We start from the raw sequence: 120,797 nt of genomic DNA on the forward strand, positions 1-120,797 counted from the left end.
CTATATTAATCACTGACCAATGAATTGTAGATTATCATTGTCCCTAGTAGTTCCATCTGAAGGTGGAGTTAGCAAGGTGGCCAGCAGCATATAGCTGGAAAGAGGTGGGAGTGAAAGATGGGACTAGAGTTGGAGTGAGAGCAATTGAAATTGAGATTCAAAAAGATCTAAGGAAAATAGACCCTTGCTAATAAGCTTAAATTTAATGGGGATAAAGGCAAAATCTCTTACTTGGATTGAAAAACACTCAACTGCTCACAGAGGGATTGAAGAAAATGTGGCTAGAATTCATGTTAAAAATACCTGGGGATTTCAATGGATTACAAGCTCAGTACAAGTCAAAGAGACTTGGTAGGCAACTGAGCTGAGGGAATTTGTGACTGAATTAATAGAAGTAGAGTGCCAAAATCCCACTGTGCTCCACCCTGCTCAGACAATGCCTGATGCGTTTAACATTAAGTTTCAGTCTTGGATGTCACATTAAAGGAAGGATATCAACAATCTGGAGCCCAATTAGAGGAAAATGGCCAGGACAGCAAGGAAAAGGAAGCAGAGTAATACAACTGGATTCAAATCCTGATTCTGATGGCTTCTTACTTATATGACTTTGGGCAAGTCACTTAACCTCTGTGGTCCTCAGTTTCCTCATATGCAAGATGAGGACTGAATGCTTCTGAAATGCCTTCTATTTTTAGATCAGTGATCTTATCTTGAAGCTAGGTGGTGCAATGCATAGAGTGCTGGGCCTGGAGTCAAGGGGATTTGGGTTCAAATATAATGTCAGATACTTTACTAGCGCTGTGACTTTTGGGCAAGTCACTTAGCCTCTATGTACCTCAGTTTCCTCAACTGTAAAATAGGAATAAAAATAGCACCTACCTTCCAGGATTGTTGTGAGGATCAAATGAGATAATTTTTGTGAAGTGCTTAGTACATAGTAGGCACTATATAAATGCTGGCTATTACCATGACCATGCTTTATGATGATCAGTTGAAGGACTTTAACTTGGAGAAGGGAAGATATCAAACCTTAATTTCTTCATGTGTAAAATGGAGAAAATAACAGCACCTAACCCATAGAGTTGTTGTGAGGGAAAATAAGATAATAGTTGCCAAATGCTTGGTCAGTGCCTGGAGTGTAGTAAGGGCTTTATAAATGTTAGTTATTGTTGTTATTGTAGGAGTATTATTATCTACGGTGATTGTGGATGAATAAAGCAATGGAATTTTTATTAAACCTGTCACTGTTCCCTGAGTCTGAGCCTGGCCATGGAGACCAACTCGTCAGCCCCATGATCTCTTTCTCCAAATAAACAGTTAGTAAAAAGAACATTTTCAGCCACCATTGAAAATGTGGTCTCAGAATATGCCACATCCCCAAAGCTAGGGGTGGGAACGACACCTAGAGAAGTCCTACAGAAACCCCAAGGAAAAGTGCTGACCACGGTGGGAGGAAGCGTCCAAGAGGGAGGAAGTTTTGCTTTAAACAAACCCACAAAAAAGGACAAAAATAAAGAAGCGAGGCTGGCAGAGACATAAAGGACAGCCACCAGAACCTGTGACAGCGCTTTCGATTTTTGCATCCAGGGATACTGCAAGATGGCTGCTTCATCCATGTTGACATTGGCTGGGCTTCTTCTTCCATACCATCCTGCAAACCCTCCCTCCTTCCCTGGGCTCCCTCGAATGCTTAACCTCCAAAGCCTCCTCCCACAGGCAGGTTAGTTGTCACCATCTCTCCCACCTCAGATGTATTTATGATACTCACCTGGTGAATGGTGTTACATTCAAATAATTGCAATCTGATCTGACCGTTGGATTTTAAATTCCTTGAGGACAGGGATTGTGGTTAACATCTTTTTTGTATCCCCAGTGCTTAACACAGTGCCAGCCCCAACCAAAAACTTAACAAATATTGACTGATTGATTGATTAGAAGGGAAGTTCTTCTTTTGTTGTGGTTGAGGTGTTTCAGTTGTGTCTGTGACCCCAACTGGGGTTTGCTTGGCAAAGTGAGCAGAGTGGTTTGCCATTTCCTTCTGCAGTTCATATGACAGATGAGGAAACTGAGGCAAACAGGGTGAAGTGACTTGCCCAGGATCACACAGTTAGTAAATATCTGGAGCTAAATTTGATTCCACTGCACTGTGCCACCTGGTTGCAGAAGAATATATTCCAATATCAGTAATTTGTAATTAGTATCAACCATTGCTCTCATCCAAGTTTAGCCACTTTGAGAGTTGTCTTTTCTTATATAATTGTTGTCTTTGTCTACTGCTTTGTCCTGCTTACTACACTGTGCGTCAGTTATATGTCTTCTCATATTTCTCTAAATTCCCTATATTGACGATTTCTTACGTGGTGATAATATTCCATTCCATTCACACATCACACACAGTCTCCTTAGCCATCTCCCCAATTGATATGTATCTGCTTTATTTTGGTTTTTTGTTTGTTTTATATTGTTGGGGGATGGATCCCTTTAAAAAGGAAATCCCATGATTTCCTCCTTTCAAAAATTAGAGTTTTATAAATGCATTTCATTTTTACATCTCAACTCATGGCTGTTCAGTTATGTCCAACTCCTCCCAATTCCATTTGGTGTTTTCTTGACAAATACTGGAGTGGTTTGCCATTTCCTTCTCCAGGTCACTTTAGAAAGGAGGAAACTCTGGCAAGAGTTGTCTAGGCAAAGGACTTTTCTAGGATCACTCAGCTAGTAAGTGTCTGAGGTCAAATTTGAATTCAGGACAATGAGTCTTCCTAACTTCAGGTCAAGTGCTCTATCCACTGTGCCACCTAGCTGCCTCTCTTACTCATTTCATGATCTTAAAAAGGTAAAAAGAGATAGTGAACTTACTCCCTGGTTGTAGAGGTAAGAAGCAAGCAGTATGATTCAGTGGAAAGAGCTTTAGATCTAAGTTCAAATTTCAATACTAGCTTCACCTTTGTACTACCCATGTGATCTAAGACCAGTCATTTCCCTTCTCTGAGCCTCAGTTTCCCCATCTGTAAAACTAGGGTGTTGGACTAGATGATTTCCAAGGTCCTTTTCCCCTCTAAATCTGTGTGGGAGCAGTCCACAACAATCTAAAAAGCAACCCTGTCCAGAGAATGTTGCTATTGGAAAGACGGCTTGGAAATCACCTAAGGTAGGGGTTCTTAACATAGGCGTCTGTGGACAGATTTCAAGAGGTCTAACAACTTGGATGGGGGAGAAAAGTTGCCCCCTTTACCAGATGGCCAAAGGGGTCTATGATGCAAAAAAAAAAAAAAAAGTAAGAACTCCTAATCTAAGGGAACTGAACTCCAGAGAGACTTGTCTAGGGTCCCAAATGGCCTCAAACATAGGCCCTTTGGTTCTGAATCCAGGTCTCTCCCCAAAACACCAGTGTTCTTTATAGTCTACATGCCTAATTTATCAGTATTTGGTTTTATGATCTTTTTCTCAGAATAAGTTAAATGCATATGTGTGTGTATTCCTGGTTGTCCTGAGGTAAAACTGTAGAGTAGGCACAGTTTGGTGTCCACCCCAGGGTACCATTTGCACACCCTTTCCTGTCCTTAAAAGTGTTTGCTCCACCCCCATCCCTCATTTCTGTACCTTTGAACTGGGTATATTTCCCCTTATAAAAACTTATTCTGGAGAAAGATCTGAGAAATACCTTGCTACTGAGGCATAAATAACTGATTAGGCTTAATCTAGCCTAGATAACATATCATAATACACCTGGACAAGATTTTCAATCCAAGGGATGTTGCTTAATTGATAAACATTTTAAAACAGGCCAGCTAATACTTGGGGATGTATTTTTTAGATGAGTTTCAACATTCTTGAACCCTTAAAATCATGCTATAAAGATAGCAAGGCCATCCTGCTGTGTTATTTATCATTGCTATTATTAATATTATTGTTTTCATCTTGTTCTATGGAGTTCAGATAGAAACAATGCTGAGACAAGTTGCTATCCTGATTTTATTCCTCACTGGGCAACCAGATGGTACAGTGAATAAAGCACTGACTCTTCCTACTTCTCCATGATTTTGATTTCTTCTATTGAGTCTCCAAGTTTTGAAAGTTTTCTAATCCAAATATCTTGAAGCCAAACATGTAGCCCTACTCTCCTGAATGCACCAGAACCAGATTAAAATGTAAATCAGAAATATTTAACAAAATAAATCAAAATGTAATGGAACATAGATAATGTTAACATGCAGTTTTCTAAGTCAGTATGTGGTCTGTAGGGATCCTTATGTATGGTTCAACAGTCCTAGTTTCTATGTGAGTTTGAAACCACTGATTAGAGATTAGGAATATTTGATACGATAATAGCTTTTAAAAATGTAGTTTTTGAAATTGTAAAGATCAACGTTCTTATTGATTATCCAGTCCTTTCAGTTGTGCCCAACTCTTCATGAGCCGATTTGGATTTTTCTTGGCAAAGATGATGTAGTGGTTTGTCTTTTTTATCTCCAGCTCATTTTACAAATGAGAAAACTGAGACAAACAGGGTTAAATGACTTGCGCAAGATCAGACAGCTAGTTAGTGTCTGAGGCCAGATTTGAACTCAGGAAGATGAGTCTTCTTCACTTCAGACTGGGAGCTCTATCCACTTAGCTGTCCATCAACATTCTATCTGGGCAGTCGTGACTCTTTGATGATACTGTAGTTCTAATAGAATCGATCAGTTGAAACCTCTCTTTGCAGTATGGAGCTTTGTTATTTATCAGTCCATGAAAGGTAGTGGGCTTCTGATATATGATTCTAGCCTCCAGGTCACATCTTTGGAGGTATCCGGGAACACTAAGATTGTCCAGGCTTCCTGATATGTTACATGGTGTCTACCATTTCCTTGCATAATCTGCATTGATCACTAATTCAGGGTCTGTAAGGATGAGCCATCTGTAATTTCTAACGTCAATACCATGGTGCCAAATTGCCAGAAACCCTTCCATTTCCACAAACAAATGTTTGCCAGAAACCCTACTATTTCCATAAATGAATCACAGTCATTTGTTGAATGCTTCTTTGTATAATAGTGTTGCTTGAATTCATGCAGATGTTGCTTGGGGGGAGGGGAGATGTTTCAATGCCATTTTTGGATCTTGGCCATTTCCTTGGCTACCTCTGGAGGTTACTATTGATGTTGTTCCATGCTGCAGTGGTTAAGGTGACTGTCATAGAACAAACAGGGCAGTTAGGTGGTGCCATAGTGCATAGAGTGCTGAGACTAAAGTAGGGAGACTCATCTTCCTGAGCTCAAATCCAGCCTCAGACACTTACTAGCTATGTGACCCTGAGCAAGTCACTTCTTCCTGTTTGCCTCAGTTCCTTATATGTAAAAATGAGCTAGAGAAGAAAATGGCAAACCCCTTCAGTGTCTTTGCCAAGAAAGCCCCAAATGGGGTCAGGAAGCGTCAGATAGGAGTGAAAAAATGACTGAACAACAATATAGACTAAAAGTCTTTGCCTTGGCAGACCGTATTGAAAAACATGGAAGATCAAAGCTGGAGAATCTGACATCTTCTTTAAGATTTCATACTCCACTTCTGCAAACAAATCCTCCTCAAAAGACTATTGGTGGCATTTGGGGAATAGTATCTTCCTAGATTATTCTGAATTGTCTACAACAGGGTTTGGAAGCCAGCCCCAATAGCTGAGTCTGCTTCCCATTATTTGCAGTAGGGTTCTCCATCCTCTTTCTGGTCTTCATTGCCTTTCCTGCTGTCTATCACTCAGCTAAATCTGATGGCAACTTCTTATTTCACAGCCCACTTTCACTCTCAAGAGGATGCAGATGCTTCCAGAAGCCTTTTACTTCCTTAGATCACCAAGTCCTTGGATCTATCTTCTTGATATCATGGCCGACATAGCACTGGACCTGGAGTCAGGAAGACCTGAGTTCAAATCTAGCTTTAGACATTTACTAGCTATGTGACCCTGGACAAATTAATCTCTGTCCTCAGTTTCCCCTCTGTAATATCATAGCAGCACCTACCTCTCGGGGTTGGCATGGGCATCAAATGAAATATTTGTAAAGAATGTCTACAACATAGTAGATGCTTAAAAATGCTTGTTCTTGCCATCTTCTTCCCTTCTCCTATGTTTGTTGTGGTTAATAATGGATTAATTGTATTTAAACTATATTCTCCACTATTATCCACTATAGATTCAGAGAATCAAAAGTTGACTGTGTAACAAGAAAATCCATGGTCTTTTTAGCTATGGGAATGCATTTTAATGTTAGCTATTCCTCAGTATTTTCAACGGATCAAGGAATATTCTGTTTATTGAACTTTGTGTTCATGCTTTATAGTTTTTCCTCCACAATATCCTACTCCAATGCCTCATCATCTCATGGAGTAAACTCTGAATTCTGAAAGGCTTGGCCAGTGCTGTACAGGTGAGTTCTTATGTGTTGGAAAGTCTTTGAGCATGACTGTAGTGACAGGTCAACTCTTTCCCAAGGACTAACACAACAACCTATCAGATACATGACCAACAGACTGGCCACTTGTTGTGAACTTTTGGGACAACACAGACAAAAGTATCACAGGACAAGCAGGCACAAATGTGTTGCTATTGAAGGAGAGAACTCCCAAGTAAATGAAATCACAGGGCTGTTCAAATATAACAGATTTAGAGCCAGAAGGAATGTTAGGGTCATTCAATCCAATCCTTTCATTTTACAGATGAGGAAACCAAAGTCCAGAGAGTTAGTGGCTTGCCTCAAGTCTCACAAGTTTTAAGTAGCAAAACCAAAATTTACACTCAAATCTTTGAATTCCATATTCAACAGTTTTCACACTATACTTTCCAACTGCCTTCTGGTCTAGTTTCTATTTTCCCTACCTACATTATTGTAGCAGTATCCTAACTAGCCTTCCTGCCTGTCCAATCCATCCTCCAAACAATTGCCTATAGAATATTCCTCACGTAATCTTCTTGAATGATCTCACTCCTCAATTCATAAACCTATGGTTCTCTATTGCCTGACAGAGAAAGTGTGCACTCCTGATGGTGCTATTCTAGGCTCCTTTATAATCTGACTCCATCCAATCTGTCTATATTACTTCCTTTCATTTTTCTACATTCTAGCCAAGTGTATTCTTCTTTCTATTTACCCACCCTACTCTTTCAATGTCTGTGGTTTTTAATCACACTGTCCCCTACACCTATAATGGATGCCTTTCACTTTCATATCTCTGTTTATCATAACCCCTTGATTCTTTCAAGGACCACTTGAGATGCTGTCTCCTCTAGAAAGCCTTCCCCAGCCCTTTCCTTCAGGATGAAAGTATCCTTTTCCTCCCCTCTCACCATCCTTGTATCATAATTATGAGTATAATTAGACTGTGAACTCCTTGAGAGCCGGAACTGCCCTTTGCTTTTCTCTTTGCTCATCACTTAGCACAGTACCTGGCACAAAGTAAGCACCTAACACATACTTGTTTACTTACTGTGTGTATTTCCTATTATATTGAAAGTAGGGTCTCTGTTGAATGTTTTTATCACTAATTTCCATTATACATTTTAGGAGATGTACTCTTACCAAAAAAAACCCAAAAAAACAAAAAAAGAATCTCAGTCCCTTGATGCAAAAAAACCTGACCCAGAATGCCTTGAGTCAATTCCTTGCTCTTCTCCTTTGTCTTAATCCTGTGATAACCCAAAACTATTAGAAGTTCCTCTCTGTTCCCCATATTTGTTTGTTTAAAAAAAACACCAAGATGGTAAAAGCCCCAAACAAGGGACCATCACATATTGTAGTGAAAGCTCTCTATGGCTTCAGTACACTGGGCTTATTGTATTAGCACAGTATTAGATTAAATATTCAACATTATAAAAGCATCAGGCATTTAGGGAGACAGAGGTTTCCAGGCACAGCTAATGGACATTTTCAGAAATAGAGTGTATCTAATGCCAATTTTTAGATAGATTTCTTAGAACTGAGTGCCTGTTCAGTGTTTTTCCTATCTAAAAAAAAAAAAATGAACAAAACATTGAGCTTGAACATCTAATTGGTGGAAATTGCAGAGAGGCAAAATTTGGCTTAATGACAGGAAAACTTGGCTGACAATTAGAGTACCCAAAAGCTGTATAGTCTGCCTCAGGGGGTCATGAGCCTCTTGGACAAAGCTAGATAACTCCTTGTCCGATAACTACTGCAGAAGAACCCCCATCTTGGGTATGGAGAAGACTAGATGGCTGCTGAAGTTGCATCCATCCCTAATATTCCATAGCTCTCTGGAATCCATAAGAAATGACAAATATGTAGAATACAAAGATCCAAGGTGAAGAAAATGAAATTTAATTCTATAGACCTTTAAGCATCTACTGTATACAAGACTGTGCTAAGCACAACAGATACAAAGACAAAAATGAAATAATCGCTGTCCTCAAGAAGCTTGTGTGCTATCAAGAGAGGGAGAAAGGGGATATAGCATATACACAAATAAATACATTCAAAGTTAGTTTAGAAAAAAACAGCAATATACACAGATGGGATATTGCTTTGTAATAAGAAATTAAGAATGGCAACAGCAACCCAATCTGAAAAAAAGCCACAAAAGATAAAGCAATCCAAAAGCAGCAGGGGAGCAAGTAGAATGACATGGTGATTGATTTATTAAAGTTAATATGCTATTTGAAAGGCCAGTTTCAAATAATGAAATTTATAATTTTATCTATGATTGGAAGCACTGAATTTTAGAGTGTAAAGGAATCTCAGGGATCATCTAATCTATGGGTTCTTAACAAATTTTGTATTATACACCCTCTGGTGACATTCTAGGGAAACCGAGACACATTTCTCAGAATTATGTTTTAAAATGCATATAAAAAATAGAGAGGACTATCAAGGAAACCAATCATGTTGAAATATGATTATTGAAAGATTTTCTTTAAACAAGACCATACCCCTCAGGTAAAGAACCCCTGAATTCTGATACAACCCATACCTGCAAAAGAATCCCCACCAAAACAATGAAACTCTCCAATGAGCATTGTATATATACTCAGATGCTTGTTTTTAATGGTTTGATTTAATTGCATAGCTTAATTAATGTCCTACTATGTGCAAAACCCTTGGGATGGATATAAACACAAAATAGGTCCTCAAGAAGCTTATAATTTACTTGGGGAAGTGAGATAAACACATCCATGAATGAATACAGTACCCCTACATCACAGAAATCAGGATAATGTCTGTAGAACAGGATAGGAATCCTTGGCATATTTTGATTCAAAGACTACAGGGACCCTGGGACTCTCCTCTTCCTACATGAGGGTTAGAGGATGCCTTTTCAGATGTGGTGACAGCCCTTATGTAATCCTTGAATTAGAATACACTAATGAGTCCTATCCTGTAGACATCTGTCTTAGCCACACTCCTTGGATGCAAGTACATAAGTACGAAATCCCACAATAAAGAAAAGTACACAAGTAAGGAAGCAGGAGAGATTTCATAGAGGAGAGGCATCTTAGCTAAACCTGAAAGAAATGAGGAATTCTAAGAGACGGAGGTGATAAGGCCTGTGTGCAGGCTGATTTTGGGGGAACAACAAGTATTTCATGGTTAAGTCTAGAATTTACAAATGCTGAGGATGATGAGGATGATGACGATGATGAGGATGATGAGGATGATGATGAAGATGAAGATGAAGATGATGAAGATATCTAATAGGCTTGAATACCCCTTTTAAAGGCCAACTTTACTAATTCTAACAGGACAGCGAGGTGATTCAGTGTATAAGGTGCCGGATCTGGAATCAGGAAGGCTTATCTTTATGAGTTCAAATCTGGCCTCTGATACACACTAGCTATGTGACCCTGGGTAAGTCACTTAACCCTGTTTGCCTCAATTTTCTCATCTGTAAAATGAGCTGAAGGAAATGGTATTCCAGTATCTCTGCCAAGAAAACCCTAAATGGAGTCACAGAGAGTTAGATACAATTGAAAAACAACTGAAAAACAGTTAAACTAACTCATTCCCTCTTCACTTCTACTTCTTGGCTTGCCTAGCTTCCTCTTTCAAGACTCAGTTATTATCCCACCTTCTGCAGGAGGTTGTTCCTGGTCCCTCCAGCTGCTCGTGCCTTCCCTCTGATATTGCCTTCCATTTACACCGTACATGTGTTCTACATACAGAGCTATCTGTCTATTGTCTGTTCCATTAGAATGGGAGTTCCTTGTCAGCAGGGACAATGTATTTGTATTTCCTTGTATCTTCAACATTTAGCACAGTGTCCAGGATAGAGTAAGCCTCTAATAAATGCTAACTGACTTCTGAAGGTTCATAGTCTTTTCCAGACTCCATTCCAGACTCCAAGTCTCTTTCAAATACCAAATGGATGAGTAAAGCCGGAGGGCAAGGATGAGCTATTGGAGAAGAAACGACAGATGAAAAAGAAAAAGGAAGAGGTTAAACCCATTCTCATAAAATGACTATTTGGCTCCACATTTATTGGCCTTGAAAGCACTTTCGAGTTTATCAGGGATAAATTCAGAGGACACTAAACTCAGGGTACAAGTAGAATTTATTTATTGTTCTTTCACTGTTGTATAAAATATTATAGCTCTTGCCTTTTGAAAATGAATGTGGTCATAGGTTTAAGGTTAGAAACTGGAGAGGATAGGCAAGTTTGCCAGTGTGAACAAAGCAGAAAGGAAAAGCTTATATGACTTCTGTAAGTGAAGTTGATTTAAGTAATTCTAGTTAAGGAAGCCTGAAGGATGTACATGGTTGAGGAAGTAGCATCTCAGTCAGATGACACAGATATAGGAGAAGGGAATCTATATTCCAGGTAATAGGGGCGGTATAATTAAAGGCAAAGGAAAAATTAAAGACACATGGAAAAAAGGAGAATGAGACCAGGAACAGAAGAATATTTTAATTTATCTATTCCTAAAGTAGAGTCATTTAAACAAAGTTTATAGAGGGCCTACAATGCCAGGGTCAGGAGTTAATGCTCTCCCTAATGAAAATATTTGAGGCTCCAAAAGATTAAGATGACTGTGTTGTACATTTTTAAGATGACTTTTGAACCCAGTTCTATTGACTCCAAGCCCAACAGGCTTAGCACCACACCAAGTTGGTTCCCACCTTAGATGATTCAATTCAATTGTCATATGAGGAAACAGATCCCAAAAGGTGAATGACTTGTACAATGACACCAAGTGAGTTACTGGCAGAACTGAGATCTAGAACTCGGACCTTCTGACTCTAAGCTCAATGCTTTTCCCAAAACACCCATACGTAATGTAGGATATCACTGCTATAATGATGTCTGAATTTGAATTCCAGTGACCTGGGCTCAATTCCCAGCTTTGCCACTCACCATCTGCGTAAACTTGGAAAAATTACCTAATCTCTGTGGGGCTCAGTTGCCCCATCTGTAAAATGAAGGGGTTGGACTTGGTCTCTAGGTTCCGTTCCATCTGTGATTCCATCATCCTTTGACTAGATGGCTTCCAGGGTCCCTTCCACCTTCAAATCTATGAACTCATGAATATAGTAAGACCTAGATCATAGGTTTAGAACTGGGAGGGACTCCTGAGGTTATCTAGTCCTACGATCTAGAATCATAGATAGATGAAAATAAAGAGGCCATCTAACCTGTCCCCTTTAAACGGTCGTCAACAAACATATATTAAGCACCTACTAAGTGCCAGGTACTATTCTAAGCTCTGGGGATACAAAGAAAGGCAAAAGATAGTCCTTATCCTCAAGTTTAATACAAGACAACATGAAAACAATGATGTATAAACAAGCTATAGATAGGAAAAAGCAGATTTAATCAAGGCACTGATTTCACATCTGAGTAAACAGATCCATAAAGGTTAGAGGACTTTTCTAGGTTGCAAAGGTAGGAAGTGTCAGAGGTGAAATTTGAACCTAGGTTCTCTGACCCAAAATCTAGTCATTTTCTCACCATACCCCATTGTCCATCAAGTTAGCAAGTAGGGTTTCTGTAAGGCGTACATCAAACAAAAATTAGATGATCACTTATTAGGCAAGGCAGACACACAACAAGTATTAATTAATCATTTACTACGTGCCAACACCATGGATCAGATACATAATGTTAATTAGGGTGGATACCCAGGGAATTTTATTTTTAAAATTTTCTTTGAAGCAAGCATTGATTACTCCATTGTGTGTCCATCATAAAGGACATTATTTTTATTCCCCCAAAAGCTAAAGAAACTAAAACTTAACTAACTTGATTTTTGAAATTAATATCTAAGCTTTGCTTAATATATAAACTTTAAAAATAAAATACAAAATACTATATTTTACCTATAATTGGGGGGAAATGAAACATAAAAAGAAATAAAAAATATATCTTTTTTAACATTAGGAGTTTTGTGCTTAGGGCAATTGGGTAGCATAGTGGATAGGGTGTCAGGATTGAAGTCAGGAATTCTCATCTTCCTGGTGTGACCCTAGGCAAGGCATTTAACCCTGTTAACTTCAGTTTCCTCATCTGTAAAATGAGCTGGAGAATGAAATGGGGAACCACTTTAGGATCTTTGCCAAGATAATCCCAAATGGAGTCTGAAATGAATGAACAACAACAAAATTGTGTACTCAGATACACCCAGAACATCTCTATATACACCTATCATCAGGTATGTTGCAGAGGGGGATTTCTATTTGAGTCTGGATGGGACTGGATAGCTGTTGAGGTCCTTTCCAGTTCTAAGATTCCAGGATTCTGTGATCCAGTATGATGCTTCTCCTAATCAGTAATTATGTGGCAGTTCCAATTATTTTAGCACATCATTTTCCCCAAAAGACCAGCCACAAAAGAATCAAAACCATTCACTTAAAAATCACAGTCTACACACACATACATACACACACACACACACACACACACAGAGTCAGTTGTTTGGCAAAAGACTATTTGGAAACAAGGTTCATTTGGGATTTGGAACTGAAAACGTGATGGAAAATGTAATACAGAATACTGAATCTGAAATCAGATAAGATGGGTTTAAATCTCAGTTTTTTCTCCCTGTGACCTTACTAATGTTATTTAACCTCTCTGGGTCTCAGTTTCCTCATGTAAAATAAGGGCATAAGACTGGATGGTCTCTGAGGTTCCTTCCAGCTCTAAAACCAACAAGTCTATGAATTTTTCAAAATATCCTACAACCAAATTATTCCTCCTGTGCCTTTTTTGCAGGCTTTACTGTGGTTAACATCAGCCTTGTGGTTTGAGTGTCATTGGCTTTTTATTTCTATCCACCACAACCTCCCTAGATACTCCAATGTTTTTCAAAAGTGCACTTAGGAAAAAATCAATCATGACAACCACTTTCTTCGTAAATCTGTCATTTAGAAAACTTCTTATCTCATCATTGATCCTTGACAGAGGTCTTCAGAAAGATGCCAATGACCCCTTGTCCAGGGTGATGTAGACAGATTCCCATTGAGACATGGACTACTCCAGTAGGACTGTTCCAACTCTGAGAAGTTAGAATTCCCGGAACTCTCTTGACTGGGCAGAATTGGACGACATTGCAAAGTGGTCAGTTTAGTCTTGATTGAAGCAAACACTTCATTAAAAATTTCAAAGGCAGAACAGACTCTCTCAGGAGGAAATGAATAGCTCCTCATTGGAAGTCCTGAAACAAAGACTAGATGATAATCTGTCAAATGTACAGATTTGTATGGGGATTCTTTTTTGTGTCATAGTGCAGATTCTTTTGGAGGTGTAGGTTGGGCCACATGGTCCCTGGAGTCCCTTCCAAACTCTGAAATTCTATAATTCTGGGATATCAAAAGCAGTAGGTTCTTTTTCCAATAGGCATTTGAAGACAAAAAAATCAACTTCTTTGACATGGAAAGTTTGGAGTTTTGGTGGGCTCTCAGATACCATCTTGTTCAGGAGTTCTTAACATGGAATAAATTTGGGGTTTTTTAAAAAATACATATTTTGTACATATTTCAATATAATTGATTTTCTTTGTAATCCTGTGCATTTTATGTTAGGCATTTAAAACAGCATTTTTAAGAAGGAGGTCATAGACTTCAGTGGACTACCAAAGGGGCCCATGATATCCCCAAAAGTTAAAAATCTCAGATTTAATCCAACCCACCCCCAGATCCGATAAAGAATCTTTTACCACAACATAAACGACAAGTAATCATTTAATCTCTGCTGGAAAACTTCCAATAAGGGGCAATCCACTGCCTCCAGGCCATTTTTGAGCAGCTCTAAATGTTAGGAAGTTCTTGTGCCTCTTTGCATCTTATTCTCCTGACCTCTAGTTCTGCCCCTCTGGGGTCAAGGAGAGCTAGTTGAATCTTTCTTCCATATGTTGGTCTTTCAAGTACATGAATTCAACTATCCTTTCCTTGCCTTTCCTCCCTACCCACCCCACCATTCTTCTCTCATCCAAGCTAAATCTTCCCAGTTCTTTCCTCCTAAGGTACAGAGTCAAAGCTTTACAAGATTCTGATTGCCCTCATCTGGACACTCTCCTCCTGGAAGGCACACTTTGGTCACCAAAAATACAGCCCTTTCAATAAACAGCATTAATGCCATTTCCCATTAGCAAGAAACACCAGCAAATGAAGATGGAAATTCCCTTCCCTCGAAGTAAATGGTCTTTCTCTGGGATAACTCTACCTCATGAAGACAGTAATAGCCATAGCCGATAAGAAGTGTATGAGAGGCGATTTGTTGCTAATTAATGTGGCGTTGTTTAAAAAAAAAAGGTTTAAACCCGAAATGCTATCTAAACTCTGTGTATCATGGCTCATGAGCTAATTCAGGTATCATTAGAACTGACGTATCCATCACTTGTGGTAGTCTGTTGTGGCAGCTTTTTCAGACTTAAGAGATTTCTACAGAAGAAGCAGAGTAGCTAATGATACCAAAGCAGTAGGCTTATTATTATGGCTACCTTTTACTTCATATAAAGAGCTTTAACTTGAGATACCCAAGAGGAGGGAAGAAGAAGGAGTTATGGGGATGGAGGGGGTAGGGAAAAGACATCCAGATCAAAGTCACCATGGAGACATGATCCTGGGAAAGACAGGTTACACCCTTAACTTAGACAATAATGGGAAGCCAGCATTGAGTTTGGGAAGGGGGCAAGATGACCTTTAAGCCACACAAGAAAGAAGAGAAATAATAATCATTTGAGTGGAATCTTGTACAGAAGAAAGCACAGAGTCAGAGAACCTGGGTTTAGATCCTCCCTTTGTATGATCTTATGCAAGTCAGTTAAGCTCCCTGGGCTCAGTTTCTGTATCTGTAAAGTGAGAGGATTAGATTATATGGTTTCTGAGGACTCTTCTAGTTCTAAATCAATGCTCATGGGATCCATACTGGGCTCTCCACCTACCTCTTAGTCTAGTACAGTCACACCTGTGATGACTGATCTGAATGTCTCCTTCCCCCATCCTTTCTCATCCCCTCCTCTTGGGAATCTCATGACAAGTCTCTTTTTGTATGTGAGGGCAAATGTATCACACAAGAGGTCTGCTCCCCCAATAAGAAAGAGGGTTGTGTTTTCTAAGGATGGACAGGGGGTTGCTGGTTTTCCATATATAATGGTTATTTCTCACTGGAGATCTTCAAGCCAAAGGCTAGGTGACCACTTGTTGGCAAAGGGAATTCTTAATCAGAGGTTGGACTAGTGACAAAATAGAGATTGATTAACTAGGAAGGTGGGATTTTCTGGCAAAATTTCATGGATATATTTCAAAGGAGGGAGTAGCAGGCATAAGGAGGGGGACACCAGCAGAGCAGAGAGGCCAGGACCAGAAGTCCCAAAGTTTTTCTGGAGGCCTATGTCATGGTCATAAATCATCTTACCAGTTCACAGCTACCAAGAGCTCCAACAGGTCTTTTGGTTCTCAGCTCCTTGCTGTTGTCGTTATGCACCTATGAAAGATGATGTGAAAATGTTTGGGTAAAACTCATTTGGCTTCATAATCATAAACAGGCCTAAGTGAAAAGAAACATTTGGCCATCAACAGCCCTTTTAGTGGTCTGTAATTTACAGCAACAGTTGTTTTTGGCCATCTAAGTAAAATGGTATCTGCCACCTCCCATTTGGTTTATCGTTTTTCCTAATAATTTCAGTGCATTTGCTTTCCGATTTTATTCATTGGCGACTCACAGTCAATTTTCTCTGAAGCACAGTATGCTCAAAATATCCTTCAGTAGGAAAGTGGCTGGTTAGAGCAAATGCATATCCCTCCATCAGTAAATGCGTCACTAAGTAACCTTAGAGGGGAGGCAGAATTTAGCCTAACAGGACCACCAGTAATCTGCGTTCAGCAAAAGCTCACATCCTAAACCATTTTAATTGCTCTGTCAAGGGAGGAACTTTAGATGGAAATTGGATAAATCAGCTTTATTCTCTTTGGGAAACTTTTCTTTCTACAGAGCTTTGTAGTCAATCCTGCCTTGGGGACCCAGAGAAGGTACTTCACTGTCCTCCATGGAGAGAAAATGCTTAAGGGAAAGCAGCAGCAATAAAGCATGGTGGATTTGAAATCTACTTTGTTAGTTTCACTGATGGTGGGAGTTTTGATTGGTGTGGTACAATGGAGAGTGATGGATTTGGAGGCTGTCCTCCTCCCTCCACTTACCTAGAATGCACTTCTCTCTCATAGAATCTCAAATTTCCTTCAAAGCTCAGGTCAAATACACTCTACATGAAACCCATCCTGATGATGCCTCCCCCTAAAACATAACCTTATGTTTAACTTCTGTATGTCTACATGTGTAGGTGCTGTCTCCCCCAATAGAATGCAAACACCTTTGTGTTTGTATCTGAAACACCAAGACCAGTGCTGAGTGAAACAGTGATTAAGTGACACTGGGCAGGTCATTTTACTTCTCTGGGCTTCAGTTTACTGAGGGCAAGGGAAATGGGAAAGAGGGAAAGAGAAAGGAAGGAAGGAAGGAAGGAAGGAAGGAAGGAAGGAAGGAAGGAAGGAAGGAAGGAAGGAAGGAAGGAAAGAAGGAAGGAAGGAAGAAAGGAAGGAAGGAGGAAATAAGCATTTATTAAATACTATATGCCAGGTACAATGATAATCTCTGAGGATACAAATGCAAGCAGAAAAAGAAAAACATTTTTATCCTCCAGGACTTTATGTTTTAACGCAGGAATACATAAAAGGGAATGGAAAAGTGTAGGGGGAGAAAGGGAAAGGTGCCAGTTATGGGGGCATAATTTTGAAGTCTGAAAGCTAGGAAACAGGCTGGGAAGGAAATGAAGTCAGGCCCAGGACCTTCCATAACATGGAGCCTTCAAGAGAAACTCACCAGCGGGCAAAAGGAGTAAGCCTTCCAGCAGGATGTTCCAGGTTAAAAAGGCAGAAAAGATGGTTAGATGTTCCAGGGTGGCAGGAGGAGGAGAAGGCATTTTGGATGAGTTCTTCTTTTAAGTCCCTTCTAACTGCCCCATTCTTCTGTTATAACATACTGTATTCATTATATGTTTACCTCTTCTGGAATATTCTAAAAAAGGATTGTCCCTTTCAGACTGACTTTTTAAATCATAGGAAGCTTTAATATATAACATTTTATAATGTCATACTTCAAGCCTTGGGATGCTAAAGAGACTTCAAAATGAAAGCCCTTCTATATGGCTTGTTAGAACATGATTGTTTACATGTTTACTCTCCTAGACTGTGAGTTCCCAGAGAACATAGATTATTTTTTTACCTTTCCCTTTCTCAGTAGTTAGCATAGGACATAGTAGGAACTTAATAAATGTTTGTTGACTAACTGGCTGACCTAGCCATCTACACTGGAAAAACTAAGTGGATGTGAAACATTTCTGTTGTCCAGATAGGCATTCTATATAGTTTTATGCACAACACATTGATCTTGTCCAGCAGTATGTAAATTTTGAAAAGATTATAAGATCATAGTTCTAGAACCAGAAGGGAATTTAAGACATGATCTTACCCAACCTCTTTGTGTTATAGATTAGTAAACTGATGCCCAAAGACATGAAGTAACTTGCCCAAGGCCACACACAAAACACTGCATACGAATAATATCCAGGATTAAAATGATACTGAAAGAAGACAGCAGACTAGGTTGCCTTTGGGAAATTGCACAAAGCTTTTAACTTTTAATCCCAAACTGCTCCCTACAACAAAAAGCAGTCTTTTTAATACCATATTATTCTGGTGATGTTATTTGGCTGCAAATAATGTCATTTTATAGGCAGAACACAATCTCCAAGAATCAATACTATAGATGGAAAGATAAATGGCAGGTCTAAGTAGGCTGCAGTATATTACTAATGCTAACTCACAAGTTATAAATGGGACAGAAGACTTCATGTAGAAGATGCATGAATAGAAAAGGAAGTGGGCTAGTCCTATAGCAAGGGCAAGGCATGAACAAGTCACAGACCAAATCCTGTCAAAAAGACCCAGAAGGCCTCAGACATTGGGTAGACCTTTGATGATAAATTTGTGGGAGAATGTGGACAAGCACACCCCAGGAAAAGAAGGCATGGATGGGTTAGGGTTAGGGTGCTCTCCTTGAAGTCAAAAAGATTTGGATCTTAATTCCATCTCTGATGCTTATTAATTATGTCACCCTGGAGTTGGCAAGTCACTTCATCTCCCCCAGACTCAGTTTCCTCATCTGTAAATTGGAGATGATGATACTTGTAGTGCCTTCCTCACAGGCTGTTGAGATTCCAATGGAATGACAGATAGAAAAGGGCTTTTTAAACCTTAAAGGATCTCATAAATGTTAGGTGCTATTATTGTTGTTGAATTAATTAATAATAATGAACATTAATGTATTATTGTTTTATTATTTGTACCACCGGTGAGAATATCCACCTTGATTAAGTTCATGGATACATTAACTGAGGTATTTTTCAGTCTAGGAAATTATCTTCTTACCTCCCTAGTTTTCTTTAAGTCCCAGCTAGTCCACTTTTTACGGCAAGCCTTCCCCAACATTTCTTACTTCCAGTGCCTTCCCTCTATTAATTATTTCCTATTTATCCTGGATATAGTTTGTTTTGGAGGGAGGGAGGGAGGGAGACAGACACAGAGAGAGAGAGAGAGAGAGAGAGAGAGAGAGAGAGAGAGAGGGATGAATGGACAGACAGATATTTGAATGTTATTTCCCTCTTTCGTTTGTAAGCTCCTTGAGGGCAGGGATGGCCTTTTGCCTCTTTTCATATTCCCAGCACTTATTAGCACAGTACTTGGCACATAGTGGGTGCTTAACGTTTATTGATTTGAATTGACTGAAAGATACCAAAATAAGTAAGGAAGTAGTCAAAGAATAGTAAGGTCTTCTCCCCTTGACTTCCAGGCCCTTGTGCCTGACAAAACATGAATCACATCCTGGGACACTATGTTTGCCATTGTTTGATGGTAAATGGCAAAGATACTCTGCTACTGGAAACAACAAAAGTTGTACTGACTTTCAAAAAGAGGCAAGAAAGCCAGTCCTTCAAAGGAGCTTGTCATTGATTCCTGAAAAAATCTAGGCCGAAATTGTTAAAGGTAGAGTTGGCAAGCATTTGTGGAGGCAAACGATGGGCCCTACAAGTCAACATAAGTTCATTAAGAACATGTTGTACCAGACGAAACTAATTTTCTTTTTTTTTGGCAGTTATTAGACTGGTAGAGAGAAATGCTATCTCTTCCAGCCCCCACACCCCGCTACTGTTGGCTCCCTTCTTTCTCACAGATAACCTCACCTCCTCCTTGGCTGAGAAAATTGACATCATGAGTCTCTCTGCCTTCCCTATACCACCCCTCAAAGCCTCTACTCCATTATTTCCTCCCCCTGCTTTGTTCTAGTCTCAGAGGATGAGATGGCTTTTCTCCTTACTAGGGCTAACTCTTGTCCTTGTACCTTCAATTTGATCTCCACCCCAAACCTAAGGAATTTGCCTATCCTTCATTCCCTGTCCAATCCTCAATCTTATCCAATCTATTGGCTCCTTTCTACTATTTATAAACATCCCTCCCTACTGACCCTACAAGACTTAAAAAACTTTTGCTTGACCCTGTAGTCAAAGTCTTGCACTTTCATCCTATATAATCTATGGTCCCTTTCACCGAGTTATCTACACATGCTGCCTTCACTTCTCTGCTTCAACCTCTTGCAATCTGCTTCCTGACCCTACTACTCTACTGAGGCTTCCCTGAAAAAGGTAATCAATGGGTTTCCCAACTGCGACATATGATGGCCTTGTCTCAGTCCTCACTCTGACATTCCTGACATTTTGACACTCCCCAAATGTTCTTTGATACTCTTGAGTTCTATGAATGGCCTCCTCTCCCACTTGTCTGATCCTTCCTTCTTGTTTCCTTTGGGGATAGAAGAGGTAATTCTTTCTGACATGGTAGTGGCTTATTTATCATGCTTATTCCAGAACCAATGAGTTGTAGTTCTCCTAAACATGAGAATTGTTCATAAGTGGAACAGTCTTCCTGAGGAGGTGAGATTTTCACAACACTGGAGTTCTTCAAGCAAAGTCTGGATGCCCATTTATCTTGGATATTATAGAGGGGATTCATAATTGAGATATGTGGCCACTTCTCATCTCATCAAAGACTCTATGATCTAGTTAACAGTTGAGAGAATATAAAATACTTGAGGACACAAACTATTTCACGTTTGTTGCATCCCCAGCACAAGGGACCTGGTAAATGAGCAAGAGCAATTCTAGTTCTACTTTTTACTGATGGCCTATAGGATTTGGGACAAAATTCTTAACTTTCTTCCATCTGTTTAGTCATCTTAAAATGAACAAGCCAGACCACACATCCTCTCAGGTTTGGGTTTTTTTTTTTCTCTAGCTCTAAACCTTATGATAATCACAGAATAATATACGTCTTGGCCATGAAAGACGGCATTATCTTAACTGCCCCAAAGTCGTTCAAGAAAGCGAAAACAAACTTACAAGTGTATCCCAGAATGAAAAAAGTGGAAAGGCACTGATCTATGGGAAGTTGCTTTGTATCTAGCTAGCTATGTGGTTGCCCTGTCAGCAAAAAAGTCAGCCAAGAAAAGAGGGAGGAGCCTGGGGAATTACAGAAATAAACCAGGTACCTGGACCATTAGAGAAGGAGGAAGTGTATTTGAACCTTCAAAATGATCTTTCCTAATGGAGAGTTGGAGTAAGGGAAAAAAGTCAGAACCAGAGAATGGTTTGTCCCACATGTACTCATTAACTGCGGAGTTGTGAGAGCAACCTCCCCACCCCTTCCCATAATGAACTTGGAACAGATGATACAGAGGGAAAGTTACAATTGTAATGATTTTTTAAAAAATGAAAATACAATGTAACAACAAAGCAGGAGAACCTTGAGGGAGATTTTTCTTCTTTTAAATTCTCCCACTGGGAGCAATGGACAGACTTGGAAGGAGGCAGGAGAAATAAAAGAGATGTTGGAAGAAGGTTCTAGTCAGAGGATAATGGGAACGTGAGAGACCATCATTAATCTTTTTCTAGCAAGAATCCTAGCTGGGATCCAGGAAAAGAGGATTAACAGTAGTGGCCTTTAAAGCGTGTTTAAAGGAAAACCTTTAAGCACACATGAGTATATTATATGCCTGGAAAGGGAAGAATTTTGATCAAATCAACTAACTGATCATAGGTTCTTGTGGTCAGTCATCACACACACACACGCGCACACACACACACACACACACACACACACACACACCCCAAGTCTGGAACCTGATTGGAGAAAGATCATCTAAATTCCTTGGTTTAGACAGGGAGTAGTCTACCACCTCCACTTCCTCCATTACTTGAATGCTGACATCCTAGCATGAAACATATTAGGCAGTACCATGAATTGTCATAAAAAATATATTTATTGATTTAACAAAATTCTATGTTATCATAACTTGAAGGATAAACAGTACATTAATGGTATTCAATCTGGAATTGGTTTATATTAAAATGTGTTCTGTCCATGCAACAACCATGTCTCCTCCCCTCCACCTTCAATTAGGTTAGTGTGCAGGTACCAAGTAACTTGAATGGTAGGGATGGGTTCCAATGAGCCCATGTCCAGCTAACACATGAGCCAACCCATTAAAATGAAGGTTTCTGAGTAAGTAGAAAAAAAACCACAGGGAAAAAATTTTTTTTTAAAAAATGGATCAAGAAATGTCTCTAATAAAGTAAATTACTTTAGTTCATTTTAAGAATCTTTAAAAAAAAAACTTTATATCTTTAAATGGCTTAACAGGTCATCAGATTGGGATCTTTTCAATTTAGTCCAGCAACCAACCTGTGGGAATCATTAAAACATCTTCCAACCCAAGCACTGTTTTTCTTTCCCGTTAGTTTTTACCACGAACCACATGTCTCTATGTATGTAGTTTTAACATCATTGTTTTAGACTTTTTGAAATATGTAATATTTATTTCACTTCCTCTCCTTATTTCCCCTCTGCCAAATGTTTCATCCTATAAATAAAAAGACAAACTAAAAAAAACCTGGTTGTCCTTATCCTAATGTGCTCCTGGAGAGATGGGTGGTCTGTTCTCTGTAATCTAAGTTCATAAAAAAAGTAGCTTTGGTCCTTGAACCAACAGGCAGCAGCAATTAGCAATTTCTCTGCAGTTCAGTAAGTCAGTTTATGGAAACACAGGTCCAAACCCTTTCTCTCTGCAATCTGGGGAACTGTTCCAGCAACAATAGCCTGGTCGCACCCTGCATTTTCATGGTGTAAGGAGGCCTGAAATTCCATTCTTTCTGGCCAGCAGGTCCTTAGTTAATAAGTATCAAATCGTCATCACTTCGTCGCCTGCAACAGAGAGAGGGGGAGGTTGTGGGAGGAAAGAAGATAGAAGAACATCGTGATTCAATATCTTACTGCAGAGAATTAAGAGCACATAACAAGAGACAAAGTTCAGCATTGTAAACTCATCAGGTTAAATGCAGCTGGGTGTTTTGTTTTGTTTTGGGGTCGATGGAAGGAAAGGGCATTTTATTAGTGTGAGGAGCTACCTGGTATGGAAAATTCATCCACCAATGCAGATCAGCATCTCTGAGAAGATGGTTTAAGTGCCCACAGTCACATAGCTGGTATATATCAGAGATAGCATTTGAACCCAGGGTTTTCTGACTTAAGGTTTGACTCTTTGACTCGCAAACTCATCAAATAATTTTTAAAAGACAAGCATACACACTTGTAAGGACTGGTTACACACTCCTTCCAAAGAAATGAAATTTTCCAGGGTTAACCATCTCAAGATCATTTGTTGTTCTTGTTTAGTTCAGACCTTATCAGGGTTCAAGCAGTTAACTTTCTTAACCTTCCAGTACTCTTTGAGGACCAAAGATGCCTTTGACTTCAGAGTATCAACCCTTCATCCTGTTATCTGACTCATAACCACCCCTGCTCATTACAAGCTAAGGCTCCTTTCCCACACTCTCAGGCCTTAATGGTGTAAACTCATCTACCAGCTCTTTTCACAGACCACAATTCCTACGATGGCCTCTTCCTCACCTCCACCTTTCCACCACGCCAAGCAGCATGATTATCCTACTGCCTTTGCCATTAACATTCTAGTAGGCTGTAAACAGAAACTAAACTATTTGTTCATCCTTATGTCATTGGTGTTTAACCCCAGTTCTCATATATGTGGGTTAAATATTATCAGTAGGAACTTAACACATATTTGTTGGGTTCAAGTTCTCACACGTTATTTTCCCAATAAAATAAAAGAGGCTTGAAGGCAGAAATTTTTCTTTTCTTCCCCTTCTTTTTTAATCTGTCTCCCCATAGACTAAAACCATGCCTAGCACACAGCAGGTATTCAAAACGCACTTGCTGATGGAGACTGTTGGTCCATTTGTGGCTAAGCACCGCAAAGGCAGGCTGTCCCTACTTAGCCATCACTTATATTTCTCCCCAGCAAGAGCTTGGCTTTTCCTCTCATTCCACTGAAGTCAAGCTTACTAAGGTCACCAACTTCAGTTTAATCTTTCTGGTTAAATGAAGGCTTTTTTTTATTTTTTCCCCCTCCTACATACCTGTTACTTTTGACACTGTTAATGCCCAACTCTTCTTTGATCCTTTTTGTAATTCTGGGTTCAAATGCACAGTCCTTCTATTATCTAACAGTCAAAATGGAAGATCTCAAAGGTTCCTTTTAGCCCTTTGATCCTTTAATGAGTTTTTCTTCTTCTCTTTCCCCAGGAATTACACACATCTCCCAAGATTCAAACTTGATCATATTTAATCCTTCTTTGGGAAACTGATTTACTGTAATGGACTGTTGCCACATGAATAGACAAATCAGGTGGTCACCAGCCTTAAACCTGTTTATGCTCCTTGATATCTACAGAATATCCCAGATTCCCTGCTACAACCTAAAACCACCTAAAACTGAAAATCACCACCCATTCCCAATGAGAACAGTGAAAAAAAATAAATAAATAAATAAAAATTAAAAAAAGGCTAAACTCAGACCCAGGTCTTGAACCACAACTCTACTAATGCTACTTATTCTCAATATGACCTTGTAAAAATGATTTACCTCTATGGACCTTCATTCTCTCCATCTGTAAAATGAAGACATTAGACTGGGTGACCTGTAAAGTCCTTTTATTGCCACTCAGCAGGAGTTCTTAACTTTGTGTCAACAACCCCTTTAGCACCCCAAAGACGTCTATGGACTCCTTCTCAGCCTTTATGCATTTTCAAATGCATAAAATTTTTTTAAACTCAGTGAAAATGAAAATGCATTTTTTTCCCTACCTAAGTTTATAGGCCCCCCTCCCCGAAACCTACACATGGGTAGGCCAGATCTAGGACCCCGTGATCTTTATTAACCCATCTAACAGCTTCCTTTATTCCCCAACAGTGGTACCAACTCTTCTGCTTCCACAAACTCCAATTTACATCTACCCTTCATGCCAGCTTCTATTTCATAGCATTTCAACAGGTCTTGTGCACAAAAGGTACTGTTGCTGATTTAACAGCCTCTTCTCCTTCTAAACTCCTGTCCAGTTTGTCAACAAGTCTGGAAACCACCATACATCTGTCCATCAGTGGTTAGATGTGGCAGCATGAGTGGCATTGGGGACACTCACGGATGGAGCTCTTCTTTGCAATGAGATGGCTTTTCTAATACACCACAATTATAACCCCTCGGGGCATTTTGTGGTACAAACTAAGCAGCCAAACTCCAATGACATTTCAATTATCTTTCAGGAGTCATACCTCCACATCCTCTAACGTATTTGTCTTTGCAAAAAACAAATAACAAACAGGCCCACAATTCTCAAAGCCCTCCACCAAACAGGGCACCCCTCAGGAGCCAAATGCCAATCAAAGAAAATGAATTTGCATTTATCCAAGCTCACTGCTGCAATTAAATGTTCGTGGAAGATGAAATGTCATTAAAAATCGACTCTTCTCAGAAACCCTCATTTCAGATTTACTAGGCATTCTTTGGAAATGCTCAATCATATCCTCATTTCAAATCCCAAGACAGACTGTGAATTGATTAACAGAGAAATACGTTCTATGCTCTGAAACAGCAACTCAATTTTTCTGTCTTTTTCTCCCCTAGGGGTGGTTTAGATTATTTTTCTCAAACAAATAGGAATTCAGTCTTTTGATGTGGAAAAGGAGGTATTTTGAAACTGTATCAACATTTTCCTTTTTTTACTTGATACAAATTTATACACCTATATGTATGTATACATACATATATACAGATACACACGCATACATACACACACGCGTATATACATATATGTGTGTATGTGTGTATCTATGTGTGTGTGTGTGTGTGTGTATATATGAATGACTTGAAAGCCCTAGTTAAGAGGAAACCACAACCTTCTAAGCATATTTAAGAAGCTACTGAGCTCAAATTCAGTCTACTCTTCAAGCTCTTTCTCTGCTTCTGTTAAGTCTGCCCTCAAAACACAGGCAGGATGCTATTGGAATAATCAGATATACCAGAGGTGGGGAACCTGTGGTCTTGAGGCCACATGTGGCCCTCTAGATCCTCAAGAGCAGCCCTTTGACTGAATCCCTTCAGGTTCCCCACCCCTGAGATATACAACACAATGCTGAGAAGACAGCTAGGAAAAGATGACTTCCAAGGCAGGCAGAGGAGCCAGAGGAGATAGATCTGACTAAGCATCTGAATGAGGTCTCTTAAATCAGCATTCCTCCTCTAAACTAAAGCTTCTCACTTCTAGAGAGAGTGAGAAGGAGAATGTATTTGGCTTCACATTCTCCTCGTTCACATCCAAATGAAGTTTTTTTTTTTGCTAATACTTCCTTCAGACAGCTGGATTTGGTGGTTGGTTTTTTGCCCCTACCCCAGTTTTCTTATCCCTTTTCTGTGTGTCATAGACCCCATTGGTAATATGGCAAAGTCTATACAGCACTTCTCCAGGAAGCTAGGTGGAGCAGTAGATAGAACTCTGGGCTTAGACTCAGGAAGAATCATCTTTGTGAGTTCAAATCCGGCCCCAGACATTTTCTAGCTATGTAACCCTGGACAAGTCAAGAATCTCTGTTGGCCTCAGTTCCTCATGTGTAAAATGAGCTGAAGAAGGAAATGGCAAACCACTCTTGCGTCCTTGCCAAGAAAACCCCAAATGGGATCATGAAGAGTTAGACATGATTGAAAAAAGATTGAACAATATGAACAACCCCTTCTCCTAATGGAAGGAAATAGTTAAAAATAAAGATATATCTTTTCCTCATCCAAATTCACTGATCCTACACTAAGGAGCCTTGCTCTAAACCAAAAGAAAACACTTTTAATATTTAATTTTGCTTCCAAAACCCTCTTATTCAACTCAATGTAATTCAACCTATTCCTTGCAGGCTCATCTATGCACTAGACTCTGAGGAGAAAGACAAAATCAAAACAATCCCTGACCTCAAGGAGCTTGTATTCTACTTTCCTAGTAGGAGCATCCAACACTTGCTAACATTGTTAAAAGTGCCCTAGAATTTTAGAGAAACTATTTCCTTGGCTTTTAAAACATCTACAGAGAAGAATACAGCAAATCCCATGTTCTCAACCCTGGCCAAGTGACTCATAAGATCTATGGTTGGAAGGGACATCTGGGGTCATCCTGCTAAGAAGGGGGCACCAGCAAATCCATGTTCTCAACCTTGGTCAGGTGACTTGTAAAGTCTGTCATAGGAAGGGACCTTTGGGATCATCTTGCCCATTTACAGTTTACTGGCTAGGGCTGGGGAATAGGGGAAAGCAAACTTTCCCACTGAGGAATTAAACCAATGATATCTAGACCACTCCTCTCATTTTACAAATGAGGAAACCAAGGCCCAGAAAAATGAAGTGATTTGTATAGGGTCACATAAGTAGTAACTAGCAGAAATGGGTTTCCAAGGTCATCTAACTCCAAATCCAGCTTCTTTCACTGCACCAAAACTGCTTCCAAGCCCTTCTATTTCTCATCTCTTTACCTTTATACAGGATATCCCCCATGGCAGGAATGTTCCTCCTCCTGGAACCTCTATGTCTCTTGGAGGATCAGTTCAAATGTACATTTGATTTCCCCAGGAACTAGTGGGATTCCTACCCTCTCCCTCCTCTTCCAAATTAATTTAATTTGCCTACATTTTTATTTGCTTAACCATGTACTTTTTTCTCTCCGGCAGAACATAAGCTTCTCAAGGGCAAGAATGAAGTCATTTTTGTCTTTGTATTTCCAGAGCCTAGCACAGTACTTGGCATGTGTTAGGAGTTTAATAAACATTAGTTTGATTGAAATGAATTCAACTGGACTGTTTATATAACACCATACTGTCCTACCTCATAATAAGAGACAGTCATTTTTGAAAGTGACTGGGGTAGAGAAGAAACTGGAGATTCCCTGGAAACTGTTGTTTTCCAAGCATGGCTTTAGCCTTGGAACAAACTCTTTAGACCAAGAAAAAAGTCTCTGAGGGAACACCCAAGGGCATCTATGAATCAAGGAAATGGCAGCACCCACCTCTGACAGCAGCAGAGAAAGGTCACAGGGGTGGGGGCTCGTTTCTGGTACTCCTCATTGCCACTGCATTCCTTTAGGAATTCTTGAAGGTCCGTTAGAGGAAAGCCATTCTGTTGGTATTTCTTTAAAAAGCACATAATGATGTTACCTTATTTATAGGGAGTGAGAAATCATTCCCATTGTCAACAGTCCAAAGCCACCTAGGCTAGAATAGAGCTCTCCCACACTAGGAACAGAGATCTAAAAGTTGATACTAACTAAGTTGAATTAAGCTGTCACTACAGGAACAGAGAAGGCAGGGCCACCATGGAAACCAAGACACAAATGAAAATAAAAATCCAAGAGAGAAAGGGAAGGAGGTAACTCTTTAAAATTAGATAGGCATATTGGAGTGCTCCATAAACTGTGAAGAGCTTAAGGTATTAGGATCAAGATAGAAAATAATAAAACTTCCTATAGACCAATCATAATCTACCTGCCTTTCTTCCCTCCCTCCTTTTCTTCCATCTACCCATCAATCCATCCCTTCCTTCCTCTCTCTGACAATCCCTCCCTCTCTATTTTAGTTGTTTAGATAACTTTCCATCCATCCCTCCTTCTCTTTCCTTCCTCTTCCTCCTTCCCTTCCTCCATTTTTCCCATCTATCCCTTCCTTCCATCAATTCTTTCCTTCTTTCTTCTCTCCTTCCCTTTTCTTGGATTGATTACATAAAATATTCTCCCAACCCCAGGGATCAACTACATATCTACCCCAAATCCTGAACTTTTTTCTCCTTTTGTAGAGGTGAGAGATGGAGCCCCCTGAAAGCAGGCTTAATGAAGGTAGCCAGCCAACTATCATGTATCTCTGCCTCCATCATGCCAGTCCCCAATTTCCTTATGTTCAATGAGAGCTCCTGAGAGTGACCTGCATCAATATTTAAGCTTGGAATACTTCCAGGAACATTTCAGCTTCAAAGATTCATTCTCTAGAATTATAGTAGGAAACTATTATCTCCCACATAAACGTTCACTCTTGTTATTAAAGCAAATTGTGGGTGACCCTAATGTGAAGATGACGATTCACTAATCTCCTTGTACACATGATTGCTGGTTAGAATTTTTCAATGAGGTTGACTTTCCAGGTGTCATGGCTCAGATGTGAAAAGGAGGCCAAGTAGGAGAGGGGTTGGAACTCTCAACCTCTTCCCAGACAATGGCATTACATCTCAAGTGGGTCTCCATGGACAGTGAGTCTCATCATCTGAAAAATGAACTTCCACAGAAATGCCATCTGCTGTTGAGCCAACATCACTATAAACACAGTGAGCTAGAGCTATGTCACACTTGAGACTCTCCAGGCTATCACAATCTTGACCTGAAAGATAATGTCTATCCTCAAATCCCAGAATCTCTGAGTTGGAAGGAGCCTCCAAGGCCCTCTAGAACAACTCACACCTGAACAAGAAAGAATCCTCCTTACAGTTTTGACAAGTGGTCACCTAGCCTTTGCAAATGTCTAGGAGGAGAAAATCACTATCTCTTGGGGCAGTTTATTCTATTTGAAAAGCACTCTAAATTTTTTTAACAAGTATTTATTATCTCTCCCTCTCATGCCCCCCGATATATAGGTGTATGTATCCTCATAACAGACATATATAATCCAGCAAAACAAATTTCCATATTGGCCATATCCAAAAAATATGTCTTATTTTGAATTTCAAGTCCATTACCTCTCTGGTAAGAGCTAAGTGACATAATTTTGTCTTCATTGCTTTGGATTTGTAGCTTACCACTGACAGCCCTAATTGTTTTCCTTAGATCAAACTAAAATTTGCCCCTTTGCAATTTCTATCCATTGCTCCTAGTTCTGTCTCCTGTAACCAGGCAGAATATCTATCCAAAAGCTGAATGAGCAACTTTGGCAGGCTGTGGGTTCCCCTCCTCACTGAAGGTTTTTAACAAGAGGCTGGGTGACTATTTGCTGTGTATATTGTAGCAGGGATTCCTTTCAAGTATGACCTGAAGATCCTTTTCAAACTCTGAATTCTTCAATTCTGTCTAATCCGTCTTCCATGTCAATCCTCCAAATACTTGACTATAGTTATCATATCTTCCCCCTAAGTCTTCTCCTAGGTTAAACACCCTCAGTTCCTTCATTTGATCCTTATATGACATGACCTCAAGGCTTTTTAGCCCACTGGCCACCCTTGTGGATGCTCCCTAGCTTACCAAAATATAGTATCCAAAGCTGAACAAATTATTTCAGATGTGAACTGTCTACTCCTCTAGCTCTAGAACCACAAACAATGATCAACTAAACTCTGGCATTGTTCCTGGACAGGGTGTGTCAATCTCTGGAAACTATCTTACCCAAATCAGAATTAGCTAAAAGATACAATGTTACATGATAAATTATAAGTGTCTTACCTAGACTTTCTATCCCTCCCCCCCTCACCACCCTTGCTCCCCAACACAGTGTTCTACATACAACAGATGTTTAACAAGCTTTTATTAATTTGTCCACTGGGAATTAAATAACAGGAACTTCCTCTCTTACTCAATTTTAAGCAAACCTTAAGGGCTAAGTACCTCTAGATGTCCTTTAAGAAGAGAAAAAAACACAAGTATCTGGCTAATAATCTATCAAAGGATGCTCCTACAATATTGTTATGCACTAATTAGTGTCCAGTATTTAGCTCCCAAATAGCCATATCCAGCTCTGTCTGAACTGATTACTAGAATGTCACCATCTTAGTTTGTTTTGCTGCTGGATGAAAATCCAACTCCCTTTCAGATCTGAACATGAGATTACATAGTACAGCTGCTCTGAAAATTTACCTCCCTGGGGCTTCTGTTACATTATCTATAAAACAAGGGGGTTGAACAAGATGAGCTCTAAGAGGCTTTCCAACTCCTACTCTATAATTCTATGCTTGCCCTCCCTAACCAGTGTACCCTCTAGTCACCCAGCACCCTCCAAAAGAAAATGTACCATTTGCTAGGAACAAAAGATTGAATAATTAAGATGAAATAACAATTTACCTTAATGGTGTCATAGGAGTCTGTAATAAGTGCGATGAAGAGACTTAGAATCATGTATATAAAAAGGCTGATGAAGGAATATAAATACACACGACTGAAAAGCCACACCAAGATGCTTTTCTGCTGGATTTGAGCAAAGGTTGCGAACATGTCATCACCATTCACCAGAGAAAACAAACATTCGGCTACTGTGCTCAGGTCTTCAAACTTGGTAGGGGTAGAGAGGGGAAAGAAGAGGAGAGGTTTCAATTTTCCAAGTCCATTGACACAGTAGGAAAAGTAGCTCAGCTTTGTTTTTAAAACATTAGGAATTCAGAAATCTGCTGGCAATGAAAACACATGGGCTTCTACCCAACCATGCACATGTTTCTGATGGGTGATGCCAGCTTGGGTCCTATGTTATTGGTAGCACTTCCTGGCTGTTCAGATAGCTATTATTAATGGAAAGAAAATCTATAGGCCCAAGGGCTCAAGGGTTAAAACACAAGATGCAAAGTGAAATAGGATCACACTTTCTGAAAACACCAAGGTTCCATTAGGTGAGATCATCCAGCTCTTTTTTCAGAAACCTATTAGTCCAAACGAGGCATCTCCCAAACCCTGGTACTCACTGTTATCTCTTCTCCTACTTAAAAACATGCAATGACTCTCTAATGGCTAATAAACAAGTCCAGACTCCTTTGGCTTTTCAAGCCCTTCAGTCTAGCCCCCATTTACCAACTCAAATTCCTTCATTCATTCCTTCATTCACTGCTCACTCAAATTTATTTTTCAAAGTTTCTTTTTAAAAAAAATATGAACTACAGTTAATCAACATCGATATTTCAACACAAAAGAAAAAAAAAGGACAAAAAACATTGTACACAAAATTGTAAACTTCTGTTCCCAATAGTTTTTTAAAATTGTAGTAACAAAATTGCCCTGTTTGTGTCCTCCTCACTTTTTTTGTTCTAATTCACTGTTGACTTTTCACTCAACACTTTTACTTCAAACCTGGCAGTCTCCTTGTGGCTTTCCTGCTGCCCCCCCCCCCCACTTTGAAAGCTTTTTCTCCATGCCCCACTCTCTTGCTCTGCCAGTCTAAATCTTGACCATCTTCAAGGCCTAAATCTCCTTACTTCCTCTAGAAAGCCTTCCCTGGCTTCCTTCAGTTCATTCCCATCTCTCTTTGTTGCACTTTTCTACATTTCATCGTTCATAGCAAATATTTTCTAAATTATTTCATAACTTTTAATCTTGCCACTCTCGATAGAATATTAGAAAAAGGAAGGTCCAGAATTACATCCCATACTTCTTTCACCTGGACAAAAATGTCCATCAGGGACTAACCTCAGTACTTATTGATTGGTTTAGACTGGTCTTTTGCCATCTGAGTATTAAGATTTCAAGCCAGAGGGAAGCTTGGAAGTCAGCTAGTCCAGGCCTCTTCATTTTATAGATGAGGAAAGTAAAATCCACAGAGGTTTACTGACTTACCCTCCAAATCCAAACCCAGTACTCTGTCCCCTAGATCACATTATCCACAAATAAAGGGCAGGAATTCAAACCCAATAGCCAAGAAAAATAGCAAAAACCCAGGGGTACCTAAGGTCCTTTGAAGCCAAGCAATGCTGGGGTAAATTCTAGGTAGGACTCAAGGGAAATATGTAAAGTACATTCCGCCAATAAAATAAGAACTAGATCTCTTTCTGGCCTGCCCTCTTAATTATGCTTCCCTCCCCAACATATATTGGATCCTAGGGTTTTTACACAAATTTTGCATCTTCCTCTAGCTTTTGCATACAAAGCCAAAGGCCCCTGGACCTTGAGCCAGGGAAAATATGGGATCCCTATTTTTCCATACTTCCATAGGGAAGTATGGAACCCTATTTTTCCAGCTGCTACTGAACAGAGAGGGGTAATCTGAGTCCTAGGCACTGGCCTAGGAGCCTGGGGAGATACAAAATCCCAGCTATTGTGACCCAGAGGTATTTGTGGCTTGGCAAGTTAGGGTTAGGGTAGTCTGACACCATGGCAAACTCTCCCACAGGGGAATCAGACCAAAAACATGTACCTCATTAACAACAACTCCAATCAGCCAAGCTAACCAGGACTTCTGTTAACAAGCCAGAGGGCAGTGTTAAAGAAACACACACACACATGGGAATGTATCAGTAAGCAAGCCATTTAACAATGTGCAAATTTTTATTTAACAGTTAAAAGGTCAGAGCTTATAGAGTAAATCATTTCCATTCCCGCCATGGGCCTTGAGCCAATGAATTTAAAACAGTTTTCTACCGTTGTCAATCATGGCTGGACAGCTCCATCAATAAGTCATGTTTATTTCCTGGAACTCCATTAGGATTGAGCCAATTAGTGTTCCTAATTGCAAAACTCAAGAAAATTCTAGGCTTCATAGAATGTCCAGAATTGCAAGCAAGCATCCTAGGCCTGTCTGGTAAGGAGCAGTGAAAGCACACTGATTGGGTTGGAATAAGGTCGGTATCATATTCATTCCTCCTCTTTCTTCCGCATTAATTAAGGCACAGTTAAATTGGAAAGCATTAAAGAGATTTATCGTCACAAAGCCTCCCACCCCTGGTGTGTGTTTCAGACTTATCTCACCCCACCTATCGGCTATGGAGAGCAAAGCCCCAATGAGGTACAAACGTCTGGCCCCCACCCTCTTGTCATTTCATGCACTGTTACCTAGGGATCTCACACTGATGGCAGAAGGAGCTGGGAGCAGAAGCCAATTTCCGCAGACAATTTCCTTGTACTGGGGGGGTGGGAGGAGTTTCATCATAACGAGTAGATTTTGATTTTCTTTTCTTTTTTTTTTTTTTCAAATATACAGAGTTTGGAAGAGGAGACAAGGTCTTGTATTTCATGCTTTGAGGGTGGGAGAACTACTTATAATCTATAGATACTCAGGAGCACTGTTTGGGTCCCAAGGGATGTTTCCTTAAAGACCAGGCCAGATGGTCCAGGCACCATTCACAAGCCTCTAACATTCTGACCACTCCACTCACCCACCCAAGCTACAGGACAATGAGAGAAACCCAAGTATGTGGACTAATGAGTGACACTGCTTGCATGATTGAGCCAGAATTACTAGTCATTACTATCACAAGCCTACCTCTCAGATCTCTCAGGTTCATTTCAGTACTCACATTCTATGGTTCTATGGCTTGGACTGGCTCCCAGCTAGTGGGCAGTAAAGGCAGACACACACAAAGGGCAACTCAATTTTGGTTCCAACACCACCTCTGGGGACCTTGAACCATAGGGTCCAGCCAGCAAGCAATTTTATTTTGGTTTATTTTTTTTAAAGATTGGGTACAGGGCTGGAGAGTGGCTTAACTAGAGGGAGCAGAAGGCTTTGAGTAGAGAAGTCCTCTATATTCAGCCAACAACTCTGCCCATCACTGGGCAAACAGCTTCCCTTTCCTGGATCAGGCTCTAAGGGGGACAAGAACCTGTCAAAAACAATCACTTTCATCTGACCCTCCATCTGTACTCACAGAGGTACCAGCTCATCACCTCTCACCCAGGCTTACAGCGTCCTGGTGTCCTGGCTTCCAGTCTCTTCCACCTCCATTCCATCCCTTACTGGTGTCCTGGCTTCCAGTCTCTTCCACTTCTATTCCATCCCTTATACAGATGCCAAAGTGATATTCATGAATCACAAGTGTAGGCTATGTTGGCCCCCGCTACTCTTAAACTCATAGATTTAGGAATGATGGGGACTTTAGAGGTCATTGAATCCAATTCACTCACATTTTACAGATAAGAAAACTAAGGTCCATTTGGGATTCAAATCTCCATATGAACACAAAATCCCCTGCTCTAACTTCTGTATCAATCTGTCTTCAAGATAAAATAAGCACCTCTACTTTGGCATCCAAAGTCCTTTACAATATGGCTACAGCCTCCCTTTCTGGCTTTATTGTAATACTTCCTGTACTCTAAGTAGGTAAACTGGCTTACTGGCTGTTCCCTGTACATGACCTTCCCCATCCCTAGAAGGCAATTTTTATTCATCTCAACCTCTTAGAATCTCTAGTTTCCTTAGAAGCTCAGTTCAAGTATCCCTCCCCCATTAGATTGTATTTCCTTTCTATATATTTTACATTTATACTTATACATGTACTTATTTTTCCTAGGGGAACATAAGCTCCTTATGGGCAGGTAGATACCCTAGAATTTCTCCTAGGAGAATGCAGACTCCTTGTGGGTAGGTACAATTTCCATTTTTATCTCCACACCCAAAGCCTCTAGTATGTTCTGTCTCCTAGAAGAATGTAAATTTCTTGTGGGCAGGCACAATTTCCATTTTGTCTCCATACCCAAATTCCCTAGAATATTCTTTCTCCTAGGAGAATGTAAAATCCTTGTGGGTAGGTACAATTTCCATTTTTGTCTCCATACCCAAAGCCTCTAGTATGTTCTGTCTCCTAGGAGAATGTAAACTTCTTGTGGGTAGGCACAATTTCCACTTTGTCTCCATACCCAAATTCCCTAGAATGCTCTTTCTCCTAGGAGGATCTAAATTCCTTGTGGGCAGGCACAATTTCCATTTTGTCTCCATGCCCAAAGTCCCTGGAATGCTTTAACTCCCGAATGTAAACTCCTTGTGGGTGAGCACAATTTCCATTTTTTTTCCCTCTGTAGCAAGTATGTAACAAATGTCTGCTGAATGCATGAATAAATGAACAGATCATAAGCCCTTTGAGGACAGGAACAGGCTTGGTTCTGCCCTTGTATTCGGGTTGCTGAGCAACGAGCAGGCGCAAAGTAGGCATTTCATAAATGCTTCTTGAAATGAATTGCTGAATAGTAACCACAGAACACCCTGAAAATATAAAGCTGAATGAAAATATAAGGTTGAATAATTCAAAATGTGGTTTCAGAGAACCTCAATCACTTTTCCAGTTTTCTGTGCCCAGACATCTTAGTCTTGGAAGAACTTGGGTGCCAAAGTACATTAGTTCCAAAGCAAAGGGTCAGCAAGATGGAGGGAGTTCACTCTGGGTCTTCTTCAATTGAATCACTAAAGTTTAGTGTCAGTGGAGAGAACATCAAGAGAAAGATGTAGAATTCCTCTTCCTGGCTGAATGGTGGCCCAAAATGGTGGCCTTCCCTCTTCCTTTCCCTCTTGTTTGGTAAAAAGGCATTGTTAAGCATCTACTGTGCTGGTTAGGGCTATTTTACGTTAATTCATGAAAGGGGCCTAGGGGCTAATCTCCTTAAAGGTTTCTGAAAAACCATTTGGCTCCAACAGACACAGTGATTTTCTCAATTTGTATTATGGGGGGAAGTTTCTGAATATCTCATTTTAAGCCTGGCTAACACAGGGCAGAAAGTGGTAACAATCCAGTGATGCCCTACAGCAGTCACTGATCCCTTTTACCAAGTTCTCCACCCAAAGGTGCTCACCTCACAAACTGCCATGAGCTAAAAGGCATAAATACCATACCTAAGTAATCACCTCCCTAGGCTTCCACAGTGGGAGGAATAAGGAAGATGCTTAATTCCTTAGGTTTTCCTCCAGAGGCATGTAGTGAGAGAAAAGGGAAAGTTGCTGTGGAAAAATAAAAAGGGGAGATCAGGTAAAATCAAGCCCGGGGGCTTCTTAGGTATGATCCAGGCCCATGGAAAAGGATGAAAATGACGGAACCCAAACAAATGAATCACACTCTTGTGTCAAAGAGGAGGCCTGGTCAAATACTTAGGGAAACAAAAATGTGTGGTTATGTGGTTTTATAGCTACTGTTGAAATGTGAAATGGAGAACTTGGGGGATGTCAAAGCAAATGAAATTTGAAAACTTCCAGCCCTGAGATTCTGTGATCCTACTCCAAAATAGTTGGAGTAGATTTTTGGGCAGGGGCCAGAAGGAAGAGAAAACGGACAGTAACATCTTAGGGGCCAAAAGGATGCAGCAACTCCAGTGCTCTGCTCCTTTCTCCCCTTCCCCCTCCTCCTTTCTGGGGTCTCTGAGTCAGGGACTGCATTGAGAACTCCAGAATGCACCAAAACTAAACTGCAGAGCTGGGTAGAGAATTCCATGAAGAGCAACATTGCCCTCTAGTGGCAGGTGGAGCTAGAGGCTCTTTATTTTTTTTTAACTATATTTGTGGGGGCCGGGAGAAAAATTAATGTGAATTTTTCTGATGACTAATATACTGAGTTCTCCAAGTCAGAGAAGACTTACCAGAGACTAATCTACAAGCATCAGTCATATTTTTAATTTACTTGTACCCAGTCATCTTTTTAATTTCCCTGTACTAAGTCATCTTTCAAAGCAGAGGCACGAAGTTGGAAATGCAGTAGAAAAATCGAGGCATGATTCTCAAAGTCATTTCTTAAAGGCTGTTCAAGCCTGGAGGGCTGCTAACCATCCCTGGACAGTCTAAATGGGACACTTAATAGGGCCAGCAGTCACAGGGTAATAGGTTCCAGGGCTGATTTATTTACAGGACAGACAACAAATTTTGCTTCTTTGAAAAAGCTGCACACCAGGAATTGTCTGCAAAACCAAAAAGCTATTCATATGTCTTGGGAAATAATTGAATCTGGAACTACACAGAGAGCTCCCCTGGTAACTTGAAGAACCTTAACTCTAGGGTCTAAGAAACTGGATTCAAATCCTGTCTTTGACTTTCCAGCCTGTGTGAGTGATCAAGTCCACCCCACCCCTCCAAGCCTCAGTTTCCTCATTTGGAAAATGAGCTGGCCTCTGAGGTTGATTGAGCTCAAAATCTATGAATGTACGAAGCCTATGACCCCTTTTGGTCTTCTTACCAAGGAAAGAACAATATGGTAGAGACTTGGGAGTCAGGAAGACCTGTGTTCAAATCTCACTTAATACTAGTGATAGTGCCATGGACAAGTCACAGAATCTCTGAATCATCCAGGAAAATGAGAAAGTCTTTTCCAGCTTTAGTCCTAAGAGTTAATGACCCTCATCAATGACTTTGTTGGAGTGAAGCAGAATCCTAAGGAAAGCACACTCTATCAAGCAAAAGTCACATACCTCTTTAGGTTGTGGACAAGAGTAGGAAGGAGACAAAGTCTCATTTCCTGTCTCAAAAGCTGCAAGTCATATCTTCTAGGGTTCAAGCTAGGTAATAAGCTCAGAGCATAGCTGTGAAATCTCTACAATCATAGGATATTGACTTATGCACTGTATCAATTTAAAGTTCAGATACCAATCTTTAATAAGACACCGAAATTAAACTGTGACCACAAGCGCCTATAAAGATAAGACATATTAGCACTTCATAGTCGAAATCTCATACAATCAGAGCAAAGCTGCCATATCACTGACACCCTCCCAGTTTAACTTGGATGCCAATGCTAATAGTTAATTAAAAAAATAAATTAATTAAATAAAAAATTAAAATCCAAGACTAGTATAATTTCTCTTGCTGGATTTTACTTCTTACTGTAACAACCTCTTGTTCAAATACCCTTGGCATTCAGTGACCAACAGGGTTAATATTAGACTCCTTAAGCCAGCCCTAGACTGCTAGGAAAGACTTCCCCACCCTCTGACACCCCTCTTTGTAATTCCCATTTCAATATCTCTCAGTTTCTTCAATATCCTGCAGGGGGAAAAAATAAAGCTTGTAACATGAGTGTTTGGAGGCTGGGGATGGGGAGGGGATACTCTAGCCCAGCTTCTGTCTATCATATCAAGTCTTGACTAAGGATCCTGGTGCTTTTTGTATGGGGGTCACTGAGGAAAGAGGGTAAGGCAGGAAAAGGAGAGGATGGGGCACTGCTCACCTACCTTCTCATGGTAGGGTCCTAAGACAATCCAGCCACAGAAAGTGTATCCCAGGTAAATCATCCCAGCACAGGCACAGAACCGCAGGACTTTAGGCAGTGAAGCCTGCATCGTCAAAATGAGCACCTAAAAGTCCAGAAATAACATTCAATGGGGTTAAAGCTCCATTAATCAACCCAAACCCATCCAAAAGGTGGCACCCAACGCATGTAGACTTACATTGTATGTCTGGAAATAACCCAAATATCTGATGACTCCGACCCAAGCGAATAAAGTGGATGTCCCAAGCAAAATGCTGCAGAGGTCATAATTTGTGAGATTCTAACACATAGAGAAGAAAAAACAAATGAACCCAAAACAGACATGAGTGAAAGTCTTTATTCTATAAAGAAATCATCTGATCAGTTAGGGCTACCAACTTTACTTTGTAGTACCTTATGTTTTGAGTTGTAAGGGAATTCAGAGATCATTGGGTTCAAATTACTCCCTCATTGGGTGGTGCAGTGGATAGAGCAGTGGCCTGAAGTCAGGAAGATTCATCTTCCTGAGCTCAGATTCAGCCTCAGACACTTACTAGTTGGATGACCCTGAGTAAATCACTTAGCCCTGTTTGCCTCAGTTTCCTCATCTGTAAAATGACCTGGAGAAGGAAGTGACAAACCACTCCAGAGTCTCTGCCAAGACAATCTCAAATGGGGTCACAAAGAGTCAGACATGACTGAAGAACAACTCTCTTATTGCGTGGATGAAGAAGCAGACCCCCAAAGTCCAGTTAGCAGGGCACAGAGCCAAGATTTGAACACAGGTCTTGACTCTAAATCCAAATCCAGTACTTTCTAAATGACAAAATGAAGTAGATTTACCAAGTAATTATAAGTAGACTTCTCCCAGGGTTTCAGAAATTACTCGTTTCCCTCCAGGCACTGATGTGATTACATGCAATATAAAAGGCTCGGTTCTTTGATTTGGTTTTATATTTTAAGTATCTGTTCCTCAGCCTCTTAAATGTTTAAAGAGACCAGCTTGCTTTATTTTTAAGTGATACACCTGAGAGACATTTACAGCAATCTTGGGCCCTTTAATGCTTAATATAAGGTTTTGGGGTTTTGTTTTTACAACATATTTCAGCCCAAACACACACCAATCAAGTAACAAGTGTTTATCAAGCATCAGTTATAGACCAGGCTGAGGAATCAAAAATAACGATGCAACTTTAGCCCCTGCCCACAAAGAGTTTCCAATCCCTCCCTTCTTCCCTTCTTCCTTCCTTCCTTTCTTCTTCCTTCCCTCCCTCCTTCCTTCCCTTCTCCCTCACTCCTCTCCTTCCCTTCTTTCTTCTTCCTACCTCATTTCTTCTTTCCTTCCCTTCACCCTCCTTTCTTCCTTCTTTTCTCCCTCACTCCTTTCCTTCCCTTCTTTCTTCTTCCTCTCTCATTTCTTCTTTCCTTCCCTTCACCCTCCTTTCTTCCTTCTTTTCTCCCTCACTCCTTTCCTTCCCTTCTTTCTTCTTCCTCCCTCATTTCTTCTTTCCTTCCCTTCACCCTCCTTTCTTCCTTCTTTTCTCCCTCACTCCTTTCCTTCCCTTCTTTCTCCTTCCTTCCCTTCTCCCTTGCTCTCTCCTACTTTATTTTGACATTCAAAGCCCTTCATAACCTAGTCCCCTCCTACTTTTGCAGTCTTCTTACAAGTTATTCCCTGACTGGTAATCTTCCATCCCCTGATACTGGCCTCCTGACTATTCCATAACCAAGATGCTACCTCATTTGGCTCCAGGCATTTTCTGTCCTCCACATCTAGAAGGCTCTCCGCTTCTCCACCCTGCCTCCTACTAACCTCTTTGACTTCCTTTAAGTCCCAACTAAAGTCTTTCCCCAAAGTCCTTGATCCTAGTGCCTGCTGGTTATCTCTGTTATTTTTATTTCCTATTTATCTTACACACAGGTTGCTCTGTAAGTGTTTGTTTGCATGTTGGCTCTTCCATCAGATTGTAACCTCCTTGAGGTCAAGGTCTGTCTTTTCCCTCTTTTCCCAGTCCTTCGAATAAAACTTGATATATAGTATGCACTTAATGAATGTTTCCTGATTGATTAATTGATCGATAAAGAAGAGAAAAGACCTGTCCAAGGTCATGCAGGTGATAGCTAGGTTCTGTCAATGATCAAATTGCAGAATATGGGACACATACAATGGGATTAGAAAAGGGTGAGAAAATTCCTGATTTTCAAAAAAAGGAAATAGAATATATCTGTAAAGGTCAATGAGGTCAACTAATATTTCTAGCAAAACTATAGAACATATTAAGAAGAAATTGGCAATCTTGCATGGTTTCATCAAGTACCCCACCAAGCAAGTCAAGTCCATAAGCCTGTGCTAAGCACTTACCATGTGCCTGGCAGAGTGCTAAGTGGTGGGAATGCAAATGTAATAGACAGTCCCTGCCCTGAAGGAGCTTATATTTGAATCAGGGAGAACATAATACATAAAAGAGAACAGAAAAACAATGAAGGGGAAGTGCTACCATATTCTCTACCATTAATGCAATTTGGTGTTTGGTTTAAGGGGCCACATTTTAAGAAACATATTGATCATACGAAGGGCATCAAAAGAAGAGGAGCCAGAATGAGACGAGGAAAGGCCCCAAAATCATGCTATGTGATGACATATGGCATGGCACAATACCTGGTACATGGCAGAAGCTTAGTAAATGTTTGTAGACTTGACTATTGAAGTCAAAACATGTTGAAGAACAAAGGATACTGGAGTGGTTTGCCTTTTTCCTTTTCCAGATGAGGAAACTGAGGCAAACAAGGTTAAGTGACTCATTCCAAGTCACACAGCTAGTAAGTGCCTGAGGCCAGGTTTGAACTCTGATCTTCCTGACTCCAGGCTCAGAGTTCTATGCACTGCACCACCTAGCTGTCCTGACAAGTAGAACCGGTTGCCTTGAGAGGTGGTAAGCTTCCCTTTCCTTAGAAGGTGTTCAAACAAGGTTTGGATGTCCCCTTGTTAAGTGGGTCAGGTAGAGGCTGCATTGGATCCTGATGAATACCTGGTCACTGGATTCAGATGGAGGAGAAGTGAGGCTGGTGACCTGCACAGCCCTCCCTCACTCAAAATAAAGTCAAGTGCAAGTCATGTCATCATTTCCCTAATGGCATGGTCTTCTTCGGCAACGAAGGAGGAACACAAAAAACTGGATGGCTGCTGAGATTCTTTCTGCTACTGGAATGTTCTGTCCATCAACAGCAGCAGTGACTCACTAGTAATACCCAATCCCTATGCACTAATACATCAGCTTTGGTTGGAGCCCAAACACATGTTAAATGCAAAGGACACTGGAAATAGAATTCAAGGCAAGTAATCCATGTCTAAGGCTTAGAAGAAGCTTCCTTATAGAAAACTTCCCACTAGACAGCTGGGAAACCTTATTTACAAATGATCCAGCCTAGCAGCCCCCAGTAAATATTTGCCAAGGGTAACAGGAAGGCTGAGTAGGAGGGATTTACCACCACAGATTATCTCGGCCAACAAAAACCCTTAACGATGAATTTTCTACTTGATCATTTGCCACATTGATCCTATGACTGGTCTTCTCCCCTGATGGGCTTGGAATTCTTAACTTTCAACACACAAATCTTTACTCCCAATAAGCTCTGGCGTTTGTAGGACAGAGGACTTTAGCATCAGGTAATCCTTCTCAAATAAGATAGTCTTGTAAAGCACTTAGCACAGTACCTGGAACATAGCAGATTCTTAATAAATTATTCCCTCCCCTCTTCTTCACTCCCCCTTTCATTCCCTTCTTTCTGCTTCCCTCCCTCACTTCCTTCCTTTTCCTTTCCCACTTTCTTCCTTCGTCCCTTCTTTCTCCTTCCCTCCCTCCTTCTTCTTCCCTTCTCCCTCTCTCCTTCCCCTCCTTCCCCTCCTTCCCCCTCATCTCCAGACAAGCTGCCAGAATTCTAAACCATAAGGTTAACTGGATTCAACTTGCCAGAGGCAAGAGCGCAAAGCTCTCATAGCCACAAGATACAGTGGAGAAATCCCCTAGAATCCCTCCATAGATTTCACAAGAAGTACAAGGGGGCTGCATTTGGAGGCAGGGAGCCTGGATCTGAGTCCCAGCTCTCTTCCTTTCTCCTTGTGTGACCTTGAGCACATAACTTCCTTTCTCTGACCTTGTCACCTATAAAAAGTGGGGGCTGGAGAAGATGACCTCCACGTTCTCTCCTAGCTCTAAATCTACGGAGGCCATACACACAGTAGCAAGAACAGGGGATCTGAAGCCAGAGGACCTCTGCCACTTGTACAACTTTGAGTACAACCCTCAACTTCTGTTGGTCTCAGTTTCATCGTCTGTCAAACATGGCAGCTTGGCTAAATGACCTCCAAAGCACCATTTGGCTCTAAATCTACAGTCCTATGAACTTGAGTCCTGGCACAAACTACATGAATCCTTGGTTATATAAACTTGGTGACAAAGAGTAAAGAATTTGTGGTTAGCTTCTCCCCAGTAAAGCAGACAGATCTTTGGAGAGCCACTCTTTCTGAGGGAAAAATAGACTGCCTTTTCACCAAAAAGCATTTTTCCCACTTCAGGGTCTACTCAGCAGATGCTGCCAAGTACCCAGTGTAATCAGGAGAGTATTATTTTCCACAGTGTGTCAACCACTTTATTCTACCTTTCTAAAGAAACCAGAACACAGAAGGGGTTCATTTGTATGTATGTGGAGGGAGATTGAGTAAAAGACAGTATTCTAGATAAAGCTACAAGGATATGGTTTTCAAGATAAAAGTCCATCTGGAATAGTAGCTTCAGGGTAGATCAAAATTGACACATTCTCACCTTTGCTTTGATTTCCATTTTTAATATTGATCCGATGATGGTCATTAAATCACTGATGATCACGAGAATGTACCATCCGTTGATAAACTCCCAGCGATCAGCATCACTCACACGTCTTTTATATTTTTCCAGGAAGAATCTTATAAATCTCTGTAGCAAACATTTTTAAAGTATTTCTTACACACAATCTTGCCATCTGGGAAGTGGGAGAGAAATTCTGAAGGTGCTTTAGCTCCAAGGTGTCACTGACGGCATCAGAATACTCCCAAGGGAGCCCAAATGAGATTAAAATGTAATAGAGAAATATTTAACAAAATAAACACAAACATCATGGAACACACATAATATTAATATATGGTTTTCTAAATCCTTATGTAGGATTTTATGGGCCCCATTTCTATTCAATATGGGACACCACTGCTCTGGCCTAGAAAATCATCTGCCACCAAACTTCCCAACTAGACCCTAAGTACCCTGAGGGCAGTGATTATATCCAATGCATTTCTGTCCCCTACAGAACCTAACATTGTACTAAGCATGGACACTTGATTTCAAACAATTAATAAATCAAATTAAATTTGTGTGCTAAGTTGATGTCCCAGAGAAACAGACTCTAGCTAACAGAGATCAACTGTAACAGAAGGAAGGCATCATGGTTCAGTAAAAAGGATGCTGGTTTAGTTAGAAAATCTGGGTTTGAATCTTATCTTGGTCATTTGTGTGAACTTGGAGAAGTCCCTTAACATCCATGGGCCTGGATTTCCTCACGTGTAAAATGAAAAGGTTGAATGAGATGATCACAGAATCTTTGAACTCAGGTGGGAAGGAACCTCAGGGGCAATTTACATTACAACTTCATTATACATATGATGAGGCCAATGACAAGTCCAAGGTCACAAAGGTAGCAAGCAGTGGAGGTAGGATTTGAACTCACTTTCTCTGACTCCAAAGTCACTTCTCTTTCCCTTCTAAAATCCCTTCCCACTCTAAACCCTAGCATAAATGGAGAATATATAGGGTGTAATATGTTGAGAGTTGGAAAAGCAAAAATCATCTAGGAAAGTAGTTCTTCAGGTTTGGGATAAGGAAAAAAAGAGGGAGAAACATATCGTCTATGGCCTTTTCCCATGAGTTTATTAATTTAGTTAAAGGAGCACCAATTATCTGAAAGAGCCTCACTCTTCAAAAATCTTTAGTTACTTCCTACACCCCAGGCTAATTAAATAGCCTGGTGGGGAGGCAATCACTCTCCTCCAGGGATTTAATCTATCAGAGGGGCTTCTGAAATAGAAGGATGATTCAGCATCAATGTTCCATCCTCCTGGCAAACCAAAGGGGAAGAAACCAAAGGGAGGTAAGGTGAGAATCGAAATGCACATACTTACTTTTTGCAATCTGAGGGCCAGGACGATGGATCTGGTGCACAGAATAAGGGATGTAAAGCAACCCAGGATAACAAAAACATCAAACATCAGAATGTATTGGGTATTTTTCTGACCTGGAAAAAGCAAAAACCCAAAACATCACCTCTAGGCACATTTTACTGAATATTGATTCTCAATATGTCTGCTGTTCTCTGGCAAGTTGGTCTGAAACTATAAAAGTTCTTTGGGATGAAACTGATCAATTTTTCAGCATTTACAATTTTGTTCCATCCCATAAAAAGCATGAGGCCACTTGAGGTAACAGCTAAAAGCCCACAAGTACAGTCAGGAGACTTAGATTCGAGGCTGGCCTCTTGAAATATATTGGCTGTGTGACCCTGAGCAAGTACTTTAACCTCTCTCAGTGCCCCCAAGCAAGTCTAGAGATTTTAAGTCACAGGTGAATTACTGGTCAGCAGCAGGTGGAGAAAGTCAGTCACAGACCCAGACCCAGAAGAATATGTCGGATTGTGTTATAACCACCTCAACATACTCATTCAGTTATCTACAAGTCAATGGAAACAGCCCCCCAACCAAGCAGGTCTGTATCTTACTTAAACTACCCTAGAATCTCCCTTTAACTACTTAACTATAAAGTTGAAATTCAATACAGGAGGGTCTATCTTGGATGCCACTCAAGGGAAATTTAATTAATGAAATTCTCATAATTCTCATAAGGTACGGACAGGCACAGGGCCATAACACATAATAATGTTTTGGACTTAGCAGATGCTTAATTAATGTGAAGGTTTTTTTAATTGAATCAAGTGACAGGATTAGAGTATTTGAGGTTACTGTCTCACTTCGGGGTGCCTTGATTCTGGCTGGAAGCTATTTCCTCCACCTACTTACTTATATTTATCAGTGCTCCATAACTACTTCTGGGGCTCCATTAGGTTAAAAAAATTAAATAAAAAAATACATATCTTGCTATCTAACTTTCTTCCTTTTTTATCAAATATTACTACATATATATTCCTACTCTATACCTCTCTGCTACTCTTTAGGCAATCCTGTTTCAATTCTCTAAAAAACATAGAGTTCCATGACCCCCGTCACAAAACAATCGAAAACACTGCACAGTGGAAAGGGCATCACTAGATCCATGTGGAGGCATTGGGTGGCTCAATGGATAGAGAACTGGGCCTAGAGCTCCAATCAGATACTACTAGCTATGTGACCTTAGGCAAGTCACCACTCCAGTATCTTTGCCAAGAAAAATCCATGTACAGTATGGTCCATAAGGTCAAGAGGGGTCAGACACTACTGAAAGACAGATCCATGTTTGAATCTGGGCTCTGTCATTTGAACTGTATGACTCACCTTGAGGTCTCCATTTTCCCATCTGCAAAAATAAGGGGGTTGGTCCAGATGACCTCTATCCACTCCTATTAGTGTATGATACTAAGGGAGATCGTAATTCCAGGGGAAATCTAGGCTAATCAAAAGACCTGGATGTGCTGCCCATGGGCAATCCATCCACATCTTCTGCTGCTCCATTTCTGGACCTGGCTTACTGTCCATGTTCAGTGTTGGTCCAAGCTATGTGGATACATAGATGAGCTCTGTAGGTTGGTTATTCATTGCTGTGTGGACAGTTAGGCCAAATTCAAATTGACTTCTGGTGGGAGAGGGCCAGACTTCCGGTAAGGGAGGAGTAAGGAACTCCCAATGTAGAAACTCCTTCCAAGAAGCAGATCAACAATTCAGCCATAATAACTTAGAAGAGCCTTAGAATTCCCCATGGCTCTGAGGAGGAAGAGGATTGGCTCTTGGTCTCAAAGCCAATATATGTCAGAGACAGGATTTGAATCCCAGGTCCAAAACCCAGCCCTCTGCATTATACCAGAATACCTCTCTCTATACTAGGGGTTCATGAACTTAATGCTAGTGCCTTCCCTCTATCGATTATATCCTGTTTAACCTGTATAAAACTGTTAGTGTATTCATGTTGTTTCCCACTAGATCATGAGCTCCTTAAGGGTGGGGTCGGTTTTTTGCCTTTCTTTGTGTCTTGAATGCTTAGCATGGTACCTGGCACATAGTAGGTGCTTAAGAAATGCTTGCTGACCGAACTTGTTTTTTAAAAAAACTATTTGGGGGACTGTTGGTTTCTTTTAAAATCCTGTATATTTTCTTTTATGAATTTAAAAGCATCATTCTGAGAAGGGATCCATCAGTTTCACCAGACCACTGAAGGGGTCCGTGATACAAAAAAAAAGATTAAGAATCCCTGCTGTTGGATAACATTTAAGATGCCATTTTGATCTGCCAAATCAAATGCTATTTTGTAGTCAAACAATAATCACAGCAGGATCTGGTATTTCCTGAACTTCTCAGACAACTGTGTATCGATAAAGGTCAGCTATGGAATACTACTTGTGAAAACCTGCCTGCTCCTTTCTACTACCTTCAAAGGAACCATCATACATATGGAAATGACTCTCATAAGAATTTTATAGAATGAAAAGCAGACATATGGGTCAGCAGTTACTCAGCCACATTTTGTTGCTAACAATATATCTGAGATTTCTTTCTAAGTCTTTGGTGTCAAGTAATGAATCAACAAGCATTTATTATGTGCCAACTGTATGCCATGCATTGGGCATACAAATACAAGGAAAGAAATGTCTTTCACTCAAAGACCTTACAAGAGAAATGATACCTTTACATATTTTTTTCAGTCATGTCCTTTTCCTCTATAAGAATATCCAGAACTGTGATGATTGAGGTCCAGGGTCCAGGGTCCAGTGCGCTTGGTGGGTTTCTTTTTAAGTGCAATAATCTTGTCCATTTTTCACCTACCTCTTGGCTATTGTTTTGGGGTTTTTTTTTTTTGGTTTTTCAGGGGTTTTTTTTTTAGTAACAATCTTGTCCACATTTCATCTATATCTTTGTTTTTTTCAGTTTTTCATGTGTTTTTTTTTTAAGTGTAACAGTCCTGTCCACATTTTATCTATCTCTTGTTTTTTCAGTTTTATGTTTAAATGCCTTCAGGATGATTTTGCTTATTTGGGGGTCTCATCCAGTATTCTTCAAAATGGACTTTTCCTCCCTATGGCTGAGCAGCCCAGTGAAAAGATTGCTGACCTTGGAATCAGGAAGACCTGACTTTGAATTCTCTTTCAGAGGCATATCATCTCTCAGCCTCAGTTTCCTCATCTGCAAAATGGGAATAATGATAGCGTCACAGTAGCATTTGTAATGTTAATTAGATCTTTCCCATGCATTAATAGGTCTCAAGTACCTTTTATTAATTTTCTAAAGAGACATTGGTTCTCGAGGGTTGTGATGCCTTCTAACTCTGAAAAGTGTATAAATACTACACTTTGGGGCTTGTTCATTGGAAGTGTTGGTTTGGCCAGAGGAGACTCTGGGAAGCCCCTAAGGAACTCCCCCCACCAACGCCCCACTTTGAAAATCCAGATGTTGGTCCTTCTCTCTCTGTCAGTGGATCTTTATTACTCTGTTAATATTTTCTCTGAAGTTCAGGGTGCTGGATTTTTTCCCTGAACTAAGTGAATGATATATGTGCTTGACTGAAGTGATTGTTGACCCCCTCAAAAGTTGCCTTTCCTTTTAGAAAAGCAGATCTAAAAACCTGTGTGGCATGTGTATGTCAGGCTCCTTGCTATTATAGGATTAAATGAGATAACACATAGGAAGCACTTTGCAAACCTTAAGGTATTTTATGAGTATTATGTTATATACATATATAACACATATACATATATAGTATTATGAGGCTATATGGCCATAATTTTCCACAATCCTTCTTTGTAAGATTTATGAACTGATTTGTATCCTAAACCACTGCTGATATTACCTGCCACATCTCACTGAGTAGAAAACCAGGGCTGACTAAGAGAGTTTTTAGTTTCTTTTGTTTACCCAGTTATGACAACTGGTTAATTTTTTGCAAAAAATTGCTATAGTCAGTATTGGTGACCATTTCTCCATCAATTTCCTATTTTTTGACATAAAAAAATTCATTTAAATAGAATAGATTGAAGTTGCTCCCAAAAGTTTGAAAAGCTGACTATATACCACTAATAAACATTTATTAAGCACCAACTATGTGCCAGGAACTGGGCTAAGCACCTGGGACACAAAGAAAGGTAAAAGACAGTCCCTGCTCTCATGAAACTTCCAGTCTAAGGGAGGTGATAACATACAAACAATTATGTAGAAGGAGATATATGCAGCATATTTGGGAATAATCAACAGGAGGAAGGTAGTAGAATTAAGAAGGATTAGAAAAGGCTAATCATACAAGTTGGAACTTTTGTTGGAATTTGAAAGCAAAAGGAAAAGATGGAGAGGGAGAGAAATCCAGGTGTGGAGAATAGCCAATGAAAATGGGAGGTGAAGTGCCCTGTGTGAGGAAATACAGTATAATAAGTATAAGAAGGCTGGAAAGTTAGGAGGCAGGCAGGTTATGAATGGCTTCGAATGTCAAACAAAGGATTTTCTAATTGATCCTGGAGATGATAGGGACCCACTGGAGTTTATTAAGTAGAGCCAGACCTGTACTTTAAGAAGAGCATTTTGATGGATGGACTGGAGTAGGGAGAAATTCAAGGAAGAGAGATCAACTAGAGGAGGTAGGAGAGGATAAAGACCTATACCAGAGTGGGAGCAGTGTCAGAGGAGAGAAGAAGGAACATGTGTGTGATGTTACAGACAAAATCAACAGGACGTGGCAACACATAGGATATGAAAGGTGTGTGAGAGTGGGGAACTAAGGATGACAACTAGGCATCAAGCCTGAGGGGTTGAAGAAAATGGTGATAACCTGACTATAATAGCGAAGTTAAGAAGAGGGAAGAGACTGGGGGAAAGATGAGCTCAGTTTGGGGCATATGGAATTTAAGATGTCTAGGGGGCTTCCAGTTCAAGATGTCCAACAGACAGTTGGAGACTGTGAGACTGGAGGTCAGCAGAGAGGTAAGGGCTGGATAAGTAAATTTAAGAATCCTCAGCACAGAGATGATAACTGATTCCACAGAAGCAGATGAGATTAGCAACTGAAATAGTATAAAGGGAAAAGGGAAGAGGGCCCAGGAGAGAGCTCCGTGAGACATCCATAATTAGTAGGCATGATCTGGATGAAGATCCAACAAAGGAACAGTTAGATAAGTAGGAGAAAAACCAGGATAGAGTAGTACCCCAAAAGCCTTAGGAGAAGAAGGTATCAAGAAGATAATGATTGACAGCATCAATCAGCTGAAGAAAGATGAAGAAGGATGAGAACTGAGAAAAGGCCACTAGATTGGCAATTAAGAGAACAGCAGTCATTTTGGAGAGAGCAATATCCATTAAATGATAAGGTTGGACAGCTAATATAGAGAGTTAAGAAGAGAGTGAGAGGGAAGGAAATGGAGGGTCCAATTGTAGATTGCTTTCTCAAAGAGTTTTAGCCACAAAAGAGAGGAGAGGCATGGGAAGATAGCTAATGAGGATGGATCATCATGAGTGTTTTTTGAAGTTGGGAAGATAAGGGCATGTTTTAAGCAATAGGGAAGCAGCCAGTAGATAGGGAGAGATTGAAGGTAAGTGGGAAAATGAGGGTGATAAAGGAAACAATCTACTGGAGAAAATGGAATGGGGGCACAGGGTTTGCCTTGGCAAGGTAAAAGACCACCTTCATGTGAGACTGAAGGAGGAAATGGTTGCAGAAGGCATTTGGATGATATTGAGGAAAAGAGGGAGCTCACTGTGGATGACCTCAATTTTTTTCAGTGAAAAGGTTCAGGTAAAGTTCTAATCTGAGAACACTGAGGGAGGGAAAGCCATGGGAGGTTTAAGAAGGGATGACAAGCATTGGAAAATCCACTGTGATGACAGGCATAGAGAGTCAATTAGGGAAGTTGCCTTACTGCAGTGAAGACCCAGTTAAGATTATACAACATAAATTTGTATTGGATCCAGTTAGCAGAGTTTTCATAATTTTCTTCAGTTTCTATCAGTAGCACTAGAATGCAGTGGATAGTGGAAGCAATCCAACATGGAGACTTGGCAGGGCAAGATCATCATTAGGGTAAGGTGGCAAAGGACTTGAGAAGAAGGTGGTATAGAATTGAGTTGTTTCACCAAGGAGTCACAATTGGGAAGGGAACTGTGTAGCTTTTCGGGGATGATAGCCTAGGAAAGAACCAAGGGGGATCAAAGGATTGGAGGTCACAGGGAAGATGAAGAACATGGATTGGAGTTGCAAGGCAGAGGGAACAGAGGAATACCAACAGATTGAAATAAGATAAGGGGCATTTCAGAGTTTTATGAAAAATGGAGCATTTATGAGACATGGAAAGATCTAGGGTTTGACCATTTCTGCGCGTGACTGAAGTAGGTCAGAGAAAATAAGTAAAGAAAGTTGGTGCATAGGGTATTTGACATGGGCAACTGAATCAGGAATAACTCCCAAGTCAGTAATGAATCATTTCTTGTCCTTTCAGATATGAATCTTAGTGTCCCTAATATTTTTATTGTTCACTATGTCTTGTTTATTCCAAAAGTTTTAGCTCAATTTTAAGTTTTAACAGCTATTTAATAGTTTTAAGTTTTAATAGCTATTAATAGCTTTCATCTATTAAAGCTTAAAATAGGAGTAAGACGTTTGAGACATCCCATCCAAGTATGAGGCTTCTATGAGGACTAGGTTTCAGTCACTCTCACTCCTCACTCCTCAATCATGTTTTCCATTGTTTTTCATCCTTCTCAACTACATTCACATTTTCATTTAAATTACTGTATCTCAAAGTGTATGTTGATTTCATTTGAAAGGTCCTGTCCAGTTCACCATAAAATTTCTCTGTCTCTTCTCCCTCTTCAAAAGATGCTGGCGAATAAGCCATAATTATTTTCATGGTGGTCTCTTTTGCAAGTACTTATCATAAGCAATATGAGATGACCAAAGTTCCCTTTAAATTATATTTCTTGTTGCTTTTGGACAGACTATAAAACCAACTTTACCAGCTTCTATATTTAATGCTCCAATGGTTTCCTGAGTCAACTTCTGTTTAATCTGCAAATTCTTTGTTTTATGGTTTCATTTATAGTGAGAATGATAACATAAATGAGATTCGTTTCTTCATGTTCTAAGTTCACTATCTGGTCATTTAGCATACCAAGTTAAAATTCATAGACAATCCAAAAACTACATAAAATTTCATACTTTGCCCCCTTTTCCAGTACTCTGCCATCACTAAAGAAGTAGAAAGTCACCAGATGGCACTGAAGGCCATCTTACATTGATTTTTCTTTATTTCATTGGTTGCTATGGCCAAAGAATTCATTTTCCAGAGCCTACCGGAAACAAGTCTCCTCATAATCAGCTGCCTTAGTTCTCAAAAAGCAGACCATTCTGTTTCCACAACTGGCCTCAAAGCCTGTTGAATGTGGTAGAGCCTTCCTGAGCATGGGCCACTGTTGAGAACTCAGGTTCACCAGCACACCACAAGGAAGTACTAGACTAGGACTTTGTGGAGGTCAGGTCAGTCTACACAACTGCAGTTCTGTATATCTACTGGACAAGAAACATGGCCCTCTGTGTACAATACCATGCCTGGCATACCTAACAAGGAAACAAATAGTACTTTCTGCATTTCTCAGTCTTTCCTATGATACAGAAGCAGAGCTTGATATGAGTCCCAGAGCCATTGTAACACAGGTGAAATCTGGATCAAATGAATATCAAGGATTGCTTTGAAGGAAAAAGAAATTACAGTCTGAAGTTTGCTCAGGTAAGGAAGGAAGAGGGGCAATCTTGCATGCTCTGCCTTATTGATGAATGGGTGAGGATAGGGTGAGATGCTAGGAGCTCATTCTATATACTCCTATACACACAGATATACACATGAGGGTGATTATGTAGCATTTATGAAAAACAGATGGACATACTGAATCTCCTGAGACCACAGACAACTAAATGAGAGGCCTCAGACTCGATGGGATGAACCAATAGTCTGGTGGTTTGACCGAAATGAAAAGGGTAAACATCAGCTCAATGATGTAATATGTATGTATACATGTACACGTGTATTATATATGTGAGTTCTCACTGTGCTTGCTTCTCCTGATCACTGTTCCTGATCAGTACCAACTGCAGACTGTACCACCACTATGTTGGGGGAAGGGGGAGAGGGGAAGAGAATCACCTCAGCAGATGGCCCTAGTATGGTAGAATGGGAAGAACCTGTTTCCCTAGTTGGTCCAAGGTTGGAGATGGGGAGAGAAGACAAGGGAGACCAAGACTATAATGAGTGAAAAATGGAACGGAGCAAAAAATGTAGAGAAGAAGAAAGGGAAAGAGGAAAAGAAGGGGGAAAAGGAGGGAAGAGAGAAAGAAAAAGGAAGAGAGGAAGAAAGAAAAAAAGAGGAAAGAGAAAAAAGAGGAGAAAGCAAAAAAAAAAAAGAATGGAGAGAAAGGGGGGAGAGAAGAGAGGGTCATGTCTGATTTTATTGACCATATTTGAAATTAAATTTTTAAGATCCTAGATGTCTGAGTGGTTTCTATATGAGTTGTCCACCCCCAAGAGGGAGCCCCAGTCCCTCTTTCCTGGAACACATGGGGATTACATAAATTACATACCAAGCCTCTTGGGAAACAAATGAGAAAAGGAGAGAATGGGTGATTTCCCTGATGAACCCATCAGATACTTTGTTCTTAACAAGCATCTCACCAAACTTACCTCAAGGTCAATAATCAAAAGAGAGGTCTTATATCCACTACATATTCAAGTTCTAATAACACTTGTTGCAGTAGCAAAGACCTTAATGGAATCTGATGCTGAAGGGGCATTTTTGGCACTTGTGTCGCACCCTTGACTCTCCCTGGGGAATAGCTAAATAACCTGTGGTACACAAATGCAATGGAATATAACTGTGCCCTAAGAAATGAGGAATGTGGAGAATTCAGAGAAGCATGAGAAGAATTATATGAACTGATGCAATGCAAAGCAAGCAGAAGCAGAGAATACACACAATGACTACAACATTGTAAATGGAAAGAATAAGAACAACATAAACTGAATTCTGTGAAATTATGATGACTACTCTAGCAACTATGACTACTGGAGAAGAGATGTGAGAGTGCATCTCCCTCTTTTCCTTGTAAATATTGGTGTAGAAGATTACATCTGGTGTTGGACATGACTAGGGCTGGGAGTAATTTGGCTGAACTGCTTTATTTTCCTCTATACTTCTATAAGAGATGGCTCTATCGGGGAGAGGGGAGTGGAGAGATATTGGGAAATTAAGGTGATATTTTTAAAAAGGGGAGGGAAGAGGAGGAGGAAGGGAAGGGAAGGGAAGGGAAAGGAAGGGAAAGGGAAGGGAAGGGAAAGGGAAGAAGGGAAAGGGAGGGAAAGGGAAGGAAAGGGAGGGAAAAGGTTCTCAAAGTCCACTGTCCAAAGTTATGTCCTTCCTTTTTTTCCTTCTTTCTTTTCTCCTTCCTTCTCTCTCTCTCTCTCTCTCTCTCTCTCTCTCTCTCTCTCTCTCTCTCTCTCTCTCTCTCTCTCTCTCTCTCTCTCCTCTCTCTCTCTCTCCCTCCCTCCCTCCCTTCCTCTGTCTCTCTCTCTCTTTCTTCCTTCCCTCCTATCTATTGTATGTGTGTATATGTATGTAAATGCACATGCATAAGCCCAGGCACAAGCACACCTTTAAATCAGTTTCCAGGACTCTACTGAAATTTAAGTTTGTAAAGTCTCAGGAAGGAACTCTATCATCATAATTACTTACAATTTAAAAGCAACAGCCATGTCCCAAATGAAAGGGGCTACATCAGGAAAAGCAATAAGACATTTACAAGAGTGGAAGGAGTAACATTCTGGACGTTTTGCTAATGCACTCTTAGTTTAGCTAAAAGGCTTAATCAGAGAATTACTTAAAGCAGCAAAAGACACAGTCTGGCAGAGCACCAGAGGAAAACTCAATTCAACAACAAGGGTATGCTAAAAGATTAGTCATGTTGAAGTCCATTAGAAGGAAGAAAATGGTAAAAGACGTGGGAGAATCCAGACCTTTGAGTCATATAATCAGAAAGCCTGCGTCACGCACTGTCCATTTCAATGTTCCCCTTTGGAGTGTTTATGTTCTCCCTCTCTCCTGGGGTGACTAATAACTTGGAAGAATTATCTCTGAAATATGGCTTTTGATGGAAAAGAAACACCAAGGGAAAGAAGGATGGACATGAAGCCAGGGGAGACCTGGGTCTGAATCCCAGACCTCACCCTCATCTACTACCATGTGTGTGGCCACAAGAAAGTCATGGCAAATTAGCACTGGTTAAGGGCTATATGAATGTGGGCTACTACTGTCAGTTATTACAGGCTCACAGGACCAGAACTGGAAGGGCCCCCAGAGATGATCTAGTCCAGGGGTGAGAAACCTGTGACCCTGAGGCCTTCTAGGTCCTCAAGTGCGGCCCTCTGAACAAATTCAAACTCCATGGAACAAATCTCCTTAATAAAAGGATTTGTTCTGTAAAATGTGGACTCAGTCAAAAGGCTACACCCAAGGACCTGGACAGCTACATGTGGTCTCAAGACCATGGATTCCCCACCTCTGAACTAGTCCAACTCTCACTTTGCAGAGAAGGTAATAGAGAGGTCAGATGATTTACTTAAGGTCATACAGGTATCATTTAATCTCTTTGATTCTCAATTTACTCATCTATAAAATAGGGATGATAACACCTGTAGTAATTGTCTCATAGAGCAACTAGGTGATTCATTGGATAGAGCGCCAGGCCTGGAGTCAGAAAAACCTGAGTTCAAATGTGGCCTCAGACACTTACTAGTTGTGTGACCCTGGGCAAGTCACTTAACCCTGCTTGCTTTAGTTTCCTCATCCATAAAATGAGCTAATGAAGCAAATGGCAAATCACGACAGTATTTTTGCCCAGAAAACCCCAAATGGGCTCACAAAGACTCGGACACAACTGAAAAGTACTGAAAAACAACAAAGTGATTGTCTCTTGGTATTACCATGAGTATTAAACCCAAAAAGGCACATAAAAAGTGTTCTGCAAACCTTCAGGATCTTAAAAAATATCAGCTATTAATAAAACATGAAACTGAATTTTCTGAGCAAATCTCTTTTCTTCTCAAACAAAAACACACACACACACTCTTGTAAAGGAGATACTTTGCAAACCTTTAAAACACTATGAAAATTTATGATTATTAGCATTATTATTATTGAAAAACCACCCATGATTCATAATAGAAATACACCTTCCACACTTACTTGATCCAGATATGTGCAAGCCTTTGCACTCCTGAATGTTGGCCTCAGTATCAAAATAGATTTTTATTCTACCACTGTGAGCTTTATTGTTAAAGGTAATCTGTAGAGACAAAAATATGAAAAGAATGACTTGAAGAATTAATACTGGAAAAAGCTTGGTGTGGGGAAATGGAGTTTTGCCAGGGGTCTAGCAAAGATGGCAGCTTTACAAGACCGTTTGACCTGTGTGTAGTCCCCTTGGGGCTCAGGAGGGACTACAGTGTATTTCCTCACAGCCTGGGACTGGAGAAAGGCTACCAAGATCCCCAAGGTGGGTTCTGCAACCCAAAAATCAGCAGCCTAAAATCACCCTTTTTCCACCTCCAGAACTTTAGGCCATGGGATTTCATAGCTGGAAGTAAAACTCAGAGATTATCCTGTCTAACCCCCTTAGTTCCTCTCAAGAAGGTATTATTTCAAGTACTATATTTGTATCCTTGGGATAGCTAGGTGGCACAGTGGATATAATACCAGGTTTGGAGTCAGAAAAACCTGAGTTAAAATGAAGCCTCAAACACTTACTAGCTGTGTGACCCTGGGCAAATCATTTAATCATGTTGGCCTCAGTTTCCTCATTTGGAAAATGAGCTGGAGAAGAAATGGCAAACCACTCCAGTATCTTTGCCAAGAAAACCCCAAAAGGAATCATAATGAGTCCATCAACAAAACAAGAGAAAAAAATATGGGAAGAATGACTTGAAGAATTAATATTACCTACAGCAAGGATATTGCCACCCCCAAAAAAATTACTTGGAGATCCAGAGAACATTATTTTTTTATTACACATTCACGTGGGGTAAAAAATTTTTCTTTTGCATTTCTTTGAGTTTTTTAGATCAATAAAATAATTAAACTCCAAATAAATGCAATTTTGGCCACTCTATTCAAGCCAATTTCTCATGGCAGAAGTTCTAACCTGGTGATCCAAGAATTTATTTTTAAAATATTTTGATAACTGTATTTCAATAGAATTAGTTTCTTTTTTTTTTAAATTTATTTTCAGTGTTCTACAATCATTGCCACATAACTTGGATTTTTTTCTCCTCCCTTCCTTCCCTTCCTCCCTACCTCCCCCCTCCCTCCCCAAGACGGCATACAATTTTATGTGGGTTCTACACATACATTCCTATTAAATATATTTTCGCCATAGTCATGTTGCATAGAAGAATTAAAATGAATGGGGGAAATCATATAACAAACCAAAACATAATTCAAAAGAAAATGATTTGCTACATTCTGCAATTGAATTCCACAGTTCTTTCTCTGGATGTGGAAGGCATTTTGCCTTAAAAGACCATTGGGGATTTTTTTAAGTCCTTGCATTGCAGTGAAGTTCTAAGTCTACCAAAAAAAATCCTCGCACACTGTGGTTGTTGCTGTGTACAAAGTTCTCCTGGTTCTGCTCCTTTCACTCAGCATCAGTTCATATAAGTCTTTCCAGGCCTCTCTGAAGTCTTCCTGTTCATCATTTCTTATGGTACAATAGTATTCCATTACAGAATTAGTTTCTCTTGTAATGCATGTTTAAATGCATTTAAAAAACATTATTCTGAGAAGAGATCTCTTAAGTTTTGCCAGACAGTTGTCAAAGAGATGCATGACACTTCAGAAGTCTACAGACACTTCTGAGTTCCAGCAGGGCTGATCAATATGACCAAAGGTCAGGGCTGCCATGCACAAGTGTTAAAGGGCTGCCGTCTTTTCTCCTTCTCCTTCAAAACCAAATGCTAACACAAGCCAGTTGTTATACTAAAGAGAACTAACAAATACTAACACTATTCATTTGTGAAATGTTTTATTTTCTCACATTGGCTCCCTGTTCCTTCACCCTTGCTCCAAAGACTGGACACAAAGCTCTGAAAACTGTATGGAACCCAAGGATGGCCAAGTCCGCTTTCATGGTACCTCCTATGATTTTAAATAATGTCCCAAAATCTCTTCCAAATTCTCCAAATTTAATACTAAATCACTTTAATTGGTAAAAAAAAAAAAAAAAAAAAAAAAAAAGCATATTGTCTTGAAAAGTGATGGAGAAGCATATTTTTAAAAAAATCAAATAAATAACATGAGAAATCATGAATGTTGACTATATGTTATCACAATTAAAAGGCAAATATCCACAGAATTGAAAGTAGACATTCCATATTCCCAGTCAAAGAAAAGCTACTTTTCCTAAATATGCATTCAGCCTGCTCCCTTTCTTAAACCTATCTCTGCTGAAAATTGCATTTCTAAGTTCATTTTGCATTTGGAGATTCCAAAGCTCCTTAAGGGTGGAACTTGTGTCCATTTTCTTCTTTTAATTTCTCCAACCTAGCATAATACTTTGCATACAATAGGAGTTTAATAAAAATTTATTGGATTGAAGATTGAATGCAGGCTGCAATAGTATAAGTAAGTCTAAACTTAGCCAATGAAGATCCAATCCTAAATGTATTGGGTAAAGCTAGTGCCCAAGGATTCGAGGGTTTTTGCAACCATAGGTGCAAACTAAACTCCATTTACAACTGAATCACCCCACCCCTCAGTATTTCATTCCATTCTACTGATCTCTAAGACACAAGTTCTTTTCCACATATTCCTAGTTCCCACTCCAGGTAATGTTAATTATGTTAATGAGAGTTCAAGATCTTTCCCACCCGTTAATGGGACTGCCCATTAAGGAAAGTTTCATTAGGGGGCAATTTGTTTTATAGGAATGCCCACACCTTTTGTCAATTTCTAATGAGGCACTGGTCCTAAAGGATTGTGATGCTCTCTGGCTCTGAAAAGTGTACATATACTCTGAGGTGAGGTTTTCTTTCAGGACTTTCTCACTGGAAGTGTTTGGCCGGATGAGAATCTGGGTAGCTGCTTTTCTTTCTGGTAACTACGTATGTATGGTCAGACAGTTGGAAGCCCTGTCTGTTGGTCTTTCTGTCTGTAATTTCTGCTCCGTTTGTATCTTTGCCTGAGGTTCAAGGTGCTGACTTTTTCCCCTGAACTAAGTGAATCATATATGTCTTAATTAAATTAGATTGTTGTTAGATTGATTACAGTAGATTGTTGACCTCTCAAAAGTTGCTTTCCTTTTAGAAAAGTGAATCTAAGAACCTATACAGCAGGCCCTCCAGTGTATGCCGGAGTCCTTGCTATTACACTCCCCCATCCCCAAATAGCTATTTTACAACTTGTATAGATGAGTTGAGATTGAAGACAACATAAAACAATTCACCACCATCTTCTAGATATCCTTTAGCATATTTTGAATCATTAAATAAATGATATCAACCAGGTATTCAGGCTTTTTAAAAATGTAATCATCTGTCTCAAAATAAAAGAAATAAGAGTTTGATTTTAAGGTGAAAAAGTGTCTTTTTTTTATGCCCACACTGAAATGTGTCCCTGTTGGAACAAAATATACAAAAAAAATCCCTAAAAAAAGAGCCATTCTGTTTTTCTTACATATACAAATGGACATTCTGATTAGGGGAGCCACACCAAATGTACCACCTAGCATAGTCTATAATCTATTGATCCAAATTCATAATTTTATCAATACAAAGATCTCCTGGCATAGAAACTTCCACTTATGCAAATGAACAACATGTTTGTAACTTGAAGTCCTTAGACTTATCTGGGAAACTGAGATGTTAAGTGACTTGCCCATTCTCACAAAGGTAGGCCTGGAATCCAGTTCTTCCTGGCTGGCCCTCTATTTAGTACATCATACTATCTTTCCTTGAGCAGCATTATTTGTTGAAAACCTTTGGATAAATGCTGAAAAAAGCTTTTGATTCTCAAGTATTTTTATCATAATAAAATTTGGCAAACACCTACTATGTACAAGCAGCTAGGAAACAGAAGTCTCATGGAAAACTTTTCTTTTCAACATATTCATTTCCCTTCCCCCTAATACATTTTCATGTTTGTACCATTGGAAAGGTTATGTTTGCTTCTCGGCAAAGAAAATTATGTTTCATGACAAAACACTGCTTTCTATAATAATAGCTGGCATTTATATGGTACTTCAAGGTTTGCAAAGTGCTTTACAAATATTACCTCATTTAATCCTCACAACAACCCTGCAAAGTAGGTGCAAATGAGGCTGCAGAGTGGTTAAGTGACTTTTCCAGACCCACACAGCTAACCCTGGGTCAGAATTTCAACTCATATCTTCCTGACTTCCAGTCCAGAACTCAATCCATTGTGCCACCTACTGGCCTACTAGCCATCCAGTTTACTAGTTTAAGTTTCAATGTGTTTATGTATTAGAGATTAATGTGTTCTTTTTCCAGATTTAGTTTTACAAAGTGCTGAAGACTCCCAAAGATCCAAGCTATTGGGACGAAAACTCATTATCTGACAAAAACTGCTGGATAAACTAGAAAACAATATGGCAGAAGCTAGACACATCTCATGCTATACACCAAGATAAGGTCAAAATGGGTACATGACTTAGACATAAAGGGTAACACTATAAACAAATTAGAAAAACATAAAATAATCTACCTATCAGATTTATGGATAAGGGAATAATTTAGATCTAAATAAGATATAGAAAGCATTACAAAATGTAAAATGGATAATTTTGATTATATAAAATTTTAAAGTTTTTGCACAAACAAAGCCAATGTACCCAAAATTGAAGGAAAACACAAAACAGAACAAAACTTTACAGCCAAGTATCTCTGATAAAGGCCTCATTTCTCAAATATATAAAGAATTGAGTCAAATTTATAAGAATGTAAGTCATTTCCCAATTAATAAATGATCAAAGGATATGAACAGGCAATTTTCAGACAAAGAAATCAAAGATATCTACAGGCATATGAAAAAATGTTCTAAATGAGTATTGATTAGGGAAATGCAAATTAAAACAACTCTGGCTTACGTGACATACCTTAGACTGGATAATATGACAAAAAAGGAAAATTGTAAATATCGGAAGGGATGTGGGAAAAGTGGGAATGCACTGTTGGTAGAGTTATGAACTGATCTAACTATTCAGGAGAGCAATTTGGAACTGTGCCTAAAGAAGTATAAAATTGTGAATACTCTTTGATTCAGTAATACCACTACTAGGTCTGTATCCCAAAGAGATTGAAGAAAAGGGGAAAGAACCTATTTGTGCAAAAATATTTGCAGCAGCTCTTTTTGTGGTAGCTAAGAGTTGGACATTGAAGGGATACCCATCCATTGAGGAATGACTGGACAAGTTGTGGTATATGATTATAATGGAATATTATTGTGTTGTAAGAAATGTCAAGAAGGATGATTTCAGAAAAACTGGAAAGACTTAAATGAACTGATACAAAGTGAAGTAAGCAGAATCAGAATAACATTGGGCATAGTAATAGCAATACTGTACAATGAACAACGGTGGATGACTTAGCTACTCTCAGCAATACAATGATGCAAGACTATCCCAAAGGACTCATAATGAAAAATACTGTCTATCATCAAAGAAAGGACTGAAATAATCTAAATACAGATCAGAACAGACCAGAATAAAGACTTTTTTTCTTGAGTCTTCTTGCACAAAATGACTAATATGGAAATGTTTTTACATGATTGCTTACCAGCTCAGGGGGGAAGGTAGGATAGAATTTGGAATTCAAAACTTAAAAAAAAAAATGTTAAAAATTGCTTTTACATGTAATTAGGGGAAAAAATGAAATAGTATATTTTTTAAAAGAACTGAATACTACTCTCATTAAAAACTAGCCTAGAAATATTCAAGGTAAAACATAAAACACACTTACAGTGTTATGAAAGACATAACAGTCTGGTAGCTCTCGAGCATGGATGGTCTGTAGGTCAATTCCTCTGAGGTTAAAGGAGATTTCAACTTCTAAAAGCCTGAATGGGAAAACATTATTGATTTGAAATCAGAAGAAAAGTCACTCAAATGTTCATTCCCTTGGACCCAGTTGAGATTCCATGACTGGAACTATACCCTAAAAGAAGTCAAAGATACAAGGGGTTTCCCTTGGATTAAACCCTCAGATCAGTACTTTTGAGGGGGAAACAAAAGTGTGTGCCCATTGATTAGAAAGTGGCTGTGAGCCAATTGTGGTATGTGAATATGATGGAATATTATTTTGCCATAAGAAATGAAAACTTAGAAATTCTGCGATTTGAGGCAAGATGAAGGAATGAGTGCAGGATGAGAGAAGCTGGGCTAGGAGAACAATTTGCCTGATGGCCATGATGATGGGAATGAAAATAATACTAAAAATCAGCACAACTCAGATACATTGAGAAAAGACTACAAAATGTTTTTCTTTTCCATTGGTAGAAAGGCAGGTGACTATGGGTACTCAACACTGTATACACTATCTGGGGGTTGGTTTTTAACCAGTTTTCTTTGTTAAAAAGGAGGGCTCAGTCACTGGGGATATGGGTATGGATGAAGAAATGATGGATGAGTCTATGTATGTGTGTATATATATATATGTGTGTGTGTGTATGTATGCATATGCGTATATGTATGTATGCAAATATACACACATATATGTGTATGTTTATATGTATATATATATATATATATATATATATAACCAAGAAAACTTTTTCTTAAAGCATCAAGTGTTCAAATGTCATTGCTTGCCTGAATCCATCAACATAATCTTTTTTTTAACTTCAAAAAAATATTTTTAACGTGTTTACCGATAAAATTCTAGACGGAAAAATGAAGAATTCATCCAATGTCCTGAATTCTCACTAGCAAGGACCTGTGGGTCTAAGTGGATACAATCTGAAACAAGAGAATAAAACATGTCATTAAACAAAGAGGGAAAAAGGCTTAGCCACAACAATGCATTTTGTTGAATGCTGCTACGGTTTTTATCAAAATGAAAATATGGCCAGTGCATCTTAAAGAAAAGATGAGAAAATGTACACTTGGTCCTTTAACAACTGAGCAAATGTGACTATGATTTTATAAATTTGGTAGATTTGATCCTTTAAAATTTGTTTTTTACTTTTTTTGTATTTCGAATTAGCTTTACTGTTCTTCATATCTTTAAAGAATCTAAGAGGCAATGTGCTAATGTGATATAGGGGAAAAGCCTGAATTTAGAAATCAGAGTCCCTGAGTTCAAATCCCAGTTCTACCACCTACTACCTATGTGACATTGGGCCAGTCACTTAACTTTATTGGGGCCTCAGTTTCCTTAACTGTAAAATTAAAGGGTGACCTCAAAGATCCCTTAAAAGTTCTAAATCTATAATCCTATGACCTCAGTTTAAATCATACCTGATAATTATATCTTGTATGATCTTAGGCAAAATCACTTTACCTCTTTAGATTTCAGTTTCTTCAGCTGGCTTCTGAAACCCCTTGAATCTCTAGTTCAGTGATCCTATTTTGATTATAAAACCAGTATCCAGAGTCCTGATTTATGTTCTCTCTGATTCCATTATCCATGCCTAAGGTGACAGAATATACAACCATGCAAAAGCTTTAATAGAATACTTGACTTGGAGTCAGGAAGCCCTGAGTTCAAATCCAGTCTCGGATACTAGTTCTGTGACCTTGGGCAAGTCAATTAATCTGTTTGCCTCAGTTTCCTCAATTGGATGAGGATGTAAATATGATTATTATGAGTATAATAACTGCACCTTGTGGGGATCAGATGAGATAACATTTCTAGAGTGCTTAGCACAGTACCTTGCATACAGTAAGCAATACATAAAGGCTTATTCTCTTCCTGAGAATATAGATTGTCTTAATTTTTTCTTTGTATCCAATGCCTGACAAAAAGTAAGCATTTAATGAATATTTGTTGATTAATAATGACTCGCATTCGTATAATAATTATATAATATAATAATTATACTAAAGGTTTACAGGGTGACTCCATGAGGGAGATGGTATCAGCAGTACCATAACCTTTTATAGATGAGCAAATGGAAGCTTGGCAGATTAAATGCCTTCCTTGCCCATAGTCCTATCACTAATAAGCATGCAGGTGATGATTCCTACCCAGATCTTCCTTCAGCCTCTAATCTCCTGATCTTCTCATGCTCTGTCTCTTCATGGATACAGATTGTATTTGCTTGTACCTAAGGGCTGAGGTAAAGCCCCTACATGAGGGTCAAGAATGACTTCAAAGTGCAGGAACCCAACAGGCTCATCATTCCAATGTCCCTTTCTTCCAGGGTCAGAAGATGTTCCCAGACTGGGGAGGTAACCCCTCCATTACAGAGATGGAAGCTTTTAGAAGGCTGCCCCTTTTGAGAAGGAGATGAGGAAAGGGAAGGGACAAAAGGTCTCATACTCCTCCAAGAATTAAGGGGGAAAGAAGGACAAGGTTGTAAAGGTTAGAATGAACAGAAAGTGATATAATAGTGGAGTTAAGTGACTTGCCAAGGGTCACACAGCTAGTAAGTATCTGAGGCTGGATTTGAATTCAGGTCTTCCTCACTCCAGGGCTGGTGTTCTATCCACTGTGTCACCTACCTGCCGCCCTCCCCCCCAAATATATTTAGATAGCTTTACTTTCTAGTGAAACTATTCAGAAGACCATTTCTAGGCAGAAACCAGACAGAGATAGCATACTGTCAAAGATATTTAGTTGGGCCCTCATATAGCTACCTCATCTGCAATTTATAGTTTTAGAAAGTTGCCTGGCACACTCAGAGGCTGAGTTGATAGGATGACCAATTTAGAGGAGAAAGGGCCACGCAAGGCCATCTAGCCCAACTCCCTCACTGGACAGATGAGAGACTAAAGCCCAGATAACTGAAATGATTTATCCAAGGTCCCATGGCAACAAACCCTATTTGAATCCAAGTTCTCTGACTCCAAATCCAGCACTGTACCTCACTGCCCATGCTCACACATTACATAGAACTCAGAAGCAAGACTTGAACCCAGGTTTTTCTGACTGTAAGGCTGGCTCTCTATCTACTATGCCATACACACCTCTGCACTTCTTTTTTTACATGTAAATAATTCAAGTGAATACATGCATGTATATGTATAGACAGGGCAGTTAGGTGGAGCAGTGAATAGAGCACTGTGCTTGGAATCAGGAAGACTCATCTTCCTGAGTTCGAATCTGGCCACAAAAACTAGCTCTGTGACCCTGGAAAAGTCACTCTATCCTGTTTGCCTCAGCGTCTTCATCTATCTTTGTCAAGAAAGCTCCAAATGGGAGTCAGATACAACTGAAAAGATGATTTAACAGCAACATATATATAAATATACAATGTTATAGGAGATATTATAGGGTAAATAAGAATCATTTCATCTAATGACTATACTCACTTCTAGGACAGTAATGCTAATTTCAAAGTAAAACTCATGGCTATAGAATTTATGTAATAAATTTTGCAGCATTATTCATAGTAACTGATATAATTTTTAAAAATGGAATGTGGCATTGGTGTTTCAAAAGCATTATTTAATCATATGGAAATTTCCCTGTACTCAGTCTAAATGAAAATCTACAGGTCGGAAGTCTGGGGAGTAACCACGAGAAAGCCAAAGTAGGATGACTTAGAAAGAATCTTTTCACACATTATGCCTGCTTTCAGTGAAGGGCATGAGTAGTTCAAGCGGCCAAACTTTGATTTTAAAACAAGACTATGTAGCTCTTTTCTCTGCTAAAAGTTTCTCTTTTTTAAATAAAATATAGATAATAATGTCCAGCAATAGCCATATGGTAGAAACATTCCATTCTATAAAAGCAAAGAAAATAACTTAGAATTACAGGATCAGCAACCCATCACCAAATCATCTGGATACAAAACCTACTTTTCCATCAGATATTCATTTAGGCCACATTTCTAGAACTTGTTTTTCAGGGAAAAATTAATAATACTATACAGCTTTGTGAAACATTAGAAACAGGCTACCAATAAGAGGTCACTGGACAAATCTTCAGACCCAGCCTGTATTCTTATCACAGCAATACAAAAACCTCCTGTGTGGAAAGGGGCCCAAAAGTCTCTCATGGTAAGGCATGATAGGTCTGTGATATACTTAAAAAGGTGTAGAGTAGGGCCAACCTTCATCCAACAGGCAGCAATCAGACAAAACTAATCATTAGATATTGCCATGCTGGTCTCTAAGGCTGCCTGGAATGATAGCATCACCGTAAGGGGAGCACCCAGCCAAAGTTCTCTTAAGCTCCGAGGGGGCTGGGCATGCTCTTCAGGTCATGGCCATATGGACAATAACTGGCTGAGTGGGAAGCACAGGAGCACACACAGAGGAGCAGGAAATAGGTTTCATGATTGTGTTCCTATGTCAATTTACTGAGGTTGGTAACTAACCTGGATCCCTGCATCCATGGTCAAATGCTAATGTGGTGTAGTGGACAGAGAGGCAAATTTGGAGTCATGAAGACCCAAATTTGAATCCTGCCTCAGTTACTAGTTGTGTGATCCTGGTGGAGTCATTTTTACCTCTGCCTCAGTTTCCTCATCTGTAAAATAAGGATAATAATAGCATCTCTTTCATAGGGTGGTTGTGAGGACCAAATGAGAATATCTACGTGTGTTTGTGTGTATATGTATGTATGTGTGAATTTCCCTCACCAAAGTCCTTTCCAGGTGAATAACAGAAAAGATCCTTGTCAGAGAGGATGTGTTGCTCCCCTCAATGATATGCAGGGCTGCAGGGCTGTGTGTTCATCCCAACAGTTCAAAATGGCAGCTTTTCATGATTTTCGATACATTACCTATTTCAACTTCACTATCTATGTTGAGAGTATAATTGGACGGGAGCACAGTGCCTTTTTTGTAATGTTGTTTGCACACTTTCAAGCCAATTCTGTCGTCTTCATTTTCTTCATAACCAACCATGCCCAGAGATACATTCTTTAAATGATGGTACTGTTTAAAAGAAAGGAAGAAAAATAACCCAGCACTCACGTACTCTTATAAGTTAAATAAGATGGAAAAGCCCATAACTTATGGACTCATACAACAAGAAAAACATCCCCCTTCTTGCCCCTGCCAGTTACAAAAGTCCATGTGGGTCTCATATCCCTCGTATACAGGTAATGGCAATGTAAGTTAAATTAAAGGACCTCAAAATGCTTTATAGGCAACCAAAAGCCTCATGACAAATTTTTGAAAGTAGAATATGATTCTCACCCAGTAGGGAAAAGGGAAGTCTCTAGGTATAAAGGTGATATTTTCTTATGCCAGTATGCTTTTCCTCCATTCTCCCAGCTCCCCTTCGGGAATATTTCTCACACTTCTCTAGACAGTCAATTACCAATTAAATATACAACTAGGGTTGTCCTGCTATTTTAATGACAAAGTTTACATCAATGCAGAGGTCCCAGGATTGTAGAGCAGTATTTTCTTTTGAGAATTGCTTAGGGTTCTAGGTTAGGAGTTCTTAACCTGAGATCCTTCGACTTGCACTGTGGGGCATGAAGGGGAAAGGGTGGGGCAGAAGAATCACACCTTTACTCTAACTAATCTCTAACTGAAATTTAACATTTCTTTCCATTATGGAAAGAGGCAACACAACACAATAATATTAAGTGGTATCACACTGCCAAAGGCATTCATGACCCCAAAAGAGGGAGGAAGCTCTTGGAGATCAAAGGGAAAGTGAACTGTAAATTTTACCCTAGAATGGAAATTCCTTGAGGAGTCATATTGTTTCACTTTAATCTATGTATTCCTAAGGTCTAGTAGCTAGTAATTGTGTGTTCTTCCTTCATTACCGAAGAAGACCATGCCATCAGAGAAATAATGACATGACTTGCACTTGACTTTGTTTTTGAGTGAGGGAGGGCTGTGCAGGTCACCAGCCTCACTTCTCCTCCAGAGCCATCTGGATCCAGTGACCAGATATTCATCAGGATGACTGGAGATGACCCAGGATGAGGCAACTGGGGTTAAGTGACTTGCCCAAGGTCACCCAGCTAGTGAGTGTCAAGTGTCTGAGGTGACATTTGAACTCAGGTCCTCCTGACTCCTGCACTGGTGCTCTATCCACTGCACCACCTGTCTGCCCCTAATTAGTAATTAGTAATCACTTAAATGCTTCCTTAAATAAGATAAAGGATCAGAAAGAGGTAGGGAAGGGATTCAAACCCAGTTTGGTAATCAATGGGTCTAAATGGGATATAGGGTAGCTAGGTGGCTCAGAGGATAGAGAATTGAGTCAGAGCTGTCTTCAGACACTTACTATGTGAACCTTGGCAAGTCATTTAACCTCTGTTTGCCTTAATACACTGGAGAAAGAAATGGCAAACCACTCTAGTATCCTTGCCAAGAAAACCCCATGGATAGGATTGGCATGCTATGGTCCATGGGGTCATGAAGAATAGAACTCAGCTGAAGTACAAGAACAAAAGAGGACATAGACCAATAATTAAGATAGTACAAAAAAAGTCCTTTCTATTTATTTTAGTTATTTTCGCATGTTTATTTTGGCAGATGTAAAAATATTTCCTGCACATATTCCCATCTCTCTTCAACACAAAAACATGCAGAATCAGGCAGAATACTTTCAAAATTTTTACGGAAAATATGTTGCCCCAAAGTCCCCTAAAATCCAAGGTTCCAGGATTGCAAACATTCACACTTCTAAAAAGTTACTCAACAGGTCAGGGAGCACCAATGTAAAGAACACATCCATTTCCCTTTTCTTTGTCCATTCTGATGAAAGCAAATCTTTCTCACTGAGATCTCAGCAGTTTCCAAACTTAATCTTGCATCAGAGAATAAAAATGTACCTATGTCCATGTAATAGTTCTTCAATAAAATGACACCTTGCACAGAACTAAAGGAAATGACAAATTTCAAGAGTTGGTTCTATCCAATTACCACTTAGGGCTGAGAGATGATGTCCCCAGGGAGAAAAACCTTAAGCCTCTCTCCTTTATGGGTTTTAGGACAAAGTAATTGCACCTATTTCACATCTACAATTGGGGTATTATCCATTCCCTTTTAGCAAAGGATGTAGTGTAGGGATTTGATTGAGGGGAAAATGCACTAAAGTGTTCGTAGGCATTAGCAAAGGAGGCAAAGTAGAACCCAGAATGCATTTTCCTATAGAAACAATGGCATAGGTATGGGTTAGCTTCCTAAGGGCAGTTCAGGAAAACTTGATAATGTTCCTACAAATGTGCAGTACAGCACCATGGGACTTGATTACTTTGCTTGATATCTCTTAGAAAATGGATTCGGTCAACAGAAACTCAGAATCTCAAGAGTCAGAAGAGATCACTAAGGTCAGTTAGCCTGACCTGAATAGATTTCCCATTCTATGGAGTCCCTGATGAGTGGTCAGTCAGCCTTGGTTTGAAGACCCCACATCCTCCAAGTTCTACTACTTTGGGAGAGCTCTATTGGGACTTTTCCTTACCTAGAACTGAAGGCTACCTATTCCCTGTTACCTCTATCCATTAAGTCCCAACTTGGTGTGTATCAGCAACACTTTTCTGTCCCCACCCTACCCCCAGCTCCCATACCAGTAGAGAAAGAATTTCCCCTTCATTCTCATATACTTTTCTGTCCAGGATAATAGGGATTCATCCTACTTTGGGGGTAGTACCTTGACCTGGGGCCCAGAAGAGCAGGAAATTAGGGTCACAGAATTCCAGAATTGTAACTCTCAAGTTAGAAATGGGCCTTAGCTTTCATCTTCTTCAACCTTCTCTGTCTCTGTCTCTGTCTCTGTCTCTGTCTCTGTCTCTGTCTCTGTCTCTCTCTCTCTCTCTCTCTCTCTCTCTCTCTCTGTTCATCCTTCATTTTTGAAGAAGACTATGGCAGCAGGGAAGTGATGACATGACTTGCACTTGACTTTGTTTTGAGTGGAGGTTCATTTCGTGTGTACTTCAACCTATACACAAAAGGAACTTCCATAATGAAGCAATCATCTAGAATCAAGAGCTATAGGTGTAAAGTGGGAATATGGAAGAGATGGAGATGTTTCCAGAAAGAAAAAGGAGAAAGAAAGTTCCCCAGATGGTAGAAAGAAGACAGAAAGAATTCCCATGGCCCTGCTGAGGTTATTTCCAGGTAACTGCTGCCTATAAAGCACATTCTAGGACTTTCTTTTGGTGTGGACAACCCCAAGGAAAATACTTACCTGGTTAATGACATAAAATATGCTTTCATAGACATCTTCCTGTGTATATAGACTGCAACTATAATCATCTTCATCTACACCGGAATATTGCTTTAGAAACAAGTGCTTAAAGGCCACAGTGTTATCCTCTTTGAAAGAGACCACCAGCTGGTTGTTCAGACCAAAAAGAACAAGCTGAAAAATACAACATCAAGATGGAAACATGATCATTACCTAAACCACTTACCAGTTGGAATTTGATCCATAGAGTTCAACAAGCACTTGGGTTGACTAGGTACTGAGTCTACTATGACAAAATAGATCAATCCCTGTCCTCACAGGGGAGAGTTGGGGGAACAGAGAAGTAAATCAAATTAACACAGATAAGAAAACATAAAACACATACAAAATAATCTTAATGGGAGGTCACTGGGGTCAATCAGTAAAGACTTCTATGTATTATTGACCTTGATTAAAGGACTTTGCAAAGTGAAATCATTTTTTAAACGATTTTATTTGTTTTCAGTGTTCTACAATCACTTCCATATATCTTAGATTTTTCCCTGCCCTCCCCCTACTTCCTCCTTCTCTCTCCACTCCCTCCCCAAGATGGCGTGCCATCTTATATAGGTTCTACACATACATTCCCATTAAATACATTTTCACTTTAGTCGTGCTGAATAGAAGAATTAGAATGAATGAGAGAAATCATTAAAATCATTTTCAAAGATAGAAGGCATGTAACTAAAATATGCTTTAGTTACATAAAACCAAAAGTTCATGTTTACTTGAAAGGGAGAAAGACCAGTACCCTTCCTAAAAAATATAGGAATAAAGCAAGGATGTCCCTTAGTATCACTATTTGACATAGTGTTAGAGATGTCACAGACAACAAGATGAAAGAAAAAACTAAAGGTATACAAACCAAGGTTTTGCTTTGCATGGCTATGCATATTTCTTACAAGGGTTTGGTTTTTTCTTTTGCCATTTTTTGGGGGCGTGGATAGGATGTGAAAAGAGAGTATAAATATTTCTTCATGAAAAACAAAATAAAAGGTGTTCAAGAAGCAATTTAAAGCATCAACACTTGCAAAGAGTCCAAACCATCCCCATTTCTGACATGATAGTTTACTTAGAAAACTCCAAGAAATCATCAGTATTAAGATGTCCTCCTTGTCCTCTTCCCCCCAGATTCCCACCTTGGAAACCTGAACTCTGATTAGCCAGCTTTCCCCTTATCTTGTCTTATCCCGTATCTGCCACACCATTTCCCATCCACCACCAAATCGAGCCATCTATTCTCTTGTAATGGCAAAGCACTAGAACTTTTCCTAATAAATAAAGGCGAAAAGCAAAGATGGCCTTTCTCCTCACTATTTCTCCTCCTTCTTCAACCAGAACACCAATCCCACCAATAAAACCCTGGGTTCTGATTGGTGAGTTTTCACTTCATTTTGCCTGGCTCTTATTCCCACCATGACACTTCTTGGCCATCTCCAACCACAACACCAAATCCTAGTATCTTTACCATCCCCTTCCCAAAACTCCCCGCCAAGTCTTTATATATAGTCTCCCCCATTAGAATGTAAAGTCCTTTAAAGCAGAGATTGTCATTTGCTGGTATTTTTATTCCAACCACTTAGCATAGTAACAGAAACAGAGTAAATGTTTAATAAATGCCTTTTCATTTATTCATTCAAAGAAACTAATTGAGAAAATTAATAGCTTCAGTAATGCAGCAGGATACAAAATAAACTCACAAGAATTATCAGCATACATATAAAGCAATATCAAAACATAGGATAAAATGGAAAGAAGAATTCCATTCAAAATAACTACTAAATATGGACAATATCTGGGTGCTGACCAAGGTCTACGTAGTCAAAGTTATGGTTTTCTAGTAGCAATGTATGGCTGAAAGAGTGGGACTATAAGGAAAGCTGAGCACTGAAGAACCAATGCTTTCAAATTGAAGTGCGGGAAAAGACATTTGAGCATCCCCTGGACAGCAAGAAGATCAAATCAGTCAATACTTAAATAAATTAATTCAGGCTATTCACTGGAAGGTCAACACTGAAGATGAAGTTCAAATACTTTGGCCACATAGCAAGAAGATGAAACTCATTGGAAAAGACTCTGATGTTGGGAAAGATTGAAGGCAAAAGGAAAGGGAGATGGCAGATGATGAGGTGGATTTATAGTAAGGGAAGCGATAAATAAGAACTTGGACAGACTTCAAGAGATAGTGGAGGATGGAAGGACCTGGTGTGCTATGGCCACTGGGGTCATGAGGAGTCAGACTAGATGAACAACTAAACAATAATAACAAAAGGCAATCTACCAAAAACATTGAAAACACATACAGTAAGAAAACATTCTTTAAAGAAATAATGAAAGACTTAAATACTTGAAGGAACATGATTAGCTAATGATTATACCACATCAATACAGAAAAAAAAAAATTAGATTACCTAAATTAATTTACATACTTAGTACTATACCAAACTACAAAAGGAATATGAAACAAAATAGCAGACAAAAAAAAACCAGAGACCTAGACAAAATAACCACCAAATTCACTTAGAAAAATAATAAAATTGAGCTTGTTCTCATAGAAGCATGCCCAGTGCTGAAAATCTAAAAGCCCCATGTTCATTTGTGGCAGCAGAGAGGACCAGACCAGCACCCTAGGACTAGACCTAACCCAGAAGTCCAGTTCTTGCACAGTGCCCAATACAGTGTAACCAAGAGGCCCTATCTACAGTGAGCCAGAGAAACACCTAAAACAGAGAAATCCAGAGACCTAATCTATAGGAGACTCAATCAGACCAACACCCAGTGTGGAATGACCTAGGGGCCCATTCTCATTCCCATTTTGAGGAAAAAAAGAAACAAAGTAACATCCGGGTATCCCACAACTAATCCTGCATCCAAACTAAAACTACCTTCAAGTAATCTGGACCTGGATCATACCAGGAAATGAGGCCAGATAATTCCCAAAGAACTCAGGATTAAGCAGCAACCCCCCCACACCCACCCACACACACACACCATCCAGGAGTAAGGAAACAAAGTCTGATCAAAAGACAAATTCCATTTAAGAATGTAAGAGATGAAATAAGAGTAAATGGAAGAAAATAATGAACACAATGAAGAAATAACTGATTAAGAGAAGTCCAAAGAGTAAACCCAGAAGAAGAGAAAAAATACAGGTTCCAGCAGAGCTTTAGAAAAAACAGCGTCCAGGCAATAAGTTCTAAAAGAGCACCTGGAAGAAATAAAACAAAAGATACAAAATAAAATAGCTAGGGAGGGGAAAATGGTAAGAGTTCCATAGAAGAGACAGTGATAAGCCTTACTTAAGAACTGAATTCCCTAAAAATTAGAATGGGACAAACAGAAAGCAACAATCCCATGAGGCAGTTGCCTCAACAAAATGAAATAATTGAAAAAGAAGAAGAAATCATAAGAGGTATATATATACATATATTATCAATAACAACTAATTTAAAGGGTGAATCAGAGATTAATCTAAGAATCATTGGACTACCTAGAAATCACCATTAAAAGTACTCTATTTCAAGAAGTCACAAACGAAACTGCTTACATCTCTTAGAACCAAAGAGCAAGGTGAAAATAGAAAGCATTTTCTGCTCACCTCCTGAAAGAAATCCTAAAATTAAAACTTCTAGAAACATTAGGGCAAAAATCCAGAGCTTTCAGGTCAAATTGAAAATCCTGCAAGCAGCCAAAAAGAAAATATTTCAGTTCCAAGAAGCAAAAGGATCCTATGAGATTTGACAGCTGCCACTCAAAGGAAGAGGAGAGTTTGGAACATGATACTCTAAAAGGCAAATGATATAGCCTTACAACTGAACACGATTTATCCAGAAAAAGTGTACATAATTCTAGGGAGAGAAAAATGGACCTTTAACGAAATAAAGTCTTTCTAAATGTCCCTGAAGAAAAGACCAGAACTGAGAGGAGTTGAGAGAGCAGAGTTTTGGAGGGGTAAAAAGGTACTGGCAGAGGCTGCTAAACAGGAGATGAGTGAGAAGTCTACAGATTGAGCCAAGCTCATAATTAAGTGAGTGTGGCTAGTGCCCCTCCAGAAATGGAGACTGGCAATTACTGAAGGGCACCATCAGTCAGGAGAGCAGTATTTCAGGGAATAAGACACTCTTCAGAACAATATTTAAAGAAATATTCTTTTAGGAACAAGTACAATTGCTAATTTTATTATCCTTGATTGAAAATTATTTTTCTTTATATTCAAATATATAACAAATTTTTAAATGAACCTGAAAGTTTCCTTAGAGTCAAACATCTTCCTGGGTATACAGATTATCGCTCTGGTATTTTGGGTCTTCAGGAAATAAATTTTTAAGGGTTCAAGTGTCTTTAAGATGCTTTCCTTTTATTACTAGGGAATTTTAATTCAAATTCTAACTTTTTCTTACAACTTATTAAACAGAAAGTAGTAAATCACCTTCTCAGAACTCCAGATTAGTTTTCTGTGCATTATCTAGACACTCTGACTCCCCTGTATCTCCTTTTCCTTCCGGAAAATACAAAAGACTGTATGACAGTCTTTTTCTGATTAGAAAAGATTTCCAAGATCACTGTATTAACTATACCCAAGCACTGTCTTTCCCATCTAATATCTTAGCCACATCTAAATACAATCGGTCTTTTTAGTAAAAGCTGAGGATGATTTCAACAGTTTTACAATCTGTTTTTTTCTTGAAGTTAGTTTTTAAAAACTGTACCCTTTGTTCTTGGAACAGTTAAAAATATATTTGAAAAGAACATGATAGATTTTAAGTACAAATATCAAATCATTTCTTTACAGAAATGTTAAGAGTAAAGCTCTAATGAATTGGCTAAGAGGGAGTTGTAGGAACCTTCCTTAAGCACAGTAACTTAAGGCAAGGACTTTGAACCTAGATTCGTGAGAATCTTGCAAGAGGAGATGAAAGCAGAAAAAGTCAATGGATGATTCAGAGAACAGGCAGAAATATTGTCTTAGGGGAAGAGATACAGATGAAGAAGGAAAATTTAAAAGCAGGAAAAGAACACTTACTTTCCAAAGTTTTGGTTTAAGATCTTCACTTCTCAGCTGTATCCACCAGGAGGTGGCCAGGTTCAACATTGACAAAGGCTAGATTTTCCAAAGTGTGGACACCTAACTCAGTCCTTAATGCTGATTGGCTGCCAAGTTTGTCCTATGATTGCCCTTCTTGGAAGATAGGATGCAAACAGCTCAAATCCTCCAATGCAAAGTTTTCTCTTCACTGATGACTTTCATTCACTGGCCATTAACTTTCAACGCTTATTCTTGTGACACTGCAACAAATGAAGCCCTGGTCAGAGACCTAGCAGTTGTCCGAGTAATCCAGAAGTCACTTGTGGTGTCATTTCTCCAGAACAGTAGGGATTCTATTTTTAAAATAGGCTATTAAGGCTATAAACCCCCTCCTGAATCACTACCTGGGAACAACCATTAATGAAAGGATCTGAGATCCTATTGACCAGTCAAAATACCACAGAGCCAGAGTTATAGCACAGGCCATAGCTATGGCTAAGAGGGAAGTTCTTACCCAAACAAGGAAATCACAACAAATAAAATAGAAATTTTTATTTACTTGATATTGAAAAGCTTTTGCACAATCAAAACCAATGCACCTAGGAAAAGGAAGAGGGAAAAAAGGTCTGCCAGCCCACATATGTAAGGAATACATACCAATATGTATGAGTTATTCTTAAAGATAACAAGGTTACCCAGTGAGTAGAATGCTGAATTTGAGTCAGGAAGACCGATCAAGTCACTTGCATCCCTCACCTATACAGGACTGCTATAAGAATCAAGTGAGAATATTAAATGTAAAGTTCTTTGAAACCCTGAAAGAATTTTATAAATACAAGCTCTCCTTATTGTCATTGGGATTATTAAGAGTCATAGTAAAAGTTGCGCAAACAGCAATGCAGTAGTAGCTAAGAGGTTGATGAATAAGAACAAACTACTCCAAAAGGACTTGTAAACATTAATAACTACATGAAAGAGGGCTGTAAAAACCTAATAAAAGGAATATGAATAAAAGCAACAGTGAGGATACAGCTGACACCCAGAAAACTTATCAATGACAAAAGAGAGAAATAGTCAATGCTGAAGGGGCTATGCCAAGACTACTGAACTGGTCCAACCACCTTGGAAAAAAAGGTTGGATAGGGCTAAAATAAAGTTACCAAAATGTCCATTGATCCAGTAATCTCACTGCTAAGTGTGTGTGTGTGTGTGTGTGTGTGTGTGTGTCCTATAAACACCAAAATATAATCATAGCAACACTTTGTGACAACAAACACTGCAGGTACTTTGTGAAGACAGTAAATGTCCACCAGAGGGAGAATGGCTAAACAAGGTGTGGCATATTAATGTGATAAAATATTACTGTATTGATAACAATCATATTTACTAATATTATTAACATGCTTTATGGTTGGGAAAGTGATTTACAATTATTATCTCAATTTGATCTTCACAACAACCCTGGGAGGTAGGTACAGTTATTATCCCCATTTTTCAGATGAGGAAACTGAGACAGATAGAAGTTAAGGGACTTTCCCAGGATGAAACAGCTGGTAAATCAAGCTAAACTTGAAGCAAAAGCTTCCTGACTTTTGGACAGAGCACTATCGGCCGTTCCACCTAGCTTGTTATTATCATAAGAAAGAGGAGAAAGAAGAAGAGGAAAAAGAGAATATGATAAAGAAAATAGAATTAATATGAAGAACTCAGACTATTGGAAAACTGCTATGAATTTGAGGTTGAGTGAAGTGACTAGAAATAGGAAAACGGCATATACAATGACTACAAGGTATCAAGCGGCTAGGTGGCGCCAGAGTGCACAGAGCCCTGGGCTTGGACTCAGAAGACTTATCTTCATGAGTTCAAATCTGGTCTCAGACATTCACTAGCTGTGTGAACCTGGGCAAGTCACTTAACCCTGTTTGCCTCAGTTTCCTTACCTGTAAAATGATTGGAGAAGGAATGGCAAACCAGTTCAGCCTCTGTGCCAAAAAAAAAACCCCAATGAGCTCACGAAGAGTTAGACACAGCTGAAAAACAACAACATGGGAAACTAAATATGGAGTAATTATAATGACCAAGTTTAGCTCCAGAAAAAAAGCTGGAATTAATGAAACTCTTTTCATTGCAGAGGTGGGAAGCTACAGATGTGTAATAATATTACTATTACACATGGCAGATGTTTGGATTAGTTTTGCTGAATTTTTTTCTCTTTTTTTAATCAGTTACTACTAATAATAATTATCATTTATATAGTGCCTACTACATGCCAGGCACTGCATTAAGGGCTTTACAATTATTATTTCATTTGATCCTCAGAACAATGTTGGAAGATAAGTGCTGTTACTACTTCCCATTTTATAGTTGAAGAAACTGAGGCAAACAGAGACAAAATGACTTGTCCAAGCTAGTAAGTGTCTGAAGTTGGATTTGAACTCGGGTCTTCCTGACTCCAGACCTGGTACTCTATTCACTGTACTATTCAGGTGCCAAAGGATGACTTGCTAGCTAAAGAAGGGATGAGGAATATATTCAGAAAGGAATGTGACATTAAAAAGAAAAAGGTAAGCATTAAAATAAGAAACAAATTTTGTTTAAATGTTACCTTAGATACAATAATAAAATGGTCAGTAAATAACAGATGCCACATGATTATTAGATAAGCTCTGGAAAATTATGAAAATTTAAAGAGAGACTTTAAGCATTTTTTCATAGATATGCTGGTAGTACACAATTAGGGTGTGCCTTGAGACACTGTATTCACAATATTACGTGAAGCTATAATAGGAAGATTGAAATTAGGAGGAGATAAAAAGCTGAACAGTCCCCCCCAATCCTTTATGTGTTGGCATCTAAAAATAACTTTTTGGTAACCAAGTCTGGATCTAAGGAGGGAACTTATAAGTCTTCCCTTCCAGCTGTAGTTAACTAAAAAGAAGGTCAAAGTCTCATCTCAACAAAGAAACTTAGAAAAAAAGGGAGTTCAAAGAACATCTCAGTCCGATCCTCCTGAGTACTGAAACATTTGCTGCAGATAAGTTTTAAAGGAGCAATTACACTGAATTATCAAGCATTGGCTCTTTTCCAGAAAGAACCACTGAGGGCAAATCTCGGGTTGTGAAATCCATGAAGGAGACCTTTCTGGTACCAGGAAAAATAGGGCCCCATAGGGAGAAGGGAGGAAAAAAGGAAGGTTCCCCACTCCCCTCTTCCCCAAAGAAATTCTGCTCCTTCCTTCAAAGGGAGACAACCCACGAAGCCACAGAGCTGGGGAAAAGTCTAAATGAGAAGTGGAATGATTTCTCTTCCCGCTAGTCCTGGACACCAAACCAACTGCATCTCTGGGACTGGAGGTGGAGAGGCAGAGGACTGAGAATGAGGAAGGAGAGAAAAAACAGTGCTTCATAGTTGGAATATACTCCCCCCACCCCCTTCCCCATCCACGTCTATTGTGGGCCAATGGAAAGAGTATAGGATTTGGGAGTCAGTGACCATGGATAGCATTCTTAGATCCTCCCCTTCCTAATTCTGTAACTTTAACCATGTCAACTTAAACTCTCTAGTACAAAATTTCCTCACCTACAAAATAAGGGTACTTGTCTAGATGACCTCTGGGGTTCCTTGCAGTTCTAAATCTATTGATTCTCTGACAAGAGACTTTATCTTGTCCAGTCTGTCCTCGAAGAGGAAGCCCTTCCTACCAAATCCCTGGCAGGCAGCCAGCCACTTAAAAGAAGCCCTTTTTTCCCCACACTCTTGACATTTATATAGCAGCTCTGGCCACACGATGTTAACTATGCTAGGGAGTTTCTGCCCTAACAGGAAGTATATAAAATCTTACAGGCTAGAGGAAATGCAAGGCTTTGGTTACTGTTGAGTCATTTCAGTCAATGGGGTGTCCAACTCCATTTGGGGTAACATCAAGATATTTCTTGTTGTGAGTGCAGCATCCCTTTGATCCAGGATTTTGTGGGTGCCTGATCTTTTGCTTAGTTTTCTGACATATCATTAGAGTCTCACTTTGCACTCATAATCCCTAGTGATTCAGTCTTCTTACTTGGACTCCCGAATTGATTGTGGCCCTTCTGAAAAGTCTCCAAGCCCAGAATCTAGTGTGGCAGATTTTGTACTTGCTCAAGTGACTAGACTGGTTCCAGAACATCTGACATAGCACCAGCTGGCATAAGCAGGTGGAACTAAAACTTAGCACGGGATACCAAGGACCAGAGAAAGCAAAGATAACCATGGCACTTGGAGATATGGTTGAACTTGACTCTGATCCTGCATCCTAATGGGCAAGCCACTTGATCTCTCAAATGAGATACGTGTAAAGAACCTAGTACAGTGCATGGCACATAGTAGGTGGTATAGAAATGTTTTTTCCCTTTCCACTCTCTCTGCCTCCCTCCCTTCCCTCTCAAGGCATTGGAGTTAAGTAGAAAGTGATAAAATCCTGGCTTGGATGCATGGCAACAAGTGGAACGAAAAGAGATATTTTGAAGGAAGAATGAAAAAAATCCTCTTTGGGCTGAAAAAGGTGAAAGAAAAATACCTATTGCAGAGCTTAATAGCCAAAATAAGTATGAACAAAAGTGAACCTAGCTACCCTAAATGAACGCAGGATGACCAAGTTCAAATCAACTACATTCCCAGTTTCTGAAAGACTTACCAGATGTCAAAACTGACCCAAGGTCAGCAACTTACAAAAGAAAGATTTTGGAGATAAGGAGAAGGGCAAAGGCTTTGAAAATGTGTCAATTCCACTCCCCTCCACAATTCCCACTGCCCTCCCCCCACCAAAAGATAAGGAAACAAATAGACTGACAGCAATTGGTCTGTGAGTTTGACCTTGCTTATTGGTAGATTTCTAGAAACTATTATGAACTAAATGCTTGGTGATCATCTAGAAAAGGAAGGAGTGACTGCCATGACCTGATGCAGCGTGACTCTGCTAAGAACAAACAAGGCATGTCAGATCTTTATTTCCTCTTTTTTTTTTCTTTTTAAACACCATTTCTTAGACCAGGTTCGTCACCCAAGAATTCTTGACTCATCCCGAACATTTTTTTATAGAGTGGAGTTACTCAGTGTTATACAACCTGGGGGAGGGGTCACAGCTGGGCAACACTACACATCGAGTCACATTTTTTGATGTTTTAATCGACTTTGCTCAGTGTTGTTTGTTTGTTTTTTTTCCCCTCCTCTTCCTCTTTTTCTTTCTTTTGTTATTAGGAACAGTTCTCTGGGAGAAAAGATGGAAAATCTAGGCAGTGTAAAAAAAGTATAAATAAAAATCCATTTTTAAAATAGAAGACATGAAGACTTAAACTCAGTTCTGTTTCCCCCAACTCTTACCCACTATGTATCTATCACATATGTATAGGTATATGTGCATGTGTATACGCTGCTGTTTAGTTGCATCCAACTCTTAAGTGACCCCATTTGGGGTTGTCTTGGCAAAGACACTGGAGTAGTTTGCCATTTCCTTCTCCAGCTTATTTTACAGATGAGGAAACTGAGGCCAACAAGTTAAGTGACTTGCCTAAGGTCACACAGCTAGAAAATGTCTGAAGCTAGATTTGAACTCAGAAAGGTGAGTTTTCTGGACTTCAGACCTGACACTTTATCCATTGCACCCTCTAAGCTGCCCCTAATGTCTGTGTATGCATTGGTATTGTTGTAGTTTGGTGGTTTTCAGTCATGTCTGACCCCAGCTGGGATTTTCTTGGCAAAGATAATACTACAGTTGTTTGCCATTTCCTTTTTTGGCTTATTTTACAGATGAGGCAGCTGAGGCAAACAGGATTGAGTGATTTGCCCAGGGTCACACAACTAGAAAATGTCTGAGGCTGGATCTGAATTCAGCTCTTCCTACTTTTAGACCTGACATTCTACCCACTGTGCCACTCACCCACCTGTGTATGTGTATTTGTATATATACACATAGAGTATAAACATATGTATATATGTATACATACATGTACAAGTTGATGTGTGTGTATGTGTATGTGTGCACATATATGTATATGTAGATGTATATACATATCTATGCATATATAGGTAGGTATGTGTACACATGTATACATGAGGCTTTGGGAAACTAACTGATTTGTCCAGGGTTACTCAGAGAAATAGAGTAAATTGTCTAAAACCACAGTCAATAAGTGACAAATTTGGGGATTAAAGTCAAGGTCCATTGGGTCCAAATCCAATGCCCTTGGTGATAAAAATATGTGAATCCCTTAACTTTTTATCTGGTGTAGTGGAAAAAAGATTTCCAAATACATAAATCATTTGGAGGTATGAAGGAGGTTGTTATAACTGTACATTTATAGTGTTAGCACCCAGGAATTTTCTGAAACCATGGGCACATGCCTGGAATTCCCTAAATTCCAAGGGGTTATAACAAGTTTATTTCAAGTGACATTGAACTGGGTGTACTGAAGACCTGGACACTATTCAGATGCTTCTTTGACATCTACAGTTGATCTATGTATGCTCCCCAGCCTTACTGATAATTGCTTATGTTTTTAGAAGGAGCTAAGACAGAATGGGGGAGTAGAATGAGCCTTCTACTTAGAATCAAGAGTTATTCACTTGTATTGGTTGTGCCTGACTCTTCATGATCCCATTTGGAGTTTCCTTGGCAGAGATACTGGAGTGATTTGCTATTTCCTTTTCCAGCTCATTATATAGATGTGGAAACTGAGGCGAACAGGGTTAAGTGACTTGCCCAGGGTCACACAACTAGCAAGTATCTGAGGTCAGATTTGAACTCAGATCTTCCTGACTCCAGATGTCATACTCTATCCACTAGTCGCCCATAGAATCAAGAGGCAAGGGTTCAAATCTCTCCTCATTTCCTCAGTTAGCCAAGTGATACTGAACAAGTCCATTGGACCATGCAGCTTCTTGCTGACTGATTGATAAATTATGTCAATATCACAGTGCTTAGCAAGTTCCTCAGCACATAGTAGGCATTAATAAATATTGATTGATTGTCATTTGAGGAAAAGCCTGGTTAAATACGAAGAAGTTCATCACTAAGTGGTCCAGAGACTAATTTACCTTTTTGACCTCATTAATTCCCGAAAGCTCTCTACTAACTTGTGGAAGAGTAGCAATTTGCCTTGGTAGCACAGGCCCTCAAAAACTTTGTAAATGCTGATTGACTCACTGAATAGCAGGAGTGCCTGTACATGGCACCCCCAGATCCTCAAAGTCCTAAAGAACCTGGGAACATAAACATGGCATCTTCCTAACAGAAAACACAAATATCAGTAAGGAGTCAAAGTTCTTTTAAAAACAAAACCAAAAACAAATCACTTTTCTGGTAATAACTATGAAAGTGGAAAAAGATGAACATAATAGAAATTACCTGTGTTGTCACCATTACAATCTTCAAAATCTGCAGCGCCAATTTCCATGGAATCTGGCGTCTGGCTCGATACTTTTCACATGGATTCATGAAGTAAAACTTTAAGTCTTCTCTCAGGCGCTCCTCCATCGGATCAGATTCAGGATGGGCTATCATCATCCTGGCAAGAAAAGAAGGAACTCATTAAAGCCCCCTTCAAATACTATAACAAAGCCTTCAGAGGAATCTCTAGGGCAATGCATGCACTCCTCACATAGCTGACCTGTCCAAATCAGTGCAAACAGAATCAGCTCCTCTCTGAATTGAACTCTGTGCTCTTTTCTACACATACATCAATATTTCCAAGACTTTTGATTTCACTAGTGTAGGTACTACAACTTTCCATGACACAAATCAGAACCCCTGTATGTTTTAGTAGATTGTCATAGAAATTAAGTTAATCTTAGTGCCATCCCTCTGAGGCTTCTCCCACTTTATCCTCTATATATTGTTTGAAGGTAATAGTTAGCATGCTGCCCTCCTCTTTACACTGTGAGTTTGCTGAGATCAGAGACTATTTTTGCCTTACTTTGTATCACCAGTGTTCAGCATGGTGCCTGCAATACAGTAGGTGCTTAATAAATGTTAGTTGACTCACTGAATTTGCTGTGCTGGAGAAATACATTACCCTGTGGCCAGTGTGATGGTGTGTCTCTATGACTCAGTCAGTGGAACAGCACATATTCTACCACCAGGTCCGTACTCCTGATGATGCCCCAGTGCTCATTTTGGTCATACAAAATGGCAACTTCCATGAGGCAAGAATGTTTTCCTGTTTCAATTTTTACCTACCTTAGTACATATAGCAGTGTTTTATATTTTTGTTATTGAAGCACAACTTTGATTTTATTGTTCTGGTACTCCCAGTGTAGAGGCTCCCTCTACCAGTGCCCAGTGCCATCTGCTCTGTAATTTATATTCTCCAAGAGTCTCTGGGGGACATTGAGAGTTTCAGTGCCTTGCCTGAAGTAGTAGCTAACATGTCAGAAGTGATACTTGAACCCAGTAGACTCTGGAGCCAGCTCTCCGTCCACTGTGGCATGTGCCTTCCTTGTTCCAAATGCAGTTAGCACATCATAAAAATGTTTGTTGATTTGAATCTGTCCACCATATCTCAAAATAGCTACTACACAAAACACCCATATTAAAAAAAAAAAATTTGTGTCTCCCAAAGAAAAACATCAAGCTTAGGTTGTTATTTGCAATTTGCTATAATAAAAGTTCCATATACAGTCATGGAAGTAATGGTGGCTGTAGAATTGGGGGTAAAAAAAAACAATGCAAAAGATAGTACCGAGGAAGTACTGATTAATTGAATTTTTGAGGGGGAAGGTAAGAGGAATCAGAAGATAATTGAGATTCTAAGGCTGGGCAAAGGGAATAATTGTGTTGTCATTAACAGAGAGAGAATGTGTTTCTTTTTGTGTCTTTACATAATCCCCAAAGGTAGTACACTACCTTATACACAGCAGGTATTTAATAAATGTTTGTTAGGTTAAATTAACTAATATGAGAATTTGAGAAAGAGAAAGGATTCCTAGGGAAATATAAATTTAGTTTTAGATACATTAAGTTAGCCTTTGTTACTTCAGGATGTCTTAATCAAGAAACCATTTGGCTGAAACGGACCCCTAACCTTTCATTATTATTACTTTTAATGAAACTTCTCCTAATTAAAGTATCAACTAATAGAAATCAGAGAAATAACTGTACGGGAAATAAAACCAAATACAAAAAAAAAAGGAAAAATTTTGTCTCCTCCTACTTGTGAGGAACTGAAAAACTACATTAATTTTCTTTAGGTAAATTTAATGGGACTGAAACATTCAAAAATTATACCTCTAATTCTAGCTAGTCATTCAAATTTTAAAGTTTTTTCAAATTTTGAAATAACTCATTTATAGCTGATCCAAGCAATATGGTATGAAGGATAGGCCTAGGTTCAAGTCCAAGTTGTGATACATTCTGGCTATGTGATCCTAGACAAGTCACTTAAAATTGTAGCACCCCATGCAACTCTCACAGACTGCAGAATGGCTGTTTTGTTTATCTGCATTTAGGAAGACAGTTTCCTAATCTGGGAATCCCCAGCCTAACAAAATCAAAGATTCAAAACAAAAGACTAAAACAAAACAAAACAAAACCAAAATTCAAGTCTGATTTCTATGTCATGTAACCAACAAGAGGGTGGACTAAATAATCTTGCAGAATTCCCAAATAGCATAGAACTACAACCAGAACTTCCAGAGTGACCCAAAAGAGAAATGGAATCAAGAAGAGAAAAAATCGGGCAGGAAAATGTCAGAAATTCTAGTGCTCAAGGCGAGAATAAAAAAACTCCATTAGCAGACTAGGAAAAAAATTGAATCCATAGTAGACAATTTCCCCAAAATTCAAGAGATCTGGAATAGAGAAATTCTAAAGTGGAGAAAAATTTGACAGAAGAAAAGCAAAAGCAAAAATGTTTTATCTTTTAAAAACAAAAACAACAATAAACATCTGCTTTCTATATATGTCAAAACCATCGATCTTGAAACCAATTTAAGAATAATAGGTCTTCAAGAAGAACATGACACCATAATGCAGAACAATACAAGAATATTGCCCAGAATTTTTGAATATATAGGAAAAAAATCAAAGGAATCCACAGATTCTTTCCAGGAAAACAACAACAAATATGTTTGAAAAGCCAGAACACCTGGAGGCTAAATTTGACAGTTCCAATGACAAAATATTTTGTAAGCAGTCAGGAGAAAGACACAGAAAAATAAAGGACAGGAAATTTGAATGATACAAAGTTATTTCATAGCCACTAGAAACTATGGAAGGAAATAGAAAAATACAATTGGAAAAGTAAAGGACCTCAAGTTGCAACACACAATGATACATCAGGCAAATCTGAGTCTAATCAATGAAAAAGATGGTCAACAAAAGAAAGGCGTTTGACGTATTCCCAGAATAAAACCAGACATGGGAAGAAATGACATGTCCACAGCTAGAGCAGTTTTTTCCCCCAGAAATATTAAGCTCATATGTTATTGTTAATTATTTTTAGCCTATATTGTCTACTTTAACAAGTTTAGAAGAAACAAAAAAAAATGCTACCTTAAGGCTCAGATATTATCTATTATTTTCTGTTTCATGAAACTGTAAAATTAATTTTCTAAATTAATTTTCTAAATTGATTTTATTATAAGCTAGTCAAGGCACTTAAGAAATAATGTTTCCTCTCAACAAATTAGTTACCTCTTTAATCTTTCAATGCACATAATAATCCACTTGCTGATCATATATAACCAGTTTTTAGTCCCTAAACAATTTCATTTTATTAATACTATACATTATGATGCATAGCATATATATGCAATCAATCAACACATACTTATTAAGTTCTTACTATATGATAGATGGGCAGCTAGGTGGCACAGTAGATGGAATGCTAGGTCTGGAGTCAGGAAGACCTGAGTTCAAATCCAGCCTCAGACACTCATTAGCTGTGGGACCCTTGGCAAGTCATTTAACCCAGTTTGTCTTAGTTTCCTGATCTGTAAAATGAGCTGGAGAAGGAAATGGCAAACCACTCCAGTATTTTTGCCAAGAAAACCCCAAATGGGACAATGAAGAGTCAGATACAACTGAAACTACTGAAAAACAAAAAATGTGATGGGTACATTATAAAGGATGACGATAGAAGGAAAAAGCAAAAAACAATCCTTGCCATCAAGAAATTTAATGAGGGATAAAACATATATATCAAAGGTACTTTCAAAATAGATGGAAGGCAACCTTAGAGGAGAAGGCATTGGGTGGAGATGGGGGATCCTACAGAGGATGATACTTTCTTAAGGAAACAAAGATAAAATTCTACATCAAAATAGATAGATAAATAGAAGTACAGATACAGATATATATACCCATAGACCTACATACATATACATATATACAGGATCAGCTAGGTGGTGCAGTGGATACAGCAGGTCTGGAGTCAGGAAGACTCATCATCCTTACTTCAAATCTGGCCTCAAACACTTACTAGCTGTGTGACCCTGAGCAAGTCACTTAACCCTGTTTGCCTCAGTTTCCCCATCTGTAAAAGGAGTTGGAGAAGGAAATGGCAAACCACTCCAGTATCTTCACTAAGAAAACTCCAAATGGGATCATGAAGATTCAGACACTGCTGAAGAATAACTTAGTTACTAGGGATAATGAGGTCCTTTAAAGGGCCCACATCAATTATCAGTCCTTTGAGGTGAAAGGGGGAAAGAAGGACACATTTGCTTCAAAATGTTGGTTACCTGTTACAAATAGTGTAAATTTTGAAACTTTCTCAATTCTTTTGTCTGCTCCAGTTTCCTAATGAGCAAGTGATGAGATGAACTGGCAAGAAAAGGAGGGGAAAACTGGAACTTACAGTGACATTGTGCTTCTCAGTTTAAAAAAAGACTTCCTTGCAGTTATCATGTGAGGTTGGAAGTACGAGCATTGTTAACCTCATTTTCTAGATGGGGAAGCTGGAACTCAGAAACTAGATGTCTTAGGATCAAAGGATTACAGCCTTAAAGTCGAAAAGGTCCTACGAAATCACTTCATCCAACCCCATCATTTTTCAGTAGAACAAACAAAGTGGGTGAATTACTTGCTCAGGGTCAGTGACAGAATCAGGATTTGAACTCAGAACTTGTCTGACTCCAAATCCAGCATGCTTTCCAATGGGCCATGCCTGAGCTCACATAGATAGGAACTATTAGAATCAGTTGAAGCCAGGTCTTCTGAAACTAAGCTTAGTATTTTTTCTACTTTATCATTCTGAAGGAGCATAGTAGAGTGGAAAGACCACCAGACTTGGGGACCAGAGGACTCAGTAGCAGCTAGGTTACACAGTGGGTAATGTTGGACTTGAGTTCAAGACCTGAGTTCAAATTTGGCTAAGTCCAGACACTTATGGACTGTGTGATCCTGGGTGAGACACTTAACCTGGCTAACTATGCTTTCTCAAATATGAAGTGAGGATGATAAAAAAAAATAGCACCTAGCTCCTAGGGTTATGGAGAGGATCAAATGAATACTACCACTTCTACTACTACTACCATTACTATTACAGCTACTACTACTAGCATTTATGTGCTACTTCAAAGTTTGCACAATGTTTTACATATAGCAACTCATTTTATTCTCCCAACAACCTTGAGAGATAGATGCTATTATCCCTATTTTACAGATTTGGAAACTGAGGCAGAAGTTAAATGACTTGCCAGGCCTCAGAGCTAGAGAAGTAAGGTCTGAGGTCAAATTTGAACTCATGCCTTTCTGACCCCAGGGGCAGGACTTCATCCACTGCACCCCCTAGATGCCCAGCAAGTATTTATTTAGCAAATCTTAAAACTACAGAAATGCTGGTTTTCTTCTTACTTCTTCTCTTGCCATTTACTAGTCACATCACACTGAACAAGTCACTCTCCCCTGTCTGGGACTCAGTTTCTTAATTGGTAAAATGGGAACTGTAATACTTAGGCTATCTACCTCACAGAGCTGTTGGGAGGAAACTGTTTAATCAAGCTTAACACATCCTAGAAATGGGAGCAACTCATCCTAAAAAAAACAGTCATCTCAGAATAAAAGGAGACCTAAAGACTGAGGCATGCCCACAGATCTTCAAGGAAATATAGGAAGAGAAGACTGTATTCTAAACCCTGAAAATGAGGGTTCAACGTCAGCAGATGAAAGTCATTCTGTATCTTCAACTGTAAAAGGATGAGAAAGAAGAAAATGGTGGAACAGTGGGCTGGCCACCACTCAAACAAGGAAGGAACAAGGGGAAATGAAAATGTTAAAGTATAAGTCCAGCAATGAGCAGATGACATTTAAGATCTCTTCATTGCAATGTACTCAGCAGCAATGAACAGAAATAACTATACATCTTATGAATTATTTACTTTTTTCATAAACTAGAGGAGGGGAAAATGAGGACCTTGGGGCTTTATAAACTCAATCCATTGTAGAGTTAGGACTAGACTGCTAGGAGGAAAACCTACTTTGAAACATTAAAATAAAGCTTACAATAGTCTGGCTGACCACCCACACAGTTGACTTAAGAGCTGGAGGGCCTATAAAATGAAAACCCTGAGGTCAGAAGTAGAGGGAGTTGAAGAAGCAACTCAACAATGACTCTGAAATCAGTTAAGAAAGATAGAAAGAAAAAAAAAGAAAGATAGAAAGACAGAAGAAAGGAAGGAAAAAAGAAAGGAAGGCAGGAAGGCAGGAAGGCAGGAAGGCAGGAAGGCAGGAAGGCAGGAAGGCAGGAAGGAAGGAAGGAAGGAAGGAAGGAAGGAAGGAAGGAAGGAAGGAAGGAAGGAAGGAAGGAAGGAAGGAAGGAAATATCCAACACAAGTAACTCAGACTGTCCTGTGGTAACTAACAACAAGATTACCATGACTACTGAATCATTTCAATCTTAGCAAATCAGTTACTGCTTAGACACTTGAATAATTAGCTTAAAGACACTGAGTTCAGTTCTGGATGTCGCATTTTAAAATAGACAAATAGGAGCACATTTTTTTATTTTGTTGGTCATTTTTCAATTGTGTCCAACTTTTTGTGACCCTCTTTGGGGTTTTCTTGGCAAAAATACTGGAGTAGTTTGCCATTTCCTTCTCCAGCTCATTTTACAGATCAAGAAACTGAGGCAGACAGGGTAAAGTGACTTGCCCAAAGTCACACAAATAGGAAGTATCAAAGGTCACATTTGAACTCAGGATGATAAGTCTTCTGGACTCTAGGTCCAGCACTCTGTCTACTGTACCACCTAGCTGAATATAAAAATATATGTATCAGATACATAATAATAACAAATAACATTTATGTAGCACCTACTACGTGCCAAGCACTGTGTCAAGCACTTAACAATTATTACCTCATTAAAAGGTAAACCTGAGAGGTAAGAGCTATTATAGCCCCATTTTACAGATAAGGAAACAGGCAAACAGAAGTCAAGTGACCTCCTCGGAATCATACAGCTAGTATATGTCTGAGGTTAAATTTGAACTCAGGTCTTTTTGATTCTATACTGATTAGATACCTTAAAGGAGAAGACACTAGTACCTCAAACATTGGAAATCTATCACCACAGAAAGGATGGATACCATTCCTCTGTTGGGAATGCAAGATATGTCCTGGCTAATGGTTTCTCCAATGGTCCTTCAGCAGAGCTTCCAGTATAGCTGTTCCAGACTCTAGTTTTCCTTTTTCTAGAGGTATAGCTGGGTTCAAAGTGATCAGCTCTAGAGGCCAGGCAGACTGTAGGCCAGTACACACAATTTTTATGGACTGCTGTGGAAATAAGTTCTCATAGTCTTTCTGGAAACCTGGACAATACTCAATTGGTATTGCAAAGCTGGGGTGTCCAAGTCAAACATAAATGAGGCCACAGATCCATACCAAAGCATCCTTGTGGACCACATATTGACTTCATTTTATTATGTAATGTTATCTTGGTTTCATTATGATTTTATTTATTTTGCTAAGTATTTCCCAGTTACGACTTAATTTATCTCTGGTACCAGTTATATATGTTTGCTGTTTTCTGCTTTACAGCTTTCCCCATTTGCTGACATAGTTCATGTTTCATCTGTGCCATCTTACTATCAAGACCTCCTTAATCAATAAGCAGATACTAGATCCCAGTCAATCATCAGAGAGGTGGAAGCCAATGCGATTCCCCCACTGACCAAACAATTTTCTGAGTGTTCCAAGCACCCCAACAGCAAATTGTAAGCAGACTGTCTGTGATAAGCTTTGAGTAAATAGGGGGCTTCCTTAGTTCATGCACCCAATACAGCTGTCCCAAACTAAGAGAAATTAGACTTTTTCTGCTTGGCCCCAGAGGGCTGAACAAGGAGTAATGGGGCTGATGCCAGAGAGGTAGATTCTGGCTTGATAGTAAGGATATAATTCCTCATAACCAGAGCTGTCTAAAAGCACAACGGGCTGCCTCAGGAGGTAGTGGGCCCTCTATCACCAAAAGGCTTTATAACCACGAGTTGGGAATGCTGTAAGGAGATAGAGATGAGGTGAACCTCAGAGGTCCTTACCAAATTCTTTAATCTTCCATACTAGAAGTTTTCAAGAATGTGAGAAAATCTTCTGAAAAGAAATATTAACAATCTGAATTTTTTACACTTTGAATCATGGTTCAGTAGGCTAATTAGGACATCTCTTTTGGCCCTTTTTTCAGCAACTCCAATAAGTTATAGGTATTCAGATCAATGGAAATTTCCCCCCAAGTTTGAACTTTCTTGTACAAGAAAGCAAAGCTGAGAATGGTATCTTCAGAAAAAAGAAAACCATTAGGACAAACTAGTTCTAGTTTCAATTTAAAAGTCAATAGCACTGAGTTAAAACAAAGCATAATCTTTTTCATTAGATGCACCATTTGATGCCATCCCTGGATAAACATAGGTGGGGAGAATGGATAGTCTATATAAAGCCTATACAGTCTATATAACCTCATTTCGATACTGTCTTTGAGTCTGGGCTGCAAGATTTCCTACGACAAAATCCGTAAGCTCCTTGAGGCCAGGGACTATCTTTTGCCTCTCTTTGTATCCTTGACACATGATAGGCATTTAATAAATATTTTTGGATTGGACTGTTGAATTGTCAAATGTGGTCAACTTTATTCTGTAATATCTCTAGAGTACATCCCCTTTCTACTCCCTCATACAATTATTCTAATCCTCCAGAATATTCTCTCTCCTCACCACTAAAATTCTAGTTTCCTTCAAACCTCAAGTCAAGTCCTTCCCACAAGAGAACTTTCCTAATCCTCCCCTCCAATGCCCTAGCCATTACTTTTCATTTCTCACATACATGTATACATGTATACACACACGTTTCCCCCAATAGAATAGAAACTCCTTGAGGACAGAAATTGCTTCATACATCCTTCACACAAGTGCCTAGGTAATTGCCTTAATGTATCATTCTGCTTCACTCCTTTCTTAAAGATCTTCAGTTATCCCCTATTATTCATAAAATAAAGCTGGCATTTATATGCTGGCATTCAAGGCCTTATGAAGTCTTGCTCTAATTTTCTTTTCCAGACTTATCTCACACTATTTCTAGTGATTCTCCCTATAACAGGACATACTGGATTAGTCACCATCACCTACTGCTGCCCTGCCCTTCCATATCTATCTTTGTTCACACTGTCCCCTATAATTGGAGTGAATTCCTCCCAGACTCTGTTAGATATCTTCCTTTAAGATCTCACCCTTATGCCACATTCATCAATTAATAAGCATTAACATCCCCCTATGAACCTAGCACTGGACATGCTGAGGGTATGTGTGTTCGTCCTCCGTTGCAAAAGAAGACAGAAGTGAAAAGTCTCTACTCTCAGGAAGCTTACAATACAGTGAGTGAGACATATACAATCTATAAGTATAAACAAAAAAAGTACCAAACAGATACAAGTTGGTGGGAAAATGGCCCTAGAAGGTGAGAGGATCAAGGGAAACCTCATGGAGAAGGTAGCTAGGAATTCAGAATGGCAGATAGGGAGGAAAGAGTGAGTTCCTGGCATGAGGAACAATCAGGGCAAAGGCACAGGAGTGGGAGATGGAGAGCTGTGTAGGAGGAATAACAAGAATGCCGATATGATGAAATTCTGAGCAAATATAGGGAAGTTGCATACAGCAAGGCTGGAAAGGTAAGAAGAAGTCAACTTGCCAAGGGCTTTAAATGCCAAACAGAGAAGTTCATATTTGATCTTAGAAGTAATAAGAAACCACTGGAGTTCATTAAGTAAAGAAGAAACATAGTCTGATGGGAACTTTCAGAAAATCAGTGGAGAGGGAAGAGACTTGAGCCAGGAAAACCAATTAGGAGGCTATTCTACACAGTTCAGGCAGGTGGGGATGACTGTCATTCACCCCCAACTAAGGCAGGGCCTGCATGAGAGAACAGGAAAGATCAGAGACATGGAGGAGGTAGAAATGACAAGCTTTAGCAAGTGTTTGGATGTGTGGGGTGAGGGAGGATGAAAGACCAAAAATGACTCTACAGTTGACTACTGGGGAGATGGAAGCAGAGACAACAGAAGTAGGGAAGTCCTCCATGACTCCTTCCCCAACCAACCAGCTGAAAGTGATTTCTCCCTCTTCAGTTTTCTTATACCATTTGCCTGAATCTCTCTCCCTCTCTCCTTTGCACTTGCCACATTCTCCCTTACCTCCTAGCTTTTTTTCCACTATCAAGCTGTAACCACATAGAACATCAGAGTTGGAAAGGACCCAAGAGGTCACTTAGTCCAATTCATATATGAACAAGATCCTTAATGAATAAGAGCAGAGCCTTCTAACTTCAGGACTTGCACATAGTAGGTGCATAATAGATGATTTTGAATTAAATTGAATTACTGAGGTCAACATGATTCAAAACCATGCCAAAAACCAGTATATATGATACCCATCAGCAGGACTCTAGAACAGAATACAAATGCACCACCAATGGATAATTTTGAGGATAAAAAAATCTGGTCAACTGAAGGTTACATTTAACACATTCTAGAAACTAATGAGCACCCAACCTAATCCCTCAGCTGGTTCCAGAGTTGGCCACCCAAAGGAGTCTAGTGATTATGGGTTCTGTACATGTAAACATATGAAGGGCTCACATGATCAGATTTAGAACTAGAAGGTACATCAGAGATTCACCCTCAAAAAAAAGTCTAATTTTATAGAATAAGAAACTAAGGACCAATAAGGCTAGCTAAATGACTTGTCCTGGCTCACTTGGGTAGTAACTAGCAAAAATGAAATTTGAACTCAGTCCTCAGATGCTATATCCTAGTTTTTCCCAGCTCCACCCTTCTTAGGGCAGTAATTACAGAATTTTTCGTATGGAAAGGACCAAGCAATTATTAAGCACCTGTTATGTGTTAGGCACTGAGCTAAGCCTTTATTTAGCAGGGACCAGTTTACAAGAACTTCAAATGCAAATGAATTTTATATTTGATCCAGGAGGTAATAAGGAACACCTGGAGTTTATTGAACCTAAAGTGACGTTATTCCAGCCAGGTTTTATGAGAAATACTTTGGCAGCTGAGTGGAAAATGGTTTATTGTAGGGAAATATTTGATTTAGAGCAACAGGCTACACACAAGGGGATAAAGCCTGAATGGTGATGGGAAAAAAAGTAGAAACGACAAGATTAGCAATGGATTGGATATGTGGTGTTACTATATGCCAGGAACTCTGCTAAAAGCTTTTTATAAATATTATCTCCTTTGATCTTTACAACCCACTTGGGAAGTAGGTGCTATTATTATCCCCATTTTACAGTTAAGAAAACTGAAAAGACACAGGTTAAGTAACTTGCCCAGGGTCACATAACTAGTAAATGTCTGAGGCCAGATTGGAAGAGTTGGGGATGATGTTGAAGACTCCACCTTGAGTGACTGGGACAATGGTGATGCCCTAGACAGTAATAAGTTTGAAAAAAAAAAAAAGGGTTTGCTTGTGGGAGAAAGGGGAGAGGAATACTAAGTTCTGCTTTGGATCTTTAAATTTGAGATGCAGAAGGGTTGTTGTGGTTGGTCCTTCATTTTCAAAGAGGACTGTGACATCAGGGAGATGATGAAATGACTTGCAAAATTGACTTTGATTTGAGTGAGGGAGTGCTGTGCAAAGTCTCACTTTCTCCTCCAGAGTCATCTGGGTCCAGTGGCCAGATACGGATAAGGACAACTGGAGATGGCCTAGGATGCAGTGACAGACCTTGGCCCTTTTAAAGCTAAAGTCCTTTCAGTTTCTCACTTTGAGTGAGGCAACACCCATTCAGTGAACAGACCTCTTTAAGAAGTGAGTCAAGAGATGGCCTCTTTAGTCAAAAAAAAAAAAAAATCAAACTGGAAAGGGATTTCCAAATCAAACCTCAGGATTGATGGCCAAAAGAGAAAGAGTTACTATTTACAGCTAAAAGGGCCAAAAAAAGTAACTATTAAGTGGTGCTTGGGAAGGGACCTATTGTTATTCAATCCATGCGATCCAGAGGGAATGGGTTTTAAGGCTGTCTTTGAGAAGAAATTCTAGCCAATAAACCCCAAGTTAGGTAGGATTCAGTCATCAAAATTTACCCTCCTTTGGAGAAAGCACCCTCAGGTAAGGGGAGAGGAGAGAAGAGGAGAGGAGGCTTTTGGTAATGAGTTCAGGAGAGAGACTTGGGCTGGATATATATATATGGACCTGAGAATGGTACATAGAGATGATAATTAATCCATGGAAGCTGTTTAGATCTACAAGCATAGTAGCACAGAGGGAAAAAGAGAGCCCAAGCAGAGGCTTGGAAAACATTGACAATCCGTTATTAGAACCTTGACTGAAGATCTAGGTAGGCAGAGGAAACAACAGAGGATGACATCACAAGAACAGCTTCACAAAAGCCCAAAGGAGAGAATATTCAGGAGGAGAAAGTACCAACAGAATCAAAAGTGGCAGAGACCAAAAAGAATAAGGATTGAGGAGAATGGCCATTATATTTGACAATGAAGAGATCAACTAGAAACTTTGAGGAACAATGAGATTAGAAGCCAGGCTATTGAGTTTGGAGGCAAAAACAATATACAAAGTCATTTGAAAGAACTACACACCAAAGTCAAAAGGAAATAAAATAGGGGTAGCTAGGTGGTGCAATGGATGTGGCACTAACCGGGGAGTCGGGATAACTCAAGATCAAGTCCAGCCTTAACTGTGTGATCTAGGGCAAGTCACTTAGCCCTGATTGCCTCCAAAAAAAGAGAAAGTGTAAGAAAACTTTCTAAAGATCAAGTAGAATGTAAATGATAATATATGGAGGTAGGAGGTCCACAGGTTTTACACATCGCATATCTATTTCCTCATTAAAAATTCCCAGTGATCTAGTCCAGAATAAACCTTCCACAATAGGAAATTCCACACAAAACCAACATTTTTCAACATGATGATCGTTGTACTGGTTTTTTTTCTCTCTAAAAAAATACTTTGTTATATGAGATGGATCTGCGGGAGGAGCTTGGGAAGAGATTCATGAGATGATTGTGACCATATAAGAAACAGAAGTGAGTTACCATCTCACACCTCTCAAACTAGCTAAAATGTTAGAAGGGAAAATTGACAAATGTTAAAAAGGATGTGGAAAAAATGGGACACTAATACGCTGTTGATGGAATTGTAAACTGATCCAATCATTTTGAAGAGCAATCTGGAATTATGCACAAAGAGTTATAAACCCTTTGACCTTGGAAGACCACTATTAGGTTTCTTTCCTAAGGTGATCAGGGGGAAAGAAGAAGAACCTATATGTTCTAAAATATTCATCACAGCTCTCTTTGAAGTGGCCAAGAATTAGAAATTAAAGAGATGCCCATCAACTGAGCTATGGCTGAATAAGTTGTGGTATATGATAGTGATGGAATACTACTGTACTGTAAAAGAAATTTGGTTTTAGAAAAACATGGAAAGATTTGTATGAAACAACAAAGTGAAATGAACAGAGCCAAGACAACATTGTACACAGTAATGGCAATATTATTTGAAGAATAACTGAATGACTAAACTGTTCTGAGTATTATGATCATTCAAATCAATTCTGAAGGACTTCAGAAAGGAAAATGCTCTCTACCTCCAGAGAAATAACTGATATATGGAAATATGGTTCCATATCTATATCTATATAGACTTATACACAGATATAGATATCTATATAGAGATAGATACAGACAGATATAGACAGAGAGATAGCTAAATAAAGATATAGACAGACAGAGAGAGAGATAGAAAGATGTTGGCCTTTTCTCCTTCTCTAATGCAGGGTTGGGAGGCAGAGAGGGAGAAAACTTGGAACTCAAAATGTAGCAAAATATAATTTTTTACAGAAACAGCAGACATCAATAAAAGTTTCTTTTTTAAAAAAAGAAATCAATGAGAGAGGAAATGTAGTTTAGCAGAGAAGTGTAAGCAAGATACAGAAGAGATTAATAGTTATGGTATAAGAACCCCACTTACACAGATCACAACCATCTTTGCAACTGAAGCTTCCTCTGCCTGAGAAGATACTGAGTAACTTGCCTGGGGTCACATAGCTAGTACCAGAGACAGTGCTATGAATCCAGTGCTTCCTGACTCAAAGCTCAGAACATTTTTTCAAGAGACAACAAATTTAAACAATAAGTTAACTGTTTTCCAAGAAATAGTAAAAAACAAACAAACAAACAAATGGAGGCAAGGACTCCAGTATGTACAGGGGCAGCTAACTGCCTCGGTGGGGAAAGAGCTACAGTGAGAGTCAGGAAAACTCAAGGTCAAATGTTACCTCATTACTACTCTATGTGTGACCCTGGACAAGTCAATGCACCTCTAGCTGCTTCAGTTCCCTCATCTGTAAAATGGGAATAATCATAGCACCTACCTCCAAGGTTATTGTTGTGATCCAATGAGATACTATTTGTAAAACACTTTGGAAACTTTAAGGCAACATGTGTATATACATATACACATATATGTAAATAATGCCATCGTTATGATTGTTATTTGGAAAATTTAAAGAAACACAGGCAAACACCCCACAGGACAGGATGTGTGAAGGCTGCAGTCCATATCTGTGAAGAAAGTACTCAAACAGATGAGCTCACAGATTTCACTAAAGCAGTTTTAACAAAGTTTCAAATGTGTCACTTCAATTCAACCAACATTTTGCCCTTTTGTTAACTATGAAAAACTTTCAAAAAACATGACCTATGATAATTTATTCTTAACATCAAAGGTTGAGTTCTACAGAAAAAGCTTTTAAAGGCCTTTACCTCTCCCTTCCTACCCATCTACCTTTTTTTTTAAGAACCAATTGAAGACTTTACCTCAAGGACACAATCTAATATATATCAACAGTTGAGACCTTGAAACTACAGATTCTGCACAGAAATAGCATTAGACACCAACCTAGGCATGTAAGTTTTCTCTTGATTAATACCAAATTTGAAGGAACCACGCAGATACTCTGGGAAACTCAAATTGTGGTACTGAACACAGAAGCCCAGAGGCACCATCTTGTCCCCTCCCCATCCTGCATAAATAGCTCCTCTATACCATCCCCAACTGGTCTTGGCTTGAAGACCCTCAGTGAGGGAGGACCCAGAAGCTCCAGAGACAGACCCTTCCTCTAGGACAGCCCTAATTCTTAGGAAGTCTCTTTCCTGACACCAAATCAACCTTGAATTTGCTTCTTTCCTACTTCTCCCACCCCCTTCCACATCCGGGAAGACAACTGCCTTAGACCTCCCAAGGATCTCTTCTCCAGACTAAAGGATATCTGTTTTTCTCTGTGACCATAAGTATTCTCCGAAATCCCAGGATGCTGAAGGAGTGCTGAATGTGTGTCTCCTGAATCTGTGGGTTTTATTTGGAGTTTTCTGGTTTGGAAGGTGTTGGTTTTTTTCCAGACTAGATCTTGATTTCAAAATGAGGAAGTTCTCTACAATTTGAGGTTAGCTCTTACACAGCAGTTTGTAGGCTTAGGGAATTTTCTGGAGAATTGAATGGTTAAGCAAGAGCCATTGTGTGTTAGAGGTGACAACTCGAACTCAAGTCTTCCTGGCTCCCTCCCCAAAAACTTATTTTTCAATTATGGTTAAAAAATTCTGAGGATCAAATTTCTAAAACTGATTAGGCCACTCTCCCCACCTTAGTACTTAACCATAAATATTTATTTGATTGTCACTAAAATGAGTTTGTTGGTCAACAAACATCTTTTAAGTGCAGGAGATACAAAGGTAGGCAAAAACATGGTCCTGACCTCAAAGAGCACACATTCTAATGGGGAAGACAACTTGCCATATTTGCCTAAACATACACAAAAACAACTGAATATATGAAATGTATACAGTGTAAATGGGAAGTAATTTCAAGGAAAAGCTCTTCCCTGTCTCTAACCTTGAGTAGCAGCTAGGTGGTAGATGGGAGAGAGTGCTGGATGGGACTCAGGAAGGTCAGAGGTCAAATCCTGCCTTAGGGCACTTCTTAGCAGAGTAACCCTGGGCAAGTCACTTTTAACCTGTTTCTCTGCATTGTAAAATGGGTATAATAACAGCCCCTACCTCGAAAGGTTTTGTGATGATCAAATGAAATAATCTTTAGTTCTCTAATGCTCAGTCCCTTCCTCCTTTCCAAATAACATTTTTTTTAAATGAAGAAATGACTAGAAGAACAGGAATTTCCCTAAAACAGAATTTTTAAGATCTTCTGTGACCACCCACTCACTCACTGTGCCCACAAAGCAGAACTCCAGCTATGGGGTATTAAAGTCACATCACACACAACAAAAGAGAACCCTCCTAAGGGAAATGTCCAGCCAATGGGGGAAAGAGGAGACTAAGCCATGGAGGGAAACTCCATTCTCAAGCAAGACTGGAATAGGTCTGGATGTAGAGGCAGTTGTCTTACTGGCTGGGGACTTTCTCTACTGTTCCCCATCCCCAAACTTTTTTTTTTTAAATAAGTTCTTTTGATATCATTTGTTTCAATTTCGCAATAATTTCTAGAAATACAATCCCTCCCCTTTCTTTCAGAATGAAGTCTCGCTTTTAACCAAGAAACCCTCAAATACATCAGCTGACAGGATTTGACCTAGCACCCCACCTCTGTCCAAGAAGGGCTTGGCCCTTAAACTTTTCACCAATTACGAGAAATGTTTCAACAATTCCCTACAAAAATCCTTACTAGGAAAGTTGGCTATGCTATACCCCTAATGAGCCAAAAGGAGGAATGAAGAATCATAACTAACCCTTTCTTGGAAGTACTCAGCAATGTTTCTGTATGAATTCTACCTATAGATTTTGATATGTTGGTGATCCTCTAGGGTTGGACCCATATGTTTTATCTAGGCCTCAAAAGTCTTTGCATCTTTATGAAAGTTTACTTAAGGAGACCAAAACATTACAGGAATCATAATTGAACAGGACTGAGTCATTTTTTCCTCTATATATTTTGTTTGTACATGTTGTTGCTGTCTTTTTTTTCCCTATTATATCTGACTCTTTGTGACCCCATTTGAGGTTTTCTTGGCAAAGAAAATCTTCGGCAAAATCTTTGCCTTCAAGAAAACCCCGAATGGGGTCACAAAGAGTCAGACAGGACTGAATGAAGAAACAACAATAAGTAAGCCAGTCAGCAAGCACTGATAAGTGCCTAAGAATTTAATAGGCTGTCAGGTCCTATGCTAAGGGTTGGACGAGTTCGGCAGAGGTGACAAAAAAGGGGAAAGCGGCAGAAGCATCCCCTTGCAGGATAGCAAACCAGAACCATGAAGGAAGCAGAACATATGGACTCCAGGCTCAATCAGAGCAGAAGGGGGTGCGGGTAAGAGTGGGGGAGGGCGGCAGCAGGATGGAAGAGAACCAGCCTAACCTGGAGAAGAATGAGTAAAACCCCACCCTAATTCCCATTTTAATTCTAGTACTAGCCCTGAGGTGGTTGTTGGTTGTTTTGATCACGACTGACTTTTCTTGGTAGAAATACTGGCACGGTTTGTCATTTTCTTCTCCAGTTCATTTTACAGATCAGGAAACTGAGGCAGACAGGTTTCAGTCAGAGTCACACAGCTGGGGGTCAGATTTGAACTCAGGTGATCCTGACTCCAGGCCCAGCACTCTATCCACTGAACCACCTAGCTTCCCCTTCCTTAAGTAGATTATCTCCAGTTTATTCAGTACCTACCTTGTTTGTACTTAGGGGGCTGGCTTGTTATCTCTCCATCAGAATATAAACACCTGGAGGGCAGGGATCTTCTTTTTCTTAGCCTACCCAGGGCTTTAACACAGTGCCTACCACATCCGAGGTACTAAAATGTTTCCTGACCAGCAGCAGATACAGTGTGAATGAAAAGTATTCTGATTCTGATAATGACTGCCCAGGTGACATAAATGTTAAGCTCCCTGGCCTCAGTTTTGTGATCTGTAAAATGAGAGGGCTGGCCTAGGTCACTGAAGAGTTTCCTTTCAGCTCTTAATCTGTGGCTTAAAAAAATTCTTCTATATCTCGAAGAGATGAGTTTAGGTTAAGGAAATCTATTCTTTGGTGTCGTTCCAGAAGAGAACAGGCCTCTACCTTTCTTCATTCTCAGCTTAATTTTTATTGGCCAAAGGGATTAGTTTATGACTGTGCCCTTTTTTTTTTCTAATTTGGTAAGCCTTTTTTTTTTTTTTTGGCCTGGTCTTTATCTTTTCTCATTGTTAACATGTTAAATTTTATATTACAGTTTAAAGCTGTTACATATACTGTGGTTCTCAAGCAAGGAGGAGGAAACTGGGGGCAGGGAAGGCAAAAGAGAATGAAACACTTGCCTGGTTTCAGATGGAGGACAAGGAAGAAAAGCCCATAGCCAGAGCTGTCATTGGCAAAGGTCTGGAGAGCCTGAGAGAACAAGCCGATTTTGGAAGGAACTTGGGTTGAATGACCTGGTTTATGTCAAAAGCAAAAGGTGTGGCTTTTGAAGGTTAATTACAATAGCTTTTCGAGGTGGGGATAATTTTTGTTTGCTTTTTAATTAAAAAGAGCTGCAAAAGTCCCAGAGAAGCATGGACAGGCCTTGGTAGGCCCTCTCCCCTCCCACACCAAGCTTCCAGGGTCAGTTCCCTAGAGGTTGGGGACAGTTATGCTAGATCTAGAAGGGAAAGGACCATCAAAATTAACCAGTCCACCCTCTCTCCCTCCTTTTTTACAAAAGAGGAAATTGAGGTCAAGAGATTAAGCGAATCTTATAGGATCTCACTGTTCTAAAGGGCAAAAGCCAAATTGGAATTCTGGTCCTGTGACTCGAAGTCTGTCAGTTAAAAAGCATTTACTAAGAGCCTACAAAGTGCGTCAGGCCCTATGCTAAGAGTCAGGGAAATTACAAAAGGCAAAAAGAAGTCCTTCCTCTCAAGGAGCATAATGAAGAAACCTGACTTTCCAGAATTTGATCTGTTTGGTCAGAACATTCTCAGGGTGGCCAGACTTTGCAGAAGTAAATCTTCAGGTCAATTGCCTGTTCTGTGCCAGATAAGGCAAAGATGGAGCTACTACTCTCTGAGGGCTCCCACTCAAAGTCATTTATGTTCAAATCCATCTTGACAGAAAGTTACTTAAATTACTTTTCTGTGTTTCTTCTTTTTGAAAAATGAGTCCCTGCGTATTTACATAATTATTTGGGCTGAGGGAAAGATGCTGTCAGGGGTAGGAAACCTGTGGCCTCAAGCCCACATGTGGCCCTCTAGGTCCCCAAGTGCATCCCTTTGACTGGATCCAAGCTTCACTGTACAAATCCCCTTAATAAAAGGATTTGTTCTGTAAAACTTGGACTCAGTCAAAAGGCCACAATCAAGGACCATGTGGCCTTGAAGCCCCCAGTTCCCCATCTTGGGGGGTAAGGCATGGAACTAACCTTCTTCCGATTCAATTAAAATGAGCATGGATATTTTGAGCCCATTTCAATCTACCAGTATTTCTGAAGCACTGCTCTGGGCAAGGATTGTGATAGGTACAGGGGATTCAGGGACAGTTCAAGCACAGTACTAAGGCAAAAATGAATACAAACAATTCTGTTCAAGCAACTATTATGCACCAGGTTGTATGATAGGTGGGCTTCAAGTCTAACAAGTCAACAATCACTTATTAAGGCCTTATTAGTGTCAGGCACAGAAGCTTAGCACTAGGCATACAAAACAGCCACTGCTCTCAATTAACTGGTAGTCTAATAGCATGCAAACAACTTGTACTGAGCAGCAAAGGAAGGCGCTAGCTTTTAGGGAATATGAAATGTTTATTTCTCCCTCCCCAGTACTTCTTTCCTCACTGGTGGGCCTTAAATACATCTGTAATACTGCGGGTCTGTTCTGGGGGGAAACAGGAAAGTCTCCAAATATTATTTAAAGTAAGTCTAACAACTGAGCACTGTATTTGCTTTGGAGGAAGGCAGAAGAGAACATATGCATGTTTACATACACTACCTTCTGTCAGGCAGAGGCCAATAGAGTCCTTTTATAGGTCTGAACTATGTACTCTCTCATAAAGGAGGGGGAGGATGAGGGGGCTTGGGCAGATCCAGCCTGGTGGCACTGTATCTCTCCACCAAGAGAGTGAATTGGGGTTATCCAAATGAAAACTCTCCAGCTTAAGTGAAAGACTGGTTTGTTCCACTGCGGAAAGCTAGTATTTGGTTGTATGATCAAGTGTGATACATAAAGTGAGGAGGAAGCAGGAGAGCCTCCAGAAGGATGGAGTCATCGACTAGATGAATTTTTAAAAAAACAAATAAACAACACCAGGACAAAGGTCTGCCAAAGGAGCCCAGGGAAAGATGCTCACCTGATGGGCACGCAGGAAAAACTTGATCTGTGTCCGTTGCCTGAACGATAAGATAAGATATCCACTTAATTCCCTTAGCTTCCAAAACTTTCCAACGCTCCCGAACTCAGAAAAGAAGGCTACTTGGGAAGGAAGGGCAATCGGACCGACGAATGGACATGAACACGTGGACACACACGAGATTTGCTCACCAGCTCCCAAAGGGTGAAGCACCCAAGAGGGACCCAAGCACCCAAGATCCTTCTTGGCTCAGATCCTATCCTACCTAGCCCACTTGGAGTGAGGCCATCGAAGCTCTTAACACCCAAGAGAGGAACTGAGTAGAGGGGTGAGGAGCGGCCCAGAGCCTGGGAGCCTGGCGGCCCGAGTATCCGGACTGAACCCCAGGTCTCAAAGGCTTCTCTGTGCCCTTACCCACAGGAGCAGGGAGCGTAAATACTGGTTTCCGCCCTCGGCTGTAAATTACCACCTCACTCCTCTGGCAGCAGCTGCTGCAGTGGGCCGCCCAAGGGCGAGGACCCGGGGCCGGCAGTTAACTTGGCAGAGTTGGAAAGTTTCTCCACCCACGGGACAGGCCATCCAGGGTCCGAGATGTAGGGGCAGAGGTGAGAAGGACCCGGGAAGCAGTGGAAAGGGAAAAACGGGAATTCTTAGCTGGACTGAGGAAACTGAGGCGGGGGTGGGGGTGAGGGGGAAATGGTAAGGGGCAGGCGTGTGAAAGGCGATGGAGAAACCAGGTGGGAGAAAGCAGGCGAGAAGTCCAAGGGTCAAGGGCTCACTCTCCGTCTGAGGTGTGAGGGAGGAAGGGGGCTATCTCTAGCTCCTCAACTCTTCATCCAGAGCGCTGAGCTCCCCACTAAGTCTGCGGGGTGCTGGGGCAGAAGGTCCACACTGTCTCCCCCCGACACCCTGTCCTCCAGCACCCCCAAGCCCGGGACTCCACTGCGTGCCACTGACCTGTTGCTGGTTCCCCAGGAGTTACTTTTAGGGGGGAATCTCACTGGCAAGTCCATCACGTCTGGCCCGCGGGGCAGCGGGCGGCACTGCTGAGACATGAGGTGGTGGAGGGGGAGGTAGAGGAGGAGGAGTAGAAACTGCAGGAAGAGGAAGGCACGCCCGGACTTCAGCGGGCCACTAACCCAGCAGGTGTCACGTGAAGGCCCCTCTAGCAGAGAAAGCCCGAGAGCGGCTTTCACCTGCTCGCCCCACCGCTCCCGGTACCTCTGCCGGGGGTGAAAACCAGCCCCGGGACTCCCCTGCTTAGAGGAGGAGAGGGCGGAAGGAAGGACAGGGGTGAACAGCGGCAGAACTGGGCGGGACCGCTGTCCAGCAGCTTCCCAAATTTTCTCCAGAAGTGAAGTTTTGCTAAATCCCTCAGGACTTTGGAAAAGTACCTGGGGCGGTCTTCCCGAGGCTGGCTGCTTTTCTTCTCTGGTCCGCCCAGTCCATGAGCAGTTCACGCTCCCGTATTCTAGCCCCCGCCCCAGGTTTCACCCTGGTCCCTTAGTTGTGAGTGCCAATAGCCTCAGTCAGGGCCATTTTCAAACCACCAGTCCTCAGCCCAGAAGGTGACATAATCCAAACAAGCTGGAGGGATAAGGTTTGTTTCCAGTATACTAGAATGTCCTGTAAATGTCCCTATTTATTGATTGATACTTGATAAGTGGTCATTCATTCTTTTTTTGAAAACCTCTGGTGAAGAGGAAGTCATCAGCAACTACAGGTAGTCCCCCTTTTACACAGTTCTGACTTTAACTCTCCTCTCACCTACTTACTAGCTGTGTGACTCTGGACAAGCCACTTAACCTCTCTCTCTCTCTCTTAGTTTCCTCATGGTTAAAATAGAGATAATAATAGCACCTGTTTCTCAGGTGGGGATAAAATGAGATATCTGTAAAGTGCTTTGCAAACATTAAATTGTTAAACTAAATGATGACTATTATTATTCTTCTGATTGGCAGGATCACAGAGTTTCTCCAGAAGGAAATGTCAAACCACTCCAGTATCTTTGCCAAGAAAACCCCAAGTAGGATCACAAACAAAACAGTTGCTTATGACTTGCTCTTCATTAGAGGTCTTAAAAAAAAAGAGTGGCTGACCACTTCTCAAATCTCAATCAATCAATATTTGTTAAGTGCCTTTATGTAATAAGAGGCATATTCTTGTTTGATTTCTGTTGGGCTAGAGGGCCTCTGAGGTTTCCGCATTCCTAAATGTGAATTTACATGTGTCATGAAAAATGGCAGTCCCCATATCAAATGGTCTGTTGCTTCCCTAGCATATTGTAAAAGTTGGGCTTGAGCTCACAAGATATTGCCTTTGCAGAAGGCAAATGAACCCCTGGCCCACAATTAGTGTTCAGCAGAATGGAAAGTTATGGATACCTGGCTGTTCTCAGTAGTAAAAGGTTCAAAGGTTTCAAGTCATTTATTTCAAGTCACAGAGCCTCAGTTCCTTGTCTGTAAAAGGTTGGGGCTGAACAAAATGATCTCTAAGGTTTTTTCAAGCCACTAAATCTTCTGATTTAGAAAAAAATATCCAGGCTTGATGCTGGGGCAGGGGAGGGGGGGAGTAGAACTTCCTAATAATTAGAGCTATCCAAAATTAGAATGGGGCAGCTAGGTGGCATAGTGGAGAGAGTGTTGGGCCAGAAGTCAGTTGAACTTCCTGAGTTCAAACCTGATCTCAGACACTTACTAGCTGTGTGACCCTATACAAGTCACTTAACCCGGTCTGCTTCAGTTTTCTCATCTATAAAATGAGTTGGGGAAGGAAATGGCAAACCACTCCACTTTGGTATCTCGGTCAAGAAAACCCCAAAATGGAGTCACAGAGAATAACAGACTGAATAACGGAAGCAGGACAGGTAGAGCAAAAGTAAAATAAAATCCTTCCAATAAAATTATTTTGGAAGTTGTAAAAAATTTAAAAATAAAAATAAAATAAAATGAAAATGTAAAAATAATAATAATAATCTCAGTCCCTCCCCCTTGTTTGAGAAGATCAGGCAAAGAAATGGCAACTTATAAACCTCTAAAACTCAACACATCCAAAGCAGAAGTCATTATGTTCCTCCAAAACTCTCCCCTCTTCCTAATGCCTCCATTTCTGTAGAGGGCACAACCGTTTCCTGGTCACTCAGGCTCATAATCTAGGTGCCATCCTCAACTGTTCACTCCCATTCTCCCCTCATATCCAATTAGTTGCCATTTCCTTTCCATTTTACCTTCAGAACATCTCTCATACTTGTCCCCTTCTCTCAGACACAGCAACTGCCCTTCATCACCTCACACCTGGATTATTAGCCTGCTAGTTGGCGTCCCTGCCTCAAGTCTCACATGAGCCAGTGGATTCCAGTCTATCCTTCATTCGGCAGTGCCTGGCACACAGTCATTGTTCTCCTGGATGATGTTTTGGCTTGCTCGTACGTTGGATTTAAGTGAGGCAGAGTTGCACAAAGTTGTTAGCCTCACTCTCTCTTCCAGAGTCATCTAAGTCCAGGGGCAAGACAAAAGTAATGACTGGAAATGGCTTGGGATGCCGTGAATGTCCTTGACGTCTTTGATATCTCATCAAGCTCTAAGCTCTACAGTCCCTCTGGTCTACGTGGCCATTGGGAAAAAAAAAGTTCTCATCAGCCTATTCCACCAGTGGAAGTCTTCACATACTTGGGGTAGACATGTCCCTTACTCACCAAGGAGCTGGAGGTCTCTCAACCTGGCTTAGCTCATCTGCCAAGATAGTTGATGGAGCTGTGGCCACTACAGCTTCTTAGAGCCACAAATAAGAGTTGGGTGACAGGTGGACATCAAAGGGGGATGAGTAGCCCTGAAAAGGGCTCAGCTAGTCCTCCCTGTACACCTCATATACCTGTGCATAGTAGGTGCACAACAAACAATGTTCGTTGACTTGTTGGTTTGAGTATGCAGAGGAAAGGATTCTTGTTCAGGTATCAGTTGGAGTATTTGGTCTCTAAGACCCTTTTCTCCTCTGAGGTTTTTCTGATTCTGGTCTTGGTTGAGGGGCTTTGATAATTAATCCTAGAATCATACAAATGTTAAGGTTATCTACTTCAATACCATCATTTTACTGATAATAGCTGGCATTTGTGCCAGGCACTGTGCTAAGAGTTTTACAAGTATTATCTCATTGGATTCTCATAACCAACCTACGTGTACAAAAATGTTTATAGCACCTCTTTTTGTGGTGGCCAAGTACTGGAAATCAAGGGAATGCTCATCAATTGGGGAATGACTGAACAAGTTGTGGTCTATGAATGTGATGGAACACTATTATGCTATAAGAAATGATGAACAGGTGGACTTCAGAAATACCTGGAAAGACTTATGTGAACTGATGCTGAGTGAAGTCAGCAGAACGAGGAGTACATAACACAGTAACAGCCACAGGGTTCAAGGACTGTTTTTGATAAACTTAGTCCTCCACAGCAAGGTAAGGACCTAAAACATTTCCAAAGGACTCATGATACAAAATGTCATCCACATCCAGAGAAAGAACTATGAAGTCAGAATGGAGAATGAAGCAGACTATTTTCTCTTTTGTTATGTTTGGTTTTGTTTAGTTTTATTCATGCTTTCTCCCATTCATTTTAATTCTTCTATGCAACATGACTAATGTGAAAATGTGTCTAATTAGAATGTATGGTGTAGAGCCCATATAAGATTGCATGCCATCTTGGGGAGGGAGGTTGGAGGTAGAGTGAGAAAATTTAAAATTTATGGAAGTGATTATTGAAAATTGAAAACAAATAAATAAAATTGGAAAAAATAAATTAAAAATTGATCCTCATAAGCAGCCTGGGAGGTAGAGGCTATTGGTATACCCATTTTATAGCTAGGGAAACTGAGGAACACAAAGGTTAAGTAACTTGCCCAGGGTCACACAGGTAGTAAATGTTCTGTGTTCAAATTTGAACTCAGGTTTTCCTAACTCCAGACCCAGCACTATAGTCACTGTATCACCTAGTAGCCAAATAAGGAAAGTGGGACAAATAAAGGAAAAATTGGTTCCCTGATCTTTCTGCCATTGTCCTCCCTTCTCTATCCCAAACCATAGCAATGTTGATTTACTTCTAGGAGATTTGGGAAGGGAGAAGAGAAGAGTATGGCCTTCAATATCATCTTCTCGCACAACTAGCTATAACCCTCGGCCAACATCCCAATGGCCTACTGTGGGTTACCATACCCCTTCTCCAGCATCTGGAGAAGTTATAGCTAGATATTTTCTCTTCCTACACTTGCCATTCACCCAGGCTAGCAACCCCCAAATCTTTATACCTTTTGGCAGTAGGTGCCACTGGTGGCATCAATGGGAAGAGAGAGAAAGAATTGGATGTGAGAGATGTTGTAGAGAAAGGGGTAGGGACAGGACTGTTATATAGTATTGGTGCAGGAAACTCCCAGATATGTAAATTCCTTCCATCAATGCACGTCAGCATCTTCTCTACAACATATGGTCTGAGAGAGCTGCCTAGAGCCCTAAGAGATTAAGTGACATGTCCAGGGTCACAGAGTCAGACCTCAGTCTTCCTTCTCATCTTCTGTATCCAATCAGTGGCCAAGCCCTATCCATTCTACCTTTGAAACATCTCTCATATACTTCTCTCCTCTGAATCTGACATCATCACTAGTATCCCTAGCCCCTCATCACTTTCTTGCTGGACCATTGCAAAAACATAATGGTTGGTCTCTCTGTCTCAAGTCTCTCATCTCTTAAATCAGTTCCGCCACCAGGCTTCCTAACATTCAGGTCTCATCATGTCACTCACTGCTAGGCAATAAACTCCAATGACTCCTTGTTTCCTCCAAGCTCAAATATAAAATTCTATTTGACTTTAAAAGACCTTCATTACCTGGTGTTTTCCTACCATGACAATCTTCTATAGGAATTTTCAGTCCAGTAATATTAGCATCCTTGCTGCTCCTCCACTAGGATAACACTGCATCTCCCATCTCTGGACATTTCCAGTGGCTGTTTCTCATGCCTGGAATTCTTTTACTCATCTTCTCTCCTCCTGGCTTCCTTCAAATCCCAGTTAAAATCCCATCTATTGCATGAAATTTTTCTGCTCCCTTAACACTTTCTCTCAGATTGTGTCCATTTGATTATATATGTTCAGTCATTTTTCAATCATTTCTGACTCTTTGGAGACCAGTGTCTTCATGATGGACTATTACTTTTACTCAAGTTACATTACATATGTGGATTCATGCCTGCTTATTTCGGCCTCTGAAAACTAGAAGGAAGAAGCATCATGTCTTCTGCACACCAAGCTCTGCCAGGCCTGAAGGTAATCTATGATTCCCCATTTCCAAGGAAGGAGTCCATTGTAAACCACTGCCTCAGCTAATGTGATCTGTCGAGGTGAATCACTTTTGTTATACCAGGAGCTCTGCTGGGGAAGAAGAAAGTACGTAATGCCTTCCAGGATACTTCAACTAGCTACAGTGACTAAATACCATCTATGAATTATAACATTAACAAGGATGGCTAAGTAGGCAGGTTGCTAACCCTGCTGTATTCATTCATTCATTCAGTCAATCAATTATCATTTATTAAGCTCCCATTATATGCCAGGCATTGCATTAGGTGCTAGAAACACAAAAATAAAATCAAAATAACCCCTGACTTTGAGGAAAGTATGTGCCCAGGAGGAGTTGAGGAGCTTTCCTTCCTGCCCTCCCCCTCAGGCTACCCACCATAGCCCAGTAGTCCCCAGTAGACCAAATAGTGTAAGTGGTAGAGTGTTCTTCTCCTTCACCTTCTAGCCAGTACCCCAGCCTGGCTGGAAATTGACTCTCTCACCTCCAGGTAAGAGGATACAGAAGTCTACATGTCAACAAATATTTACTAAGTACCTACTATGTGCCAAGCATCATACTAAGTACTGTGAACACAAAAAAGGCCTGACCTTTTTTTAAAAGACCTTCATTACTTGGTGCTTTACTCCTGACACCCCGCAAAAAAGCCAAAACCGTGATCCTTGTTCTACAGACCCACAAGTCTCCTTGACCCTTCTCAATGGTGGCAGGTCAGGCCCCCCCAGGACCTTCTGCTTTGTGGATAGGACACAGATGCTCACCGTGTTTGGTTGAGAAGAAAGTCATATTCTCTTTTTGCATCTGCGTTATAATTGCTGAGCCATCCAGACATAGTGGATAGAGGACTGGCCTTAGAATCAGGAAGACATTGGTTCAACCTTAATTCTTTGTGACAATAAGCAAGTCATTTAACCCCTGGGTGCCCAGGCAACTCCCTAAAGATTATAAATAGCTGATCTTCATGTTTCCACGCCAGAAAATTCCCTGTATCAAGGAAATTATGGATCTGGGTCCAATATGTATGTATGTATGTATGTATATATGTGTGTATATATATCTTCTTTAATAGATGACAGTCTTCTTGTGGGCAGGGAATATTTTCTTTATGTATGTGGAGTTTATTGTTTGAGTTCATTAAATTTCCATTCTCTAAGTCCACCACTTTTTTTTTCTGATCTCACTTTCCTTCCTTCAGTTTGTTGCTTACAGTTAGCAAGTTGTACAAGACCCTGCCCTCTCCTCCTGTACCCATTGTCCTCTGTCTTCAGTTCCTGCTAATATAAAACCCTGGGCATCAGAGGTGTTTCTTTTTTCTTTCTTTTTTTCCTCCAACCTTCCTTCCTTCTCTTCCTTCCTTCCATCTTTCGTTTCTTCTTCTTTCTCCTCTTCTTTACTTCTCCTATCATTTGGACTAGTGGAATGACCCTCTAACTACTTTCCCTGATTCTTCTCTCTCCTCTCTCTGATCCAGTGCTGGATTTAGAGTAGCTGAGGTCTGGGTTCAAACTAGACTCTCTTTACTTTTTTTATCTGTGTGATCACGAGAAACTCCCCCCAATCTGAGTTCTTATTTTCTCTTCTGTAAAGTGGAAATATCTATCTACATGAAATATCTAACAGGGTTGCTATGAGGATCCAGTTAGGTCATGTATATAAATGTTTCTAAACTATAAAGCATAAACAACTTCTCCCTCTTCTCCTTCCCCATCTTCTTCTTCACAATCCTTTCCCATTCAAGATTCAGCTCAGATGCTACCTCCTTCATAAAATCCTCCTGGATCTCTCTCATGCCTAGTTGAAAGTAATCCCTACCATTTCAAGATTTCCCAGGGCTCTTATATCTGTAACTCTCCAAATGCTTCCACATTTAGAGATTTAGAGATAGGAAGACAATTTCAAACCCCTTCTGTGACTCCTACTAACTGTGTGAGCCTAGGCAAATCATTGCTTCTCTCCAAACCTCATTTTCTCAATCTGTAAAATGGGAGTGATAATCCATGAAGGCCCTCCCTTACAGAACTGATGGGAGCATAAATAATGTCATTACTGATATTAACAGTATTAATATAAATATTAACGATGAACTTGGCAAGTCTGAAAATTATATAAATGCCTATTATAGTTTGCCCATTGTGTATCATTAAGTATATTATTATATACTATTAAATACTCATTATATGTTATTTTGTTTTTCACTGTATAAATGTTGCATCCCCTCTCTGGTAAACTGTAAACTCCTTGAGGCAGGGATTGTGCTATGTACATCTCCAGTGTGTCTTCTCCTGTCTTTCCAGATAGGTTTCACATTACTTCCCTTCACACACATTACATCCCAGCCAAATGGACCTGTCCGATGTTCTCGGTACCCAGCATTCCATATCACTTCAGCTAGCTGCCTTTGCCCCCTTTGTCTTTTGGAGCCCCTAACTTCTTTGAAGACTCATCTCAAGTGCCATCCCCCACTAGAGGCTTTTCCTGATTCTTCCAGTTTTCAGTTTTTAACCCCTTCCCCTTGCCTAAAATGACTATATTTATTTTGTACTTCCTTACCTGAGTACAGGGTAGCTAGAAAGCCAGGCCTGGAGTCAGGAAGATCTGAGTTCAAATCCAGCCTCTGACACTTACTAGCTTTATGATCCTAGGCAAGTCACTTAACCCTATTTACCTCGGTTTCCTCACCTTTAAACGACCTAGAGAAGGACATGGTAAACCACTGAAGTGTCTTTGCTAAGAAAACCCCAAATGGGGTCATGAAGAGTCAGATACAACTGACATGACTGAATAATAACCTGAGTACATGTTATTTTCCTCAGGAATGATAATAATAATAATAACTAACATTTAAAGAGCATTTTACGGTTTGAAAATTGTTTTACATGTTACCTCATTTTATCCTCACAACTCTGTGAAGCACTTTCTGATGTTATATGCATTTTACAGGTAGAAAACAGGAATTAAATAACTTGCCCAGTGTCACACAGCTACTAAGTGTTTGTGGCAGGATTTGAACGCAGGTCTTCATAGTTCAAAGTCCTGTACTCTCCCTCTGAACCACCTAGCTCCTCGGAGGAATATAACATTCTTGAGGGCAGGACTATTACATTTTTGCTTTTTTCTATGTTGATCATATTGTCCCTACCTCCAAAAAAGGCAAGAAAAATACAGAAAATGAAAACCAATATGCTTTGATCTTCTTTCAGAGTTCATCAGTTCTCTCTCTGGAGATGGATGACGTTTTTCATAACGAGTCCTTTGGAGTTGTTTTACGTCATTGTATTCATTTGAGTAGCCAAGTCTTTCACAACTGATCAGTTACAATTTTGCAATTACTATGTACAACTTTACCCTGGTTCTGCTCATTTCATTTATGTAAGTCTTCCAAGATTTTTCCCTGCTCACGACTTCTTACAGCACAATAGTATTCCATCACAAATATATCTCTATATATTAATATGTATACACACATATATATGTATATACAGACTTTGTATATAATGTATGTATGTGTGTATGTAACTGTATATTATATCTATGTGTGTGTATATGTACTATACACACATGTGTAAATATTTCTACTTCTACCAGACCTATAATTTTTATTGTTAATGGTAATGACTAATTAGGAAATCCCCTCTGCTATTACAGATAGGTGCCTGCTCTGCAACATTTTAGACCCAGAAAGTTTTCTTGGGTTCTGAGATTAAGGGACTTATCCAGGGTCACACAGCTACTTTTTTGTCAAAAACTGAATTTAAACCCCTATCTTCCTGGCTTCAAGACTACCTCTCTCTGGGCTGCACCTAATGGCCTCATTGCTATCTGACACAGAGAAGGAGCTTTATAAATGGCTCTGCTTGTTAGCTAGTGGCAGATTTAGAACACAAACCACTATCTTTTCATCTCAAACCTAGGGTCCTTCCCATGATAGGCACTGCTTAAGAACATAAGTTTCCAAAAAGCACTTGCTCATTGGCACGTTTCATTGATGTCTTCACCGATGTCATTACCTTCTGTGCACCCAGTCATCTTCCTTTCAGAACTCCTGATATCAATACTGCAGATATGTCAAGCAAAAATGTCCGCATTTATCAGTGCCTTCTCTCTAAGCTGCTCACATCAGACAGCACTGGATTTATGGAGTACCTACAAGGAAGGAAGGAGCCCAAGCATCCTCAAGTTGCCACTGTTTAAGCTTTAATAAACAAGGGTGACTCTCCTATTACTTCTGCTCATAGGAGGATGTGGCACAGAGGGGAAGAGAGATGGAGGAAAGGGGCCCAGAGTGCAGACTGATTGAAATGGAGGTTGGAGAAGAGAGAAAGACAGTGTCAGGGACAAAAGCTTTCTCTGTTCCAGAGAAAACCTTTTTTTTTTTTTTTTTTGGACAAATCCATTAGCTCCAAAATGCTGGGACTTCATGAAGTACCACAAACATTACTAAAAAGGATGATAAATGAGGGGATTTTTTTCTTATAAGAGATTCTCACAAATGATTTCTTAAGAATACCCAATATAAAGGAAAACACTTTACAGTGAAAAAATAGAAAAAAATAAAACCCTGTTACCTTGAAGACTCTTGAGATCCAACCTTCAAATCCAACACACATTTAAGAGCTAGATGGATGCTCAAGGGAATATGGAGTTTGGCTAAGACATTGTCCCTGTCCTCACAGAGGTTAAAGTCTGAGAGATAAGACTAATGTATATATACTAAGGTATATACATGTAATAAGAGTGGGGCCCATACATGTGGAGGCCCACATCTGGGAAGGCCTGCCATTGTGTGTGGCACCATCTTTAGCCTCTTCTACCTCCACCCTTCTCCAAGGGAGACTTCCATTCCCGTCTGGAGGGGAAGCAGCGGATTGGGGAAAGGGGGCACTCTGCTCTCTTCAGAGAGAGGGAGTCCCAGGCTAGAAGTATATCTATAAGTTCCCTTAAATATTATTTGTCTAGGGGATATGATTGAGTTCCAGCTAACTTTGGACTACTTTGTCAATTCTAGGAAAAGGGAGACCCCAACCTCTATATTTAAGGCTTGAACCCTTTCCCACCAAATACCAGTTGAATACATATAGCAGATAGTGAAGAAAACCCATTTAATCAAATCAGTAGCAAAACAGAAGTCAGAGAAGGTATACATAGAGGACTATATATCAGAAAATACAAAATGGAGGAGCTCTCCAGTTGAGAGAAAACTCAGCTCAAGCAAGAGAGAATATCCTAGCTTTCACCTAAGGAGAAACTCCCCATGTGCTCTAGTGTAGCAAACTGGGAATGAGGACATGATAAAGACCACCAGATCCTCCCATGTCTTCCCAGAGTCTCTGCCTTCTGTGAAGTGGGATCAGCCTCTTCCATCTTCTTCTCTCTGGAATCTGGGAGTCAGAAGTGCCTGAAACAACCTGACTTGAAAACTTAATGAGTCCTAAGGGGGATTGATGCTTGAAGAGTCCCAAAAGGGGACTGGTGAAGGCTGGTGCTCTCATCAGTCCCCAGTTCCACGCCACCCCTCACATAGGGCAGGGCCTTCATCACCAGTGAGGAGATGATAGTCCCATACCAATGGACTTTGGGACAAGGGTTACATCCGGATGTATATACATTATGGGATTTTATTTTTGGTGTGGGCCTGTGATTTTGTCAGTGTTATAGAATAAAAAAAATTGTTCTTCAGTGAGATTTTTCTAAAAAGTCTTCCTTCTCTCACTATAATATACTCCATTATAAAGGGGAAGAGGGAGGATTTCAGTAAAACCAGCTGATACGACTACAGAGCATGTGACACTCAGCACCCGTAGTCTGTCACTTCTCTACTGAGAGGGAGGTAGACTGGTCCAATAGCATCCTTCTGGAACCAATACTTGTCACTGTAGCTATGGGACTTGTGTTGTCTTATGCTGCCTACTTTTATATTCTTATTAGTTATTGGGTGTATCGTCCTCCTGGCTCTGCTTTCTTCACTCTACCCATATACTAAGGTATTCCCATGTTTCCTTTAATTCACCATATTTATGCCTCTGAAAATTTTTAAATAGAAGGGAGGGGAATAAGGATTTATTAAGTGCCTACTAGGTAACAGGCACTGTGCTAAGTGTTTTACAAATATCTCATTGGATGGAGTCAAGTAGTTAGTTTCCTGTATATGGAAGATTAGTCTGGCAGAAACAGGAGAGCTGCATTGGCAGAGGGAGGCGGTGGATGCTGGGAGACTTATCAGGGGGTTATTAACAATAGTCCAGGCATATAAGTGATGAGCGGTTGTGCTGGAACAATGGCAGTGAAAACAGAGAGGAGGTGGATACAAGAGATATTTCTGAGGAGAAATCAATAAGAACTGGGAACAGATTGGAAATGGGAAGTGAAAAGAGAGAGACGAGTCCAAGTTTCCGAATGTGGAAGAGTTCCTTCTCCCATCTCTCCTTTCCTCCTTTCCTCTCCTCCCTTCCTTTTTCCTTCCCTCCTGCTTTCTGTCTCTCCCTTCCTTCCTTTCTTTTTTCTTCCTTTCTTCCTTCCTCCCTTCTTTCCTTCCTTCCTCCTATCCATTCATCTTTCTTTCCTTCCTTTCTTTCTTCCTCTCTTCCTTCCTTCCTCCCATCCATCCTTCCATCCTTCCTTCCTCCCTTCCTTCCTTCCTTCCAGCTAAACAGCCTGCCCAGCAGAGAGCTCCACCAAAAGGGAGCTACAAAAAGATTCTACAAAGAAGAAAACGATTCCCAGTACCAGGAGTTGGGGCTTGTCCTTTACCCCGTGTGCGCCCCCCATTGTACTCTGAGTCTAAACCCATTCTTCTCATTAACACACTGTATCTTTCCGAGAAAACATGCACCAGTTTGGGGGGGCGGTGGTTTTTTACTAACTGTTCTTACATCTTAGTAATTTCTTTTCTTAAGTGGTGACAGTGCTGACTCATTGGTAATGGGAAGCACATGGGGAGGGAGGGAAAGCTAGTGAGCAGCAGTATTGGAATTAGTCACTTCCCAGGACATGCCAGTCATCCTCTGGGCACCCACCCCATAATTATGAATGCAAGTTGGGGGGAGTTATGTCAAAGAGGTGTTACATATGAATGCACACATATGAGATAGAGAATATTGGGTTTGGAGAAAAGTTAGGAGATGGAATATAGAATATGCAGAGGGGGGAAATTAGACAAGTGCATACATAATTGTCAGACAAAACAGAAGATGATTAGCACCTAACAGAGGTTACAAAGTACTACAAGAGTTCAGAAGAAGGGGAGGTTCTTTCCAACTTGAGTACAAAGAGCACATTCAAAGAGGGCATCGTGGATGAGGTCAAATTGAGCTGGGCGGTAAAGGACTTACTGGTTTTCAACAGGTAAAAATAGAAGTAGCATAGATATTATGAGCAAAAAACATAGAAGCAGGAAAGCACGGGGCATGGAAAAGGAATTAAGCCTACAAGTCCAACTACAGCATAGGGAATTCAAAGGACAGCAGAATGAGATAAACTTGGAAATGGCAGGAGCTGCCAGATTGCTAAGAGCCCTTAGTTCCACGTGAAGATGTTTGGATGTTATTTGATAGGCAACTGGGAGACTTTTAAGGCTCACTGACTAGTGGAGTAACATTAGCACACCTGTGCCTTAGAAAAAATTGATCTGTAGAGGTTGGACTGGATGAGAGAAGGAGCCATAGGTTGGATCCAGAGGGACAGTCAGAAACCAAGAGTAGTCCTCAGTTGCTTTACCCACAAAGTTTGGTAGTGAGAGAAATATGGGTAGAACAGGAGCTTGGAGGGTCAGTAGAATCAAGGGAAGATCTTTCTTAGAATAGGGGAGTTCTGCACAGAAGGGCAGTAATCAGTAGAGGGAGAGAGATTTAAGATAGAAGGTGACTGAAGTACTGTGGGTCAGGAGTTGACAGAAAGAAATGATATCAAAGGCAGAGGTGAAGGTTAACCTTGGAAAGGAGAGTCACCTATTTCTTTCAGGAGGGAGGGTAAATGTACAGAGAAGTCTTTGAGGTGTAGGGAAAATAAATTAAAGAGGTCCAGTGGGATGACTTCTATCTGCGCTGGAGATAAGGTTGTCAGCTCCAAGGGGTTAAAAGTGAGGTTAGGTTTTGAGAACAGAAAGTTCAGAACTGAATTGATCAGTTTCTTTCTCCTCTCCCACGTCTGTTCTTCTTTCTCTGACTTTATCATGTCTGTCAGTGGCACCATCACCCATTCAATCAATCAAGTATTTTTTTAAAAATACATTTATTAATATTTTACATGCAATTACAATTTGTCCCTCAATTTGTGCCTCCCATTTCCTTGCAATTGAACACTAACAAAAGAAAAATAACACCTTCATCCAAAGCATGCAGAGTTAGACAAAATAAATTCCCACCTGGAAATTTGGCCATGCCTGATAAGAAATATCTCTGCATTTTAAGTTTATCACCTCTCTGGCATGAAGTGGGTATTGTATTTTATCTTCAGTCTTCTGGATTGGTGGTTTATCGTTGAATGGATATGAGTTCTACAGTCTTTTAAAGTTGTTTTTCTCTATAATGTTACAATTGTGAAAATTATTCTCTTAGTTCTGCCCATGTAATTCTGCATCAATTCACAGAAGTAGGTCTTCCAAATTGCCTTTGAAATGATCTATTTTGTCCATTCTAATGACACAAAGATATCTCATTACAATCCTAGGCCATAATTCGCTCAGTGGCTTCCTTATAGCAAAACACCCACTTAGTTTCCAATTGGGGGATACTTATAAGAAATGATGAGTTCATTGATTTTAGAAAAACATGGATGAACTTGCACAAAATAATGAAGAGCAAAATGAGCAGAACCGAGAGAATGTTGTTTTAAGAACAATTTTGAGTGACTAAGTCATTTTGACTCATATAAATCCCCAAGTTAACTGTAAAGGACTTGGGAAGGTGCTATCTGTATCCAAAGAAAGAACTGATAAACATAACAAACTTGCAGTTTCATGCAATCATTTTTTTAAAAAATTCTAGTATGTTATGGAAATGCTGGTTTTAATTCATAAACAGAAAAGAAACAAAAAACAATAATAAATATGCCAGAAATTTTAAAAAAGCAAAGAACTGCTATAAATATTGTCTAATATGGATTTTTTCATCTTTCTTTGGTCCCTTTGGAGCCTGTGCCTAGTAGTGGTATAGCTGAGTCAAAGGGTAGGCGTAGTTTAGGACTTTTGGGGGGCACAGTTCCAAATTGTTTTACAGAATGGCTGAAGCAATTCACAATTCTACCAACAGAATTCTTGTATGCTTATTTTGCTATGGTCCTTCCAACATTTATGTAAGTAGTACAAATATTATGCCCCACTCTGCTAGCTGTTGAAGGAGATACAAAATTTAGACGATACTCCCCTCCTTCATGGAACCTACATCCTCATGGGGGGAAGGGTCAGTGTGTAGCATGCATACAAAATACTAAATCTGAGCACACAAAATAGGTACAGAGTTCTTTGTGAGATGGGAATCAAGACTTCCTGGAATGTGTGGCATTTGAGTTTAAAGGTGATGTAGGAATTCAACAGGAGGGCCTTCTAGGCTATGTGGTAGGAGTGAGCCAAGGCAAAAAGGACAAGAAAATGGGAGCCGTATCTGGGGGCCGTATCAGTCCTGTTGCATAAGATATGAAAAGAATCGTATGAAATGACTGTGGGAAAGGTATAATTGTCCCCCATTAGAGAGGAGTCTCAATGCTGGGGAAATGAACACTTGGCTCCATAAGCAATTGGGAGCCTTGGAAAGTTTTGAGCAGAAGAATAGCTTGACCAGATTATATTGGTAAGAGCATGAAAAGATGAATAGAGAGGCAGGGAGATCCATCTGGATGCTGTTGCAATAGTCCAGGTGTATAGTAATGAGAGCCCATACTGAGGGGATGATGGTGAGAAGAGGGCATGAAGGAGAGAGAGATTTAGAGGTAGAATCAATGGGAGCTGGTGACTTTCTGGATATTGGAAGGCAAAGGAAAGAAGAGTCCTAGGTACCACCAAGGTTCTGAACATGGGAGACTGGAATATGTTCTCTGACCATCTCTAGGATTTCTCTCTTCAAACTGCAGCTCAAACACCACCTTCTACATGAAGTTGTTCCACCATATGCTAATCCTCTTCCCCACAACTACCTTGCTATTATAGAAACTTGTTTTTCTGATTCAGTTTGCTTCATTCTGCAACAGTCCATACAAATCTTCCCAGGTTTCATTGAAACCATCCCTGTCATCATTTCTTATAGCACAGCAGTATTCCACCATATTTATATATGAAAACGTTTGGCAGTTTAGTTCAAGCAAGGACCTCAGCGTCTGGTACCTTATCCTACCAAGCAATCTTCAGAATCTTCCTAAGACAATTCAAATGGAAGCAATTCAGTTTCTTGGCATGGCACTGGTAGACTGCCAGGTTTCACAGGCATACAACAATGAGTTTAGGGCAACGGCTCTGTAGACCTTCAGTTTGGCAGTCATTCTAATACCTTTGCTCTCCCACACTTTCCTTTGGAGCCTCCCAAACACTGAGCTAGCTCTGGCAATGCATGAGTCAACCTCATTATCAATGTGCACATCCCTGGAAAGTACACTAGCAAAGTAAGTGAACTTATCCACAACATTCAAAGCTCCATTTTCTGTAACCGATGGTTCCATGTATGGATAGCATTGTGGTGGCTGATGGAGCACCTTGGTGTTAATTGTTAGGCCAACATTAGCACAAGTAGCAGAGAATTGATCCATACTTTGTTGCATCTCAGCTTCAGAAAAAAGAGAAAACCACACACCACCACTGCCTCCACTTTGGCCTTGGCTTGTATCCTTTTCAAGTTGAAGAATTAACCATCAGTGTAGCAGCTGACCTTGAGAGCATTTGACAATGTGGTTGAAAACATCATGCTGAAAAGAATGGGAGCAAGCACACAGCCTTGTTTCATTGCACGGTGACTGGGAAGGCACCAACTCTGCTTCACAGAGCAACGGGCTGGCCACATTGTTTGAATGCAAAACGTACACTTGCCAAAAAGACTGTTTTATGGAGAACTCACACAGGGCAAGTGTTCACAAACTCAAAGATCAGAGAAACTTTGAACTGAAAACTTTAATGGGTCACTTAAATTGGCCAGCTTTGGTTTGATTTGCATAAATCACTTCCCTTAACTGTATTCCTGTAAGTGCTCACACAAAGAATTGAACCCATGCCAAAGAGATCCCTTGAGCTGTTACCAAGAGAAC

The 120,797-nt window shown here is 39.9% G+C and overlaps 1 protein-coding gene across 4 annotated transcripts; it reads right to left on the bottom strand.

The window, feature by feature from the left end:
• Window positions 1–21,830: 21,830 nt before the first annotated feature.
• Window positions 21,831–104,741, bottom strand: MCOLN2 (mucolipin TRP cation channel 2). Of its 4 annotated transcripts, none has more exons than XM_072648904.1 (14): window positions 104,191–104,730; window positions 82,826–82,985; window positions 70,383–70,556; window positions 67,006–67,159; window positions 62,984–63,071; window positions 62,077–62,173; window positions 56,294–56,393; window positions 45,008–45,120; window positions 43,623–43,772; window positions 38,999–39,100; window positions 38,783–38,905; window positions 31,007–31,213; window positions 27,983–28,104; window positions 21,831–22,790 (listed from the first exon to the last, which is right to left on the bottom strand). In XM_072648904.1, exons 1-14 carry the CDS (start codon window positions 104,286–104,288, stop codon window positions 22,754–22,756), a joined length of 1,725 nt encoding a protein of 574 aa, XP_072505005.1. In that variant the 5' UTR covers window positions 104,289–104,730; the 3' UTR covers window positions 21,831–22,753. The 4 variants fall into 4 exon arrangements, with proteins under 4 accessions (XP_072505005.1, XP_072505006.1, XP_072505007.1 ...); XM_072648905.1 differs by lacking the exon at window positions 104,191–104,730 and adding an exon at window positions 103,234–103,330; XM_072648906.1 differs by lacking the exon at window positions 27,983–28,104 and having other exon boundaries at window positions 104,191–104,741.
• Window positions 104,742–120,797: the final 16,056 nt, after the last annotated feature.

Source organism: Notamacropus eugenii, chromosome 2 (assembly GCF_028372415.1).
Source record: "Notamacropus eugenii isolate mMacEug1 chromosome 2, mMacEug1.pri_v2, whole genome shotgun sequence".
In the NCBI taxonomy this organism is placed as follows: Eukaryota; Metazoa; Chordata; class Mammalia; order Diprotodontia; family Macropodidae; genus Notamacropus; species Notamacropus eugenii.

Bases quoted from the DNA above. Each gene is read 5' to 3' on its own strand.
- MCOLN2 (XM_072648904.1), bottom strand. From the start codon at position 104,288: ATGTCTCAGCAGTGCCGCCCGCTGCCCCGCGGGCCAGACGTGATGGAC. The intron at 70,557-82,825 runs GTAATTTCTATT...TGTATTTTTCAG, and splicing joins TTGTAATGGTGACAACACAG to CTTGTTCTTTTTGGTCTGAA. The intron at 22,791-27,982 runs GTGGGTGCTGCC...TCTCTGTTGCAG, and splicing joins TTTCTCTGCTGCTGTCAGAG to GCGACGAAGTGATGACGATT.